Here is a 103004-nt window from a genome sequence, read left to right on the forward strand (position 1 = left end):
AGTTCCTCTGGATTGTTCTGGATCATTGCTTTGCTACTAGTAGAAAAGTCTATTACATTCCATTGTGCCATAATAATTCTTAAATGTTATCTTCTCAATCTATTTTCTAGGTCAGTTGGTTGTTTTTTGTTTGTTTGGTTCTTTTGATTTTGTTTTATTGTTTCTTGCCCAGTTCTAATTTTTAAGAAATTATTGTCTTCATTGAGTTTTTGTACCTGCTTTTCACTTCACCAATTCTATTTTGTAAGGAGTTTCTTTTTTCCCCAACAAACTTTTGTATACCTTTTTCACATTTGTCCAAGTTGGCTTTTGTAGAACTTCTCTTCAATGAACTTTTTGCCTCTTTTATCATTTGACCTATTCTATTTTGGGAGTGTTGTTTTCTTCAGAATTTTTTGGGCCTCCTTTGTCAAGCTGCTGACTCTTACAAAAAATTATTGCATCCCCTCTTGTTTTTTTCCCCATTTACATCCCCCCATTTGGTTTTTTAAATCCATTTAGAACTCTTCTAAAAATTATTTATGGACCTAAGACAAACTCATATTTTTCTTTGAGTCTTTGGATATAGCTATTTTTTACTTTGTTGTCTTATGAGTTTGTTATGATCTTCCCTATCACTATAGCAATTTTATGTGTTCAGGTTTTTGCTGTTGTTATTTGTTAATTTTCCAAGCCTATTTATTTTCTTTTAACTTTATGTCTGTGGACTCTGCTGCCTGGGTGAAGGGGCTATTGTCCGAAGCTCCAAATTTGTTTGTGCTGCTCTTTTTAGAACTTGTCTGGGGGTATGTAAGTTTTCAATTCTACCAAAGTAGTATGATCCAAGGAGAGATTGCTCTCTTAATCTGTGCTCTGCTGTGTGAGGACCCACAAATAATCTTATCTGCCCTGGATCTGTGATCAGGGTTCTTACTCTCTTGTAGCCATGCACTGTAATGTGCTCCTCCTCACTCTGGGACTATAATCCAGAAGCATAGTATGGACCATGAAACAGAGCCCTACATCCAGTGCCAACAAAGAGAATCCTATAATTTCTTTCTGACCAGTTATCTATTCTCATTACTGACTGTTGTCTGAGAGCTTCAGAAGCTGTCACTGCTGATTCAGTTGTCCCCACGGTCTGCTGTTGGCTTTCTGGGGTTCAGCCAGCCCAGGACTGGGATTTACTTTCATCTCAATAAGATATACCTTTCTTGTTCACAATTGACATTGTCTTATATAATTAGATGTAGACATAAATAAGAATAATATCTATGAATATATATAAGGACATAATTAGATGTTTTGTTGGTTTTGCCACTCCATAATTCATTTTGAGGTGATGTTTTAAAGTTGTTGGGAGGGGAATTTGAGAGTGTTTAGATGAGTCTCTGCTTTTACTTTGCTTTCTTGACTATACCTCCCACTAGCTTTGAAGTGAAAGAAAAGAAAGCAATTTATAGGACTAAGAGATGCAGAGTCAGTGCTAGATTTATCTAACTGTGTACTTTGGGTGCCTAGTATGGTTTTCTGATCATAGAAAGCAACTTAAAATGTTTGGAATTAATTTTTCTTTGATTTTGATTGGATTGTAATTAATCAGGTTGAATTAAAGCTAGGACATATCACATTAATTGTACAATTAGTTCATGGAATTTGGATGGATTGCCTTCAGCCCCAGAAGGGTAATACCCATATCAGTGAGATCATAAACCCATTGATGAGGTCAGAAATCAGACTGTTGACTCATTTGGGGCTTTCAGTTCACTAAATCCCCCCAATTTTTTTCAGATGAATTGTCAACTAGCCACTTCTTCCTTGTCTTGTATTCATGAAACTAATATTTTAAACAGAAGTTTAAGACTTTCCACTTATGGCTTCTAAATCTCATCTTATTTGACTCATATTCTAGTCTAAGATCTTTTTGAATCTTAACTTAGTCATACGACTTATTGGCTTTCTCTCCAAGCTTTTTTGTCATCTGTAATTTTGCTCTGTCTGCCATTTGTGTTTTTATCTAAGTCACTGATAAAAATGTTAAATAGGCGATGGATCCAAGCATATATCCCTTAGACATTCCATTAGTGTCCTCCCTCCAAGTGGACATAAGATCTTTAATGACTCCTCAAATATCATTTGGCCATTCAACCAGTTTTGAATTTATCTGACTATAATATCAGTCAACAAGTATTTTTAAGCAGCTGAGGTATAGTGAGTGTTTTGGAAAAACTAGCCACTCTGGTGAGAGGACTTGCCAGATCCTTTTCAGGGCTGCTCATCCACCGTTGGTGTCCAACTTTTACCCAGCTCTCAACTAGGGCTTCAAGAAGATGTAGCATGTGCAGCAGCTGCAGCTGGTAAAACCATCTTGGTAGATGGGCTAAAACCCATTGGTTGGTTAGGGAGATGTCTGTCTCAAACATGTGATGACTTACCCCAGTTGAATAGGTGATTGAGAACAATTTGTTCCAGTGGCCATGAAGGCAGATGAATCGGGTATTGTGGGGAACCTAGAGATCAGTCGTACATCTAAGGTGCCATAGTCATTTACTGAATCCCAGGTTATTGGTGTTGTCCTGACATTTTTTTTTTGCCACTCAATTTTGATGACCTTGGAAAAAAAGAATGAGACTAAAGACTGCAGCTCTGTCTCATTTAAATCCAATTTACATGCAAGTCAAGACATCACTCTGTGATGTCATTCGTCCTCTTTGAAAGGTACTGACAATTAAGCAGCTACTTTATGCCATGTCCATGTAAGCACTAAGTATAAAAAGAAAAGCAAAAAATTGTACCTGCCCTAGTGGATCTGAGTCTAACGGGGAAAATACTATAAAAACTATGTACAAACCAAATATATTCAAAATAATTTGGAGGTGGTGGTAGCATCTATCCAGTATTTCTTGAATTTTTGCCCAAGAATATTATAAGAAGCTCAGCTAAGTGTTCTGTGAAAAACTAGATAAAATGACAGCTATTCTATCCATCTCATAACCCTATAAAAAGGAGAGAGATTAGAATTGGTTTGGTTGACTCATCATTTTTTGTTTTTATAAATCCTTACCTTCCATCTTAGAATAAATATTTTGTATTGGTGCCCAGGCAGAAGAGTGGTAATAGGCAATGGGGGTTAAGTGACTTGCCCAGAATCACACAATTAGGAAGTGTCTGATGTCAAATTTGAACCCAGGACCTCCCATCTCTAGGCCTGGCTCTCAATCCACTGTGCCACTGGGAAGATCCTTTCTGATGAAGCTGTACTGACCCTTTATGATCACCTCTTCCTCTTCTAGATATGAACTAACTCTCCCTTTGAGAACACATTCTACTCCAGTTTATACAAAAATATTCATAATAGATTTTTCACAAAATCATAGAATTTAAGTTTTCTAGTAACAATAGCTAGAAAAAGAGAGGATATTCATCAGTTGGGCAATGGCTAAGAAAATGGTGGCATAGGAATGTTATTGTTCTATAAGAAATAACAAATAAGGGGAAGTCACAAAAACATTGCAAGGCATATGACTTGACGGACTGATATAAGTAGAACCAGAAAACAACATGTCAATCACTCACCAAATATTTAGTAAGTGCCTATTATGTGCTAGGGGACATGCTAATAGTGGGTATACAGATACCAGGGATAACCTATTCTTTAACTTCAACAAGCAAGTCACGTAACTCTGCTTCAATTTCTTCATCTGTAAAATGAACTAGAGAAGGAAATGGCAAATCACTCCAATATCTTTGCCAATAAAACCCAAAATGGAGTTCATCAAGAGTCATACATGGAACTGGAACAACCTCCAAGAATTGATGCAGAGTGAAAGGAACAGAACCAGAAGAACCTTATACACAGAGACAGCTACACTGTGGCACAACCAAATGTAATGGATTTTTCTACTAGCAGCAATGCAATGACCCAGAACAATTCTGAGGGATTTATGAGAAAGAACACTATCCACATCCAGAGAAAGAACTGTGGGAGCGGAAACACAGAAGAAAAACAACTGCTTGATTACATGATTTAATGGGGATATGATTGGGGATGTAGACTCTAAATGAACATCCTAGTGCAAACATCAACAACATGGAAATAGGTTCTGATCAAGGACACAAGTAATACCCAATGAAATTGCACGTTGGCTGTGGGAAGGGTGGGTAGAGGGGAGGGAAAAAACATGAATCATGTAACCATGGAAAAATATTCTAAATAAATAAATTAAATAAATAAACTTAAAAAAGAGTCATACATGATTGAAAGATGACCAAACAGCAACAAAACTTCAAGAAGAAACCCCTCTGATTTTTTTCTTGCAAACTTTCCCTTATTCTGAGCTTTAATACTTTTAACAGAATTCTTACAGGGTTATGCCATTCTTTTGCAGTCATTCTTCATTACCCACTTTTGCTTCTATTGCCTGTACATGTCTTTTTAGAATCTAAGTTAATTAATGAATTCCTAGTGCATCCACACTGATCTCTTTAAACAACCACTACTTTTTCTCCTCAACAATATTGTATCTTTAGAATTCCAGTCTTGAGAACTTCTCATCCCTCCTAGGGGATTCTCTAGAATATTCTCTAGAATAATTTTAGGTCAACCTATGCTATCCATGAACCTTTTCATGTATGCTCTTCCCAACTTTAAAATCATGTTAGAATATAGTTAGTATTCCTCTCCTTCTTTATCACTAATTCCAAAATGGAATGGTCACTTTCCTCTTAAATTTCCATTATTTTCAACCTAAAAATCAATTATTGCTTGATGATTTTTAAAAAAGGAATTTTCTATCCTTGATGCTTCTACTCTTAACAGGATGGAATATTAAGTTAAGTCAGGAAATTATTAGCTGCCCTGCTTGGGCCAGAGTATTGGAACTTTGGGAGATGTATGAGTAACTGAGGTTTCTTATCACTTTTATAATATGTTTGTGCCAAGTGTGTGATCTGTTCCCTAGATTCCTTGTTTATTTATTCTATGACTGAAAAATCTGCATCATAAGCCTAGATACTACTTAATTTTTGTCACTATTGACCTTCACACAAATATTTTCTGCCATTTTCCTATGCCTATTTTTGTTGTAGATTTTCTCATGAGTGTATCTTCTTAACATGAATTGCTACTTACCCTTCTCTGCCTTTACTGTTTTCTTGTTGTTGTTGTTTTTTTTAAATATTCTAGAGCCTAGGTCTCATCTACCAAATCGCAGTGCTCCCTTATTCCTTAGGTTCAAATCTGTCCTCAGACCTTGGGCAAGTAAGTTACTTCTGCATCTATTTGCTTTAGTTCCCTCGAGTACCATGAAGAGGGTACTTACTTCCCAGGGTTGTTATGAGGCTCAAATAACATATTTGTAAAATGCTTAGCACAATATGTGGCACATATTAGCTACTATATAAATATTAGCAATTTGTTCCATCTTTCTGGTTCCCCCATGCTTTGTGCATCATATTCACTCAAGGTCCATAGTTTTACTGATGCCTCCTCTCTTAGATTTGGTTTCCTGTGAGTTTCTGTGAATCTCTAAACTGATCATTCTTTCTACATTGTAGCTATTCCTGTTAGTATCTAATTTGGTGGCTCAGAATAAGCAGTTGTTTCTCTATTCCACTTCTTCCATTTCAGTTTAGAGCCCCTTTCATTTGAATTGTCACTAGGCAAATATAGTATTACCAACTCTTATTGAATACATTCTATACCTGTCATTCATATGTGTGTGTGCAAATACACAAATATATTCAATTCATTTATGTATACTCACATTATATAAAACAAATGTGTGTATATGGAGAGATGGAGAAATAGAAGAAGAAAAGAGAGGGGAGAGAGAGAGAGAGAGAGAGAGAGAGAGAGAGAGAGAGAGAAGAGAGAGAGAGAGAGAGAGAGAGAGAGAGTGAGAGAGAGAGAGAGAGAGAGAGAGAGAGAAGGAGAGAGAGAGAGTGAGAGAGAGAGAGAGAGAGATAGAGAGAGAGAGAGAGAGAGAGAGAGAGAGAGAGAGAGAGAGAGTGAGTGAGAGAGTGCAACATTTCATTCTCAGAGACTCTCGCCACAATCAGATAATCATTTCATTCTAAAACCATTGCCTTTGGTCAACAAGAGTAATATAATGTGCCACCTGTGTGTGAGGGCTTCACTTTATTTCCCAAGACAACATTTAGCAACGTTTCTAGATTTCCTCCAAGAATAGCATTTGTGTCCTTGTGATATAAACGTAGTAGTGATGTGGTCTAACAAGTCATGGAAGGCTTTCTGGATTTGTATCCCAAGAAACAAACTTCTCTGTTGTTATTCTTAGGTTGATAGTGAATGAGAGCAGCCTGCATGAATTTTGAGGAAAGATAAAAGTCATTTTACTGTGGCAAAAATAGGAGCATCATGGACTCTATTGAAGTCACTGCATCTTCCTTGCTTTCCATACTTAATGAAACTGGGATCCTCAATACTTTGTTATTCTTCCAAGTTGTCTGGGGTTAACTTCTGTGGCACTGGGGTTTTTCAACTCCAGAACTATCACTTTCCTTGTCATTTGGTTAGCATATTTTCACCTTACTAGCATCTTCTTACTTTGCAACTTGACAGCCTCGTTTGGCTTTATTTCCCCTTTTTAATTAACCTCTTCCTTTGTCCTACCAATTATTCTTATCTTCCCTTACCAACTTCTTTCTCCTTGTTCTCTGTTTGGAATCCTTCCTTTTATTCATCTTAAATCCTTTTCCTTCATGTCTAGCCTTGCTTTTCTAGCCCAAGTCCTTTCTTCCTTCATCTTCTTCTTATGGCAACTTTACCAAAGTCCAATTTCCTCTTCCCAAATTCAATACCTTACCTTTACTGTTGGAGACAAGTAGGTGGTGCAGTGAATGGAGTGCCCGTCCCAGAGTCAGAAAGGCTCCTCATCTCAAATCTGGCCTTAGACGCTTACTGCTTACTTGCTGTGTGACCCTGGGCAAGTCATTTAACCCTGTTGACCTCAGTTTCCTCATCTATCAAATGAGCTGGAGAAGAAAATGACAAGCCATTACAATATCTTTGCCAAGAAAACCCCAAATAGAGTCATGAAGAGTTTAGACATGACTAAAAAACAGCTAAACTGATTTTCTCAATTCCCCAAACTCTTTGAATCTTTACAATTCCTCCTTACCTCAAATCCTTTCACATACCCCCTTTCTCTTTTCCAGAAACAGAATATTTCCTGATTGCTCATCCTTTTAAATGTGTCCTTGATCCCATTTTCTTGCTCCTCCAGTTCCTCGTTTTTCAACAATCTCTTCTTTATTTCTTCCTTAGCAACTAGGTTTGATCAGAGTCACTCTTCCTTTCATCCTTGCTCCATACTGCTGCCCTCCATAAACTTTATGTTCCAGCTAAGCTCATGAATGCATTGAAATATTGGCTTCTATTTCTTATCCATCACTCCCGAAGTATTCAGCAAAGAAGGTCATACTGAGCATTCAGTAGACATTCAAGACATACACAATGGCTCATAGCAGTAAAGAAATAAAAATTCAAAGAAAATGACCCTCAAATAAGAGGAACAAATAGAAATATTGTCAGAATAATAAAAAGGATGAGTTCCTTAAATGTATGGATATTCCCCAAGAATTTTCATAAGGAAGGAAGAGCAAATTTAAGGAACCTCTTAAGCAGTGATTTAATGACTTCACTAAGTACTGATAAAAAGTCTCTGAGTAAGAAAAAAAAAAGGGTACATAGGAGGGGACTTAAAATGTGTCTGCTAAACAGTTTAGGAATTTCACAGAAAAATATGGTAGGAAAGAAAAATGAGAAAGCTGATACTAGAAAAAGATGTCTCTTGATACTAGACTTGGAATATCGGTTCTGTTGACCACTAAGAATAAAGTAATATATTACTGAGGAAGGAAGTGTAATTATAGTCATTATTTGGTTGGAGAACCATCCAGGCAAGGATCTTGGTAGGGGATGGGGATGGGGGAGAGATGAAGAGGTAGAGGGAAGGAGGAAAGAAAAGGGAGGGAAGGGAATTGAGAAAGGAGGACCTAGATATAGATTATACATAGGTAAAAGAGGTTGCTAAGTAATCTCATCTAAAGGGGGAAAAAGCTGGAATCAATGTAAAAAACAACAAGAAAAACCAAGGGCTAACATTAGAAGGATCAAAAGGAAGAGCTATATCCAATAGAAATGGTAGGAGTGGGAGTTGAGTTTTTTAAACCTGAGTCCAATATGCTAGATTTGGTAGAGAAGAGCAGAAGATGGATAAAGTGTCAGAATTAGTCACTGGACTTATTAGAGAGGAGCAGAAGGTGGGCCTAGGGTAAAACATTAGAATTAACCCAAGGTTTCAGAAAACCTATGGAAAACCAAGTCATACTAGGAGATGAGTTTTTGAGTGTCTACCTAGTTTTGTGCATGTCTTGGTGAAACATCGCTTCATCAGTGATATGTGTGTGCCAGCTTGAACCCTTAGAAGGGACTTGCTGTTAATTGCTGAAATTCATATTATCTAGCCATGTTTTGTGAAGATTGTTTAGCCCTAAATGGTAGAAGTTTTTCAAGCTATCATTGGATGTAGTAATATTTGGATTTATAATAAAACATTCTTCCAAAGACCTTATCTTCTTTATCATTATAATAATCCAGTAGGGTCAAGAGAAAACATTGGATATCTACAATGTCTCTTTTGGACAATTTCAAAGAAGAATGATCACTTCATTTCCTCTTGAGGAGTGGCATGGTCAAGTTAGTGTATCCCATTCCTCAATTCAAAAGGAGCACGCAAACACCAACCACACCACACACCCAAACCTCCAAGTTAATTGATTTTTTACCAATTCTCCTAATAGTTGGACAACATTGCCTTTTAATACTTTCAGGCCACATTCATTTAGTACAGTGTATTCATTTCTTCCCCCAGGACACCTGTCACTTCTGAACATGTTTAATTAGAGTATGATTTATTCACCAGCAAATTCTGGCTGCTAATATGAAATGTTGCCTATGCACTCTATCAGAGAATAACTCATTTGAGGAATTAAGATGTAAGCTAAAAGTAGGTTAAAGTATTATATAATGGAGCCATAATTGGACTTAAGGATCAAAAGACCTGGGTTTGAGTCCAAGTTTCACTATTTGTTGTCTGTGTGATAGTGGATAGGGACACTTACCATCTCTTAATTTCAGTTTTTTTATTCCTAAAGTAAGTAGAACAAAATTAACACTTCTAAAAGGGTCATTGTGAGAAAGGAGCTCTTTTCAGTATACACACTATATAATTGTGAGTCATTATTATTAGATAAAAGTACAAGAAACTCCAATCAGGTGTACCCTGAGAAAAGAGCCCTAAATACAGCTATTAGGTAGATTGAAAGGATTATGGAGTAGGTGATGATGAAGGATTTTTTTTGCCATAGTGAGAAAAAGGAGCAGATCTGTGATTCCCTTAATGATGAGATGTCTTGATGGGGACACCATACTAATGAAGATCAGTACTTCTTCTGTGCCTTACAATGTTAGAGAATTGTTTGGAACAATGAAAGTTCAAGTGAATTCTCCAAGGTCACAGAGCCAGTATGTACCGGAGATGGAATATTAACAGAGGCCCTTTGTTAACAGAGGATAGCTCACTAAATTGCTTGAGAGTGATGAAAAAAAGAAAATCTACTGTATCAGTAACATGAGTTAAGGACTTTGGATTAGACATAACAGAATGAATAGCTTTATAATTTTCCTCATAATTCCAAATCTCCTTTCACAACATGACCAAAGGGGAAATATGTTTTGCATGATCACACATGTCTAACCTAGATAAAATTCCTTAGCATCTCATGGAGAGAGGAGGGATCTTTAAATTTGTGAAACATGTTAAAAATTGTGATTGCATGTAATTGGGAAAAATATTAATGAAAAAATTTCCTCATAATTCCTAAAGCCCTGAAAACATATTTGGATTTTGAATGTACATTAATTGGTTAGGTAAATAATTCTATCATTCCCATAATGTAAAGGATATTTAACATCTATTAAGCCCAAGCTATCCATATTTCCATTTCCAGAATGTTTGTCTTAAGGAATTAGGCCATTTTCCTATTAGTTTGTTAATAATTTGTCATCTCAAACACTGCACAGGATTTGCAAATTTAAGATGCACAGTAGAACACTATTCTTCATAATTGGAGATATCTGTTTCTTCTGCAGTGTTTGACTTTGTATCATAATCATGCAGTATAAAGATTATACTTTCTCTACACTGTCCTTGACTAGCAAATGCTAAATTACAAGTCTTTGATACGATTACTAGAACTGAAATTAGCCCAGACAGAAGGGCAAATGGTACCATGGGATTTTGCACCCCAGATGGTATAGTATTTTATATCATATGCCTCGTGTACATATGGCCACTACCAGTAATATGTGTTCAGATTATATTTCTTTATCTTTTTGTTGCTATTCTGATTCAGATGTAGGGTCAGTTTTGACTCAGTGAAATGCTCTAAATGAATCACTAAAACCTTGTGGTGCATTTTAGAATGTTTTCCTTGGAGATCTCTCATTTGAGTACTGACTCAACCACAAGGAAAATTCAATATAAGTAGCATATGATTGCTATATCCAGCCAGGTTAATGATAAACTTGAGTTTATCAGAAAGAAAGAAATGAACTCAAGGGTGTTCTCTCCCAAGACCTACCTTACTTGATCCTGTTATTTTCTCAAGTTATCATTCAAAGTCTTCTCTGTTTCACGACTCATCTTCTAAATACAGTAGTCTAGACTCACAGCCTTCAATTCCTCACTTAGTCTTTAGTCTATAGGATTATAGGTTTGTAGATATAAAGCTGAAGGAATCTTAGAAACTGTCAACTAACCTCCTCATTTTATAGATGAGAACACTGAGGCCCAGAGGAGTAAAGTGACTTACCCAGTCACACAGCAAGTAACTATTTATTGGATGTGAGCCCAAGTCTTCCTGATTGCAAGTCCATTTCTTTATCTTCTCCACCAATACTGCCTCTCTAAAATCCTTTACTTGCTACTTCTCGGCTGAAATGACTTTCCAGATTACCAGTGACTCACCTATTATCAAATCAAATGGTCTTTCCTCTGTCTTTACTTTATTTGATTTTTCTACAGTGTCAGGCAATGTTGATTGCATTCCATCCCTCACTCCATGCTTGATGCCTTCTCTTCTGTCCTTTCTATTAAAATGGCAGTCTTATGATTCTCTTAAGGCATTTCTGAATGTTCTTTCTCCCCCTTCTTTTCTGACTCCTCCTCTTCTTTGTACTCCTTAAATGTGTATATCTCCCAAGGTTCTGGCCTTGGCTCTCTTCACTCTTTATCATCTCTCCCTTGGTGATTCCCATGCCACTAATTGTCATCTTTATGGAGATGATTCCAAAGTCTATATCTCTAACTCCCAAACTCTTCCCAGATCTCCATGTATGTTTCCACACAATATGCTAGAGAACCCCACCAACTTCAGTGCCTGCTCACCCCCAACTTGTCCGTAAAACAAAGCATAACCTCTTGATTCTGGAAAACCCTCCACAATCTGGTTGCACCCTGTATACCACCATCCATGTCATAAAAGAGTTGTCCGCTTATCTCTGCCTACTGAAAACTCTTTTAAGTTCCAGTGTGGTGCCATCTTATCCATTAAAACTTCCTCATTTAACCATACCCTCTCTCTCACCACTGGTAAAACTGATCTCTCCCTTCTAAAATTTCTCATACCATGTTCACTGGAACTTTCTCTTGTACGTATCAAGTTTTTCTTTGTATTACATTTGTGAACATCACCCCTGCGTATACTCTTTTCCCCATGTAATTGCAAGTAACTTGAGAGTAAGGTGTGTATCCTACATAGCTTTATATCTTCCAGAGAGACCACAGTGTCTTGCATTTAGTTTATTTTATATTTGGTCCTATCCTATGATTTCTTTTTTTTCCCCTATCCTATGATTTCAACCATTTGGGGAATTCCTGGTTAAGAAACTCATTTCACTGTTACAAAATGGCCTTAGTTTATAATTTATGGTGTTAGAACATTTCTTGAGAGACCAAGAACTTAAGAGTTACACAGCCAAAATGTGTCTAATGCAATACTATAACTTAGGCTTTCCTTTTATCAGGGTCAGTCCTCTATCACTAAACCATGTTGCCTTTCACAGAGAAACTTAAATATTCATTTAATTGAATTGAGTCTGTTAATTCTAACAGATTAGTCTTATTCAATATTATAGAAGAGTTGATTAATATATGTGGACATTCTCTATAGATGCAGACTGAAATCTTACCTTTGGAAATGAGCCTTTTCAAATTTAGATAGGCTAGTCAATTGATCAACAGCCATTTAATAAGCATCTACTGTGTTCCAAGAACTGTGCTAGGAGCTAGGGATATGAAGAACAATCTCTACTCCCAAAGAATTTACATCCTAATTTGGTCCTTGAATGACAGAGTCATTCAAGAAGAAAAAGTCTTTTACTTAATTTATTCGTGAAGCCTTTTATAACCTAGTTCCCCCACCCATTTGATATCCAGCCATCTTACAAGCTTCTTACCCCTTAAGTTACCTGCAGTTCAGTCACTGGCATCCTTGCCATTCTGTCTCTCAGCTCAGATTATTTTCTCTGTCCCCCATGCCTGGAATGCTCTCTGTCTTCATCTTTTCCTCATCACTTCTCTGGAATCCTTCAAAGCAGATAAAATCTCACCTTCTACAGGAAATCTTTTCCAATCTTTCTTAATTCTGGTGCCTTCTCTCTTTCAAGTTTTATCTCTCCTCTCTTTTGTGCAGTTACTTGCATGTTGGCTTTCCAACATGCAAGAGTTTGCATGCTCTTTGAGGGCAGAGACCATCTTTGATGCTTCTGTGTATCCCATGATTCTTAGCATAGTGCCTGGATCACAGTAGGCGCTTAATAAATACTTAGTGACTGACTCATAGGTCAAGAGAGAGTTTATACTCTTCTCATGCTGCCCTGGAAAATCCAGCATTCGCTCTTTGTCATGAAGAATTGGAATTGGGCTTTAGCAGAGGTTCCATACCTTTAGACCAACGTAATGCAAGTTGACAACAATATTACTAGGGTCTCAGAGGGGGTTGAGTACTCAGTGACAGAGTACTACTTATTGCATGGTACCCAATACCTGGTACAGGTAGGAGGTTCCTTATATTGGGCAAATCACTTAACTCTGTTTCCTCGTCTATAAAATGAGCTGTAGAAGGAAATGGCAAACAACTCTAGTATCTTTGCTAAGAAAACCCCAAATGGGATCACAAAGAGTCAGACATAAGAGAAACAACTGAAAAACAACAATATTAAAGTCAAAGAGAAACAGGAGGCACCAATTAGTACATAAAAAATCCCTCTGCATGTATATTGACTTAGAAAACCACATAATATTATCTATGTTTTATTGTATTTTCATTTATATAGTTAAATAACTTCCACCTGCATTTTAATCTGGTTTCCAGCCACACTGAGGAGTATTGTGAGCCATGTACTTGACACCTCTGTTTTAGACTTTGGGGAGGGGGAAAACTAGTAACTGGAGAGGATCAGGAAAAAATAAACCACCACCTTTCTGTAGAAGGCGGAATTTGAACAGAGACTTGAACAAAATTGAAATTTTGGGAAGCCAAGGAGAGGAGGGAGTGCATTCTAGACACGGGGCACTAGCTACAAAGGTCCTGGGATAGGAAATGGAATATCATGTTTAAAGAATAGTAAGAAGCCTGATTAACTGGACCACAGTGCATGAAGGTGAGTATTACATAATATATTTTGAAAGGTAGGTTGGGACCAGGTTGTAAAGGACTTTACATGGCAAACGAAGATTTGATTTTAGAAATAATGGAATAGCTAGGTGGCTCAGTGGACGGAGAGCCAGAGTTAGAGGCTTCCTGGCTTTGTGATCCTGGGTAGGTTACTTAATCCCACTGCCTAACCTTTACCTTTCTTCTGTCTTGGAACGGATACCTAATATTGATTCTAAGATGGTAGGTAAGGGTTTAAAAACAACAAATAACAGGGAGCCCCTGGAGCTTATTGAGCATAGGAGTGAGTCAGCTGGTCAGCTTTAGGAAAGCACATTTATAGCAGTGTGCAGGTTAGCCTGGAGATGGGGAGAGACTTGAGGGCAATTAATCAAAAAGCTAGTGTTCAAGTCCTGGCAATAAGTGAAGATGCCTAAATTAGAGTAGAGAAAAGGGAATGAATACAAGAAATGTTAAGGCAGTAGAAAGGATAAAATCTGGTAACCTCTTGGATATTCTGGGTGAGTGAGTGAGAGGGAGTAGTTAACCATGACACCAAAGTTGAAAACCTGCTTTAACGGGAAGGATTAGGATGCTCTTGTTGTAGAAGGAAAATTTGTGAGAGGGATGGGGTGCCGAGAATTATTGTAAGCCTCACAAGGTTTCATAGATTTTGATCATAGCAAATATATATGACATATGTGAGAGAAAGTGAATCATAGAGGTTTTCCAGTAAATGACCTGATTGGATAATTCTGTAGCAGAATCATGGCTCAGAAACTCAGGTCAATTCGTGTTTATAATGTCATAGTGGTTAGCAAGATGGCCTGGAAGGCCTGAGTTCAAATTTTACTTTTTTCTCTTGAACAGATATGTGACCTCTGTGTCCAGGCAATTCACTAAACTTTAGTTATAAAGTTATCAAGGGATTATCATCTACCTGGGAATCCTCTTTCAAACAAATCCTAGTCATTTTTCGGAGAGGCAGCATGGAATAGTGAATGAAAATGTTGAATTTAAGGTTAGGGTTCAAATTCCACATCTACCTCTTGTCACCTGTATTCATTTGAGGAACTCATTTAACTTCTTGAGACCCCAGCTCCTCATCTGAAAAGTGAGAGGACTGGACTAGAATGGTCTTTAAGGCCCCTTCTAGCCCTAAATCTATGGTCCCATTCTCTGTTAAATCATTTGTTGTTGTTCAGTTGCTCAGTTGTGTCCGGCACTTTGTGGCCCCGTAGCCTTCCAGACCCTGAAGTCTGTCCAAGCTCTATTAAATGATACTGTCTCAAATTAGACCCATTGTGCTTCTCACCAAAGACTATTACTATCTTCCTCATAACAATTCCATCAAGTTAGACAACCTCAGTGTAATAACAATGAATTTTAATCTGAGAGCAATAAAGACTCAATTTTTACTATCCTGCATTTTCATAAAATGTACCATATGTAGCAGTTGCCAGGTTACTGCACAAAACAGCCACAAAACTGCAGCCAGGAAGAAGAGTTTGCAACTGAGTAAAGGAAATGACTAGTGGAGTTTTAGAAAACCATCAAAATGCCTGCCTACGACCGAGAATTGGAAGTAATCTATGTAACTGAGGCAACTGTTATCACTAAGGAAATTGTTTCATTGACTCATGCTACTCACACACTGTGACATTCATTTCAAAATCAGTGTCCTTGGCAGCTTTGCCAGCCTGTTCTTGCAGTACTTTGCTTTGGACTTTTTGAACTAGACAGGGGCTGGACAGATTCATTTTACCAGGACATCTTTCTCGGTGGCTCCTTCTTGGAGGTATTTTCATTCCTCTTCTGGTCCAGATACTGAGATTTAGTGACTGATAAAAACAAGGACTCTCTGGTGAAAGCAGATTGGTGGTAAGTCAAGTGAAAGGCCAGTAGTTCCTATAGCCATTAAAAATAGAAGGAGACTTTGTTTTCTTCCTTTAGTTTTTCATATAGTAATGACACAAAATGCTAGATACATTGTTTAGGGTTGTTACTATATATACCTGAAATATTATTTTATTTTATTTATTTTATTTCCCCCCCTGGCAAATAAGAATGAAAATCAACATATCCATTGCAGAAAGATTTGTTGTTTCTCAGTTCTTGCTCACATATACACAAAAATTTAAGAATGCTTTTTTGCCTGTTTTTTGTTTTAAACTTCTTTTTAGGCTCCATGTTACCTCCCTGCTCCAGGGGACTTCCTTCAGTGACTACTGGAGTTTTTCAGTTATATGAAAAAAATGTAAAGGGCAAAAGAGGATCCCAGGCACATGGTAAGCAGTTAAGCAAAATGAATGTAGATAGACAAGACAGAAGACTATACTGGAGAAGTTCATTTCAATATTGACTCTTTTAATAGGAAACAAAAGACCTGGGACCCATTTTCCTTGGTAGTGACTGCTGCTGACTGGTATCAATACTGATTTCTTCTAGATAACTCTCTGGACTTTTTAATAGAAATCGTGGCATGATGGAGATAAGGGGGGGGGCAGAGATTGTGCTACCCAGGAGACAGTAGAATTGGACATCCCTTTTCATACAGCTTTAATTGTATAGGCTGTGGAATTTTCATAGTTCTACTCTCCCTGCCATGAACTTCTCTGTCTGATCAACATTTCTTTAATTTTTTTAAAAAATCATCCTCTTCTGTTTTAAATTTTGTGGCTGGCAAGGCTTGAATCAGATAGTGAGTCATGAAAACCATTACTTTCCCCACTCCCTTCCCCTCCACAGAATCCTTCAATATGAGACAGAGACAGGGATTCTAAAGAAGTTTGGCAGCAGCATTTGCTTCATTTGGGGGGCCTCTTAAGGGAGCATGTGGATAAAGAGTTTAAGGATTTTGAGTATTTATAGCAGGGTGGGGTGCAGGAAAAGTGGAATAGCTAAAGACTTGAGGGTCCTATTGTTCTGTAACTTAAGATGAGTTTAAAAATAAAAAGTATGATGAAAGAACAAGGAAAGACTGTTAAAGAGTTCCTGAAGGCGTGCACACACACACCATTCGCAGAGAGAGAGAGGGAGGGAGGGAGGGAGAGAGAGAGAGAGAGAGGGAGGGAGGGAGGGAGAGAGAGAGAGAGAGAGGGAGGGAGAGAGAGAGAGAGAGAGAAAGGGAGGGAGAGAGAGAGAGAGAGAGAGAGAGGGAGGGAGGGAGAGAAAGAGAGAGAGAGAGAGAGAGAAAGAGAGAGAGAGAGAGAGAGATTGAGAGAGAGAGAGACAGAGAGAGAGAGAGAGAGAGAGAGAGAGAGAGGGAGGGAGGGAGAGAAAGAGAGAGAGAGAGAGAGAGAGAAAGAGAGAGAGAGAGAGAGAGATTGAGAGAGAGAGAGAGAGAGAGAGAGAGAGAGAGAGAGAGAGAGAGAGAGAGGGAGGGAGAGAAGGAGGGAGAGAGAAAAACAATTATTTATAAGCACCAGGTCTGCCCTTTAGAAGACAATCACAGAAGCCCAGGGACAGGAAAGGACATCTAGATCAAACCATAATATTGACCAAGAGATCTCTTTTTAACATACCCAAGAAGTGCTCCTCAAGCATTTGCTTGAAACTTTCCAGTAAAGGAGAATCTACTATCTCTCTAAGAAATACATTGCAATTTTTGAAAACTGATTGTTAGAAAATATTTCCTGACATCAAGACTAAATTTGTCTCTTTGCAACTTCCACCCACTGTTCTAGTTCCTCCCTCTGGGACCAAGTAGAATAAATCTAATCCTTCTTGTACATACTAGTCTTTCATGTACTTAAAGATAGGTCTCATTTTCTCCCTTCCCCTCCTACTCCAAACTCTTCTCTCCTCCAGTATAAGCATGCAATGCTGGAAACCTTCAGATGATCATCAGATGTCATGATTACCAGGCTCTTTGCCTTTCTCTGATTCTTTCCTGAATATCACTATTTTTTACTAAAGTGGATTGCCCAGGAATAAACCCAGTGATCCAGATGTGCACTAATTACAAAAGGATGATGACTTCTTTAGTCCTGTACCCTATGCCTGTCTTAATGCAGCTTACTATTATGCTGGGGTTTTTTGGTGGTGGTGGGGAGGTTGCCACATCCTATGATGCTGACTCATGTTAACTTCTATGCCATTAAAAAAAAAAGGATCTTTTGTCAGATGAACTGCTTTCTTGGCATCTCTCCTCCATTTTGTACTTGCAAAGTTGTTTTTTTAACCTATGTGGAATATTTACAGCTAAAACTTTTCAATTTTATTTTATTAGATTTGGTCCAGTGTTCTAGCCTAAGATCTTTCATTGTTCTGACTTTGTTATCCAACTTTTCATCTGTATGATATGAACATCTGGTAGAGAAAACAATGATCATAAACTATAATATTACATCAAATCCAGGCTAGGCTTCTGATCATAGATAGGGTCTGATACTTAGTAGGGACTTGATAAATGCCTTACCAATAAGAAGAAAAAGAACAGATCATGCTATACTAACAGCATTTCTTTTTGTGATAAGGTTGCTAGGCTAGTAGATTAGAGATATGCAAGAGAGATAGTTTGCCTAACAAAGCATTTGACATTATCTTTCACAATTCTGTGTGTGTGTGTGGGGGGGGGGTAGGAGTTTAGGGGGCAGCTGGGTGGTTCCATGGCTTGAAAGTCAGGGCTAAAGATGGGAGGTCCTAGGTTCAAATCTAGCCTCAGATACTTCCTAACTGTCACCCTGGGCAAGTCAATTAAACTCCATTGCCTAGCCCTTACCGTTCTTCTGCCTAGAAACCAATACATAGTATTGATTCTAAGATGAAAGGCTAGAGTTAAAAAAAAAAAAAACTGATTAAGTGGCAAAATTCAAAGAATAATCTTTGATGATTTAGTATCATCTATGAAGTGAGTATACATTTGAGTGGACTAAGGATCCATCCTTATTCCTTTTATCAATGACTAGGATAAAGGAATGCTTGTGAAATTTGCATATGATACAAAACTGGGAGGGACAGCTAATAGATGGATAAGAGACAGAATTCACAAAAATATCTGGATTGGCTATAACATTGGACCAAGCTGAGTAAGATGAGATTTAATAGAGATAAAACTAAATTCTTATACTTGGGTTAAAAAAAATGCCACAACAACAAGGCAGAAAAGTATGGGCAGATATTTCTTCTTCTGAAATAAATCTAGATTGTGAGTGAATTAGAAGCCTAACAGGAGTCAACAAGTAGTGTGATATTGCAACCAAAAATTCTAAATGTGATCTTGGATTGTCTTGAGAATTTCATAGTGTTCAGGACTAAAGACATGAATATTCCTCTGTGACATTCAGAATATGATGTTTATTCTGGGTGCTACATTTTATCAATGATCAATATTCTAGAGAATGGCAACCAGCATAGTGAAGAGCCTCAAGTTTATGCTTAATTAGGGTTAGCTGGAGCAACTTGGAATACTTACTCAGAAAAAAAGAAGAAATTGGTAGGGAAAGGCACTATTTTCACTTATTTCAAAGGCTGCCACATGGAAGAAGGATTAGTTATTTTACTTAGCCTTTGAGGATAGGACTAGGAACCATTAATGGGTTGAAATTAGAGGGTAAAATGAAAGCCTGGTATCAGATAAAGACAAAATTATCTCCTACCTCTCCTGCCCCACAAAAAAACCAACCAAACAAAAATGGTCTCAGTACACTAGAGATGAGAGACTCTATTCTTTCCCCCCTTTTTGAAATGAGGGTGGCATTTGCCTTTCTTCAATTCTGTTATACTTCTGTTCTCTACAATTTTTCAAAGCTTATGGACCATAGCTTAGCAATCAGACTCCAGTAATGTTGAATATAGAAATTATTTGCATCAGTTTCCTAAGTGACCAGCAAATAGTAGGTATTTAATTAATGTGCTTTATTGATGCATTGACTACTTAGTGGTAGTCCAAATTCTTAGAAAAACGTACTGGGGAAAACTCAGAAAAATCTTTCTCATAATATGGGATACATTTTTCTCTTTTAGATTCCAGGTTTGAATTCTCAGAAATGGAAAATACTTTTAGATCTCTGCACTGGTGTTAACTCTTCCTCCATCTGGGCCTATTCCCCAAGTTCTAATGGAATTTTATTGTATAAACTAAGCTATAAAATCAATTAAATGTCATTTACATCAGTTTTCTCATTGGAATGACATAAAGATTATGATACACATGATAAAGATTGTAAAGCACCTTGACCCATACAACATAGACTGAGGATTGTTTTTATCAAGAAAAATAATAAACTGAGGCATATATTATTTTTTCAAATTTTATTTTTTTTCAAGTAACAAACATTTTTTTTCTCCCATCCCAGGCTTCTTTTTGGAGAAGGAAATATAATCACTACTCTGTGACAAATAGTCATAGCCAAGCAAAAGAAATTTTCACATTGTTCATTTCTGAAACTGTATGTCTCTTTCTGCCTTTTTAGTATCTCACCCCTCTAGCATGATGATGCTTTATCAGTCTTCTAGAATCATGGTTGGTCTTTGCATCGACCACAGTTCTTAATCTTTTCAGAGTTGTCTTCATTATGTTGCTGTTATTATAAAAATTATTCTCCTGGTTTCACACCCTATTTTGTATCTGTTCACACAAATCTTGTCTTAACCTCAGTTTCCTTATCTGTAAAATAGGAATAATAATAGCATCTATTTAACTCTGTTTGCCTCAGTTTCCTCTTCTGTAAAATGAACTGGAGATTGAAATGGCCAGCCACTCCAGTAACTTTGCCAAGAAAACCCCAAATGGGGTCACGAAGATTTGGATATGATGGACAAAGACTGAACAGCAACAAACACCAGACTGCTGTGTAGATCTGCTGGGGGTGCATATATAAAGTACTTTGTGAGCCTTAAATCATTATGTAAATGCTAATAATTATTGTTATCATTGTTGTTATTCCAAAGTTTCTCTGGAAACTTCCCTTTTGCAATTTTTATAGCACAATAGTTAGTGTTCCATTATAATCATACACTCTAATTTCAGCAAACATTTATGAAACACCTGTTACATATCAGGTACTGGGGCCATAAAGACAAAACATGTATATATTTAGAAATGTGGACTGTACCTGGGATTTTCATTAATAATAGCAATTCTATAGTGTGAACTATGTGCCAAGCACTGTTAAGTGCTTTATAAAGAGTATGTTTAGTGCTTTATAAATATTATTTCATTTGATCTTAGTTTCACAGTTGAGAAAACTAAGGCAAACAAGAGGCTAAAGTAACTTGCTCAAGGGAGCACTCTACTAGAAGAGTAGTAGAGTAGAGTAGTAGTAGTACTAGTAGAGTAGAAACTCTACTAATGCAATCAGCACCTACTCCAAAGATTACAGTCCAAGACAGCTGCCTAGAACCCTGTGAGCTGAAGTGACTTACTCTGCCCCAAGTTATATAGCCAAGAGACTGACTCTTTTCTGTACTTTTGCTAATTCCACCCAGTCCCTCCGGTAAGTCAACATGGACCTGTATAAAAGAGGAGACTCCCACCCAGCTGGCCTTCTAAACCAGGGGTCCATTCAAGAGCAACCAGGTAATTTGGGGGGAGGTGGATGAAATGGGGGATCTGTTAGGATCTTATATGGAAGATTTTAATTGAGTAGAGTCTTGAAAGAAACTAGGGATTATAAGAGGCAAAGATAAAGAGGGAATGTGTTAAAGGCATAGGGGAAATAGTAGAAAGACAAGGAGACAAAAAATGGAACTCAAGAATAAGGTCAGGTGTGGAATGGAGTAATGTGCAATGGGTGGGTGGGTAAATTGGGACCATGTTATGAAGAACTTTGAGTGACAAAGAAAGAAGTTTATATTTGATCCTAGAAGTGTGAGAGGAAGCCACTGGATTTTACTGTCAAGGTGTATTAAAGGATTCGAGAATGGTTTGGAGTGGGGAGAGATCTAAACCTGGGAAATCAATCAGAAGGCTATAGCAGTAATTCAGAATAGAGGTGATAAGGCCATGAGTTATGGTGGTGACTTTGGGAGTGGAGAAAAGGAGACAGATGTAATACTGGGAGATAGAAAAGACCAGATCTGGGAGCCTATCCATTGAGGGAAGAAGAGTGAGAAGTTGAGGGTGACCCAAGATCAGTACCTGGGTGACTGGAAAGATATTATCCTCAATAGTAATAGGGAAGAGGGATAAATTGGGGATGAAACATAATAAGTGCTAGTAAGTAACTAAGAGATAAGTAAGTGAATTCTTAGTAAATCAAGAGCTAGTAAGTGATCTTCTAAGTCCAACATACTTTCCATTGTACAGCATTGTCTTCTTGGCTCAGGAGATCTCACATAATGCTGTGATTTAGGTACACAGAGATTCTGCTTCAAGGGCATGGTACGTTCAAATCACTGTTGCCACCTGGTATTTTGTTTCTCCTTTTGAATACCTTCTCTGATGGGGGTTACATCTTCACACTGGTCTTTGGGGCCATGGGAATCTAAAGCCAAATAATTAATACATAGAGTTGTCCCATCTGGTACATACAACCAACTGCTTGAACTCAAAACTTGACATTCTAACATGTGTTGACCTCAGTTCATTTCCTGATCTTTTGCTGGAAAATCTAACTCATTAATTTGCTTTTGTGCTTTGTTCTATACAATGAAATCTCATGTGTCATGTGTTTTGTGATTGTTAGGATGCTACCAGGTACTCCATTCAGGAATTTGGAACACTTAAACCATGTATTTCCTTCTTAATTAATTTTGGTCTGTAATCTTCAATTATACCTATGATATAGGACTTATCTCTATCCAGAAAATACAATGATTGTAATCTCATTTTTCATTCTTAAAACTATGAATTCATTGGGATGTGAACATAATGCTTTTGCTGTCTTTTGATCTTATACTCTTCTAAGATTTACTTCCAAACTGAAAGGATTTAAAAAAAGAAAAAATGTATGACATAAAGATGCCAAGCATTCTTTCCAAACCACAGTGATTTTTAACTCCAAGCATGAAATAGTTTTCAAAAATACCCTTAGGATCACTTTAAACCTCCCTTTTTGTTTACCATTCCAAACAAATTGGCTGGTTTTTTTTTTTTTAGAGTATTGTACTAATTCTTTTAATACTTTACCTCTGTGATCCAGAGAATTAACCTGTTTAGTTGGGTAGGTAACGATTTCTAGAATTATAAAGAGAGGGGGGAATTTAGGAATCATCTTGGCTGGGGTTTTGTGTGTTAAAGATCCTTTGAGCAGTCTAGTGAAGCCTTTGGGCCCCTTCTGTTAATAAGGTCCTATTACATAGGACATATGTTAAGACTTCTAAAAGAAACCACTTATATTACAATAAAGGAACTCCTAGAAATCAATTCATATACCTCTCAGGTTAAGGACCCTTGATCTAGTCCAAATTCATAATTTTCCCACTAAGAGAGCACAGAGTCAAAAAAGAATCTGCCTTGTAACTTGCCTTAGTTAGAAGTGGTGAGAACTCAAGTCTTGGGAACTAAAGAGCAATCTAGTACAATTTTCACTACCCCATGCTGGGTACTGGCCAGAAAAATGAAATGAAAAGAGCATTAACAGTACATTTTAAAGTCTGCATATTGAATGCCTTAGTTAGCTCTTTTTTTGCCACATTGATATAGAACATAAATTATGTTACAAAATTATGAAACTTCCCTGACAAGATTTTATTTGCTATGTTATATTGGGCAAATCGGTATTTTGCCTTTGGAGAATGGATGGTGGATAGATATTAAAGGGATTGTAGAAGCTGTTAATATCAGTCCCAGTAAGTTTAAGAGTTCTAAATAAAAATCGTTAATGTCCTCAGAACTTTGTATAAATTGTTATGATTACTGACATCATCCCATTATTAAAATCTACTTTATTTTCTATCTGAAGTTATTTGGTGATCCTTGGGATTAACTTCTCTTTCTCTTCTATTTCTGGATGAAATGGAATTCTTCCATAGTCTATATTTGAGTTCTCTCTTTTGCTTTATTTTAACTTGGTTACAATGACCTTAGATGGAAACCAAATCCAGAAACCTTTCAAGGTTAGTTCAAGAAGATGTGAGATGAGTGCTTCACAATATGTTCCAAGTATGAGTATGAATTGGGAGGTCCAAGTGTGTGTGTCTTTTGTATTATTCTCATGAATATGAATTGAAAGGCAGAACAAATAAAGGTATTTCCTCCTCTAGTCAACTGTCTTTATATTCCAGCATAAATTTAAGTACTTTTTACTAACACTTATCTTCTTTTGGAGACCAAGCCTGAATGGGCTAGCTTTGCAGTTAAGGAGATCAATTTTCAAGTCTTGCCTTTGACAGAGGAGAGTTGCCTACTTGTGGTCAAGCCATTTTACCTCTTAGTGTCTAGGCAACTTTCTAAGACTATCACTTACAGCTGATCTGTATTGGTAGCAACAATTTCCATACTGGATGTTCCAAAGAAATCACAGATACATACTAAAAGATTTTTTGTTTACTTTGTTGGACAAACAGATATTTTTCTTTTATTCAATTAATGTTTAAAAACATACAAACTTAGAGGCATCACAAGTATGTGATGGCTCATTTCAGAGCTTCCTTTTTAAATGAGTATGTAGTTGGTAATAATCAAACATAGCAGTACAAATATAGAGCCGTGAAGTTTTTGTTACTTTGATTAACTTTGCAATCAATGATAATAGCCAGTAGTAGTATAGTTATTAAGCCTTTTTTAATTAGCAAGACAAAAATTGATTAATTTCCCATATTATTTTCCCCTTATGTTTTTAAAGTTTGCTTAAAGGGGAAGTGATGCTGGTTATTTCATTGATTTCCTTTTTTTTCTGGTATAGCTTGTGGCTATATTATTTGGTTTCCTAGTGACTGCTCTGGATGTCTATATGACTCATAGGGAAGTAGAGGCAAAGAAATAATCAGAAATTTAAGATACCACATTTCCTTTTATCAGGCTCTGTTTCCTTTTCTTTCATATCTACTCCTCTAGAATTCACTAGATAGAATGGAGGAAAACATAGGAATTTATGAAGGCTCTTCTTCGTTTCTTCATAATTATAATCTTTAGTTTAAAAAAAGAGTTTTGAAAACTGTGTAAGAAATTAATTCTGTATTCTGTATTGAGGTTGATGATTTTTGTTAGTAGGTTATATTCCACAAAGGTTAATTTAGTTATACCATGGATAGACAGTATAATTATTTAAAAAACATTTAGGCAAAATACTTTAAAATTTCAAAATTCTATAATATCTTTTCCTGGTTTAGGGACTCCCTGCACTGATACAGATTGCAATCTTTCTGAAACTTAGAAGATGATCTTTGAAAGGCATTAGAGTCAGAAATATAGAAATATTCATCAACCGGTGGCCAATCTGGTTATGAGGTTTTCCTTACTTGGCTACAATTACTTGGACAAGAGAAATATAAATCATCACTGGCTCATAATGGCAAATATTCTAATGAAAATGTTAATCATTGCTCATTGAGGCTGATTCTTCTCATTTCCGTTATTCTCAGGAGTAATTCTGGGAAACTACATCAACTTTGTCCAGTTTTAGTCATGTAATAGAAGAGTTTAGAAGGCATTTGGAAATTCAGGCTCATGACTTGATGGCATTTAAGGAGCTGTCTAACTCTAAGTCTGAGGTAAGGTCAGATTCATAGTTTACAGATCTCTGGGCAAACTTGTCTTTTCTCCAAATGATGGCTAACTATATCATCACTGTTGAAGAAATGGCTTCCTATTGGTACTGAAGCTGATAAAATAGCAAAAGGAATAGTAATGCAGTAGATCATTTTCTCAGCTGTGGAGTGTCTGTAGTCATGATACTATGTCTGCTAGGATGGCTGTCATATTTGAGAATGGTTAGTGATGAAAAGACAGCATTGTCTGAAGAAGACAGGGACTAGCAATCACTGACTAGATGTATGATCTTGGACAAATCACTTAGGCAATTTGGGCTTCATTTCTTCTTTTAGAAAAAGAAGAGGAACAAATTCTATGACTCCCCAAATCCCCTTTGATTTGGGGAAAATAGCTTTGATTCTATAAAAAAAAATCAAAAAGACAGAGAAATGCTATTTTAATTGTAATTCAAAATCAATTGTAAAAGCATCAGTCTATGAGAATACACTTATTTTAGGTATAACTCTATTAAGTAAAATGCAAATGCAAAAATCTGTGACCAGAAGCCGTACAATTTGCAAACATATAAAGGGAAGTAATGTGGTTTGTTTCAAGAGAAAACTTGAATTGCATATTTCCTTTTTAGTTCTAATGTTTATTTTACAATTATCCCTTTTCTGGGATAATATCATTTGTACAGTAGAAATCACAAGAACACAGTTTACTGCAGCAAACATTTTGATTGATATTCTCTGAGAGTGTTGTATGATAACATGATTTTCCATATGTTCTTTTTTTGTTGAAATTTTGCCTATGATATTAGTAACAGGTTATAACTGAGGGTTCCTGTTTCTTTCTGCTGTTGACATATTACAAGTAAGACAACCATCATCTCTGATGAAAGATTACATAAGATCACTTTTTTTCTTGAGTTTTTGTGGTCTCTTTTTCCAACTATCTTTTCAATCTTCAAAATTTCTTGAATTACTAAGCCATGATTAAGGAAAAATTATATTACATCTGATGTTGTATTTCCAAAGCTCTCATTTATTGTGGCAATATGGCTGGCAGACATCATAAGACTAAGAGTTTGGAGGTGAATGGTCCAACTCCCATATTTTTCCTGATGAAGCTCAGGTGGGTTAAGTGATTTTTGCAGTTTACATAATCAGTAGCAGAGACATATAAGAGATTTAAATTCAGGTTCTCTTATTCTATTCAGTGCTTATTCCATAATACCATGCTATTTCTTTAGAAAGATGTGGCTCAGGATAGCAATCACTCTCTTACAATCTAGGGAAGAGACAAAAAGGTCAAGGAACAATCTTAGAGAAAAGAAGATGCAGTTGAACTAAAAATTATTTTTTGCATCTTTTATACTCAAATGAAAGTATTCAGGAAGATTTTAAATTTAAAAATTTTTCTCCACACAAATCTAGAAAATACCAACAAACCATTTGGATGAAATTAGAGGCACCCACAGAAACTAAATGCTTTCCTGAGTTTTATGTCAAATATAATAATTAAAACAAGACAGAAAATTTTGAGGCATTGTAGTTACCTTTATATATGTTGTTAGAGAAATGTAGGAAATGATTAAATACTATTTTGTATTGTCCTGAAAGTGTGTTTTACCCCTCCCAATTGATTCTAAGCTCCTTAAATGTTGGGAATGTGTGTGTTCTTTTTCCTATCCCAGAGTATCAGTTTAGCTAAGTTTAGGACACGCTGTTAGCACTTAGAGCACATTATTCAATGATTAAAAGATTTATTAACACTATTCTGAGCTCTAATGGTAATAAAATATTATTAGTCCCTTTCCCCACATTAAATATATCTTGTTATTTCCATTATCTCTGGAACCTCACACACTAGGATTTAAATTATTGGGGACCTCTTCCTGGTATTTTACTTGGCTTATTTGGCTTCCAGTTCAAAAATAAGTAAATTTTGATGGTAATTCAGGAGTAGGTATTCACTTGGTCACCGTGCTAACAAACTTAGACAGGGAATAACACTAACACATTCAAACATTTAATCAGTATGGAAATAATAACTGAAGTAATACAAGTGCTATTAGCATAAATTCATAAATGCAAACACTGATCTACTTCCCCTCTGAGTAGTTTGGTAAATTAACTCCATCAAAAGACTCAAGGCTTGGAGAGGCCAAGCTAGGTTCTTTGGAAACTTCAATGCAGGGAGTTGCTGTCCAGATACTCCTTGCAGTTTGTAAAGACTTACCTATCTGCTCTTGGTCTCTGATATTGCTTCTCCTTTGCTTTGCTTCAGGTGATACTTGTTGCTCCTAGTTGCAGGCATCTCCATGCTTTTAGTCTGGCTTTCTTCACTCTCCTTGTGGCCACAAAAACCTATTAGAGTTCATATACATGTTCCTGGGCTTTTCTGAAACTACTTCCTACATCATTTCTTGTACCACAACGAATAGTATTCTATTATATTTATAAGCCATAATTTGTTTAGCCAGTCTCCAATTGATAGGCACTCCTCTTTGTGTTTCCAGTTCTTTGTGGTTATAAAAGATCTACTGTAAATATTTTTATGCTTATGAGTTCTTTTCCTCCTTTTCTGAATCTCTTTGGGAAATAGTAGTGGAATCAGAGTCAAAAGGGACACACACTGTTTAGTGATCTTGGGGCACAGTGAAGGGCATAGTGGAAACACAGAATTTAAACCCAGTGTTGTAAAAAAAAAACAAAAAAACAACAACTTTGAGAAATATGTGGACTCTGATTAATTCAATGACTGACCAGGATTCTAGATGACTTACAATGATATATGGGACTCACCTTTTGATAGAGATGATAAACTTAGAGTATACATTGAGTCATATTTTGGATATGGTCAGTTTGGGAATTTGTTTTGCTTGACTAAATGTATTTATTACAAGGGCACTTTTCTTTAAGAGGAGGGATATGGGATAGAGAGGAAAAATATTTTTAAGTTGAAAAAATTAAATTAGATTAAAAAACTTGGCAGAGACTTCTGTTAAGCCTTCATCTCTCAAAGGGAAAACAACCAACCTTCTGTTCTGGTCATTTTTTTTTTTTTATGAAAGGAGGGGCTAGGAAGACCCTTCTCAGACTCTGCTGGGGAAAAAAGTCTTCTTTGCCTCAAAATCACTGAATAGCTGACTCTTCAGAGCAAGAGAAAAGGTAAAAGGAAGTGTACCCAAGACAGTCTGATGCTTCAAGGGGCAGCCAGCAATGCGTTAAATGATGAGGAACATTTTTCCATAGTATGTATGATAGGTCTATTATTAATCCTCCCACTTTCTAAAAGGTAGAGACTCTGAAGTTTGGGTTTATATTAAAACTCAATGTCTGAAATTCTAAATAAAGTCCTAGATATACATTTGAAATGATTGCCAAAAGTGTCAAGAAAAGCACTATGTTCTTAGAGTCAAGCAGTCTGACTTTAACCTTCATCGAATACTTCCTAGCTGAGTAACTCCAGTAAATCTGTTTTCTCATTTGTAAAGAAGAAAAATAGTACTTATCTCACTAGGCTGCTGTAAGAATCAAATTAGGTATCTATAAAGCACTTTATAAGCCTTAAACGTCTCTATAAATATTAACTACTATTATTTTGGTGCCACTGGAAATCTTTCACTATTTTTTTCAATTTAAGTGCTTCATTATTTCAAATTGACCTATTCCCATGTGAAAAAATTTATGATATCCCGTTTTAGTAGATAGTGAATAAACTCAATATCAATCTATCCTCTGATGTTATTGCTAAAGTTACTGGTTCTAGCCAATCTTTACAGGTTAATAACATATTATTGTACCTCATACTTTAGCTTAATGGATCTACTCATCGCTCCCATATACAACATTCCATCTTCCCTTAACATGACTGGTGTCTCTTTACCTTCATCTTTTAGAATCCACTCACTAGCTACAATCAAAGACTTACCTTAAGGATAGCTTCCTATAGGAGATCTTTCCTGATTCCGCTGGAGTTAGTGCTATACTCTTCCTTCCCTCACCCAATCATTGTGTATTTATTTTGTATATGCTGTATCTTGTATTTACTTTTATGCTTGAACAGTTTGTATCCTCCTAGTAGAATGTAAGCTCTCTGAAGGCAGGGACTATTTCATCTTTGTTTTCCTAACCCCAGGGAACTAGCACATAGAAGGTGCCTAATGAAATACTTTTTGATTGATCTGTTGATTGAAATACTAACCAGGGGGAAAAAAGAAGCTGTGAAATTATAGTGATCACTTTCTCCTTGGCAACTTAGCTTTCCATTTTAGGTTTTTAAATCCTTAAATGAAAATATTATTTTGGTAATTATCTATTTTTCTCTTCTATTTTATACATTTGTATATACAATTTTTTTTTACTGTAGAGGGAAGAAAGATTAAACCATGATTTATGAAAGTTTAGGCAGAGCTTAAGCAGAGGATTAAAAAATTGTAAATAAATATAATTTGATGGCCTGTGCCATACATAACTGTTTCCACATAGACATAATGAATTATTACAAGACTTCACAGAAAATTTCTCAGCCTTAATTTGAGTATGGCTTTGAGAAGATTGAGAATATGGTTAAAATTAGGCTAAGAAAAGAATTGTTTGGGGATAACTCCTAGAGATAAATGACCACCCCTAGATATTTCTTGTGTTCAGAGAGACAGACAGATGGAGACAAAAGACAAAGAGGTAGAAAAAGAGAGACAGATACACAGAAAAAAAAGACATGAGTCACAGACACACAGAGAAGAGAAAAAGATAAAGAGAGTAACTCTCTCCTCCCTCAGATTGTAAAACTTAATTCTAGAAATATAGCAAGCACACATTGCTTTGAATACTTAGAATAACTATGAGGGTTGCTGCTTTGGCAATGTGGTTTCCTGTCTGATTCACCATTTGTGAAGGGGAACAGTCTATGAACACAATATTTCTTTTAGATGGTACTAACAACCAGGAATAAAGTCCTTAAAAATAAGTTGTTGTTTTTTGTTTGTTTGTTTGTTTTGCCTCTCCATCTGATATCCTCCAAGGTTCCTTCTTCACTAACTCATCCTGAAATATAATCAGTTGCTCACTTACATGACAAAGCCTAGAAAGTTGGTGGGCGTTTTCTAAGCTTTATACTGGTTCTTTGTAGTACTTACCTTTGGAAATTTATCTCCATTTTTTAAACTGCTGTTTGCTAGTACCTTGCAATTGTTTGCTAGATACTTCTTAAAGGTATCAAGCCATTTTTCTCTGAATATTTTAAAATTTATTTATAAAAATTATAGCATAGGGAACACTTCACCTGTGGATATCCAGAAAACTATACAGGTATAAAGTACTCTCTGGGTCAGCTTCCATTCAAAAGTGTAATTCACAATCAACAAAGTGTTTGCCAACTAGATAGCACATTAATTCAAAGCAAAAGGTATTATTTACTGAACAGGTAAGAGTACTAATTGGGGACTTTCTGGTCAGAAGCTTCCTCAGTGGCCCTTTTGTGTATAATCAGGCTTGAAAGATTAACACTAGGGCTGGAAACATGTTAACTGGTTCCCAGGCATGTTGACCCAGGCACTCTGGTAGTCATATCCTAAAGCAATGCCATTTCACTAAGGGAGCATTTTTGGTAGCAGCAGCAAGTAGAAGATGGAGTGCAATAGTGACATAAGTAGCACTTAGGTTCCTCTTGAGTCATGACAAGGAGCCCCTGGAGGTGAAACTTAAGAGTAGGGAGCTGAAAAGTCACAATGTGGAAGAACAAATTTGGACCTTAATTAAGCCTTAGGAATATTTCTTTGGGGGTCCCTGAGGAGGTGGAACTCATCAAAGGAAATTTCATGTCTCTGTGGACTAGATTTTGAATTCTTTTTGGTGTGTACAAAAATATCAAAAACTTCATTAACTTGGTGCTATTTATGCATGAATATAAATAATGTATGATGTATTATAATATAATATATAATATAATATTGTATGTTAGCACAGTGCCTGGCACATAGTAGGCTCTCAATAAATGTTTATTGATTGGCTTAATGCAACAATATTTGTGAATGTAAATACCTGTCTTATTTCAGTGCTACATGGGGAGTCAGAGGTGAATCTGGGTTCTCAAATATTATGCCAAGGAAACCAAGTTGTTTGTAAATAAATGGAAAAATTCATAGGTTATTTGTGTTTATGTTTTATACTTCTAAAAGTATAGAAACTCATTGAGATTAGAGATGATTTCATTTTTTTTAACCTGTTATTCCCAGTGCTTAGCAGGATCTGGTATGTAGTAAGTGCTTGATTTTTTGTTTATTAAATCTGCCCACTCCAATTCATCCTCTCTTCAGTCATTAAAGTGATTTTCCAAAGGCACAGGTCTGATTGTATCACCTCTCCTCCTCCTCTACTCAATAAACTTCAGTGGCTTGCTGTTGTCTATAGGAACAAATATAAAATGCTTTATTTGCCATTCGAAGCCCTTCATAATCTAACTCTTTCCTGATTTTCCAGTCTTCTTGTACCTTATGCCTCATACTCATTCCCTTTGATCCCGTGATACTGGCCTCCTGGCTATCCCTCATACCTGGTATGTTCTTCTCACTCCACTTTGATTACTGATCTCCTTGGCTTCCTATAAAATCCTACCTTCTATAGGAAGCACTTCCCAACCCTTCTTAATACCAGTGCCTTCTTTTTATGATCTATTTATACTATATGTTGCTTGCTTGCTTTGTGTCTGCATGTTGTCTCCACCATTAGATCGTAAGCTAATTGAGTTTAGGGACTTGTCTTTTGCCTCTTTTTGAATCCTAGGTGTTCAGCACAGTGCTTGGCACATAGTAGGCTCTCAATAAATGTTTATTGATTGGATTACTATTTATTTAATTGAATTTTTAAAACCTTATTAAATAGAACAGTAGAATGACATCATTAAGTAAGTCATAAGGGCATGTAGTGAAGGAGTACAGAGCTGCATGAATGAAGCCATACTGATTTCAAATGGTTTCTACAACATTATTGGAAATCATAATATACTAATTGAATAGTTCCAGCAAACTCATTCCATCCATAAAAAATTCCATCCATCTTATACTCATATAGATAAGAACTTCTCTCTTTCTTTGTAATCAGTTTCATTTCTGTTTCACTCAACCTTAGCCTACCCAACCCCCAAATTACCATCTGGCAACCAGCCTTCTCATGGATGAATTCCTTCTAACTTAGTTAAGCATATGGTCCTTCTCCAGATTTCACTCGAAGCCCTTGCAGCTTGGTAAGACCTTATTAGAATTTATATTTCAATAAACCAGCCTGAGATGCAGGTTCACAGCTAAAGCAGAACTTTAAGGGAGGTACACTATCTTACACTTAAAAAGCTCTTTAGTATGCTATGACAAAAAGAGACTGCCATTGACTGACTGGGGACTAATTTACAGCAACTTCAGTTCTAATTCATTTCCCCCACAGTTTCAAGCTCTCCAATACTGATTCTTAATTTCAAGAGACACACATAGAAAGGGGCTAAAACGGTCATTAGGTCAACCTTGATGAGGTTTTTAGCTATAAGGAAATTCAGGCTCTGGGAGGGTGCAGCCCTCATCTATAAAATGATAACACCTACCTCCCAGGGTTGTTGAGAGGATAAAACAAGGCATTTATGAAGTGATTCGCAAACCTTAGAGCACTATAGAATGCTAGCTATTCTGGTGATGATTTAAATCCATGTCAGGAAGCATTGGGATGGCCTCTATGTGGACTATATTGTGTTTCACTCCTTAGAATGTATGTTCCTTGAGGGCAGGAGTTCCAGGCCCACTGAGCACTTTATGTGTATGTGGCATCCATCTATCTATCTGTCTATTCACTATCTATCTGTCCATTCATCATAAATATTATCTGAGACACAGATCATATATATGATAACTATAAGTATATATAGACTGAATGGTGTTTCAGCCCTTAGAATATATACGCTCCTTGAGGGCAGGGATTCCAGACTTTAAATAAATGCTCTTTAGCTGATTGGGGAGAGGGAGGAGCAGTGATTAGCTCCTTCAGGGCCCCTAGCCCCGCCCCCTCCCAGTCCGGGTGGGTCCAGATGACAGGAGAGCCTTTCTTCCCACAGTACCTTGCGCGTCCCGTCCTCAGCCCAGCTCCGCCCCAATTGGAGGCCTGCACGTGCACCCCGGGCAATGGGGAATGTGGCTCGGAACTGAATTCCCAAGGAAGTGAGAGGCGGCGGGTGCGGCCGGGCGTCTAGGCGGGGTGGGGGGAGGAGACGCTGAGGGACCAGGCCCGGACAGACTTGGAGACGGATCCATGGAGTCGTTGCGGGTCCTGGAGCTGTACAGCGGCATTGGGGGTATGCACCAAGCACTGAAAGGTACGATCCTCGGTCTCGCTCTTCACGTCCCCAGGATTCTGTGGGCGGGTTGCTGGGAGATGTTGCGCGTGCGCCGTGTCTCCTCGGCAACGGAAAACTTTCTACCCTCTCCAGGCTTCTGTGGCCGGCGTTCTCCGTGCTGGGCCTCATTCGGAAGTGCGTCGGCCCCGCCCCTGGCCTCTCCCCTCCCTCTCCCCCTCCCCTGCCCCCTTCCCTGAGCTAAGGACTCCGTTCCTGGTTTCGGCCCGGCCCCTTCGCTTGCCTCCGCCCTCTCATGCTCTTGGGGAGTCTCTTACAGGAAACTTCCAGGGGAGGTTATCCTGGCCTTGCGGTTTTCCCGTGGGAGCTCCGTGCTTTCCCTTCACTACAAAGTGAGTTAGTTCCTGGGACCGCTGCTGTTGAACATAATAAGGCTTACTCTCTTCTACCCTCAATCATCACCTTAAAAAAATCACTTCTGTGCTGGTTAGAGATAGAATTTTCTTTTTTAAAACTTTCATTTTCAGTTAACTAATATTTATTTCTTCTCCTTTGCTAGTATTCCCCTTAAGTCAAGGCAGCAAGCATTTATTAAGCCCCGGCTATATACCAGGCATGGGCTAAGCTTTGAGAGTCCAATCTGAGAGGAGAGACAACATACATATATGGCTACCTACAAACAAGCTACATATGGTATAATTGGAAATAATCAATAGAGAGAAGGAAGGCACCAGAATTAAGGGAGATTTGCAAAGGCTTCCTGTAGAAAGTATTTTAAAGGAACTCCGAGAAACCAGGAGGTGGAGAGAAGAACGAATTCTAGCCAGTGGATAGGAGAGGAGATGGAAAGTAATACCTTGTTCAAGGAACAGCCTGGAGACCAGTGGATTATAGAGTAAATTATACGAACCCTGAAAAGGTAGGAAGGGACCAGGGCATGAAGGACTCTAAAAGCCAAACACAGGATTTTATATTTGGTGCTAGGGGACAAAATCTTTGTAACAAATATGCATAGTTAAGCAAAACAAATCCCTAAAAATGTAAGTTCTCATTTTTATCTTGAATCCATCCCTTTTTTATATGGAGATGGGTAGTATAAAAATCATAATTTAACTTCTGGAATAGTTTGAGGTCTTTACAACTCCTACAATATCAATTTAGAACTCAGAGACTTTAGAATCCAAGACGGCTCTGGAGCCCAATGACATGAGTTTACTTCCCAGCTCTAATACTAACTACCTTTGGGACCTGAGGCAAGCCAGCCTCCCTTGGACTCAAATTTCTAAACTGAAAATTGAGGGATCACTTGTGTCTTGTCTCTTCTATAGGTAAAGATACTGGAGTAGTTTGCCCTTTTCTTCTCCAGCTCATTTTGTAGATGAGAAAACTGAGACATTTAAATGAGACTAACTAGTAAATCATACAACTAGTAAATCTCTGAGACCAAATTTGAACTCAGGGAGAGGAATCTTCCTAACTCCAGGCCTGTTACTTTATCCACTGTGCCACTTAGGGATTGGACTAGACTAGCTATCCTTCTGAGGTTTCTTCTGTAGAGATTCTGAGATCTGGTGTTGGGGGTGAGGGAAAAGATGAATTATACCCCTGTGATTTCATCTTTGTGGCAATTTTTTCCACAGATGCAGAAGATCTATGTTTGCAATTTATAATTCTAGGTAGTTACTACTGTCACTGAGAGGTTAAGTGATTACTCTGTGGTCACAGGGGCATATGTCAGAGATAGAATTTGATCCTAGATCTTCCTAACTCCAAGTCTGGTTCTTTTATCTGATACATTTCTTTTCAAGTTAGTTCATTAGATTTATTTGACCATGAAACCCAACCCACCCACAGAATGTCTCAGATTTGTACTTGGCTTTTACATTGTCAAATATTCCAGGTTCAAATTTTAAGCTATTTTAGAGCTTCAATAGAGTAAGCATGTTGGTTTTCTAGTTGTCATCCAAAAAGTAAGTTCCCTCTAAGTGCCAGTTGCTTTATAGATACAAAAATAAAAGGACAAAATAGCCCCTACCTTTTCACCTTGGCTTCAGAAATGTTCAGCTTAGGTCATAGCATCACAGATCTAAAACTTGGCCTGAATTTAGTGGCTAGTTTGTCCAGATTCCTCATTTTATGTTATCAGAAAACAGGTGAATGATTTTGATTTTTCCTCCTCAGTGACAAACCATTGTAATTTAGCTTTGTTTCTGTCTACCTATATCACTCTCCTATTTCACAAACGATTCTCTCTTGGTGTAAGGTTACTCTGAAAGACCTTCCATACCTAGGGTCAGCCTACCTTTCCAGCACAATTATATATTACTTACTTTCCAAATTTCATGATCTTGCTGTTTTTCACACTTGACATTATTATCTCCCTCTCCATACCTTTGCACTGACCATTTCCCATGAAAAGACTTCACCTGTACCCTTAAGAATTTCTTGATTTCTTCAAGATTTATCTCAAGCACCATCTTCTACATAAAACATTTCCTGATTCTCCAACTGCTAGTGCCTTACCATTAAAACACCTTGTTTTTATTTTGTATATCCCTGTCTGTGTATATATTGTTTCCCCAGATAAAACTTTAGTTCCTATAGAGGAGGAACTGGTTCATATTTATCTTTGACAGTGCCTGGTACATTGTAGTACCATATGAAGTACACTGTACTTCATAAATGCTTGTGGATAGATTGGTTGATTGCTTATAGGGGTGGATATGTGATTTTAGTGGCCCATTTCTTAGATCTTCTTTTGTGTGTGACATTTAACCCTTAAAGGGTTAGTTTTTCCATCTATCAAAATAAAGAGATTTGATTAACTAATTTCCAACATCTCCTCCAGCCCCAGAATTATATGTGCCAAGGGAGACATAGCACTTTTATGATGGAGTGAACTTTGACTTGAAGCTCCAGGAAATCTAGTAGAAATTGATCCCTCCAAAGGATCATTTTCTTTCCTCAATACATGGTAAATAGTTGGTGCTGAATAAGTGTGTTTGATTGATCTGGGTTTCAATCCTGGCTTTGACAGTTAATTTGTGACCATCTTGTGAAATCAGGATTTTAGGCCTAAGGTTTGTCACTTTCCTATGTTTTCCACTGAGAAGAATTAGCTTTATTTCTCAAGTTGAAGTATTTACTTTGTTGTGTTTGTTTGTTTTTCCTGGTGAGCTTTTGAATTAGTTTTCTTCCTTTTCCTTGAAGCAACATTGTTTGAATGACTGATGAGAATGTTTTCATTTAATTCTCAGGCCAAATTGCAACAAACAATTATTAGCTCTTGCTAAATGCAAGGCCTTGTGATACAAGTACTTTGGCAACTACTTTGGCAGTTTCAATCTTAGGAGGAAATAAAGAGAAATTATTTTTAGCTTCAATTTTATTTCAGTTATTTAGTTGCTAAACCTAGTTTATGAAAGCAGTTTTACAGTCAAAATGCATAATAAACTTATCACTCTGTTTAAAAAAAAACTATAGTAGGAAAGTGTATGGTTTTCTTGTTCACCAGTAGGGCATATTAGAGAAAGATTCTTGGTTCAGCTTGGTACTTTGGAAAGAGCATTGGATATGGAGTCAGAAGATCTAGGTTCAAAGGACCTTTCTCTGTTACCACCAATATAACCAGGGGCAAGTCCTTAGTCTCTCAGGGTCTAGATTTTCTCATTTGTAGAATGGAGATTAAATAATTTCTAAATGTCATTCCTCTTCTAAATCCTATTCCTACATAATTAAATCCTAGTACCAAATGCTCCATAGACCATCCACAGTTTTTCTTTATAGTGAATTTTTTTGTAGTAAGTATAAATCCATCTCATAAAGATGTGATAGAGGAATGAGCCAGAGACTTTGAAGGGCAGAGCCTGGAAGATATGCAGAGGTTTGCATCCACAGTAGGGGTTTGCATCCATAGTGGGGGATGGTGGAGGAGGCTTAGAATCTTGAGGGAAGAGAGATTCCAGGTGGGAGACAGTTGATCTCTTTCTATTTTGAGACCACTGACTCCGCTATCTTTAAGGAAACCATCTAAGTTCCCTCCCCTCAGTTCTCACATCTACCAATCACTGTCGATGTCTCCCCTGTGCCAATGGTGGCTCTAGTTTAACCCAGGACCTCCCAGAGGTCTGTGGCTTTGCACATGTCTGTTGAAGGTCATATTCTCAAATAATTAAATCTTGATCTTTGCTGCAGCCCTTCCTAAATCCTGTTAGTCTAAGTAGGGTGGAGATCCAAGACCTGGTTCTGTCATTTAACTCTTTGGGTTATTCCTGATACTCCCATTACATTCTCTGAGCCAACAGAATAACATTGTAAATCAGGTGTTCTCTTTAATACAGACTAGGAAGCTCCGGTGTCTAATAGACAATCATAATAGGTGTTACTCACCTTTAAGGTAACATGGGGTTCATTAATATGGGGAGGGCAGTGGATAGGGACAACGGGTAGTAGGACATCAGGGTCCGGGAAATCAAAGGTTGTATCCTCTGATTCCTGTGTCCCGGCCCTTCATTGTGTTTGGGATATTCCTTGGGCACCCCCCTGAAGGGCACCTCTCTGAGGGTCATTAGTACCTCGAGTATTTTTTGGACAAGCGCCATTTCTCATATATTGTTGTTGTTCATTATCATTATAATTTTCTTCATTTGGAGCATTGTCATTATTTTCCCAATTCCTATTTCTATAATTCTGGTTTCTAAAGTTCTTATTTCTATATTCATTATAGTTATTTCCATAGTCATTATTATAATTTCTAGAATTCTGGTTTCTATAACCATTATCATCATTTCTATAGTTATTATTTCTAAAGCTATTATTAAACTGTGTATTCCTTCCAATCATCTTAAGAAAGGTTCTATATACCATCATTTTGTGGCCCTTCTTCTCACAGAAGTGGCAAGTAATGGATTGATAATTGGATTTCTGGAGAGGGGCAATTGTCGTTGGTTCATTATCATGCCCACTTTCTAATTTAGTTATCCTATCTATTAAATATCTCATTTTTTTCTTCATTTCCTCCATGTCATCATTATTTTCTTCCTCCTTTTCTTTGTTTCCCTTTAAAACATATATAGCTGTTTTTCGCAATTCTTCAAGGTCCATATCTGACCATCTTGGGCATTGTGTTCTAAAATAATTCTTAATTGCTTTTCAAGAGTTATTTACAAAGATCCTTCTAACTTGTCTTAAGCTACTTTCTTTAGTTAGGTCCCAATCTAAGTATCTGTCCCCAAACTCGATTATTCTATCCATAAATCTGGAGGGTGTTTCTTCTTCCTTTTGCTTAATTTTTTCAAGTTCCATCCACTTATCTGTACTGTCTGCACATTCCTTCATTGCCGTGAGGATGGCCTCTCTACAACGGTATAGTTGTAGATAATCCTCAGGGTTGTTATACTCCCATTTGGGATCCTGAGATGGCCAATGTGCTGCATTACGCCCCCGGGTTTTGTTGACATGAGCAATTATTTTATTTTTTTCACGTTCAGTTAAAAAAGCCTGTAGCAAGTTCTCAACATCCTTGTAAGACGGATTATACTGAAAAAATATGTCTCCCATCTTTTTTGCTACTAGAAAAGGATCTTGTTCATATGTGGGGATATTTCGTGTAAATTCATTTATTTCTTGGGGAGTAAATGGTATCCTACGTCTTAAAGTCACCACATCCCCATTCCGTCCTATATCAGGTACTTCTCTTAGAGGAAACAGGCCTCTAGTTGAATTTTGTACCTGTGGGTCAGTTTGACAAGGACAGGTTTCTCTAGGAGGACAAGATCTCCTTTGCATTGGAATTTGGTTTTCTGTAGGAGAGGGAACATGAGAAACTGGGATTGCAGGGGAAGGGTTTTGGGGATTAAATTCAGACAAGATTTGCACTACACGAGAGAAGCAGTCTGTTAACTGGGCTATAGGGAAGGTGTTTTCCATCTCTATTTCAGGGAAGGAAATTTCCTCATTCAAAGGTTCAGAAACAGGTCTGTTTCTGGTAGAGTGGGTGTTTGCCAATTGATCCTGTAAGAAACATTTTAGATCTTCTAATTGGGCTTTTATTTTATCCTCAATTTTTTCTATTTTATCCTCAATATTTTCTATTTTATCCTCAATATTTTTTATTTTAGCATCTCTAAATATAGTATTGAGGAGTACAAAAATGACAGTACCTATTAATATAAAAATTTGGAGGTATCCTGCATTCCTCAATGCCCCTAATTCTTCAGCTGCCATATAAATGTCAAAGAATGTAGTACTCATTTATATATATATATATATATATATATATATATATATATATATATATATATATATATATATATTTTGTAATTATTTCTCTAACAGTCTTCACAAAACACGTGGGGAGCAGGGCAAAGCAACAAACTTTCCACAGGGTTTTTTTAGTCTTAATTTAGGCAATTGCTAGCCAGGACCTTAGGGCCCTGTTAAGATCTAAAACAGCTTAATTTAAGGAGAAAAAAGGTTTTTTACTCACCCGTTCTTGCAGCTGTAAATTTGAAGTCAAGTTAAAAAAAAGAAAACAAGACTGACTGATATGCAAGTAATAAAGCAAAAAAAAATAAAGGAAAGAGATTTCACAGAAATATTTTGAGGGTTTTCTCACCAAATTCGTGGTCAACCATAAACTGTGATAATTAAAATGTTTTGGGAGCAAGGGAAATATATAACAATTATGACCGCTGAAATATGTTTTCTACTGTGTCTTGGGTTTATATAAATATAAGATGGTCACCAGGGAATATATTCCCAATTTATGAATATGCCCAAGCCAACTGGGTTTTATAGAGAAATTTAATTTATAATACACTGATTAATCAATAGAAAAAGAGAGAAAGTAAGAAAGGAATAAGAATGAATAAATCAGTCAGTTGGTTGTATCACTTACCCAAGATCTCTCTAGGTAAGGCTTCTCATGCCAACCTCAGGCTCCACCTTCAAGAGAGCCTCCTTTCAAGAAATGTTTCCAGAGCCTTCTCCTCCTGACTCCTCCTGAGTTCTCCTTCCACAGCCTCCTTCAACACCTCTCCAGGAGCTCTCCCTCCAGGACCTCTCTCCTCTCAGACTCCTTCAGAGCAAAACCTCTCAGAGCCAAACCTCTCAGAGCAAAAAACTCCCTTCTCTGTCCTCAGACCCTGCTATCTTTAAGGAAACCATTTAAGTTCCCTCCCCTCAGTTCTCACATCTACCAATCACTGTCGATGTCTCCCCTGTGCCAATGGTGGCTCTAGTTTAACCCAGGACCGCCCAGAGGTCTGTGGCTTTGCACATGTCTGTTGAAGGTCATATTCTCAAATAATTAAATCTTGATCTTTGCTGCAGCCCTTCCTAAATCCTGTTAGTCTAAGTAGGGTGGAGATTGCAATTTCCAAGACCTGGTTCTGTCATTTCAAGTATCTCTATTGTATCAATTCTAAAATCAATCATGACTCAAAGAACTTCCTGTTCTATGCTTAAGCATAGGTCAAAACCCTTTCCATTGTTTAGCAAAAGGTTTCTGCCCTAAAGTAGTCTTAAGTAGGGAGGAGAAGGATCCTCCCATGCCAAGGGATTTCACATTCCAATAGAGTTCTTACTATCAGTAGGAAATTTTTTCCAAGCATGAAATTTCCCAATGGTGAAATTTCCAACATTCATAAGTCTAAGAAATTTTAAGGTTTACACCACAAGGGTGACAGACTGATCAGAGATTTCTCTCCTGAGCCCTACAAAATCCCTCATTGATCCTAACCACCATCCTCCCCCCCCCCCCAAGACACCAAGAATTGTAGTAGAAACTGAGAAGAATAAGAACAGCATCAGAAGGTCTCACACAGCTCCTATGACACTCTGGGTCTGGACATTGGCTCTGCTGTGATAAAGACCAGGGGTCACAAAACCCTGAGCCTCTTAGAGACCAGGCTGACAAGCCTGGGTCTATCAACTTTGGAGGTAGGGAGAAAAGAGATTTTTAGAAAGACAGGGACTTCCCTTCCCTCTTTCCTATAAAATCCAATCTGCAGACATCTTGTTTATCTTACCCCTAACCACCATATTATTAGAATAAAGTTGTCAGTTATCTTAAACTGACTTCCTTGTTATATTGGAAGGAGAGAGCTGATTTCTCTCTCTTTCCCTCAAGATTCCAACCCTCCTCCATCATCCCCGCTGTGGATGCAAACCTCTGCATGTCTTTCAGGCTCTTTCCTTCAAAGTCTCTGGATCATTCCTCTATCACAAAGAGAGGTGATGCTTAGGCTCAATGAAATGCACATTTGGGACATTTCTAACTTGAAGGATTTTAACTTGGTCATTGGGAAAATGGAAAAGTTTTTCTTAAAGAAATATGCTATATTCTTGCTCCCTCTCAATATTTTGCTTATTTGAAGGTGAGTATCAATTATTTTAATTACCAAAAAACATGTGTAGAAAAAGAAAAAAAACTTTTTTTAACTCAGTTTCCTTGGTATAAAAATTCTCTAAATCTGGTAATATGTGAGACACTTCTGGTCTCTGTTGATTTGACACATATTATATACAATCTCAAAAAAAAAACCCTCCTTTTTTCCTGCTTGTGAGAATGCAAGTGTCTATACTGTAAGGATAATTTTAGGGTTGTGACTTAAATCTAAATTAGTTTTGGTCGCCAGAGAAAATCCCAAATAAAATATCCAAGTCAGTTGGTAATTTATGGTGATTTTAATTAATACTAAGGGAAGGAATTAAGGAGAAATCAGAGAAGGAGGATATAGGATTTCTCCCGCCTGACCGGTACCAGGATGACATGAGGTCTTTGAAGAAGATTTGAGGCCTTCTAAGAGGATAGTGTTTGGAAGGTAAAGGAGGAAAGAATCAGCCTAAACTCCAAGAGAGCTCAGTTAAGATGTCTCACCTGAACTAGGCTACTCAGCTTCTCCCAGTATAGTATCAAGGAAAACTCACCACCAAACCAGATAATAGCTACCACCATGCCAAGATGCCAAAATGCTCAGCACGCTGCCAGCCAGAACCACCTTTCCGTAGAAAGAGGCCAGAGAGAAGAAGTAACTCGAAATATATAGACGGTCCTTACATCACTTTCCTGCGTCTATCCTAGCTACAACATGACCCATGTTTCCTTCCTACCAATGGTAGCTTAAGCTTGACTTAGGACAGCCCAGGGGTCTGCTACTTGTTTCTGATTTGTCATTTGCTAGCACATGTCTGTCATAGGCCATCCTCCTAAATACTTAATCCTTAAGTATGGGTGTAGACATTTCTGTTTTTGTTAAGACTAGGTAGGGTGGAGTAATTTAAAGTTCACAATACCTATATGTATTGAATAATATAGAAGCCTTTATTTAGGTTGAATACCTTCAAAGTGTAGAAGAATCATTGATGCTAGAATTACTGATCCCAGAATTGGTGGAAGGGGCCATAAAAGTCTGACTTGTGAAAAAGAATTGGGAACTAGTGTCTCTCAAGGCAATCACCAAAGGAGGGGTATGATAGAATATAGTCCAGATGGGTCATGTTGAAGCTAGGATAGATGTTCTTGAAGTAAATAAGATTATGATAACTGACATTTCTATGGTGTTTTAAAGTGTGAAAAGAATGTTACCTATAGATCTCATTTGGTTCCTCACAACAATCCTGTATTATTACCCTCATTTCACAGAAAAGGAAAGGAAATTGGACCTCAGAGAAGTTAAGGGGGTTGGCCAGAGTCACACAGCCTTTAAATATTGGAGTTGGGATTTGATCTCAGCTCCCTGTGCAAAATACTGTACTGCCTCACTAGAGAATTGTGTTGGCCATTAATGATCTGATTATGAGTATCTTAGGATGAGTCCTGGGATTGGTAAGTCAACAATTCTATATGTTAAGTTTGTTCTTAATTTAATTCTGTCAAGTGCTTGTGAAGATGGTTAGGAAAAAACAACAAACCTTAGTCACAGAGTTCACAGTGGATCGCAGAGAAAATTTAGACCATCTTTAACCCCATCAAGAGCTTCATCTACAGCACTGCCAACAAATGGTTGTTCAACCTTTGCTTGAAGATCTCCAAGTGAGGGGGGAACCACTTTCAGAGGCAGCTCTATTCTTTTGGATAACTTTGTTAGGCAGTTTTTATGTAACTTCTAACTGGCTAAACAAGTCTAATATTACTCTTCCACATGACAGTCCTCTCTATACTTAAATGTAGCTATTATTCCGCCCTCTCTCCCCCATTAATCTTTTTCTATTCTAAGTTAACTACCTGCATATTCCCGTAGCCTTCAACATCTTGGTTGTCACCCTGTTCTGGGCACTTTTGCTTATTGGTGGTATTAGGATTAATTAGCAGCTAAGGTCAGGGTAAAGAATAGTGGGTAAGGTTTCTTTAAGACTAGACCGAGTCTCCAGTAGTCAGGCGGTTGGAATTCTGGGTAGCCAGATTCAGTTTTGTTTTTTTCCCCAACTGCCAATGGTCTCCTGATGGTTTTTGGCCTAGGAGGAAGCCTGTTTTTTTTCTGTTTCTCAGAACGCTGAAAAAAAAACCCAGTGGCAGGAGAAGGAGGAGAACAGGTTAGAGTGTCTGTAATAAGTTTTTGGGGGAAATTAGCAGAACGAGAAAGAGAAAAACTGTTTTTCCTCTGGGCGGCTGTTGAGAGGGCTGAGCCATTTTGAGGCCTGCTTAGTCCCAAAACCTAGCTAGATCCTGAAAGACTGGCCGTGGGCAGAGTGAGCGAATAACTGAATTAACTGAAAGTTGAAAGAGATCTAAGGAGACAGTAACTTAAATATATAATTAAGAGGAGAGAGAGACTGTTTTGCCCTTCTGTGTGGCTGCAGTGAGGCAAGGCTGAGAGGCCTGTCCTTGGGCCCATAAGCCTGACCAAACCTGAGGCCTAGTAGCGCCTTGAGAGTGAGAAGACTACTAGCTGATTCAAAACTGAAGATTTTCAAAACTGAAGATTTACAGAGACATTAAGAGAATTAGTAATTAGCAAAAGGTTATTTAGTATAGTTTTGGATTTTTTTAGTGATAGATAAGGAGTTTAAGGAGGCTCAAGGGAAACCCTGAGCAGGAAGCAGGTCCGTGAGGACCAGAGGGAACTGGGATAAGTTTAGACCCTTTTAGATTAGGGAATCCTAATCCTCAAAACTTTTGTTTACCTTTCTTACCTTTCTTTAACTTTAATAGTTATTAAACAGAGACTTTTTACATCTGTCTCCAGCAGTTATCCTTCCATAGGCCCAAATGGTTATGGTCTATTGCCAGCAGTAAAAAGATACTGTATCCTGATTTCCCCCCTTAACATTCCTAGCTGTTCCTATTGTAACATTCCATCCATTAACATTCTTAGCTAATTCCTCTTTCTAACATTTTCTGGGAGAATATTTCTAACAGTGGTCTTTGCAAAATAGGGTGCCCCAGACTAAATGCAGTTATCTAGACATGGACTCTGATGGGACTATCTTTTCTCTCATTCTATCTCATTCCTGAATTAATGTGAGACAGAAATCATATTTGTTCTCTTTGGCTGCTATGTTGACCTTGAACAAATCATCTCAATGGAGGGGATCTTAATAGGCTATCTAGGCTAATCTGTACCAGTAGCAGACCTCTCTACTGAGCTTGTCCATTCATTCAACACAGATATTTTTTTCAGATTACCTGCCATCTAGCCTATTTTTCCCATCTTATGCTTGCAGAGTTGATTTTCTAGAGCCACCTTTAAAACTTTATATTACCTCCTATTAAATTTAATCTTATATTTTTTGGCTCAATTTTCTACTTTGTCAGGATCTTTTTGGATCCTGATTCTCTTATCCAGTGTATTAAATAGCTCCCATCTCTTTATCCCATACTCCCCTTATGTCACATGTACTAGATGGACATGCAGATCCTAGGGAGACTTCACTGGAGACCTCCCTGAAAAGTTGACTTTGAATTTTTAATGGTTACTGTTTGGGCTTGGCCATTCAATCCGTTCTAAATCCATCAAACTTTCCTATTACATAGCTCACATCTTGTTGTATTTCCATAGGAAGGGCATGAGAGACTTTGTTGCATGAATTCCTCAAATCTAGGTTAATTGTGGTTATGTACTTCTCAGTCAGCTAGTCCAATATTTCTGTTAAAAAGGAAATATTAGTTTGACATAATTCTTGAAATTTTTCTAGTGGTTTGTACAAAGCTCAATGACTTATCGTTTATAGATTTCATTTTCTTTTTTTCTGGAAAGTAGAACATTTCCTCCACAATTTTTCAGTGTTATGTGTTGGTGTGTCAGGGGTCAGAAAGAAGATGTGCAAATTAGGATTGGGGTGGGTGGATAGATAGTGTTGGTAGAAATAAACAGAAGGAAGTCTGTTCTGTTCCTTTGAGATACAGGCAAAGAAGGGTTGAGAAAAGACTATAGTAGAAGAGAAGAAACAGATTCAGAACTTGGGAGGTGGAGTCTGATTGGGCTAATATTGTTTCCTACCTGGAGGCCTCTTCTTGAGTGAGATATGCCTCAGTTTACAATAGCTGACTTGGCAATACCCTTTGAAAAGAGAAATACCTCCCAAAAGAGATATCTCTATTGGGAAGGGCTTAGATGGCTGGGTGATGAAAAACACCCACCTAGGGACCTTCCCAGGGCCAGTAAAACACAAAACCTTTGGGCTATAGAAAACTAAGTTTATTTTTCTAGTTGAAGTAAGGAAAAATGATAAGTTAGGTCCTAACTCTGTAAGATCTAGATTCCATCCAACTTCTATGCACCTTGCAAGAGGTTGCTCTTCTAGTCTTCTTTAGGCTTTACCTCTCATCTCCCTAATCTTTCTAACCCCAAACCACCTGACTATCTGCTAACCGAACTACCTGGATTTTCTCTAAGAGGAATGAGGTGACAAGATTCATTAGTAGACTGAATTTCCTCCCAAGCCTGGGGTTATTTTCCAAGGTCCCAGATGAAAATCCTTTGGTTTACCTTAGGCAACTTATAACTGCCAAATTTTTTACTGCCAGGGTGTCACAGACAGGTTGAACCAGCCAGGTTGGTACAACACTCAGGAACAAACAAACCTCCCAAGTATCTCTCCAAACCCTAAGAACCTCCTAGTTTCCACAAAACCAGTTAGTTCCCAAGAGATGGTAGAGCAGCTATTTCACCCTTCCAGGTCAGAGGGGAGACAGTTCAGGAGTGACAGTTAAATTTAGTTCACTCCCACAAACCCCTTCTGCAGAACTTTTCCTCCAAGAATCTTTCCAAGGGCTTGTGGCTACATTCTTCTCTTTCCCTTTTCAAGACAATCTTTACATTTTCCCCTATCCCTTATTCCTTATCCTTACACTTTTATAAGGGAACAATTTGCATCTGCAGTGGAGGAATGGGGGGCAGGGACGTACCTCCTCTGCCCATTCCATGTTGCAAGAAGAGTTTCCCATGTTTCTTCCCATGTCTGATGTTTAGTGAGCATTCTGTCTTCCTGTCCCCCTTACTTAATACTGTGCCTTGGATATGGAAGGTGTTTAAGAAATGCTTGTTGATTTGAACTGAATTGAATGGTAGGCCAGACTAGCTAAGGAACAGGCGCAGAAATGCTGTTATCTTCACTTTATAACATTGGTAGGCTACTGTGGTTAGGACAGGGAAGGAGTGGTGAGGAGAAGAAATGGGTTAGTCCCCGTTTTCCTAAAGGGTGAGTAGGGAGCCTGTTGCCACAGTACCCGTGGGTGCTATTCCTCTAGTAATAGCAGTGGTACTGTCTGCCTAGTCTCTACTAAACAAAGCACATGGCAGCATCATGAAGATGCTTCCCTTTATCTCTGCACATCTGAGGTGGCCCCTAGTTAATCATGTGCAATCAGATGGGAAGACACTGGTCTGGGTAATGCTTCTCTTTCAGGGATAGTTCTAATCCATAAAGGGGGCATATCTTGATGCATGTATGTATAGAATGCTTCAAAGTCAGGAAGTTACTATATTTAAGAATTGAAATGACTATATTGTAAAAATAGTTTAACTACATTAAAACTTTCTTGTTCTGTGAAAATTCTTTTGTAGAGTTTTCTTTTGTGTAACTTTTTCTTTTTCTTGTTGAAAACATGTTTCTTTCTGATTTAGAAACACTATTGTATATTAGTTCCAAGGCAGTAAGGTGGTATCAGGGCTAAGCCATGGGGGTTAAGTGCCTTGCCCAGGGTCACCCAGATTGGAAGTGTCTGAGGACAGATTTGGACCCAGAACCTCCCATCTCTAGCCTTGGCTTTCAGTCCACTGAACCACCTAACTGCCCCCTACTTAAAATATCTTCACACTTTATTATTACAGATTAAAGGCATTATAATGCTCTATTCTGTTTCCTTAGATTTAACATTTTTATTGATAATTTGCTTTTATATCATTTTCACTTCTATATATCTTCTCTATCCAGCAACTCTTCTGGTAACAATGAATAAAGCAATTTTTAAAAAGTAGTTCAGTAAAACTAAGCAACACATCAGTGGAATCTGGCAGGATATGCAATGTTCTCCCATAATTCTCTACCTCTACAAAGAAGGGAAAAATAATGCTCTAATCTTATAGTGTGGCATTTATATTTTCATTTCTTTTTGGGAGGAAAGGGAAAAGTAATACTGTCAAAAGAAATTAAAAGAATAAAGTTTTTTTTATAGTGTTATTAATGAGTATAGATAAAATGTAAATTTTTAGAATTGCTTTGTATACATTTATTAGAACAATCTAATAATTTCTATGGGATTTTGTAATTGTTAAAGAATATCTATCACAGAGATAGGGTTTATATTATATTCTGGGTTTTTTCCTCATAGAATCTGAATTGAAAGGGACCTCAGAGGCTATCTAATCCATTCCCTTCTTTAGCAGGATGCCCTACTTTCACTATTCTTAAAAAGTAGATGTGTTATTTCTGCTTGTAGGTTTCCATTAATTGAGGAACTCCCCTGAGCTTATTCTACTTTTGAACAAATTTTTGGATCTTGATTCTCATCCAAATGGGCATTTAAAATGTTAGCTGCCCTGTGTCTAGTACCATGTCAGCTAAAGACTTGTCATGCATGCCTTTTTTATCTTCATTCATGTCACTGATAAAGATATTGAAAAGAACTCTGTGGCATTCAGCTGCAAAATTCTCTTTAGGGTTTCATCAATCAATAATCATAACAATTTAGATTTGGGAATTTAACCAAATTTAAAATTTTTAATTAATATTAATTTAGAATATTTTCCCATGGTTCCATGATTCATGTTCTTTCTCTTCGCTCTTTCCTCCCCCCCTCCTGTAGCCAATGAGCAATTCCACTGGGTTTTACATGTATCATTGATTAAGATCTATTTCCTTATTATTAATATTTGCACTAGAGTGATCATTTAAAGTCTACCTCCCCAATCATATCCCCATCAACCCATGTGATAGAGGAAATGTCTTTCTTCTGTGTTTCTACTCCTATAGTTCTTTCTCTGGATGTGGATGGTGTTCTTTCTTCTAAATCCCTCAGAATTGTCCTGGATCATTGCATTGCTGCTAGTAGAGAAGTCTATTACATTTGATTGTGCCACAGTGTATCAGTCTCTGTGTACACTGTTCTCCAGGTTCTTTTCCTTTCACTCAGTATCAGTTTCTGGAGGTTGTTCCAGTTCACATGGAATTCCTCCAGGTCATTATTCCTTTTAGCACAATAGTACTCCATCACCAACAGATGCCACAAATTGTTTAGTCATTCCCCAATCGATGGACATTCCTTCATTTTCCAATTTTTTTGCCACCTGTTATCTTCAATTTCTTTTTCTTCTCTAATTGCTACTGCTAGTGTTTCTAGTACAATGTTAAATAATGGAGGTGATAATGGGAATCCTTGCTTCACTCCTGATCGTATTAGGAAGGCTTGTAATTTATCCCCATTGCAGTTGATACTTCCTGATGGTTTTGAATATTTTCTGTTTATTATTTTAAGGAAAGGCCCATCTATTCCTATACTTTCTAGTGTTTTCGGTAGGAATGTGTTATATTTTGTCAAAGGCTTTTTCTGCATCTATCAACATGATCGTATGATTCCTGTTGGTTTGGTTGTTGATATGGTCAATTATGTGGATGGTTTTCCTTATATTGAACTATTCTTGCATTTCTGATATGAATCCCACTGATCATAATGAATTAACTCTCATGATCACATGCTGTAGTCTTTTTGCTAGTATTCTATTTAAGATTTTTTGCACCTATGTTCATTAAGGAAATTGGTCTGTAGTTTTCTTTCTCTTTTTGGTCTGCTTGGCTTAGGGATCAGTATCATATTTGTGTCATAAAAGGACTTTGGTAAAACTCTTTCTTTGATTATTTTGTCAAATAGTTTGTATAGTACTGGGATTAGTTGTTCTTTAAATGTTTGATAGAATTCACTTGTGAATCCATCAGGACCTGGGGATTTTTTCCTTAGTGTGAACTTTAGATTACTCCACCCTACTTAGTTTAACAAAATCAGGAATGTCTACATCCATACTTAAGAATTAAGTATATAGGAGGATGGCCTATGATAGACATGTGCTAGCAAATGACAAATCAGAAACAGCTGACAGACTCCTGGGCTGCCCTAAGTCAAGCTTAAGCTACCATTGGTACAGGTGAGACACAGGAAAGTGATGTAAAACCCTCTATATATTTTGCATCACTTCTTCTCTCTGACCTCTTTTGCGGCAGAGAGGTGGCTGGCGGCAGCTTGCTGAGTGCTAAGGGTTCTGACATCTTGGTGTGGCGGCAGCTATTGTCTGGTTTGTCGGTGAGTTTTCCTTGATACTATACTGGGAGAAGCTGAGTAGCCTAGTTCAGGTGAGGCATCTTACCGAGCTCTATCGGAGTTTAGGCTGATTCTTTCTCCTTTACCTTCCAAACACTACCCTCTTAGAAAGCCACTAATCTTCAGAGACCTCGTGGAGGAGGACTTTGAACTTCCCTTGGCACAGGTCAGGTGGGAAAAATCCTACACCTTTTCCCTCCCCCTTCTCCTTAATTCCTTTCCTCTATATTAATTAAATCACCATAAATTTACTAACTGACTTGGGTATTTTATTTGGGATATTCTCTAGTGACCAAAATTTAATTTAGATTAGGTCTCAACCCTAAAATTATCCTTACATTAGGGAGTTTTTTGATGGCTTGTTCAATTTCTTTTTCTGAAATTGAATTATTTAAGTATTCTATTTCCTCTTCTGTTAATACAGGCAATTTATATTTTTGTAAATATTCATTAATTTCACCTAAATTGCCATATAATTGGGCAAAATAGTTCTTAATAATTACCTTAATTTCCTCCTTATTGGAGGTGAGTTTGCCCTTTTCATCTTTGATACTGTTAATTTGATCTTCTTTCCTTTTATTTATTAGATTAACCAGTACTTTGTTTTTACAAGTACCAGCTCTTTCTCTTAGTCATTAATTCAATAGTTCTTTTACTTTCAATTTTATTAATTTCTCCTTTGATTTTTAGGATTTCTAATTTAATTTTTATCTGGGGATTTTTGATTTGTTCTCTTTCTAGTTTTTTACTTTGCATGCTCAATTCATTGATTTCTTCCCTTTCTAATTTGTTGATATATGCATTCAAGGATATAAATTTTCCTCTGAGTACTGCTTTGACTGCAACCCATAAGTTTTGATATGATGTCTCCTCATTGTCATTCTCTTCAATAGAATTATTAATTGTTTCTATGATTTGTTCTTTAACAAACCAATTTTGGAGAATCATATTTAATTTCCAATTAATTTTTGAATTGCATTTCCAGGTACCCTTAGTAATTATTATTTTTAATGCATTATGATCTGATAAAGTTGTATTTATTATTTCTGCTTTCTTGCATTTGTTTGCCATGTTTTTATGCCCTAGTACATGGTCAATCTTTGTGAATGGACCACGTGCTACTGAGGAAAAGGTGTATTCCTTTTTGTCCCTATTTATTTTTTTCTATATATCTATTAACCCTAATTTTTCTAGGATTTCATTAACACCTCTTACCTCTTTCTTATTTATATTTTGGTTTGATTTTTCTAGATCTTATAGAGGAAGGTTCAGATCCCCCACTGGAATAGTTTTACTATTTATTTCCTCCTTAAATTCCAATAGTTTCCACTTTAAAAATCTGGATGCTATACCATTTGGTGCATATATATTGAGTACTACTATTTCTTCATTGCCTATACTGCCTTTTATCAGGATGTAATTACCTTCCCTATCTTTTAATCAGATCTCTTTTTATGTTGGTTTTGTCAGATATCATGATTGCAACTCCTGCTTTCTTTTTCTCAGTTGATGCCCAATAAATTTTTTTCCAGCCTCTTACCTTTACCTTGTAGACAACATATGGTAGGATTTTGGTTTCTAATCCATTTGCTTCGGTTTTATGGGTGGATTGGGGATGGATGGCCAGCTCTTGCTTTGGTAGGTATAATTTTACTCCCTTATAGCATGGAAATGCTCCAACCTTGCCTACTTTCAAGACTGCACCCTACAGTAGAGCCCTTTTACTCCTCTGATTTTGATTTTTGTCTTTTTGAGGTGCTTTATATCAGTTGCTTGTGAGGTTTGTGTGGTTTGCTTCTACTCTGTAGCCATCTTAGCCTGGAAGTCCCCAGGATTTAACCAATATTTTTACTTTCTTGTTCATATTTTTCTCACTTAATATCTTGATTTAGTTACTATTCTAGAAAAGGACACAGTTATACTGGTATGATTTATTCTTATTTTTTTTAAATAGTGATCAATTTCTGCATGTGCACAAACCATTCCTTTATAGAATTTTACTAAGAACTGAAGTCAAGCTCACTAATATAGTTTACATTTTCTCTTCTCCAGGACTGTGGCATCTTTCTCATTTTCCACAGTTTTCATAGACCATCATCAATGGTTCAGTAGTCACACTGTCAAGTTCTTTTGGTACTCTTGTCTGTTGGTTGTGTGTGTTTCCTAATCTGGTAGCCAAGCTCCTTATTTCTTCACTTGCCTTCTCCTATGGCATTTATCCTATATCACTAAAATTATAGGTTCAGTCTAAAGAAAAAAAAAGGCCAAACAGGTTTACAGTTTGAAGCAAAATTAAAGATAGGTTATATTGCCTTCTTTCCTTGCCCATTATTATCCCATCCACCTCAAAACACCAAGCCTATTTCTTCTTTAATAGTATAATTAATTGTAATATAGTTAAAATGTGCTTCCACCCATTTTATTTTATTTTATTTTATTTTATTTTTTTGCTTTCTTAATGGGTAGGGAAGGGTAGTCAGGAGGGAGAGAATAAGGAACTGAAAATAAAGTAATATTGAATTTTAAAAATTTCCTTTAAAAAAGTACCTCTAAATAGTCTCTCTAATATAATATTATTATAATTAATTATAATATTATACAATATATGGCACATATATAATATAATACAGTATACATTATGATATAATTTTAATATATTATAATATATAAAATATGATAAAGGCTTAACATTTATATCAAGATAAATCCTTAGCATTTACATCAAGCCTCATTGTATTCTAGGCTCTATACTGTTAGTACTATCCTTTTGAATTACTACACCATCATCCTACTTTATTTCTATCTTTTGTGCATTTTTAAAAATCTGAGTTGGATTTTTCTAGTTGGAGGAGACTTTAGAATTATTTAAGCCAAACATGAAGAAACTGAGCTGCAAAGAAATAAAATAACTAGCCAAAAACTACTCATCCAATAAGGGACAGTCAGAACTTTCACCTAGGTCCCCCCATTCTAATACCATCACTTTTGTCAGTAAGTTCCCTATGTAAGAATTTTGGTTTCTTTGTATATAGCCCTTCTGACTTTCTCCTTTTGTCTGTCACTGGAAGGAAGATGTTAGAAAATAAGTATTGTTTTAATAGTTTAGGGATAAGAAGTAAAGTGGCTGCTTGAGAAAAGAACTGGAGTTTGAAGCAGAGCTTAGAGAGTATGTTAATTTCAACTACTGAGAGTTATAACCATTTTTCTATGTCAGTTACACTCTCTGGCAATTGGGAGTTGCTTTATGGTGGTTGGCAGAGACACACTCAGAGACTCTCTCTCAGATCTGGAGAAGGTAACATCTTTGTCTCACTCTCTGTCTGAGGGAAAGATCTGAAGGAGCTCAGTGTTTTCCTTTCCCAACTTGGGAAACACTAGTGACTATTGTGATTTTATAGATTGGTTTATATTTGAGAAGACCAAAGAAAAACCTGGTCTTTGGTTAGCATTCAGAGTCCTAACTGGATGCTTGTTTAAACTCAACCAGCTAGCCTTTGCTATTTTATAATTTGAAGGTGAAGTTAAAAATTATAAGGATATTAGCTGTAGTTTTATTTAGATAGTATAAATTTGGGTTATCAGATCAGGGAGGATTAGTGTAGCCTGTGAAACACAGGAGAAGTGGTTCCTTGCGGGACCTGGGAGTTTATTTGGGTGGATTTAGAATCCCTTAGAATTATTTATCCTTATATATTTCACTAAACATTTTATATTTATAAGAGTATCTTTAGCATCCTTGTGCCTGGCCCTGAAGGGAAGTTCACGTTTGAGCTTCACTTCATCACTGAGGATACTTTTGATTATCTCTATCAAAAGTATCCAAACAGTTTGAACCTGATTGGTGAGTTAAACAGTTTTGAAAAGTTTTGAACCTATTGTTTTCCATCAAAATATTTTATTTTATAGCTTGCAAATTTATCTTTACATCACAAATTCTAAGATGGCATTATCACTTCTTCCTAGGGTTTTCAACATTTCTAATTAAGTTTGCTGAAATTAAGTCTGGAATAGTAATTCTCATTGCTTTCTCGACCTCTTAAAGTTTTCTGTTGCCTTGCTTTTAGTGGAAGAGAGAGTTCTGGCAGATATCTGAATAGTTGAGCCATCCTAGTATCATTTATTTCTTATTGTTAACTCTGTGGATTATTTTGGAAATTTTTCATCCATTTTCTTCTTCTAGTTCTGTGGTCTGGAATATATTGACTTGTCAGCACTGATTCACTTGGGCTTCTTCCCTTGATCCTTAATAAAATATTCTCCAGTGTTCTTCTTCCCTTTGTTTCATTGAATTCTCTGGAGGATTACATTTTCTTGGTATAGGGTGGGATGCTACCACTATTTTAATCCAATAGTTTCCATTGCCATATTTCAGGCATGAGTCCCCATCTCACAGAGTCTCAGTAACATCTGGGAGGTCTAATTTAGTGTTAAGAATCCCAATTCATTGTGTGCATTATTTTAATCTTTAAAAATTTTTTTTTTCAATCACACATTGAAACAATTTTTGACAATTGTTATCTAACACTTTGCCATTCAGATTCTCTCCCTCTCTTACCCTCCCTCTGTTAAGGCAGTAAATACTCTGGTATAGGTTATTACAGTGCTGTCCTGCAACACGTATTTCTATATTCCTAATGCTGTTAAAAAAGATACATATCTCACATATAAGAAAAACTCATGAAGGAGATAAAAGCGAAAAATGGAATGCTTTGATTCATAATCAGACTCCAGCAGTTCATTCTTCAGCTGTGGATAGCATTTTTCAACCTGAGTCCCTGAGTCCCTTGGGGTTTTCTTGGAATCTTGAATTCAGCATTTTTAAAGAAATATCTGAAGTCATTGGTTTTATTACTACCTGTTTGAAGTATTATTTCTTATTTATTAGTGGATATTTCTCTTGACATTTTTCTTTGTTTTAGCCATTGCTGTATACATAGAAGTTACTTAATAAATAAATACATGTTTGATGATCTCAGGCCTAGCACAACTGTATGGTTTTTTCTTTTCTTTCCATTTTAAGCCCTCTTCAGGAGATTCAGACTAATGGAAATAGTAGAGGCTATTTAAGTTTTAGAATTGTTTCAGTGTTACAGCTCTACCTTCAACAAAGTAAATAGCATTTTTAATATAAAAAATTATCCAGTAATTTTTATAAAATAGTAGGAAAATTTATTTTTCTTTATGTTTACATTTTCTTGTATTCTTTTCCCAAATGTAGAACCTAAAATGTAAATGTACAAGTAGGGATTCCTTCTTTCTTTTTCTTATATATTATATTCCTAAAAGCCTATAACACAATGCCTGGCAGATAGTTGGCACCAAGTAAATGCTTGTTGAACCATTAATGCAGGTTTTGGAACTTGTGTAGTTTGATATCATAGCCCATGGCATTTCCCAACCTCTGCTTTCAGAAATAAGATGAAGTCAGAGTATTGTGAGGTGTGTATTTGTGACATTTGAAAATGTGTGCTTCAGAGGTAGATGTCATCTTTCTAGTTTTAAGAGAAATTAAACAAATGAAGAATGAAAATGGTTTCAGTAAAAGTAATAAATGTGTATAAAAAGGAGGGAAAGAAAGCCCTCGGTCATTTGGTTTATTAATGGAGCTCAAAATCTTGGAGGCAGTCCTAAAAGTAATAAATATGCTTGCTCTACAAAAGAGTATCAGAAGCCCAGCCAGGGTGTCAACTTTGAGTTCTTTCCATATAATACCTAACAACACTCAGCAAAATTGCTCCAAGTTGTTTTTTTTGGTCAAAATTTTGAGTTTCACATTTATCGCTCATCACTGATTCCTTTGTTAGATTTATTAAGTTTTTTCCAATTTTTGGTGTTTGCCAGTTTGGGCCTAAACCAAACCACTTTGTAATTACATGTGTTTATAACTCTTTTTGCCTTTTATACAGACCAGAACATTGGGAGACATTTTTTCTTGTTAATAGAGGTGTCACCAGAGGGTACTTTTGGATCTTTGGTTTCATTTAATTTTTTCAACACTGGATCAAGGCTTCTTTCCCACCTTTTTGTTTCTGCCTGTGATTTTGGAACATTCTCTTTCTTTGCTAAATTTCCCTTGGTTAGGTTTCCATACTAAGATGAGCAGAGAAGACAACTAATTTTTAAAAGACTTAGCATTTTGTCTTTTGAAGTACATTGTGGTTGACAAATTGTCCATTTTATGCAAGTTTAGGTAATAAAAATAATAATATTTTACAGTTACATAGTAGTTTATGGTTTTTAGTTTGTGAGTAAACTATTGGAGTGCTTTTGGAGCATTCATCTGTCCATTTAGTAATATTTTTTTTCCTATGGTGAATGATACTTCATTAAAGGTGTTTTTTTGAGAAGTTTTCTGATTGCTTTTCTAATGAAGAGATGGTTAATTTTGGTTAGTTGGAACTTCCTACCTCTTTCTCTTTTCTTGAATGGTGGTTGCCAGATTTCCAAGAATCCTTGCATGTTGAGTTGTTTTCTTCTTGCAAATCTATATTTTAAGGTCACTCAACAGCTGGTATTGATAGTCTTGTTTTCCATTTCTAATTATTCTTAATGAATTTGCTGCCATTTGTGTATATTATGATCTATGTTTCTATTATATGATTTTTTGTTAGTGGTTATGATTTATCAAGTCATCATTTCTACCTGAAAGCTATTATAATCCAACTCCTGCCTCCAATAGTGTTCACATACACACAAAAAGAATAAAATCATTGGAGGTTAATGTAAGACATAGTGAGTTAAATGACCTTTTTTGATCCTCACAATAATCCGTGAAGTAGAGCTTTGTACAAGTATTGACTCCACTTTATAGTCAGGGAATTGAGACTCAGAGAGTTTAAGCACGCAGTAAATTCAATGTAAATAGAACAGTTGGAACTTTAACTCAGGTCTTCTGATGCTTTAAGCTCCATTATATTTCTGTGATAAAAAGGGTTGCCTTTTGGAGATTGTTAACTATTTCAAGTAATTAGATTTTAGAAGAAATTTGAATTAACCAGTCAAATGGACAAAAGTCTGTTGATAAGAGAATACATAATATTTGGATAGAAAAGGAGAAGCAAAGGAATAATAGATTTTGGAGCTGAAAAAGCTACAGAATTTGGAAAAGGCTTGGAATTGAATTGGAACATAGATAACTAGCTGTTATAATCGGATATATTAATAATAATTATAATATAGATTGCATTGATTTATTTTCTTTTGAGCAGACTTTGAGATTAGTTCCTTTTGATGTTCTTGATTGCTGTGGTCCAGATTTTGTGAAGTGATATTCTTGTCATCCTTATGAATAAAATAACCCTAGAATCAGTGTAGTATAGTGGAAAGAATGCTGGATTTAAGAATTAGAAGATCCACATGTGACTGTGGGTAAATTCTTGAATTCACTGCTTTTCAATTTCCTATTCTCTTAGTGAGAGTTAGCCTTTATGGGCCTGAAGGGCCTTTCTTACTGTAGTATTCTATGATTTTTGTTGAATTCTCTCTTTTTTGTTTCTTCTTAAACCCTTACCTTCTCTTAGAATTGATAGTAGGTATTGGTTCTAAGGCAGAAGAATAGTAAGGGCTAGGCAATTGAGTCTAAGTGATTTGCCCAGGGTCACACAGCCAGTAAGTATCTGAAGCTAGATTTGAACCCAGGACCTCCCATCTGCAGCCCTGTCTCTCTATCCATTGAACCATCTCCCTGCCCTTCCATTTTCACTATATTGATTCCTTTTACACATATAAAGGCCACAAAATCCTCCGTCCTAACTCTGAAACTTCGTCCATCTTTTTTTCACTTCCCAGACAGCTGTTTGTCCTTGGAGTATAATGAAGAGTGGACTCAGATTCAGAAGAGTCTCTGTTCTGCTGGAGTTGTCAGTTAAGTCAAATTAAGATTTGACCTTCAGCAACTCAGAAGTCTAGCTTTAGTTTCTTCATCAATTAAATAGGGGACAGTTTGTAGAAGCTGTTGTACAGGATTCTTGTGAGTCTGGTGGAGATAACCTAAAAAATATCTTAAGCTTCTGTAACATAAAGAACCACAAGGTGTGGTCAAATCATGAGCTGTTATGGGCAATAATAATGATAGCTTGCATTTCTATAATGTTTTTCAAGTTGTTCAATACTTTTCTAGAAATAAGCCAAGTGAGTTGACAGGATAAGAGACCTTCACTTAAACAAAGTTTAAATTGAATGATTTCTCAGTTCTGGACAAAGTTCTGTGGTTGGTTCTCTAAAATAAAGAGTGCCCCCTTTTTTTCATTTCACAAATATTTATTGTGTTCAAACCCCGGTTAGTTCTTTCTATTAGTTCCTTATCTCAAAGAACTTGTAGGATAAAGATCATATGGGCAAAATTATATTAGTGATCTAATGTTTATTTGTTTATTTTTTCAACCCTTATCTTCCATCTTGGAATCAATACTGTGTATTGGTTCCAAGGCAGAAGAGTGTAAGGGATAGGCAATGGGTGTTAAGTAATTTGCTCAGGGTCACACAGCTGGGAAGTGTCTGAGGCCAGACTTGAACCTAGGACCTCCCGTCTCTAGGTCTGACTCTCAATCCACTGAGCCACCCAGCTGCCCCTTGAATGTTTATTTTTTTCTGACATCCTGTTTGTCTTCCATGGTCAAAGTGAGAATCAGTTGTAGTAATACCCTGGAAAAGATTACATAAGAATGCTTCCATTATGCTTTTCTTGGAGAGAAAATAGATTTAAGTTGGATAAAAAGTTTGTTTGATGACCTGGCCATTTGGTTGCCTTTATTATTAGCAGTTAATCTTTTGTTTTCTTTGGAGGCTTTATGTCACATCAGAAAAGAATAAATACAATATGGTTCAAGCAAAAAGTTCTCCATTGAGCAGTTATGCAATTGTTTTTTGAGCATTTGATATTTTTTTTTCTAAATTGGCAGTGCGCCCATCAGCCCCTCGTTTCTCCTTGAATGTTAATAAAACTTCTTCTGGACAAAGAGAGACTTAAGAGGGAACCATTTCATAAAGGGCCTGAGCAGCAGGGAATTGGACTTTGAAAGGTTTTTCAGGAATCTCAGTTATAGGGGTCTTCAGTCTGAAAAGAAACAGTTCAAAGAGAATCTGTAGACTGAGATAATTAATCCTACTTATATGGAGTTTTTTTAAATGTTACAAACCAAGAAATGTATATTCATAAATAGTAGCACTGTTCTATATTTTAAATTAAATTTTACTTTTTTCAATTTAACAAAAATGTATCTTTTCTCCCTCCTAGCTAGGTCTCCTAACTCACTGAAAAATAAGGAAGAACAAAGTCCTTTTAATAAATCTGTAGGATCAAGCAAAAATTAATCCCACATTGGCTTCTGTGTGTATGTGTGTGTGTGTGTGTGAGAGAGAGAGTGTGTATGTGAGTATCTGTATGTCTGCACTCTTGAGTCTATTTTCTCTCTTTAGATAGCCTGTTTCATCATGAATCCTCTAGAATCAGAATTATATCAGAGTATTTAAGTCTTTCAAAGTTGTTTGCTTTTGTAGTAGTCTCTCGGTAACCGAGGATGACGATTGACTTTGTGCGTTTTTGTGCACAAAGACATTTGTGCGTGAAGGAGATTTTATGGAAAAGTTGATGCACAGAGACAGTCCCACTCTCTTGGCGTTGGAAGCCTGGGTCCAGTGGCACGAAAAGTCTTTACACCTGGAGACTTCCTCAGCTGCTTTGGATGGCCGTGTTATCTTTTGTGCTCCAGCACGCCCTGAGCACTCCACAGTGCTTTGCTGAGTCGCCCTCTCAGCCATTGAACCTTCTTGTTGGTTTCTTCTGCCTGTTCCGCTTTTACAATAGTGTTATTTGGCCAATGCAGAAATAGATTTCAACTATACATATTTTTAAATGGGTTTTACTATTATTGCCTTGTCTTCTAGATTTTCCAGAATGTCAGGAAAATTTATAGACCTAGCTATAGTGCATTAATGTCTCTTTTTTTTTCTATAGTCCCTCCAGCTTTTATCATTTTCCTTATTTTTTTAAATCAATTTTGTCATTCAGACTGGTGTTAAGTAGAATCTCAGTTGTTTAATTTGTTTCTGTAATTATTAGTGATTTATAATATTTTTTAAAATATGACTTTTAATATGTTAGAGTTTTCTTTGAAAACTGCCATTCATATCTTTTGATCATTTATGAATTGGTGAATTAGTCATAAATTTGAATCAATCTCCAATATAGCTTATAAACAAGATATATACATATATATATATATATATATATATATATATATATATATATATATATAAAGATTTCCTCCCTGCTTCTCTTCCAGTTTTGCATTGGTTTTGTTCAGACAAAACCTTTTAAATTTTATGTAATCAAAATTGTCCAATTTTACCTTCTGTGAGTCTCTCCATCTTTTGTTTGTGAACTCTTCCCTTCTCCATAGATCTGGCAGTTTATATCTTCCTTGCTTTTCTAATTTGTTCATAATGTCACCTTTTATTCTAAGTCATGTATCCATTTGGACCTTATCTTGGTATAGAACGTAAGGTATTCGTCTAGATTTAGTTTCTATCAGACTGTTTTCCGTTTTTACTTTTGTTAAATGAGTTCAATAGTTGGGACCTTTGGGTCTATCAATACTATGCCATTGTGCTTGTTAGCTTCTTCAGTATATTTTTTAACTAATCTGTTCCCTGGATCAAACCTATCTGTTGCTAAGCAGAACCCAGTTGTTGCAATGATACTGCTTTGTGTTATAGTTTGAGATCTGGTACTACTTAGGTTTCCTTCCTTATCACTTTTCTTTTCTGTTATTTCCCTTCAGATTCTGTTCACATTCTTTACCTTTTCTTTCTTTTCTTACTTTAAGGTCATTAAAACATTAAAAACCATTCCTAGGCTCTCTGGATGATTAGACTCCTTCTGTGACCTTTGATGGTGATAGGATTCATCTTCCTCTATTAGAATGTAAGCAGTTTATCTTTGTTTAGTCCCTTATGATTGTTTATTTATATTTGCTTTATGTTTCTTTTGATGCCTATATTTTTATCTCAAAGGTTCTACACAAGTCTGATCTTTTCATCAGAATGTTTGTAAATCCTCTATTTTATTGAAAATTAATTTTCCCCCTGTAAGTTTAGACTGTTTTGTTGATTAAATTGTTCATGATTATACTCTTACATAACTTTTGCTTCTGAAATATCTTATTGTAAGTTCTCTACTTCTGTAGAGTATGCCTTCCCTGTGCCTAGAATTCCTGCTTGTTTTCCTGTTGTGTCGGATGTATTTCTACATATAATGCTGTGTGTGAGTTTGTGTATTCAGCCCTCCATTGTTCATTTTAGATATAAGTGAGGTTCATCTGATGTTGGCTTCCTTGCCATCTCTTCCTCACAGAATCTTAAGGACTGTCATTCTGGACAGAGTATTAGGGATTTCAAAACTTCTGGATCTGTGTTATCCCACAGTGCTCTGGTCTCTATCTCTTCCAAAGCGTCAGACATCTATATCATGAGTCTTATTGTTCTCCTGGTCCCCCCACCCTTCCCAAGGCAGGAGGTGGAGTAGGGGTAAGGGTTTCCTTCTGGACAGTCTTGTTTCTGGCTCATCTCTGGACATGATGATTGCTCTTCTATTTTGCTTGTGCTGATATTGGCTTTGCTGTCAGCCCCCTTTCCTTTTTTGCACGTAGATTTCTGGCTAACTTTTTTTGTGAAGTTCTGGGGTAGAAGAAATAAGGAGAGTTTCTTATTGGATTTCTTGATTGTCATTCAGTCTCATGCAGATTTCAGGTTTTTTGTTGGAATAGCATGTGGCAGCTGAGTGGTCTTTTTTTTCTGTTTGGTCAGCAGAATGAAAATCAAGATACATAGGATATCATTGGTTGGGTGGTTAGGATGGGGAGTTGTTCAAGAATCCAGGCAAGATAAGATTAAAGGCTTGAGTTGGAATGAGGTTGGAGCTGAGCCTTGATGGGGCAAAGGGCTCAGAGAGAAGAGAACATGGCTCTAACACAGGAACCAGTCAGACAGGATAAGAAAATTGTGATGACATGGAAGAGTAGAAGATACAGCATATTTTTTTTTTCCCTGAGGTTCTTTTTTCTTTCATTGATGTCCATAGTAGAAGATGTTTCCATAGGGCATATTAGGATGAGATCTGAAATCTTCAAAAGCAATAATGAGAAACCTTAAGCCTTAGAGAAGGACACGTAGGAGAGTGGGTATGGGGCTAATACCAAGTAGATTTTTGTGTCCCTAAGTGATGTGGAAATGTGATGATATAATTATAGTCTGCCATAAGCATATCCTTGTTCAAAGTGACATAAATATGGAAGAATATTCCTTAAGAACTGTAATGCTCACTAGGTCCCAAATAACTTCTTTTCTAGAATAGAAAAACTAAATCTTGGACATTTAAATGTTAATTTTTTCTCATAAGCCATTTTGTTATGTAGTATCTATACAAATAGAGATTATTTTGCTAATTCTAAGTAACTTTATCTAAAGCATTTCCACAATCTGCAGTGAAAACCTATAATTAACTAATTTTTCTGTTTTTGATTAGTGATTTAAAAATATACTTCATGAAAACAAGAAAGTCCCTTTAACTTAAGTGGGAGCCTGACAAACTTCCTGGGATACATGTGTAAGAAAGATTTGCATTTGTATCCTTTGAAATGCTAGTAGAATGTAGACAGTTCCTGGTTCTTTATATTTCTTAGAAAAGGTTTACCACATGATAGTCATTTGAAGCTGAGCTATATAATGACTCTATTATGCAGTTTAATCATTACTAATTAATCTTTGTTCACTTGAACTTTGCTGATGGATGCATGGAATCTAGTAATGTAGGGAATCTTAGTTTTCTGGGTTTAGCTAAGCAACAGTTTACATAGTTTTTTTGGGACATCCCTGTTCAGTTTGAAGTTTCTTTTCTAGATTGATTCTGTTGTGTTTTGTTTGTGTATTTCCCTTGGGGAGATGTTGACTGGGAGATAGTGTCATTTATGTAGATGTAGAGAGTCCAAAGTCCAATTTCATTCTTTCCCCCCAAACCCTGACTGCTGAATGCTGATATCACTCACAGAAGAGAACTGCTACCAACAAGGCAGGTTAGGAAAGGCTTGAAGGTGTTAAGGGTAAATTTTGATAAAGGGTAATGAAGAAACATGAGTTCTTGACACCAGGAGTTGTAACTTGAAATACATAATTCTTTATAAGAACATTGCCATTGTGGAAAGGAAACTAGACTGACAGTTGGTGGGGGAAGGGGCAACTAGGAGTGGCAGTTGGGTCTTGTGACTAGCGCTTCCTTCCTGTGGGGGTGGAACTTGCTTCCTGGTGTTGGAGGAGAGAGGAGCTTGTTTAGCCCAGTCTGGAGTGGCATGCTCTTGTTGGTTCAGCCCGAAGACACAGGCTTCTGAAGGTTAGAACTGTTCTTGTTTGCTTTCTGTCTACTGCTAAGATTCTGAATTAGACAAAGCAGGACTGATATAGAGTAGAGGGGAGTGGGAGAACCCTCTGCCAGCCTCTGGGCCTGGCCTCAACTCTGAAGCTAAGGAAAAACTCCAATCCCAACTGGTTATTAAACTTTATATTATTTGAACTTGCAGTCAGATAAGTGGACTATCTTTTCTGGTCATAGAGGGAGCTGTGCATCAGTTCAGTCATTCAAAACAAGCAGTCCTTATCAGACCCCTGCTGCTTTTTCTCAGCAGGGGGCATGTCTCTCCTTTGCCTCACCAAGCAATATTCCCTCTCTCCCCTCAACTACTCCATACTCCTCCAACCTCCCATTATTCCCCTGTTTTTCCAATCCTCCATTTCCTTTCCCAATAAATATTACATCATAGACCAGGGTTGATGAAGTTTTGGTACATGTGCCTCCCCCACATGTGGGAGCTCCTCCTTTCCCCCTCTTCCCAGTGCCTGAGGACATTTTTTGCATGCCTTACCCTGCAGTCCAGTTTGAAAGGAAATTCTTTGTTACATTAACTTAAGTACCCCTACTTAGTATTTCTCTAGACTGAAGACAGGATTAACTATCCTTTGTCTACCTTTTAAATTGAATCAACAAAAGACTGAACATCCTACTTAGTGCTAGGTGAGAAGCCAGCAAGATACTTGGACAGTGCCACCCTTTTTAAAAAAATTAAATCAATTAGAAACTTGTGAATTCATTTTTATGAATTCACACCCTCAGAAACTGTTCAATCAGGAAACTGTGAACCTTTTTGATGAGAAATTGACCTTCAGAAGGTGAGAAGTTGATCCCACAGACACTGCCCTTGAGCAGTGCTAGACAATTTGGAAACTGTGATTGGCCCTTGTGAAGAGGAGAGGAGACAAGAAGTCACCATAAAAGCAAGTCTGAACTCCTTCAGAGGACAATGTCTTTGAGAAGATAGTCTGAAGAGATTGTGTTCTTGAGATAGTCTTCTGACTGGGGAAAGTCTTCTAGGGAGCTTTGCTGAAGCTCCACTTCAACTTAGGCTCTGACTCCTGGACTACTTTGTTGGGTGAGTGAAAAATTGACTCCCTTCCTAGTGTTCAAAGGGATTAGCTTCCATCTTGGAGGAGGCCTTCCAGTTACTCAGCACTAGCCTTCATGGTACTAATTAATCTCCTCCTGGATTAAGATAGGATAGATAACTTCTCTATCCCCTTCACATTTCTCTACTGTATTGTTTCCTTTCTATTTGTAAATAAATTTCTGACTCAAGATAGAATAAATATTGGCGACCACATAATTTCATAAAATTATTGTCCAACTGTTAAATTTAACCCTTACACCAGCCACCCAAAGCAAGCACTTCCTCCCTCAGCTCTCTCAGATAATGTAGGGGAGGGATGGGGGTAGGGCTCTCAGACCCCTTGAATTTGCCCCCTGGGTACTCAGACGTGGAAACCGTTGCCAATTCTCTGTCACCATAGAAAATTTTTTAAAAATTAAAACAATATAAGCTGATGTCATATTTCAGGTAATAATGGGTTAAGAACAGTGATGTGAACTTCTCTGGGCACTCACCACTTTTTACATTTACAATATTGTTTTTATAGGAGAATGTGTCATTGGTACATGTCAGCTACTTAAAAAAAATTAAGGGCTCGTTACAGTATCTATCCTGAAAGCTTCTATTTTCCCTTCGTGGTAAAAAAATCTCACTGATTAATCTCATCAGTTCCTGGTGGGTTTAACTCCCATTTCTATGGCCAGATCTACATATTCTACTGTCATCTCTCTATGGATCTCCCATCTTGCATCGAGTTACCTTTTGGACATCTCAGGTTGGATGTCCTGTAAGGCAAACACTCAGCCTGTCCAAAACAGAACACATTCTCTTTGCCCCCAAACCTCATCCCCCTGGGAACTTCCCCTAACTGCCCAGGCAAACATCATTCTCTTAATCCCCCATGCTTTCAGACTCAGTGTCATCCTTTTTCATGTGCATTTTACCTCACGTCTATCCATCTGCTTTTATGACATCTCTCTAGAAAGGCCTTTTCTGCCCTCATGTAGACACCATCCTAATAGAGACCCTTCTGACCTCACCTGGACCATTGCCATAGCCCCCTCAGGTCTTCCTTCTCTAGCGTCTCCTCCACTAAGCTGAAAAAGGGATTTTCCTCAGGTACAGGCTGAGAAGCCATGTACTGTTGATGTGGGCTCAGATGTCCCACAGACCCTGCCGAGCTACATATAATGAGAACATGGAGACAGTAAGCAGATGATCAGAATGAGACCATAGTTCTGAAAAGACACCTCACATCCTTCTGCAGACATGACCCAGGTCCTTGGCTGGGGTCTCTGGACAGCAAGTATAGGTAGTCAGTTCCCAGGTGCAGACCTAGGGTCTAAGAGGGCTCTGCTTCCACCCTCCTTGTCCCCCTTAGAGTCTGGGCAGAGCACAGCCCCAGGGTCTGGGCACAGTGAAGCATGGGGATAGTTATATGGATCCTGTGAACCCAGGACAACAGCTGCCCAAACATACGACCCTTCCTCAGTAACCAGGCAAGATGATAAGCCTTCCAAGGCCTCCTGCCCTCTTTGTCTCTCCCTTTCACATTCCTATGCCTTACTCAGCTTCCTGCCTTTATCATATCAGCTGCTCAACTGCCTATAGCCCCTCTGGTACAATGTTCTCTTCTCTTCTTTTTTTTTTTTTGAAAATTTTATTTAATTAGTCAATTTAGAATATTTTCCCTTGGTTACAAAAATAATGTTCTGTTCCTCTCCTCCCCCCACCCCATCCCATAGCTGATGTGCAGTTCCACTGGGTTTTACATGTGTCCTTGATCAAAACCCATTTCCATATTATTGATATTTGCACTAGAGTGATCATTTGGAGTCTACATCCCCAATCTTATCCCCATTGAACCATGTGATCAAGCAGTTGTTTTTCTTCTGTGTTTCTACTCCCAGTTTTTCCTCAGAATATGGATAGTGTTCTTTCTCATAAGTCCCTCCACATTGTTCTGAATTATTGCATTGCTACTAATAGAGAAGTCCATTACATTCGATTGTACCACAGTGTATCAGTCTCCATGTATAATGTTCTCCTGATTCTGCTCCTTTCACTCTGCATGAATATCTAGAGGTCGTTCCAGTTCACATGGAATTCCTCCAGTTCATGATTCCTCTGAGCACAATAGTATTCCATCACCAACATATACCATAATTTGATCAGCCATTCTCCAATCAAAGGGTATCCCCATATTTTTCAATTTTTTGCCACCACAAAGAGTGCAACTATGAATATTCCCTGTACAAGTCTTTTTCCTTATGATCTCTTTGGGGTATAAACCCAGCAGTGCTATGGCTGGATCAAAGGACAGATAGTCTTTTAGCTCCCTTTGGGCATAGTTCCAAATTGCCCTCCAAAATGGTTGGATCAATTCACAACTCCACTAGAAATGCATTAATGTCCAAATTTTGCAACACCCCCTCCAACATTCATTACTTTCCCTTGCTGTCATGTTAGCCAATCTGCTATGTGTGAGGTGGTACCTCAGAGTTGTTTTGATTTGCATTTCTCTGATTATAAGAGATTTAGAACACTTTTCATGTTCTTATTAATAGTTTTGACTTTTTTATCTGAAAATTGCTTATTCATGCCCCTTGCCCATTTATCAGTTGGAGAATGGCTTGTTTTTTTGTATAATTGACTTAGCTTTTATAAATTTAAGTAATTAGACCTTTGTCAAAAGTTTTTGTTATGAAGATTCCCCCCCCCCCCCAATTTGTTGCTTTCCTTCTAATTTTGGTTCCATTGGTTTTGTTTGTACAATAATTTTTTAATTTAATGCAATCAAAATTATTTATTTTACATTTTATAATTTTTTCTAATTCTTGCTTGGTCTTAAAATCTTTACTTCCCCAAAGATCTGACAAGTATATTATTCTGTTTTCACCTAATTTACTTATAGTTTCCTTCAGGTCATTCTGAGTTTATCTTGGTGTAGGGTGTGAGATGTTGATCCAAAACCAGTGTCTCCCATACTGTCTTCCAGTTTTCCCAGGAGTTTTTGTTAAATAGTGGATTTTTGTCCCAAAAGCTGGGATGTTAGGGTTTATCATAGACTGTTTTGCTGAGGTCACTTACTCTAAGTCTATTCCACTGATCCTCCTTTCTGTCTCTTAGCCAGTACCATATTGTTTTGATGACCACTGCTTTATAGTATAGTTTGAGATCTGGTGCTGATAAGGCACCTTCCTTCACATTTTTTTTTCATGATTTCCCTGGATATCCTTGATCTTTTGTTCTTCCAAATGAACTTTGTTATGTTTTTTTTCTAATTCAGTAAAAAAAGTTTTTTGGTAGTTCAATGGGTATGGCACTAAACAAGTAAATAAGTTTGGGTAGGATTGTCATTTTTATTATGTTAGCTCAGTCCACCCATGAGCAATCAATGTTTTTCCAATTATTTAGATATAGTTTTAATTGTGTGGAAAGTGTTTTGTAGTTGTGGTCATATAGTTCCTATGTTTGTCTTGGTAGATAAAATCCCAAGTATTTTATAGGGAGATTTTTAAATGGGATTTCTCTTTCTAATTCTTGCTGCTGAGATGTGTTGGAAATATATAGAAATGCTGATGACTTGTGTGGGATTATTTTGTATCCTGCAACTTTGCTAAAGTTGTTGACTATTTCGACTAGCTTTTTAGTTGATTGTCTAGGATTCTTTAAGTCGACCATCATATCATCTGCAAAGAGTGATAGCTTGGTCTCCTCATTGCCAATTTTAATACCTTTAATTTCTTCTTCCTCTCTAATTGCTACTGCTAGTGTTTCTAGTACAGTGTTAAATGATAGAGGTGATAATGGGCATCCTTGTTTCACTCCTGATCCTATTGGGATAGTTTATCCCCGTTGCAGATGATGTTTGCTGATAGTTTTAGATATATACTGTTTATTATTTTTAGGAAAGACCCTTCTATTCCTATACTTTCTAGTGTTTTCAATAGGAATGAGTGTTGTATTTTGTCAAAGGCTTTTTCTGTATCTATTGCAATAATCATGTGATATTTGTTGGTTTGCTTGTTGATGTGGTCAATTATGTGGATGGTTTTCCTAATATTGAACCATCCTTGTATTTCTGGCATAAATCCTATCTGGTCATAATGAATAACCCTTGTGATCACTTGCTGGAGTCTTTTTGCTAGTATCCTATTTAAGATTTTTGCTTCTATATTCATTAAGGAGATTAGTGTATACTTTTCTTTCCCTGTTTTTTACCTGCCTGGTTTTGGGATCAGTACTATATTTGTGTCGTAAAATGAATTTGGTAGAACTCCTACTTTGCTTATTCTGTCAAATAATTTGTATATTATTGGGATTAGTAGTTCTTTGAATGTTTGATAGAATTCATTTGTGAATCCATCTGGATCTGGGGATTTTTTCTTAGGTAGTTCTTTGGTGGCTTGTTCAATTTCTTTTTCTAATGTGGGGTTGTTTAGGTAATCTATTTTTTCCTCTGTTAGTAGGAAATTTATATTTTTGTAAGTATTCATCCATATAACCTAGATTGCCATATTGGTTGCCATATAATTGGGCATATTTGTTTTTAATGATTGTCTTAATTTCCTCTTCATTAGAGATGAGGTCCCCCTTTTCATCTTTGATAGTGTTAATTTGGTTTTCTTCTTTCCTTTTTTTATTTAGACTGACCAGTACTTTGTCTATTTTATTTGTTTTTTCAAAGTACCAGCTTCTAGTCTTATTTATTAAATCAATAGTTCTTTGACTTTCAATTTTATTGATTTTTCCTTTGATTTTTAGGATCTCTAATTTAGTCTTCATCTGAGGATTTTTAATTTGTTCACTTTCTAGTTTTTTAATTTGCTTGCCCAATTCATTGACCTCTGCCCTCCCAAATTTGTTAATGCATGAACTCAGGGATATAAATTTCCCCCTGAGTACTGTTTTGACTACATCCCATAGGTTTTGAAAGGATGTCTCATCATTGTCATTTTCTTCAATGAAGTTATTAATTGTTTCTATGATTTATTCTTTAATTAACCTGTTTTGGAGAATCGTGTTGTTTAATTTCTAATTAATTTTTGATTTACCTCTCCATGTACCCTTACTAATTATTATTTTCATTGCATTGTGATCTGAGATGGTTGCAGTTATTATTTCTGCTCTTTTGTACTTGTTTGCCATGTTTTTATGCCCTAGTACATGGTCAGTCTTTGTGAATGTACTATGTGCTACTGAAAAGAAGTTGTATTCCTTTTTGTCCCTATTTATTTTTCTCCCCATATCTACTAACTCTAATTTTTCTAAGATTTCATTCACTTCTCTTGCCTCTTTCTTATTTATTTTTTGGTTTTATTTATCTAGTTCAGATAGAGGAAGGTTCAGATCTCCCACTAGTATAGTTTTTCTATCTATTTCATCCTTGAGCTCCACCAGTTTCTCCTCTAGAAATTTGGATGCTATGCCATTTTGTGCACACATGTTGAGTACTGATATTTCCTTTTATCAGGATGTAATTACCTTCCCTATGTCTTTTAACTAGATTTATTTTTACTTTGGCTTTGTCAGACATGATTGCGCCTCCTGACTTCTTTTTATCAGTTGATGCCCAATAGATTTGGTTCCATCCTCTTACTTTCACCCTATGTATATCTACCTTCCTCATTTGTGTTTCTTGTAGACAGCATATGGTAGGGTTTTGGATTCTAATCTACTCTGCTATTCGCTTGGGTTTTATGGGTGAGTTCATTCCATTCACATTCGGAGTCATGATTACTAGGTGTGTATTTCCCAGCATTTTGACTTCTATTCCTGGTCCTGCCTTTTCTTCTTTCACTATTTCCTTCTACACCAATGCTTGTTTTTAATCAGTCCACCTAGTTCCTACCCATATTTTACTTCCTTTCTATCCCCCTCCTTTCTCTTTCCCCCTTATTTTCCCTGCAGTCTTTCTAAAACTACCCCCCCCCCATCCTCTCCCTCCCTTGTACTGCTTCCCTCCCCACCAGTCCGGTTTGTTACCCTGCTACTCCCCTCTAGGGTGCAAATCTATTCACTGCCCCAATGGACTGGATTGTTCTTCCCTCTTTGGGTCAATTTCAATGCATGTAAGAGTTGAGTATTTCCTGTCTCCAACCTCTTTACCCTTCCAGTGTATTGATGTTCTACCCCCTCCTGCCATGCGCTTCTTTGTGACATATAAATTCACTCCCTTTTGTTTCTTTTTCCATTTCTTTTAGTATTAACCTCTTTTTTAGCTCTAGTTGTACATGTATATGCATTTATGCACACATATATCTATATACCTATTTATGTCTTGTCATTTCATTCTATACAGTTTGTCACTCTTCCTTCTAAGTGTAATTCTAGCTGTCCAGGTGATAATAACAATTTTTAAGTTACCAATGACCTCTTTTCTTATAGGGATACATAACATTTTAACTTAGTGAGTCTCTCTAAAAAAAAGTTTTTTTGTTTGTTTTGTTTTGTTTTTCTTTTTTCCATCTTTTTTAAATTACCTTTTGATGATTCTCTTGAGTTCTGTGCTTGGGCATCAGTTTTTCTGTTCAGGTCTGGTCTTTTCTTTACAAATTCTGTAAGAATATAGTCAGTTTTGCTGGGTAGTTGATTCTTGGTTGTAGACCTAGTTCCCTTGCTTTCCGGAACATCATGTTCCATGCCTTTCGGTCCTTCAGTGTGGATGCAGCCAGATCCTGCATTATCATCACTGTGGTTCCATGGTATCTGAATGACTTCTTTTTGGCAGCTTTTAATATCTTTTCTTTGGTCTGATAGTTCTTGAATTTGGCTATAACATTCCTGGGTATTGTCAGTTGGGGATTAAGTACAGGAGGTGATCTGTGGATTCTTTCAATCTCTACTTTTCCCTTTTGTTCTAGAATATCTGGGAAGTTTTCTTGGATAATTTCCTGTAGTATTATGTTCAGGCTTTTTCTTTTGTCATGGTCTTCTGGTAGACCAATGATTCTTAAATTGTCTCTCCTCAAATGATTTTCTAAATCCTCTGTTTTGTGAATGAGCTGCTTCATATTTTCCTCAATTTTTTCATTCTTTTGGTTTTGTTTCATAGTGTCCTGCTGCCTTGTGAGGTCATTTAATTCTAGTTGTTGTATTCTGGTTCTTAAAGACTGGATTTCATCCCTGGCTTTTTGGTCATCCTTCTCCTTCTGGTCTGATTTTCTTTAGAAGTTATCTTTCATTCTTTTTACCTCATCTCTCATCTTCTTTGCCTCATCTTTCATCTTCTTTACCTCATTTTTCATCTCTTTTGCCTCATTTTCAAGCTGGTTGATTTTGGCTTTCAAGACACTATTTTCTATTTCCAGATGACTTATCTTAGTTTTAAAATTCTTTTCCCAATTGTCTTCAGCCTCTCTTAATTGTGTTTTGAATTGCATTTTGAGTTCTTCCAAAGCCTGTATCCAATTCGCTGGGATTTCTGTTTTATTGCTTGTCACCTCCTCTCTTCCATTTGCTCTTTGTTGCCTGTACAGAAGCTGTCTATTGTAATTTCTTTCTTCTTTTTCTGTTGTTTGCTCATATTTATCCCTTCTTTTCTCTCTGTATTTGTCTGTACTCTTGCTCCTCTCATTATTTTGGTTTTGGGGCTTTCTGTAAGCCTCCCCTCTTGGAGCTTTGTCAGATCTCTCAGTGCAGTCTGTACGGGATGGCTGTTGGAGTTTGAGCTTCCCTGTCCTCTGGAGGTTTTTGATTGGATTAAAGTCCAGTAGTCTCTGAGGTAGGGGTGCTGGAGCTTGGGCTTCCCTGATCTCTGAAGACTTTTGATGGGATTAAGTTCAGCTGTGTTGGGCTGGATGTGCTCTGAGGTCAAAACCTCCTGGAAGGCTGGAGCAATATGGAGGGTCTTCGCCACTCTGACCAGGCTTCCCGCTCTGTGCTCCACCTCCTGCGTTCGACACTCTGAACCTGGCATAGCCCTGCCCGCAAGGTACCCCCTCCAGACCAGTGCCTTTGCCCGTTCAAAGGTTCCTACTGCCACTGGTGGCTTAGCACTCTAGGTCGGGGGGTGGGGGTGGGGTCCTGGGACCTTCTTCTGCCTTCCTCTTAAAGCTGAGTGTTCTTGGATTCCGGCTTTTGGCGGGGGTTGGGGGGGCGTACCTTTTGAATTGAATCCAGCAGGAGGGTTCCTGGCTGTAGGCCTAATTTCCTTGCTTTCCGGAATATCATATTCCATGCCTTTCGGTCCTTCAGTGTGGATGCAGACAGATCCTGTGTTATCCTCACCATGTTTCCATGGTATCTGAATGGTTTCTTCTTGGCAGCTTGTAATACCTGTTCTTTTATCTGATTGTTTTTGAATTTGGCTATAACATTTCTTGGTGTTGTCAGTTGGGGATTAAAAACAGGGAGTGATCTGTGGATTCTTTCAATCTCCACTTTCCCCTTTTGTTCTAGGATTTCGGGACAGTTTTCCTGGATAATTTCCTCTAGTATTATGTCCAGGCTTTTTCTTTTGTCGTGGTCTTCTGGTAGTCCAATTATTCTTAAATTGTCTCTTCTTGAACGATTTTCTAAATCGTCTGTTTTGTGAATGAGATGCTTCACATTTTCCTCAATTTTTTCATTCTTTTTGTTTTGTTTTATAGTGTCCTGCTGCCTTGTGAGGTCACTTGTTTCTAGTTGTTTTACTCTGGTTCTTAAAGATTGGATTTCATCTTTGGCTTTTTGGTCGTCTTTTTCCTTCTGGTCTGAGTTTCTTTGAAGATTGTCTTTCATCCTCTTTATCTCGTCTTTCATCTCCTTTGCCTCATCTTTCATCTCCTTTGCCTCATTTTCCAGCTGGATGATTTTGGCTTTCAGGACACTATTTTCTTGTTTTAGTTCAAGTGCCTCTGTTTACAGATGACTTATCTTAATTTTTAAGTTCTTTTCCCAATTGTCTTCAGCCTCTCTTAGTTGTGTTTTGAGTTCTTCCACAGCCTGTATCCAATTCGCTGGGATTTCTGGTTTATCGTTTGCTGATCTCTCCCCCTCTGTTCCATTTGGTGAGTAGTAGCTGTCTATTGTAGTTTCTTTCTTCTGTTTCTGTTGTTTGTTCAAATTCACCCCTTCTTTCCTCCCTGTATTTGTCTGTGCTCTTGTTCCTCTCATTTTTTTGTTTTTTAGGGACTTCTATCAGTCTCTCCTCTTGGAGCTTTAACAGAGGGTCTCTTGGTGTAATCTCTGAGGGAGGGTTGTTGGGGGTTTGAGCTTTCCTGTCCTCTGGAGGCTTTTGATTGGCTTAAAGTCCAGCAGTCAATGAGGATGGGTGGGGAGCCTGGGCTTCCCAGTGTTCTGGAGACTTTTGATGGGATTGAGTTCAGCTTAGTTGGGCTGGGTTTATTCTGAGTTTTAAACTTCCTGGATGGCTGGAGCAGATATGGAGGATCTCTAAAGCTCTGGCCAGGCTTCCAGGTCTATGCTCCTTCTAGGCTGCCATCTTGACTTCACCTCTAGGTTTCTGTTTTTTCAGAAGACCCAGCTCTCTAAGGGGGGAGGGGTTGTGGCTTGCCTGGACTCTGAGGGCTCCTGATGAGATTAGATTCAGGTGGTGTGGGCTGAAAGATCCCGGAGCCAAAAAAAGGAAGGAAAAAAAAAGCAGCCACCTCCTCTTCCACAGTCTGTGTTGAGTGCCCAGAAACTAGCCCGGGTTACTTTCAAGGAAAGCTCTTTGGAGCAACCCCTTTGCCAGCCCTGAGTTTTCTGTCCTTTCAGTAGCTCTGAGGGCTCCTGATGGGATTAGGTTCAGCTGGTTCTTTCAGAAGTCCCAGCTCTCTAAGGGGGGAGGGGTTGTGCCTTGCCTGGACTCTGATGGCTCCTGATGGGATTAGGTTCAGGTGGTGTGGGCCGAATGATCCTGGAGCCAAAAAAAGGAAGAAAAAGAAAAGCAGCCACCTCCTCTTCCACAGTCTGTGTTCAGTGCCCAGAAACTGGCCCGGGTTACTTTCAAGGTAGGCTCTTCGGAGCCACCCCTTTGCCAGCCCTGAGCCCTCTGTCCTTTCAGTAGCTCTGAGGGCTCCCGATGGGATTGGGCTCAGCTGGTGCCCCAAAGCTGGGACCTCTCCCGAGACCCAAATGGAAGAACCCAGCCAGGGGGCCACAGGCTTCCCCCTTCTCTCTGTGCTTTCCTGCCGTCTGTGTTGGGCACTCCAGAGACTGGCTCAGTTTGCTTTCAAGGTGAGTCCTCAGAGCCCTGAGGTTCCCGCTGCTGCCTTGGGCTCAGCACTCTGGGTTGGGGGGATGGGTCCTGGGACCTTCTTTCTGTCTACCCCTTAGATCCGAGTAATCTAGGGTTCTGGCTTTTGGGGTGTGGTACCTTTTGATCCAGGTCCAGGAGGAGGTTTCCCCAGGTCTATCCTGTTGTTCAGCTTGAATTTCGGTGGCCTAGGAGCACTCTGTTTGCAATCGGTAGGGAAGGGTTTCCGAGGTCTGAACTTTCGCTGCTTCTACACCGCCATCTTGACCGGAAGTCTCCTGTTTTGCTTTTTTGTCTGTATCCCTAGCACCTCTTCAATACCTAGCATAAAATAGGTTGTTGTGATTGTTCATTTATTTTGGTCCTGACTGACTCTTTATGACCTTATTTGGTGGTTTCTTGGCAGAGATATTAGAATGGTTTACCATTTTCTTCTGCAGTTCAGCTTATTTTAAAGGTAGAGAAACTGAAACAAATGGAGTTAAATGAGTTTCCCAAGGTTGCACAGCTAGAATATGTCTGAGGCTAGATTTGAATTCAGATCTTCTTTACTTTAGGCTTGGGGTCTACACCTATATAAAATAAGTACCTTATTAATACTTGTTGATTGATTGGATGCTCCCTCCTTAATAGGCTTTAAGTAGAAGCTAGATGGTTTCTTGTCAGGTAGATGACAATAAGGGTTCCTATAGCTGCAGAGTTCCGTTTTAGGTCTCAAATTGTATAATTTTGTAATTCTTTCATTTGAGATTTTAGGTTAAACTCATGAAAGTTTTCATATTTTTGGAAGCATTAAGCAAATCTTGAAATACACTTCCTTCATAACTTTTGTTTTAACTTTAGACAAGCTGGATCTTAAAGGAAATTAAATCTATGTATTTAAATGCTTTTGTAATACTCTTGTATTAACCTCATAACTTCTTAATAGATGTACAACCTTTAAAAAAGATGTGAGATTGATGCTTTACTAATCTTGATAGGAAAATTTCTGCAATGATTTTAAATTCAGAGTTCTTGAAGTGTTTATGGGGTCTTTGGAACTTCCATTTCTCAGAAACACTGTACTTTCCAAAATTAACATGGATGTTTGTTTTTTAGCAATTGTTTGTATTAGTCTCACACTAGAGGTCACTATTAGCATACCTGGATAGTTAATACAGGTGTGAGTATGACGAGATCATCAGATTGTAACACCTGTATAAGAGGTTCAGTGTTGAATTATAACTGGGAAGCTCACATTTATTTGTAGCTCAATTGCTATAAGTTTCATTTCAGGAAGTATTTATTAAACACCAGCTTTGTGCTCAGCTAGGTGGTGCCATGGGTGGATAGAGTGCCAGCCCTGTAGGCAGGAAGACTCATCTTCTTGAGTTCAAATCTGGCCTCAGACACTTCCTAGCTGTGTGACCCTGGGCAATTCACTTAACCCTGTTTGCTTCAGTCTCCCCATTTGTAAAATGAAGTGGAGAAGGAAAATGGCCAACCATTCTAGTATCTTTGCCATGGAAATCTCAAATAGAGTCACAAAGAATCAGACATAACTGGAATGATTGAAAAACAAAAGTTCTCTCAGTATACTGGCTTTATTAAGTGCTAGAGAAGAGACAAAGGTCGAGAAAGAGAGTCTTCCCTTTGGAAAGTATTAAGATAAAACATACTACAGAAAATTCCCAGGTTACTCATGTATCTTTGTAAATTAATTTATGTTTCTGATAGACTATGACCTATATTTTGGGTCATTTAAAAGAGATCTTTAACTTTTTAAAAAATTAATTAATTTGTTGGTTATATTAAAATTCCCAGGTATTTACCTCTCTTCCTCTCCTCCCTACACTAGAGAAGGCATCATTTGTCCAAAACAATTGTGTGTGTATATATATATATATATATATATATATATATATATATATATATATATATATATATATGTTGGTGTGTATATATAAAACTATGTTTTGAATGTTTCTGTTTATCAGTTTTTCCTCTGAAGGTGAACTTTAGCAAATTATTCATCAAAAATATTTCTGTTGCTATATATAATGCTTTTTTAGTTCTACTTGTTTCACTCATAATTTCATGTAGGTCTTTCCATGATGTTTTTTTATTAACCTGCTCATCATTTCTTATGGCCTAGTAGTAGTCTATCACAATTGCATGCCACAACTTGTTCAGCCATTCCGCAATTGAGGGGCATCCTCTCAGTTTCCAAATCTTTGTCACTACAGATTGCTGTTATATGTTATTTTATTTTCTCCCCAATTACATGTAAAAAGAATGGCCAACATTTTTCAAAGAATATTGAGTCTTGAATTCTCTCCCTCCCCCACCCCTGCTAATTCACTATTCCACTTGTCATGGTAAGCAGTCTCATATAGATTTTACATGTGCAATAATTTAAAACATTCCCCCATATTAATCCTGTTGTGGAAGGAAACTCAAATAGAAAAAAAATTAAGAAAGTGAAAAACGTTTGCTTTGCTCTGGATTCAGACTCAGTTCTTTTTCTCTGGAAGTAGATGGCATTTTTTTTTTTTGCTATAAATATCTTAGAACATATAGATTCTTTTCCTTTTTCCCTGATCACTGTAGGAAAAAAACCTAATAGTGATATTGCTGGGTCTAAGGGTATACATGGTTTTTATAACTCTCTGGGCATCATTCCAGATTGCTTATTCAAGAGTTCTTTAGTTTCTTTTTTTTTAAACCCTTACCTTCTGTCTTAGAATCAGTACTGTGTATTGGTTCCAATGCAGAGGAGTGTTGAGGGCTGGCAATGGGGGTTAAGTGACTTGCCCAGGGTCACACAGTTTAGAAAAGTGTCTGAGATTAGATTTCAACCAAGGACTTCCCATCTCTGGGCCTGACTCTCAATCCACTGAGCCACCCAGCTGCCCCCAAGAATTCTTTAACTTTTAGAGAGATCTTTGACTTCCTATTCAAGCTCATCAATATTTTCTTTGATAAAAAGAGCAGCTGAATCAGCATCACTTATGTCTCATATCTATTCCTTAACACAAAAATGATTTTTAAGAAGTTATGTATTAGATCTTCATTCTCCAACATTTTTTATATTACTCTTATCAAGTGCTATTAGTAATCTGTTTAATGCTATAAAAATCCATTTCTGTTACTGGAAAGAGTTTTCAATATAATATTCTTTGACTTTTTTAAAAACATAAAATATTCTTTTGGTATTACTTTTTGTTATTTAGCTGGTCTTGGAGCCTCATACACAAAGGGATAACATAGAGTTAATTATTGATTTTTGAATAGAATAAGGGCAATGGGATGGATTTTCAGTCCTACCTAAAGAGACAAAGGTCATATCTTATCTGGCATCAGAAAAACTCAATTTTGGTGAATACCTAAGGAAAAATAAAGCATCTAAGTGATGTTGAAAGCTGTGAATATTTTCTTAAAAATTTTTAAAAACATTCCATAAAAAGTTGTTTCAATAAAAGGTACAATTAAGTCCCTAGTTATAATCTTGAACTGAGGGTAATTCTTGAAGTGAGTTTTAGGTTAAGTAAAGAGAAATCCACGATTATACAAGCTGATCTTCGAGTACTAATTTTCTTTTTCCTGGTGCAATGGTTAGCTTTTTTTGATATTGTTGCAAGTTTTCTCCTGAGTGCCTTTTTAACTGAGACAAGATTGATAACCTCAAAATGAGCTTTTAATTTAAGTAAACTAATAGGTACTCTCATAATCAGCTTTAAATTAAAATGAGAAGCAGCCACCTAAGATACATAAATAGCAGTGTAATGCTTCCCAATGTAATGTAAGAGACATTTAAGAAGCTAAAGAACCTCAATTTCTAAACAGGGAACCCAGGTACCAACTTAGACCATTGGTTTCCCCTTTCTTCTCTCTATTTATTCACCATTGTCCTCCAAATCACTAGCATGGTTGTATTCTGAACATGGATCCTTTCAGCCCGCTTTCCTGGTCATCTGTTCTTTTGGGTTTTTTTCACTGGACCTCTGACTTCTAGCTGCTTCTAGAATGTCCCAACTGGTCTGCTAGCAATTTGGGTACTGAAATCTGAGATGATCAAATGTCCCATGAAACGATGTTTCTTGTCACCTTTTGATATGCTGTGAAATCACATCCAGTAGCTCCTATATTTGACTGTCAGAGAAAAGCCAGTGAACCTTCCTTCCATTTAGCTTCGGTTTCCTTCTGTCTCCCCCTCCAATTCCTCTTTTTAAATAATAGAGCATTTTCTCAGTGTTTGATTTATTGTTGCAGAGAGCTGCGTGTCTGCAGAAGTGGTGGCTGCTGTGGATGTAAACACGATCGCGAATGAAGTATACAAACATAACTTTCCTCATACGCAGTTATGGGCCAAAACAATTGAGGTGAGTAATAATTCTTATTGTTTTAATAAAGGCTTTGCATAGAAAGTATGTTCGACACTTTACAAAATGAGGGCCACAGAGACTGTGACCGATGCTATTTTAAGTCCAGGATATCTATCCCTTTTATAGAAAAGAGGACTAAAGCCAGCCATCTTTTGTTTGTGAGAGGCATGTTGCTTTACAATATGTATTTTAACTACTTGCATGTGTGGTTCTATTTCGCGTTTCCTATTACTTTCAACTACAGATTGGAAAGAACTAGTCATGGACATGCAGAGTCTTTAGGTTCAGGCCTTCCCTTGAGGTGAACAGTCTTTGGCAGAGGGGCTGCTGGAGAGCCGAGCAGAGGGCCAAGAGCAATGGTCCTGAGGGGCCTGGACCACATCCATCACGGGCCTTTCCTGTGTGGACCCCACAGAAAGTTGTCTAATCCTTCTTCCAGGAAGTAGGGATGTTTCTGTGGATCAGACATTTTCTTTTCTGAGGCCTGTGGGAGAGAGGCCTCTTCTCGCTCTAGGGAAACATGGGAGGCATAGGTTGGCAGGAGAAGAGGGCTTTCTGAAGGGAGCCCAGAACATTGCTGGCTTAAGAGAGGGACAAGTGCGGGCTTTGGGACTTCCCATTGCCAGGCTTCCTCCTCCTTCCTTTCTATTGGACCAAGCTGAAAAAGAGCGTGAGTGATCGCATGCTGCAGAGCGTTGTCTGGGCCTTGGAGCTGGGGAGAGGCTGCCCGGCTGTGAGGGCTGACTGAGAGGATGATGGCGGCGCACACGTGTCCAGTGTGAGGGGTGCCATTGTGAGCTGTTCAGTGCCTTTTAGAAGTCACCGGACAGTGAGCTCGGAGTGAGTCCTGCAGATTTGGCGAGGAGCACGTGGAGCTTGTACGGGCCTCTTGCCCCTGTGTGGGCATTGGGTCTGCCCAGGGATGGGCAGGTAGGCCTTAGGGTCTGGGCGCTGGGCACCCCCACTCTCCCTGCCCAGCAGCGCATACACAGATCGTCTCTGCTAGCGTAGAACGCATGCTGACCAAGGACAGCTGAGCTCCCCTCTTAGTTTCCAGAGAATGTCTCGGAAAGAGGCTGAGATGAGTGACCCAAGAAGGGAAAGAGACCCCAGGCCTATCTAGAAGCCGCAGGAGTGCGCAGGGTAAACGAGTGTCGGGGCCCCGAATGTGGTGAGCATCAGTCCACGTGACAATGAAACGGGGTGTCCCACCGGGCAAGAAGTGACTCGTTTTTAGACTCTTCAGATAGAATTTTTGGGTGTTCTGTTAGAGCAAAAGGGAGGACCATCACATTAGAAGAAGGACAAGAAGAGAAGATGATGCCTTGTAGCCAAAGACCGGGCAGAGCCTGCCTTGGTGAGGTAGAAGGACCCCAGTGGACCTTGTTTCTGCTTCCACTTCCTGGAGAGTTTTTACAGATACACAGCAAGCACCGTGGAGGGCAGCGAACGGACCCCAGAAATCACCTCACTGGCGATTCGTTGTTTTCTTTAACCCGAAATGTGTGGCTTCCCGGGGCGAACAGAACCCAGAGTAGTCTTCCTTACAGAGGACGAGGGGGGTTCCAGAGGAGACGCACCTAACAAAATGGCGAAGAGAAAATGAGCCTCTGAGCGGGGCTTCCTGGGCTCTCAGAAGTCTGATGAACCCAGTAGACTAACAGTGCCAGAAGGGCTGCAAAGAGGCCCGCAATTCCGACACCTTGGAAGAAGTGGAATAATGTGATCTTCCAGCTCTTTCCCATTCATCATTGTTTTCGCTCGGACACTGCCGTGTCTGTGGGCCCGGGACTGTCTCCCATGTACGCTTTCCAGGCCCGGCTGGAGTTCACCTGCTCTGTGCCTGGAAACCTGATAGGCCCCGATGCGTCACCCACTGCGGAGAGACAAAAACCGAAAATAGATGCTGCTCAGATACGGCAGGCGGCTGGCTAAGTGTGTCTGTCCACATGTGCAAAGCAGGAGCTGCTGAGGGATGGTGAGCCTGGCCAAGGATGGAATAGGAAGAGGACTGGCTCACGTCTGTCAGATCGCCGACGGCCACTGACCCCGGCTGCTCTCTGCCATGAGAGCCCTCCTTTTAACACAGGTGGTTTTGGTATTTCTGCCTGCCTGGGAGGTGTGGAGCAGCATGGTCTTAAAGAACAGTGGAACGGGGGGGGGGGGGGTGTGTGAATGGCTCTGTGGGTACAGCATGCCACCACTTGTTTAGATTGTGAGAAGTTGTGTAAGAAGCATCACAAAGGGAAGTGCCTGGTAGAAAAGAGAATGGATCAGGAATCAAGAATGAGATGAGAGATGGCGTGGCGATCATCCCAAGACGTTAAAAGAAAAAAGGCTGCTTTCAGGGAATGGGGCATATTTTCTACGTATGGGCTAAAACAGAAAAACATGGCCAAGAATCGAGCAGAATAAAAAAGTGGCTTCACTCCCATGGATCCAGCCAAGGCGCTTGAAGCAGAGAATGTTGCTGCAAGTGCCTCATAGCTAGTTATGGTGTGGGTCGTAACAGTTAAATTAGTTTCTCTACTAAAAGTATTATAGTTTTAGAGGTTTATTAAGATGATTAGAAATCAAGGATACAAAATAATAAACCACGTGCCCATGGCTGAAAGCCAAATTCAGAACCCCTGCGCTTAGTGTACTCACTGCATCCTTGTAATCTCTGAGTACAGGAAGAGAGGGAGTAGGTGTAACAGTCAGTTTAAATACAAATTGTGATCTCGGCCCAGGTGGGGATTCAGGTGAGATTATAGGGAATTCTGGGAACTGCCAAGGACTTCTGGGTATTGAAGTCTTGGGTTCAAATCCATTTTTACAAGTGGTGGTGATTTTCTAGAGAATGAGCAGCCTGGTTTCTTTTTCTACATTCTCTCTGTAATCTGGTTCCTTTCTCATCTTTAAGATGTGTTTAAGGGTGACTAGTAGGGAAGTGAAACGTGTCACTTATGGATCAGTGGAAAGAGTTAGCAGTCTTTAATCTGAAGAAGAAAAGACTCTGGGAAAGTAAGGCAGGCCTCCTAAAGGGGACAAGACTGCTGACCTGAAGTAGTTTAAAGGCTGGTGGAGCCAGGACCCAGATCTGAGCTCTGTGCTGTCTTTACACGTTTGATAATGTACTTTGAAATCTAAAATTCTTTTTTAATTTAAACATTAAATTTAAATAGTTATGAAATAAATTCTCCACTTCTGGCCCCACAGGGCATAAGGGCCAGAGCAAAAAAGGGATTAGTGGAGAGAATGACGAGGTGGAAGTCAGGAGACCATAATTCCAGTTCAGGTTCTTTATTTGACTTCTTTTGTGACTTTGGGCAAGTTGTTTAACTTCTTTGTCCCTCAAGTACCCTCTGTGTCAAATCCAGATAATGTTACTTATACTGTTTCCCTCATTGAATTCTTGGAATGATCAAGGACATAGGAAAGTACCTCAAAAAGTATTAGAGGCTTAATTAAAGTAGAAATTATTTACTCCTTCTTCTGACTCTTTTCCTTCTCTCTTTAAATCATGGTTATTCTAACTCCTCTAGGGAATTACTCTAAAGGAATTTAATCAGCTGTCCTTCAACATGATTTTAATGAGTCCTCCATGTCAGCCATTCACAAGGTAAATATAATAAATTATTTTCTACTGAGGAAGATACTTGTGAAGGATTTATGAAGGATAAGACACTTCACTTTATGTAGATATCATTCATTATATTCCAAGCCTTTATTCTGTTATGTAATCAAGTGAATTAGGTGTTGAATGAAAATCTGGCCCACTGTGTCCTAATATTTATCCATTTTTACAAATATTGCTTGATACCTTTTTCTTTTTTTTTATTTGATTTAGATTTATTTTTTTTTCATTGATTTAGAATCAATGCTAAATATTGGTTCCTGTGTGTGACCTGCCTAGGGTCACACAGCTAGGAAGTAGCTGAGGCTAAGATTCAAACCCAGGACCTCTTCTCTCCAGGTCTTACTCTATCCTCTGAGCCACCCAGCTCTTGACTTATTCTTTAAGTAGCCCACCTTAATATGTGATATCAATTATTATGTAATACCTTACATAATAAAGAGCCTGGATATAGTGAAAATACCATTTCAAAACTTATTTGCAAGTCAGTTTTTTATAATTGAGAATATGTTTTCCCATAGAAACATTGTTCTGACACATGGTTGAGTACAAGTACATACAAAAAATTCCTGTTTGACTTATACTTCAGTCCTTTTGAATATTAGAGATTTGAAATGGGGAGGTGTGCTATTTTCTTTTGCTTTTGAAATAAAAGTTCACAGAGTTAATCATGATTTTCAGAATAATTTACAATGTTAATTTTCTCTGTACATGTGTTCTTTATCCCTCTAGAATTGGCCTACAGGGAGATGTGACAGATCCAAGGACCAAGAGTTTCCTACACATTCTTCATGTTCTTCCAAAGTATATCCTTAAATTTCTCCAGTTTTACATGAAATGGGAAAATTTGTAATTTTAGTGAATGTGACCTTGACTTTCACTTTATTTAGATACTTTATACTAGACTTGATACAGATTTCATTTGAGAGCCAGAAGGTATCTTAAAGCTTACCTTGTTCAACTCTCTCATTTTACGGATTTATGAGGCCTAGAGGGATGAAGTATTAAAACCCATTGTCACAGAGTATGTTAGTTGTAGAGCCAAGCCTAGAATCCAGATCTCTCTCTTTCAGGCTGCTGCATTTCATACTGTATTCTTTAAAGTGGACATTGGTTCAATTTACTTTTGAAATGATAAGTTGACTGAGCCCTGTTTATTTCTCACAAGGTACATGAGTAATGATTTTTCTAACATTTCAAAGCTTTGACAATAAATTCTTTTTACTTTGCAAATTAGTTGAAAAATGTTTTCCCTAAATAATAATGTAGGCCTTGACAAATAAACTTTTTTTTTTTTTTGCAGGCTACAAAAATTACCAACCTATATCCTTTTAGAAAATGTTAAAGGATTTGAAGTGTCTTCTACCAGGTAAAGCATAAGTCTGACTTGGTTGCATTTCAAACTTAATTGTTTTTATAACAGAAAATGTTGTTTTGTGTTGTTCAGTTATTCTAGTTGTGCCAGACTCTTTGTGACCCCATTTGTGATTTGGCAGAGATACTGAAGTGGTTTGCCATTTCCTTCTCCAGCTCATTATACAGATGAGGAAACTGAGCAAAACAGGGTGAAGTGACTCACCCACGGTCACATAGCTTGTAAGTGTCTAAGGCCAGATTTGAACACAGGAAGATGAGTCTTCCTGCCTCCAGGCTCAGCACTCTATCCACTGTGCCACCTATGTGCCCTATAAACTTAAGAAATAAGTATATACAGATACTGAAATATGATATTTATGTAGCTATTAAATAGGGCCACAGTTCTAACTTTGGTTAACTTTTAATGAAATGTATTATTTTTGTTTTGTGATGTTCTTACTGATTCTTTCTATTTTCATTATGGACATAATCTTCAGGAAATATTGTCCTAATTAACATATTTCAAAATAATGTCATTAATATCATGTAATCCAACCCTGCCCCTCCCTACACTGTGAAATCAAAACCATAATGCTTATTATTCATGCAATATACAGAGTTGCTGGAGGACCAGCCTTGCAATGGGGAATAATTGAGATTCATTTCCTGCCTCTGACACATATTAGCTGTGTGGACAAATCACTTAGCAGCTCAGTGTCCCAGACATCTCTCTAAAATTGTCAGTATGTGCCATATGAAGAAAGTTTCCACATTAGGGAGCTCCCCAACACCAAGAAAATCACTGATTTCAACCAAAAAAAAAATCAGACTACATGACAGGACCAGAAATTCTCTTTAAGTACATAATTAAAACAGACAAAATGAAAATAATTAGGTACGTATGTCATAATAAATTTAAAGAACAAATCAATGACTATGTGCCATTGTGGAACGATCCATTCATTTAAAAGCTATTTTCATACAAAAAACAAATTATTTGCCTTTCACACTCCTATTGCCTCTAAAACATCATAATAAATGAAGTAGATCCTTAGAAAATGTTTATTCATTTTATTAAATGGTAACTAAGCTTTAGAAAACCAACCCAACTCTGCTATTTACTAGCCACATGACTACTTCATCTAACTGGGCCTCATTTCCTCATATATTCATTAGAAGTATTGGACTCTATCAGGGGCTTTGGGGTGATTGAGCATTGCTTCATTCAGCCTTGACTCATTTTGTTTTACAGATTTCTCAGTTTTGCCTTATTATCCTTGATGGAGACTTGTTTAAAAAATATAAAATATAAAAACCTCAAAACATAAAAGAATGTTATTTTGCACACATTGTATAGAGGAAGACCTGTGCATCCCATGTTATTGAATTAATTAGTGATTTCATAAAAACCAATAAGATGTAATTTTTTTCATAATTTAAATCATCATAACCAATATTCAATGGTTATCTAGACCATCTGAGCCCCTTGTGCATAGCCAGCACAGAGACTAAGCCGGTGTGTTGACTTTATGTATTTGGCTGCTTTACAACATTTTCCTTTGTTAAAAGCATCATAGCATTCAGTGGCACACAGTATGAGAAATTTTGATTACTTACCTTAATTATTCATATTCTTAAAGAATTAGCATGCTTATATTGCTGTAATTTTATTATGGCATGTTATGCTCAGAGTGCCTCTATTTGATTGATGCCTTCTGGTAGCCTAGAGGTGACCTGAGATTCTTGATGGCTCTCCCAGAGGTTAGGTTAGACAAGTACAATTAGTCTAGCAATGCTTTCATTTTGAGCTTAGTAATAGACTCTGTGTCTCTCATCTGAGAAACCAGCCTAGATAAGTTCAGAGAGGTCTGCTGTCAACTTGGCCACAGAGTGGTGAGCTCCTAGAGATCATTTCTTGAATCTAAAATAATTCAGATCTGTGTTGGTGAAGGTTGTACTACCCACACAAGTGAAATCCAGGTTCATTGAATTATAAAAGTATTATAGAGTTGATCATGGTATTGGAAAAGATTTTTGCAGTGAACTTGTCATGACAGTGTAGACTTGTCATGACAGTGTAGACTTGTCAAAAATCTTTAACTTATTTTTAAAGAACTTTAATAGAAATAAAATTTTTATTTTAGAGTTCAGTGTTTAATATGATATCTACAAATATTTTTGTAATTGCATTATAAAGTAACCTTATATTTTTTTCCAGAGACCTTTTTGTGCAAACACTAGAAAATTGTGGCTTTAAATACCAAGAATTTTTATTATCTCCAATATCTGTAAGTAACAAATTCTAAAGATTTGTGTGTGCTAGGGTTTTAAAGCCTTTATTTTAAGAATTTGATTCAGTAAATAGAATTTCTACTTTCTAGACTCTTCTGGCTAATGCTGTTTACTTTTTTAATTTTTTTGATGGTATAACACATAGTCTCACCTCTTTGCATCTTTTCATATTTTGGTCAATAGTTTATATATTTGTATACATTGCATGTATACACACATTTTTATGAGAAAAAAATTGCATACTTTTGTAGTTTATATTCTGTTCATTTAGCCACAACCAAATAAATGTTTAAGTCCCTAAAATGTGCAAAGCACATGTAATATTTCTTTTTTAAACCATCTGAGACATAGACGTTATTGCTATTTATTAAAATAGTCAAAAATATGGTTTAATTGTATGATTCCAAAAATAGATATTTCAAAATCTTGTCATATTTTTAAATGATCTAAAATATGTAAAATTGATCATGTCAAATGATAATGCTTATAATTTAGTGTTAGATCATGACTTTGTAATATGAAAAATTAAACTTTTTACTTTTGGATTAAGGCAGATTTTTGATAAGCAATGGATATTTTTTTTCCTTTAAATGTTATTGCTGTTCTTTTACTTTTTTTTGGCTGTCTTTACTTTAAAAGTTTTTTTACTTCTCTTATCCATATGTTTTCACATTATTCAGCTCCCTGTTATGGCTGAAGGGAAGAAATTAAAGTAATTAAAGAAATTAAAGAAGTTAAAAATAACTAATTCTTGAAGTTAGTTGCAAATTTAGAAAATAGGTAATGTTAAATCTCTAAAAATATTTTAAAATATCTTCATATTTGACTACTTTTAAATTTCTACCACGTAGTAACAGTTTTATTGAGTAAAATTAGTTAATAAATAAAAAGCCATTGGCTTAAGGAGCAAAGAATTTATAGCTAAAGGATTAAGTCCAAATTTAGTGGAATTTCATTTACTCAGACTAGAAAAATATCAGTATTTGAATATGATTTTACAGTGAGTGGCAGATCTAAGACTAAGTTGCAGAGAAGCCAACCTGCATTATTAAAGGAAATGTCAGTTTCTTTTTTGAAGAATTCTCTGTACTAAAAAAAACTACAAGTGTAGTCCCTGCCTTGATCCTTACTTACCTATTTTCCTGAAAATGGTCTATAAAATCTACAATGAAAATGACTCTCTGGCACAATGCTTATTGGGAGCAAGCCTCATCTCCATCAGTTTAGCATAAGAGCAGAAATTTAGAAGGTTCAGAAGATTTCTTTGACAAACCCTCAGCTAGATTTACTACTCCCAGAATAAAAATGTAAGCCTAGGCTTTTAGAATATAGAAGGCTTTTAAGAAATGAATTAATTAAAGTTATTCTGATGCAGCTGTTTAAATGAAATTCAAATTTGATTTTGTGTAACTAATTGACATTTTTTGTTTGTAGCTTGGCATTCCAAATTCCAGACTACGTTATTTTCTTATTGCAAAACTTCAATCTGAACCACTACCATTTCAAGTTCTGGGTCAGGTAGCTCTTTTTAAAAATGTTTTCCTGTTTGTTTATTTTTAAAGCATCCCATATTTAGTCAAAATAATTATATCAACATCTCTGACTTTCTTCCCTTTCTTCATGCTAATTATGTCTTAAAATTATTATATTCTCCATTATTTTTGGCAATGCTTTAGCTGATTATCTCTGATGATTAAGCCTTAATGATAATAAATATGAGACTAATTGGGGGGTATGGTCTGTAGTTATTAATACAAACTTTGATCACAGTGGTTTCTAGGTAAAGGATGAGAAGGCAAATTTGGGTCATTGAAATCATGAGCCCCTGCCACCAAGGAGGATTCAAAACATATGTCCAGCAGAATAATCTTGTTTCCTATATGAAATACAGTATTTTCATCCTAAATGTCATGATAGTACATAATTTATCATGTACAGGATGTGATCAGTTCCAGCAAAAGTACTTTTTCATTCTTCAATTGAAAGTATTAAATTGTAATAGAAAAGTGCTTGTATATGCTTTTACAAATAAATCTCTATCAAATGCTGCAGATTTTGTAGAAATAATTGAGCTCTTTGGAAGTTCTTGTGAGTGTTAAGGGAGCTCCATGCAATAAATATCCACTGCATGTAAAAAGTACTTTTCTTCTTTCCATTACTGTTTTTCCTTTTGTACAGGAAGGAGATCCAGTTCTTTTTTAATGAAACTTTTGGCCCAAAACCCATTTTCAATAATTTGCTTCTCTGCCAAATAACTACTGCTAGACTTTGCTGGATGGCTTCTTCTATTTATTAAGTAAGAGAGCAGGAGTCTCACAGCCTACAATATCTGACTACATATAAAAATAGACAATAGATTGTTTCTTTAGCCATGTAATAAGTGTCTATCAAAATACTGAAAAAGTAGCAAAACATGGCAGCTTATTATTGTAATAGTATAGTAGTAGTAGTAGTAGTAGTAGTAGTAGTAGTAGTAGTAGTAGTAGTAGTAGTAGTAGTAGTAGTAGTAGTAGTAGTAGTAGTAGTAGTAGTAGTAGTAGTAGTAGTAGAAGAAGAAGAAGTAGTAATAAGTGGCCAGAGGAATTACTCTATAAATTCTTTGGACATCACTTGTGGATTTGTTTTTAATTTTTAAAAAATGACTGCATCTTTTTTACTTCATTCCAGGTGTTGGTTGAAATTCCCACAGCTGATTCTGCAAATTCACAAAAGCAGCCAGCCACTCTAGATTTAGGGGAAAATAATGAAGGGAGGAAAACAGAACCAAACCCTCCCCAAGCGGGTGACACACAATGTTCTGGGAAAGAGACATTCCTTTTCAAACTGGAAACTGCAGAAGAAATAGAGAGAAAACTTCAGCAGGACAGTGATCTCTCTGTTCAGATGTTAAAAGATTTTCTTGAGGATGACAGTGATATGAGTCAGTATTTTCTGCCACCAAAGGCCTTGCTCCGCTACGCTCTTCTATTAGACATTGTTCAGCCCACTTGCAGGCGATCCACGTGCTTTACGAAAGGGTAAGCTTTCAAAAGACCCTATTGATAGTCAAAAATATCTTGATCTTATTTGCCATAGTTTCTTTAATTACCCTTTAAACAAGTGTTGTATTTTGGAAATGTTTCTGTTAGAATTAATTTTCTCTAATTGCCTGCTTTTTGGTCCAATAGAACATGAGCAAAAATTTCTTTTGGCAGAACATTATGTGCACAGCCCACAAAAGTGCTTATAAAGGACAATGCCATTTGTTTGGTGACCTTCAGAGCATCTTAATTACTCATGGCAGAAACGTGATTTCTATAGATGGACGGATGACTGAATTCCTCAGATCCTTTCTTTTCTTTGTGTGTTGAAGTGACAAAGAATTATGGCTCTTAGATCTATGTACCATTAAAATGAAATTCTCCCAGACTGATTATTTTTAATAGCTATATTGTGGAGATAGAATTGAAAGCACTTGCTATGTATTTGTACATGGGACTGAGAGCAGGAGAAAGAATTGTAGATATTGAGAATGGTGGCAATAGTTGATGCACCATTAATAAGTGCTTAATGAATGCTTTTTTTCATTCATTTACCATGAAATAAATGTTATGAAGGTGAAAGCAATTTAATTTTAACATGTCATTTTGTGTTGCAATAAAGCATATGTTGACTCATTATTTGGTCAACTCTTTTTTTAAACCCTTACCTTCTTTCTTAGAATCAATACTCTGTATTATTTTCAAGGCAGAAGAGTGGGAAGGGCTAGGTCATGGGGGTCAAGTGTCTTGTCCAGGGTCACATAGCTAGGGAGTGTCTGAGGCCAGATTTGAACTTAGGACCTCCTGTCTCTTGGCCAGACTCTCAATCTACCGAGGCACCCAGCTGCCCCTTTGGCCAATTTTTAATGAATGTTATGGAATATGGTGGGCTATGTAGGTGTTTTTTAAATGATGGTGGGTATTTAAAAAAAATAAAATAAAATGTGAGTATTTAAAATAAAACAGCTCTGAAAGAATTATATTATAGTGTTGAGAAAATTTGAATAGAAAGGTTGCATGTGTTTTTCCCTTGTTTAATTGTTACTGCCAAGTTTTCTTTTTTTTTAAGTATTGAGATTATTTTAAGCATCCATAAATAGAAGTTTAGCAAAATTCATCAGTTTTGATTTTGCATATCTGAAGTCCATATCATTTTTTAGATATGGAAGCTACATAGAAGGGACTGGATCTGTCCTGCAAACTGCTGAGGATATTCAGGTAAAGCATTTTCAAATCTAATTAAAATCTTTAAACATGCTGAATCATAAAGTTTAAAATTGTCTTCTCCACTTTTAGAATTATTTATCTGACAAATATTTGGCATGAATTTTACATGTACCTCCATAATCCAGAGACACATCATGGCACAGCATGGTAGGTATAAGAATAATTTAGGGTTGTGACCTAATCTAAATTTGATTTTTGGTCGCCAGGGGATATCCCAAATAAAATACCAAGTCAGTTTGGAAATATATTGTGGTTTATTTAATATTTAGGGAAGAAATCAATGAGAAGAGAGAGGGAAAAAGTTATAGGATTTATCCCACCCAGCCTATGCCAGGCGAGCCACAAGGTCCTTGAAGATTAGAGGCTTCTCTAAATGGATAGTGTTTGGAAGGTAAAGGAGAGAAAAATCAGCCTAAACTCTGAGAGATCTCAGAGAAGAGCCTCACCCAAGTAGGTTACTAGGCTTTCTCCAGTATGGTATCAAGGAAAACTCACCGCTAAACCTGGACAATAGCAGCTGCCACACCAAGATGCCGACACCCTCAGCAAGCTGCTGCCAGAGCCACCTCTCCACAGAAAGAGGCCAGAGAGAGGAAGTGATGTGAAATATATAAACGGTTTTTACATCACTTTCCTGCATCTCACAGGTACCAAAGGTAGCTTAAGCTTGACTTAGGACACCCCAGGGGTCTGTCAGTTGTTTCTGATTTGTCATTTGCTAGCTTATGTCTGTCATAGGCCATCCTCCTAAATACTTAATCCTTAAGTATGGGTGTAGACATTCCTGATTTTGTTAGACTAAGTAGGGTGGAATTATTTAAAGTTCACACAGGATCTCTGACCCACACTGGTCATGCGATCCTCCTCCAGTAAGTTCTCAGGGCCCCAGACAAGTTCCTAAGACTATTGGTTCCATATTAATTCCTGACATCTCTCTGGGGAGGTTGTTCCCTATGCTAATAAAAGTATCTTACTCTATAGGAAAAAAATACCATATAACCTTCTTAATTTAGTGTTGTTAGGTTAAAGAATGTACCAACAGTTATTTTTGTGATTTTATGTAATTTCTTTTATTCCCCTAAACAGTCTCCATTAATTAATATTCTGTCAATATCTCAGACTTCTACTGACTTTGCCTTGGAACCTCACTGTATGCCTCTGGGTCTGTGTCAGAAGGACTTCTGTCTCATGAAGTCCAGTCTGAAACAAGATTCCGTTGGTCCTTCAGCCCTAAATTTCAATGAATAGGATTGAAATGGGATCTGTATTCTACCAAATTGTACTCTAAATAGTAGAATACCAATGTTTTAGTGTCTTCTTCTATGCCCTATTTAACCATTACTTATTTTTTTAATTGAAAAATTTTATTCAATTATTTTAGAATAATTTTCCATGGTTACATGATTCATGTTCTTTCCCTCCCCTTCTCCCACCCCTCTCCCATAACCAACAAGCAATTCCATTGGGTTTTACATGTGTCATTGATCAAGACCCATTTCCATATTTCAGATATTTGCACTAGGGTGATTATTTAGAGTCTATATCCCCAATCATATCCCCATTGACTCGTGATCAAGCAGTTGTTTTTCTTCTGTATTTCTACTCCCACAGTTCTTTCTCTGGATGTGGATAGCATCTTTCTCATAAATCCCTCAGAATTGTCCTGGGTCATTGCATTGCTGCTAGTAGAGAAGTCCATTACATTTGATTATACCACAGTGTATCAGTCTCTGTGTACAATGTTTTTCTGGTTCTGCTCCTTTCACTCTGCATCACTTCCTGGAGGTTGTTTCAGTTCACATGGAATTCCTCCACTTTATTATTCCTTTTAGCACAATAGTATTCCATCACCAACATATGCCACAATTTGTTCAGCCATTCCCCAATTGAAGGGCATCCCCTCATTTTCCAATTTTTGGCCACCACAAAGCGTAGCGATGAAAATTCTTGTACAAGTTTTTTTCCTTATTATCTCTTTGGGGTACAGACCCAGCAGTGCTATGGCTGGATCAAAGGGCAGACAGTCTTTTATCGCCCTTTGGGCATAGTTCCAAATTGCCCTCCAGAATGGTTGGATCAATTCACAACTCCACCAGCAATGAATTAATGTCCCTACTTGGCCACATTCCCTCCAGCTTTCATTACTTTCCTTTGCTGTCGTGTTAGCCAGTCTGCTAGGTGTGAGGTGATACTTCAGCCCAACAACTCTTCTTAAAAGCAGCTCCATTTTACTATGCTATCCATTGTGTGCTTACAGATTGAGGATGCGTATGCATCTCTTGACACGTTGTCAGAAGAAGAGAAGCTTACAAGGCTGTCGCAGCTTAAACTGCGATATTTTACCCCCCGAGAAATAGCCAATCTTCTTGGATTTCCTCCTGAGTTTGGTAAGTAAAATGCAGGTAATCTTGGAGTGATGGGTGTGAGATTAGCCATCTCTAACATGTGAGCCGCGTCTGCCTCTGCTTTCTCCTCTGGCTGGGGGGCACAGATGGACGCTCTCACGGCTTTTGTAGGGAACATTTCTGGTCTCAACTTTGCTCCTCCATTTTAGTTGGGGAAATAATGGTGTCTGCATAAAAGGATGTTAGCGACAAGATGGAGAAATGTATGCTCCGGCCATTTGAAATCCCATTTTAACAAGCTGATCCTGTGGACACGTGTGTGTCTACATTTATGCCTTCTCGTGCCCAGCAGAGCCTGGTGCTCCCAGGTGTAGATTTTAGCTCGTTGGGAAAGCTCAAGGCCAGGAGGCTCCACAGAAGCTGGGGTGGCTGGTCAGCCGTGAGGCAGATTTGGAAGAAGCCTGTCCTCTCACTGGCTGCATATGCTGTGATGTTCGTGGGCAGAGGACACTCAAAGGGCCCTTGTCCTCGAGGGGCTGCGACCTGTACCAGGGAAGGGAGGCCCCATCCAGCAATGCCAGAAGTTCTGCAGCCCACGTGCGCCCAGAGCACACTGAGCCCGGAGACCCCCGACGAACGCCATTCCTGGGGCCATCTCGTTCCTTTTACACCTCCTTCACCTTGCTGGCTGCCAGTCAGGATTGGACAATTGCTCTGAATACTTGTCCAGGCGTGGTGATGGGTTCACCGAGGCGCCACTGTGCTGGGCGGCCGCTTCCCTCTGGAACGTCCATCGGGATGTGGTGACGATTGCCTGGAAGTTTGAGCTGAGCCACGAGTCGACACGGGCCTGAGCACGTCTCGTTATTCCTGCTGGGCCATTTGGACCGCTGGACGACTGCCAGGAGGTGCTCCGGTTCTTTAGTTAGTGCTCGCATGCGAAGCTCCCATCTGTGTCCGGGGGGCCAGCCTGTGGATGAGCCTGCTGCTCCCTGGAGCCAAGTTAAGCGTGAGACGAGGCGAGTCCTCCTTATTCCTGTGTTGGGAAAGCAGATTCGTGCTCAGGCTGAATTCGGCTGCCTGGGTCTGCTTATCTCACTGTACTTTCTCTAAATTATCTTATTTGCAGTAATGAGCAACTTAATGGGGCTAGCACTGACTTTCTTTAAACCCTGACCTTCCATCTTAGAATCCATACTATGTATTGGTTCCAAGGGAGAAGAGGAGCGAGGGCTAGGCAGTGGGCTGGGGGTGGGGGTGGGATAAGTTATTTGCCCAGAGTCACACAGCTAGGAAGGATCCGAGGTTGGATTTGAACCCAGGACCTTGTGTCTCTAGGTCTGACTCTCTAACAAGTGATAACCATGGAGCCACCTTGCTCTGACTCTTGATGCCTTCAAATGAATACTATCTTGTTCTTCTGGTTGTTCTTTCATTTGACCCTTGATTTATATACTTAATTATAATTTTATATATATATATACACATATATATTACTTAATAATAATTATATATGTGGCTGCTATAGTAACGTGTGTCTAAATTACAACCCTAGTATGATATTAACCTATGGAGTAAATGTCTGTCTCCATGCCAAATGTCAAGAGGACACATCATAGGTAACAGCTAAGTTTGAAATCTGACGTTCATGTTCTACAGTCAAAACAAGGCTTTGAGTCTGCAAGCAGAATTTATGGTGCATTTTGTTAAAAAAATAATGTTGCAAAATATGGATTGTGTAATGAGGGAGCAACTTGTGGCAGTGGAGTAGGAGCAACAGTGAAAAAATAATGGCAGCTGGAGGGTTGGTGTGCCATAAGTAGTGGCCCCACCATGCCATTTCCCTTCTTTCCTTTTGTAGGCATATAGGAATTATACATTTAGAGATCTCCCATAAGATTCTTTAAATCATTTGTGTAAATTGTACCCCCTTCACTTAAAGAACTGAACCCTTTGTGTCTGAAATTCACTATTACAAATATTCAGTCTGATCATCCCTCTCTTTTCCTCTCCCACTTTCCGCCCCCTCTCTTTGTCCCCCTCCTCCCCCCCCCCCCCCCCCCGCCCCATTCTCTCTCTCCCTCTCTCTCTAGAATTTCCTGAGAAGATTACAGTGAAACAATGCTACCGCTTACTTGGGAATAGTCTTAATGTGCACATAGTGTCCAAACTCATCAGAATATTGCTGGGATAATTATGAAACCCTCCAGGATGATGGTCATGGTGTTCAGAAGACAATGATGAAATGTTCATTTTAAAATTATTTTGGACAGATTCAGCTAACTGGTTAAATTCCTTTTAGAAAGAATTTAAAAGTTTTTTAAGCATTTACTATAAACAAAGTATTTGTTTAAACACAGAACTTCCCTTTGCTTTAAATTTTTTGTTACTTTCCACTGCTTTATAAGAAACAGATCATCATTATTTATTCTGAATATGAAGAATATAGGATGAATTTGAAAAAGCAAATGATAAATATTCTAAAAATGTTTCCTTTGAATAAACGTATAAAGCTACAAGTATTATATAGTGACACATTTAGGATCATTGATAATGTTCTAAATAAAAAGACTTATGATCTATGAATATTTTATCAGATTATGTGGGAAGATCTTTTTGAAGCCTATTTAACCATGTAATTGATAAATTATCTATTTTTGTATGCTAAATAAAGATTTTAATGTGTTATAATTTTTATTTTGTTTCTTGAGATACTGATTTTATTTCTTAGAAACATTATGCCATATGTTTCCTTCACAACCTAGTTTCTTCTCAGCTGCTTGTAATCTGATTTCTCTCTCCACCTCTCTGCTGAAATCGTTCTTTCAAAATTTACCAATGAAGCATCATTGTACATTGTTCCACGAACAAATGCTGAATTTGGAGCCAAAAGACCTGAGTTCAACCTCTGTTTCTGCTACTTAATACCAGGCTATCTTCTCCCAGTCTCTTTATCACAAAACCTCTTGACATCACCTTCCATTCTTTCTTCCTTTTCCTGTAGTCTCTAAAAAAAAGATGGTCCTTTTCTTTGACAAGACCAACGCATGTACATGCGTCTTTGCTTCCATTCTCTCAGGAGTTAAATAAATTTTGGGCTAGATAATCTCCTAGGACCCCTATCAGTATTAAAACCCATGATCCATTAACTTCTTTTTTTTTTTAAGTTCTTACCTATCTTTAAATCTTTGCAGCTTTTCTCAACCCTTCTATTAACTAGTCTCTGTTCTCATGGCTTTAAGATACCACAAAATTCTGGTTCTCTTCTTTGCCTCGTTACTTCTCTTTTACTGTTGACTCTTCCTCTTTTTTTCAATCCTCTGTTCCTTAGAATGGATATTCCCTAATGTCCTGTCCTTGCCCCCTTTTCTAGATACTCTCTTCTTTAGCAATCTTATTTGTTTCCAAGTGTCAGCTATCAGCATAGTTCACATGACTCCTAGATCTCTGCTCTCTCCTGAGCTGCAAACCACTCACCAGCTCTCTAGTTATCCAAAGGTCATTTCTAACTGGTCATCCCAGAAGCACTTGAAAGTCAACACGTACAAAGCTGAAGTTGTCATCATTCCTCTAAAACCTGCCCCTTGATTAGTGGCACACTCATTTAGTTTCCAGTTATAAAACTTTAGTTTTATCTTTGACTCTTTTTCATCTTTTTCATCAAGTCCTGCTAATACTGTTGTCTTAAATCCATTCTTATCTCTCTGTTCCCCTCCTCTTCTGGGCTGTTGCCATTGTCACCCAACTGGCCTTCTGACCTCTACTCACTGCCTTCCAAACTAGTCTTCCTGAATGCACAGGTTATTTGCTCAAAAATATTTGCCAATTTCTTCTGGCCAAACAAAGTCTAAGGACTTCTGCCTGTCAGTCAGAGCCTTCCGTGGTCCAGTGCCTTCTTGTCATTCCGGGCGGGCCTCACATTACTACCCACTTCACATCGGTGCATGTTACCCAAACATGCTTTATGCTTAAGCATTCCTTTTATCTTGCCATTAGACTTTGATGACTGACGAAGAAAAATTGAGGCTTACTCTGCCTCACTTAAATCTAATTCACTTGGAAGTCAAGACATCACCCAGTGAAGCCATTGGTCGTCTTTGGTAGAGTGAATGACAAAAAAATTGGAAACTACGAAGTAAAGGAACTCCCTTTCTTTCTCTCTACATACCAACTTGGGCATTCTGACTATAAAAGCTGTTAGCTATTAAAGAGTCAGAAAAACCACTCTTTAAGGAAAGGGGTTCAATGCAAAATTAGGCCTCTACACAGAGCTGTGCACTAGATACCCACACAGAGTCCCCAGGCTTGAGACTGGTTGCTCTGGTCACTGACCCCTGGGAGAGCCAACTGCACTAGATTGACAACTCCGAAGTGGGACAGAACTTGGGAGTCTTTTATAGCCTCTGGATCAGGGGTCCCCAAACTTCTTACACAGGGGGCCATTTCACTGTCCCGCAGACCATTGGAGGGCCAAACTATTAAAAAAAAAAAACAACTGAACAAATCCCTATGCACACTGCACATATCTTTTATTAAATTTTATAAAAAAAGGGAACAAATACAATATTTAAAATAAAGAACAAGTAAATTTAAATCAACAAACTGACCAGGATTTCAGTGGGAACTATGGGCCTGCTTTTGGCTAATAGATGGTCAATGTCCGGTTCCATAATTGTCACTGCTAGCTCTAACAAGTGATGTAAGTGTGCATCAGTTAGTCTAGATCTAGTTGGAGATTTCAGATGTTTCATTCTGGAAAAAGTCTGTTCACAGACAAAAGTGCTGCCAAAGATGGTTGCCATTTTGAGTGCATGGTTCCTGAGATTAACATATGTCTCAGAGGGGAGAGATGCATAGAAATTAGGCAAGCTGCTTGACTTGAATGCATCCTTCAGAGAGTCACAATTCTGAGTTCAGCCAGTTCCATTTGTTACATTGTATCCACATTTTCAACGTCAATAGAAAGTGGGCTATGGAAAAGCTGTATGATCTGTTGTTCATGGAGATGAAGCTCTTTAAATCTGAATTAGAACTCTTTTGCAACTTTTTCAGTGAATGCACACATGTTTCTTTTGGAAATGCAATCAAGGGATTTTCCGCAAACAGATTTTAAGTTAAGGGGAGATAGCAGAAATTTTTCTCCTTCACTTGTTTGATAAGGAGGCCTAATTTTACTTCAAATGCTTTTAAATGTGATTGCATATCACAGATGAACTTCCCTTTTCCTTGAAGTTGAACATTGAAACTGTTGAGTAGCTCTCTTACATCTGTCAGAAAGGCGAGGTGCCATTTCCATTCTGCATCATTGAGCTCTGGTACTTCTTTGTTTTTTGAAAGCATAAAAGCTGTAATCTGTGGAAGTAAGTCATAGAAATGTCTCAAAACTCTCCCTCGACTCAATCAATGGATGTCTGTGTGGTACAGAACATCTTCATAGGCAAGATTTAGCTCAGACAGAAATTTCTGAAATTGTGGTTTAGTGCATTAGCTCTAATGAAGTTAACATAAGATAACAATTTTCATAACAGAGTCCCACTTCAGTCACTTATTACATAGTAGCGCTTGTTGGTGGACAAGGCAGTGTATGACTATTGGATGAGAATGGTTACATTTGTCCATCTCTTGGTTAATGTGAACAATTACTCCTTTCTTAGACCCCACCATCAGTTGTCACACTGGCTAGTTTAGCCCAGTGCAGCTCCAAGTCCTTCACAGTTTGGGAAACTTTTTCATAGATGTCCTCTCCTGTAGTTGTTCCTTTGATGGTTTGCAGTGCAGCAAGCTCTTCTGTGACTTCGAAATTGTCATTCATCTCACGAATAAAAATTAGAAGTTGTGCAGAATCATGAACATCATTGCTCCCGTTGAGTGCCAATGAAAAAATAGGAAAGTTTTCTTACGGAGTTTTGCAAATGCTGATGCAAATTGTTTCCCATTTCTTCAATCCTTCGTGTAATTGTAGATCCCAAAAGACTAACTGTACTAAATAAGTCTACCTTTTCTGGACACATCTCTTTGGCAACAGAAAGAAGGTACTCTTTAATAAATTCTCCCTCCATCAATGATCTGCCAGTGCCCACTATTAGCTTGGCAACTTGAAAACTTGCTCACAGTGATTAAATATTTAGCTGTTTCTGCTTCACAAATGTATTTTGCTGAGTTGTCAATGTATTTTTCAGTTTTAATATTTTATAATTTCTCACATCTCCGACCAAACAATCATATTTATCTTTATGTTGAGTTTGATAGTGTCAACACAAATTGTATTTTTTGAACACAGACACTATATTCTGGCATATCAAACACACAGCTCTTCCCTTGTACTGCATGAAAAAGTAATCATAAGTCCACCGTTCTTTGAATATCCTACACTCTGAGTCAATTTTTCTCTTTCTTGATGCCACTGTTTCCTAGTGATTCCAAATTGCTATTAGTAAAATACATTTACACACACACACACACACACACACACACACACACATATATATTTACACACATGGCCCCTATAACCTCCCTTTTCCCAAAAGTCTCTCCCCACATTACTACACAGTACAATGGCCCCCATACTCCCTCTATAATTGGGGCCATTATGTTGTGCATCTAGGGGAGTATGAGGGCCATTGTACTACTGTGTTTCAATCCGACACTGTCTTATATTAATTTGACACCCCACCCAAAACAGAATGTCTTATAAAACAGCCAGTGGCAGTGGTGGGCTTCTCACAGTAGAGGCCCTCTACTGATGTCACAGGCCAGATCATTGCTATCCAATGCCTGTATACAGTATACTCCTGTATACAGTACTGGAGATGGGCCTGTGACACTGTATACCGCTGTCTGGGATAGTGGAGGCTGCAGCTCTGGCTGTGATGGGCCGGTCACACCTTGCACAGGCCCATCACCACCACCACTATACCAGGCAGCAGGATACACACAGTGCAGAATCCCCTCCCCCAGATCGCTGCTCACCATGCTGAAGTCTTCCATTGTGCAGCCACATAATCCTTTGTGTGGTGCCTCGTTCTCCTTCAGTTACTCTCAGAACAAGACGCCATGAAAAGGATTATGTCACCGGAAGTATTGTATGTACCCCCTCACTGACTACCAATGAAAGTGATGCCCCTTCTGGAAGTGTGGTGGGGGCCAGACACATGGCCTCAGGGGGGCACAGTTTGGGGATCCCTGCTTTGGAAAACTTTGGCATGGCAAACCTGCATAGACAAACTGTAGGCAAGCTGCAAAGAGACCAGCAGCCAGCCTCAGGGCTATCTGGGAGCGGTCAACTGTAACAATTTCAAAGGAAAGGGTCAAACTAAGAACTGGGCTTCCTGAGAGAGAACTTTAATACAATGGCAGAAGCTTCTAAAACAAATAAAGGCACTCAACATTGGGACTATGTCCGCAGATCCCACCCACAGTAGGGTCCCCAAGCATTTTAAGGTCTATAGTTCAATCCAAAAGAGGCGTGCCTGGCACTGGGGTTTCTCAAAGGCCAAGATAAAATTGAGGCATCCAGATTTCTTCCATTGCACACTCTTGAATTGCCAAGGGTACCTTTCCTGATGCCTTGAGCACTAAAACATTCAATACATGTTTTTAATTTGGTTAAAAAACCCCACAAAAACAAACATTTAATACTTATGACCCCTATCCCAAAATATATATTAGTCTTTGTAGTAAAAGTCAAGTTGATAAAACCTTCCTTAGTTTATCATAATGTAGATTTTCTTTCAAAATTTTCTAATCTGGAATATATTAGAACTCCTATAACCACTGGGTCCTTTTTTTCTCGGATCAGTCTCTAAAATATTTTGGGCTATAGTCAAACTGTAATTTTCATATCTATTCAAAATTGCTTCTTCTATTGGGTTTCATTTGTTATGGCATCAAAATATTTTCACCAGTGCCCCTTTTTCTTTTCTATCTAGACCCCGATTTGTTTATTAAGAAAATGTCATGGTTTTTACTAGATATTTAAAATCTAGAAATATGTACATATGTACATATGTATATATTCATAATCATACTACTTCATTTGGCTAATTTTTTTTAAAGAAGATTGGCGTCAGCAGATTTTAACATAGTCAGTATGTCATTCACACCAAAATAATTTTGAATTGTTATTTGCCCCCTCACCCCATCCAATTCAAGGAAGAGCTTTCAACAAAATTTTGTACATACAAGCGAGCATGAAAATTCTTGTGAAATAATTACGAATGTAGGCTGCAATTTGGAAATTGATTTCAAAAATGGATGCCAAGTTAACAAGATAATTGCTCATTTTATGGCTACCTGCCTTCAATATTGTCAGATTAAGAATAGAAACAGAAGAGTCAGATTGGAAAATGCAAAGGCTAATCCTGGCAGCTTTTTAATGGGAGGTACACAAGATCAAAGTCCTCACTCATGGACCTTGAAGGGAGTCATTTATCACTATGCTGATCTTATTGAATCTTTGCCTTTTTTTTTTCTGATGTTCCTTCCTGTGGAGCTCCTATGCTCTGGAGGATAGCCACAGATGGCCACCTTGACTCAAATTTAGCACATATTGGTATTGGTTTTTATTAGTCTTTCTTGGAATAAGTCTTGAGCTTTCCCCCTTTGGGATAATTATCCAGACAGAAATGAATGCTGTCCCTTTCTTCTTGCAGTCTGTGTACTATAAAGAGAATTTAAAACTAAATGACAACAGAAAGTGTCATGGATTGGATGTCACCATTATTTCTGAAACTTGTGACAAAATTTTGGAGATTACTTAAGGGATGGGTATTCAGAATTTTCTGGTAAAAACTGCAAAGGAATAAAATTCTTATAATATCATGAAATAATAACTGAAATGGACTATGAGAGATTGTCATGTCTAATCCCACTTTCACCTCCTGAGAATAAGAATTTAAACTAGCTCAACAATATATGATAATAATAATAGTATCCATATAGGGCTTTGTTTTGCAAAATATGCAATCTCCTTTATCCTCACAACAACCCTGTGACATAGGTGTTATTATCCTCATTTTCCAGATGAAGAAACTGAGGCAGACAGATGTTAAATGATTTGCCAAGTTCACAGAGCTAGTAATGTCTGAGGCAGGATTTAACTGAGGGCTTCTTCCAAGTCAAACATTCTGGCCATAGATTAATAAATCTCCTGGGAATCAAGATCTTTTATTTGAAATTAGCCTTAAAATGAGCATAACTGGCTGACTTTAAATCTGTGAGTCTGTCAGGGGAATGTCTATCCCAAACATAAGAAGACTTCCCCCAGCAGAATAGGCAGATGAGAATAATTTGTTCCAGTGACCGTGAAGGTGGCTGAAGAAGGTGCTGTGAGAAGTTCTCAGAACTTGGTCAGAAGTCAAAGATTCCAAGGTCATCCATTTGACCCCAGCTCATGGCCAGTCATCCTGTCTTTTGTCCTGCCACAGGGCTTGGATGACTCTGAAAGAGAGTGTGAGGCTGACAACTTTGGGCAACTTTGCCTCACTTAAATCCAGTCCACACACAAGTCAAGACATCACTCTGTCGTGTCATCGGTCCTCTTCGAAAAGAAAGGATGAGCGATAACACAGAAGTCTGAAAACTAACCAGACAATCAACAAACATTTCTTGAGAGCATATTTTGTGCCTTGCTAGGTTAGGATCTGGGCTACAGTGACAAAAAAGAAAAGTCTTTGCCCTCAAGATTATTATATTCTATCTATAAAGAAAATGTGGACATGAATATATAAAAC

General features: G+C 37.6%; 1 protein-coding gene and 1 long non-coding RNA gene across 7 annotated transcripts; one reads left to right on the top strand and one right to left on the bottom strand.

Moving 5' to 3' along the window:
* Nucleotides 1-15467: 15467 nt before the first annotated feature.
* On the top strand, nucleotides 15468-95970 carry TRDMT1 (tRNA aspartic acid methyltransferase 1). Of its 5 annotated transcripts, XM_056800151.1 has the most exons (13): nucleotides 15468-15603; nucleotides 15906-16010; nucleotides 21154-21244; nucleotides 79302-79411; nucleotides 82942-83018; nucleotides 83766-83837; nucleotides 84337-84402; nucleotides 86608-86677; nucleotides 88116-88199; nucleotides 89349-89698; nucleotides 90862-90919; nucleotides 93186-93315; nucleotides 95367-95970. In XM_056800151.1, the coding sequence occupies exons 3-13, from the start codon at nucleotides 21172-21174 to the stop codon at nucleotides 95465-95467; spliced, it is 1191 nt and encodes a 396-aa protein (XP_056656129.1). In that variant the 5' UTR covers nucleotides 15468-15603; nucleotides 15906-16010; nucleotides 21154-21171; the 3' UTR covers nucleotides 95468-95970. The 5 variants fall into 5 exon arrangements, with proteins under 5 accessions (XP_056656129.1, XP_056656130.1, XP_007504981.1 ...); XM_056800152.1 differs by lacking the exons at nucleotides 15906-16010; nucleotides 21154-21244 and having other exon boundaries at nucleotides 15475-15603; XM_007504919.3 differs by lacking the exons at nucleotides 15468-15603; nucleotides 15906-16010; nucleotides 21154-21244 and adding an exon at nucleotides 33534-33661.
* Nucleotides 19976-33543, bottom strand: LOC103099923 (uncharacterized). 2 transcript variants are annotated; one of them, XR_008912439.1, is made up of 3 exons: nucleotides 33407-33543; nucleotides 27545-31713; nucleotides 19976-26593 (listed from the first exon to the last, which is right to left on the bottom strand). It is a non-coding gene; the product is annotated as an uncharacterized LOC103099923 (long non-coding RNA). The 2 variants fall into 2 exon arrangements; XR_008912440.1 differs by having other exon boundaries at nucleotides 27545-27672; nucleotides 33407-33541.
* Nucleotides 95971-103004: the final 7034 nt, after the last annotated feature.

Source organism: Monodelphis domestica, chromosome 5 (assembly GCF_027887165.1).
Source record: "Monodelphis domestica isolate mMonDom1 chromosome 5, mMonDom1.pri, whole genome shotgun sequence".
In the NCBI taxonomy this organism is placed as follows: Eukaryota; Metazoa; Chordata; class Mammalia; order Didelphimorphia; family Didelphidae; genus Monodelphis; species Monodelphis domestica.

Excerpts from the sequence above, each read along its gene's own strand:
- TRDMT1 (XM_056800150.1), top strand. The coding sequence starts at position 33,936 with ATGCTCTTGGGGAGTCTCTTACAGGAAACTTCCAGGGGAGGTTATCCT. Across the intron at positions 83,019-83,765 it reads CCATGTCAGCCATTCACAAG|AATTGGCCTACAGGGAGATG; the intron begins GTAAATATAATA and ends TTATCCCTCTAG. Across the intron at positions 89,699-90,861 it reads TCCACGTGCTTTACGAAAGG|ATATGGAAGCTACATAGAAG; the intron begins GTAAGCTTTCAA and ends ATCATTTTTTAG.